The sequence below is a fragment of the Ranitomeya imitator genome, chromosome 2, assembly GCF_032444005.1.
Source record: "Ranitomeya imitator isolate aRanImi1 chromosome 2, aRanImi1.pri, whole genome shotgun sequence".
Taxonomy (NCBI): Eukaryota; Metazoa; Chordata; class Amphibia; order Anura; family Dendrobatidae; genus Ranitomeya; species Ranitomeya imitator.
Genome location: NC_091283.1, coordinates 332,696,841 through 332,822,654, shown reverse-complemented (window position 1 = coordinate 332,822,654; position 125,814 = coordinate 332,696,841). Strand labels below are relative to the sequence as shown.

Below are 125,814 nucleotides of genomic sequence, written 5' to 3'. Positions count from 1 at the left end.
CTGTTTGTGTGTGGACAGGAGCCATGTTTGTACGGAGCGGAGCCGTGTCTACGACATGTACTGAGCACAGCCGTGTGTGTACAATGTGTATGGAGGGGAGTTTTGTTCGTTTAAAAAGTATATTTTTTTTTTATAAAACAATGATTGGATCCATTTCAATATTACATGTATTATCGTCTTGTGTCTTTTTCCTTCTTCCTATTATTATTCTGTGTTCCGCAGCTGCAGGAGAAAATGGCGAAAGTAATGACTATCATGAAGGAGAATCTTCTCCAGGCACAGGCAAGGGTCTATGACCAATCAGCGAGACTGAGGCAGCTCCAGCCCAGGAACCCCATGCTAGTGCTTAACTAGGAACTTGCTCTCTGCCATACAGATAAGTGGCAAGGCCCATATGAGGTGGTGGAAAAACTGGGTGAAGTTAATTACAAGGTACACGACCGGGTCAAAGAAAGCCACACCAAGTCTTATCATGTGAACTTGCTAAAACCTTGACGAGACCGAGATTTGCTGGACACCCCTTGCCTGGGAGCCAGTCCCAAAGCCACAGTGGACAATGTCACTGTTGCGGAGACTCTAATGCTTGCCCAGAGGCAACAGTGTCGGGAGCTGTTGCAGGAGAACCATGACCTGTTCTTGGAGCTGTCAGGACATACTCAGGTGGTAGAGCATGACGTGTTGATAGAACCGCATGTCAGGGTGAATCTCAAGCCCTATAGAATTCCGGAAGCATGTCAGGAGGTGATTTCAAATGAGGTGAAGAGGATGCTAGATCTCGGGGTGACAGAGGAGTCGAAAAGTGGATGGTAGAGTCCAATCATCCTCGTGCCTAAGCCTGATGGTGAGTGGCGGTTCTGCAACTACCGCAATTGGAATGAAGTCTAAAGATTTGATGCATACCTAATGCCTTGTGTGGACGAGCTCACTAAGAGACTTAGTCCCGCAAGGTACATTACAACCCTAGATTTGACAAAGGGCTATTGGTAAATCCCCTTGTCCCATAGTGTCAAGGAGAATATGGCCTTCTCGATGCCTGATGGGTGTTTTCCATACAACAGGATGCCCTTTGGTCTGCAGGGGGCCCCGGTAACCTTCCAGAGGGCGATGGATCGGATCCTGACTCCGCATAAGAATTATGCCCCAGCGCATCTCGATTACATTGTTGTCTTTAGCCCTGACTGGGCTAGTCATCTGCCAAAGGTACAGATGTTCTGGATTCTTTAAGAAATGCGGGGTTCACCATAATTCCAAAAAATATGGCAAGTACCTAGGCTATGTCGTTGGGAGGAGCGAAATTAAGCTACAAATAAACAATATTGAGGCGATTCAAGAGTGGCTGCAACAACTTCCCAAGAAGCAACTGAGGGCGTTTCTTGAAATTGTGGGGTACTATCGGCTATTCATTCCAAGTTTCACTATAATAGCCATGCCATTGATAGATCTTCTTAAAGGGACCTGTTAAAAAAAAGTAAGAACATGTTATTTTTCTAAGTAAGAGCACAGTGAGGATATAATTGAAAACAATATTGAAATGTGTGGATAAAACAAATCTTGTTTAAAGTTCATTAAAAAAAATTGATTAGAAAAAGGAAGAAAAGTTCTTAGCACACAATAATAAGTATTAGATTATAGAAGAGGAAAGAAGCATTGTTTGATTCTCAAGGTATGAGAGATCTATCTCACCAGGAGTTAGGTCGGCTTATGTACTATTTTGATCCATAGACTTACATTGGTTTCTATTTTTCCTGTCTCATAACCACATAAGGTGATCTGCCGCTATGTTCGTAGTCTCTACCATATTAGAAAAACACTAGTAACTTATGGAATATGCTTATTAGTTATTTGTACATTACCTCATTTTGAAATACTTAAGCCTATGGCCTATGACCTTTGGGAACCATTCACTGTCTCCAAATAGCTACATAATGACATTTCTGACAAAAGTCCTATAGTTCTGACAGAGAATAGATGTATAGACCCAAATTCTCAGAATAACTCAGTCACCCACTAACTAGAGTCTCTGCTCATATGTTAAGTAATTTATAGTTTTTATTATTGAAATATTAATATTTTGCCGTCCACCCTGATTATGATTTGAGAAATATCATAATCAATCCTAAACTCATTCTCTTAACATTCGTATCACGTTCATTCTTTATTCTGAAGACCTTCTATCAATATCTGTTTTGAATGTCATCTGAATTTTCAAAACTATTGTAAAAATAAAAATTAAATCAGTTATATTTTTCCGTTTTAACATCTCTCTTAAAATATCATCTTCCTTTTTTATTTGTCTGCAATATGAATCCCATTTATTGAATTTGGATTCATATGGTAGCTCCATTCTCTGCATTCTTGATGCAGCATTTGGAAGAATGGTTGTCAAGGTTTTCTGCAACAATTGCAACCATTTGCACCTTGCAACAGCATCTTTTTGAGGTGTGTACAAAAATGGTTCATATGGAAAATTCAATGGCATTTTTCTTCCTGTCATTAGTTCAAAAGGAGTAAATTGAGTTGTGGAAGAAGTTGTTCCTCTCACACTCAACAGTACAAAAGGTACGGCATCGACCCAAGTGTAGCCTTTGTCCAATAACATTTTGGCAATTCTGGATTTTATTGTTCTACTCATCCGTTCCACAATACAAGCGGACTGTGGATGGTAAGGTACATGGAACTGTTGTTGTACCCCTAGAATAGTACAAATTGCTTGCATGATTTTTCCTGTAAAGTGACTTCCTCGATCAGAGGAGATCATTATTGGGATCCCCAAGTACAAAAGACATGGTAAACTAATGCTCTAGCTATAGACAAAGCATTATCTTTCCTGACAGGTAAAATTTCAACCCATTAAGAAAAAACATCTACTACAACCAATGCATACCTACCTGAGACCATTTTTACCTGATGGTAATGGACCAATGTAGCCAATTTGTAATGTAGACCATGAACCATCTGCAGGTGCGGTTCAGAGTAGTGGCGGTTTCGGTCCTTGTGGTCTTGGATAAATTTGGGTACAAATGAGACATGATTGAACAATACTTTGTACAGTCTCTTCCATCTTTTCCCAGTAAAATATCTCTCTGAGAATGCCTAACAATTTCTGTTGACCCAAACTTTCATGATTATATCTTGTGAACTCAACCTGTAGATGTTTTGGTACAACAGGATGCAACTCCTCATTTAAGTCATGACACAAAACCCCATTTTCACAAACAAAGGGAGGTTTTGGATCAGCCCGGGAAGCAACAAGAGATGTGTCTTTTTCTTGTTCAAAACCTATTTCATCAGGTGAGAGAAGCTTAGAAAAATAATCCCAAATTCCCCACTCTTCCCCTACAAATGTAGCAGCACAGCAGACACAGATGCCTCTGGTGTGTGTACTTGCAAAGCAAATGGAGCTGAAGGATCTACTGTGGACAAGGCAGGTGCATTTTGTAAATTCATTTTCAATTGTTCAAATGAGATTTGTAGTTGATCACCCCAAGGACCAAAGTAGTCACTATTTTCACCTTTTAAAAGATCATACAACGGCCTGGCCTTGTCTGCAAAATTTTCAATGAAGTCCCCTGAAAAGTTCATAAGACCCAAGAAATGTCACAATGCCTTGTGTGATGTTAGAATTGGTAGAGAAGCAATTGCCTCTATTCTTTCCTGCACTGGCAGTATTTTTCCTGGACTCAACAACACTCCTAAAAACCTGACCTCAGTCTTCATCAATTTGACCTTTTTGGTGTTCAATTTCAACCCTGCAACATGCAACAGCTCAAACAATTCTGTCAGAAGAGAAACATATGACTCTTTATCCTCAGTACACAACAGAATATCATCAACATATTGCAAAATACAATCAGGCCTAAAAAAATCTAGATAATACCTTTGCCAACGCCTGATGGAAAACATTAGGTGACAAATGTGCTCCTTGAGGTAACCTACAAAAGAGATATTGCTCATCCAAGAAAGTAAATGCAAACTTGTACTGACAACTCTTTTCAAGAAAAAAACATTAGTGATGTCCAGTACAGAGACGTATTTTGCCTTTTCATTCAACCTTGCCATCATGTCATGAGTATCTGCAACAATGGGTGCTACATTGGGAGTATGTTTGTTAAACATCCGCAAATCCAATATCATTTGATAAGAACCATCAGATTTTAAGACACACCACAAAGGGTTGTTACTTACAGAATTAGCCTTTCGGATGACACCTTGATCTAACAATTCCTGTATGATCTTTGACATAGTATAAATTGCCTCTGGAATTAATTGGTTCTGACGCTGTGGCGGAGGATCTCGCCCTTCCACATTTACAACAACATCCTTCATTGTACCAACCTCATTCCTGAACTGAGCCCAAAGAGATGGAAAAAGCTGTGCAATTTCTGTCAATACCTAATCACCACCAGTTTCAGGCCACAAATGGTCTGATGACACAACATCATTTAAGTAAATACTTCCAACATGGCCATAATCACTAGGATGAATAACTACAGGTTTACAATCATTAGAATTTTACCAGATCACTTGATTTCCTAGATCGACTACCCATCCGAATTTCTGCATAAAATCTGTGCCAAGTATATTTTCAGAATCACAACAATACCAAATGTCAATTCCTGTTTTGAAAGAACTAGGCATTTCCAATATCACATTGGTAGCTAAAGTTGCTTTAGTTCCACCTTTCCACTAGAACCAACAATTGTACAAACTGGTGAATCTGGCTGTAACTTCAAATCAAGATTTGTAACACTTAATTGTGCTCCAGGCTTAATCAATAAGAAATACAACATTCAATCCTGCTAATTTTTTTTGTGATAAATGGTCTTCCACAGTCGCCCAATGTAACGAGTCACAAATTCCAATGAATGGGGTATAGGTGTAGACTGTGATTGTCAGAAAGATAGAGGACATGGGAGAAGACCAATGTCCTTTTTCAAAGCACTTGGAATTCTGTCCCTGGACTCTGTTTCCTTCACGGTCATCTCTCTGATCTGTCTAGTTAATGGTGCATACGGTGACTGCGCTTGTCTGTTGTCAGTGTGAGTGGGTGCAGAAGAATGTAATGGAGGTGCGGAAGGTTTGGTGGATGAATTTGGCATGAGTTCATTTTCCCTTATAAGCTTACCTGTTCCTTGTGTACCTGTCTCTGATTCTGCTCTCAGAATTTACTACACTGCCATTTTAAGTGTCCAGGTATACCACAAAAATAACAATGGATATTGTTCCTTTGTGTAGCATTTTTACCTCTATGATCAATGTAATCTCTGTGTAATCTCTTGGATGTTACTGTGGGTCTAGGTTTCAGCTGACTGTCTTCTTTCTCATGAACTACAGCTATTTTAGCCTTGACCTGATTTTGTTTCATGGATCTCCTTACTCTGTCAATAAAAACTGTTGCTTCTTGAAACGAGGGCTGAGTATTAACCAATTACACTAAGGCAGGATCTAAATATTTGAACTTTCTTACAAAAAATCTGATCATGGAAGTTGGCTCCTGATGAGGCCTAAGATCCATCACCATCCTATAGGTCTGTTCATATTTTACCAAAAATGCAAATGTGTGATCATAAATATTAGTTCGTACATTTTCCAGAATATCAATTTTAGGCGTGGCCTCGCCTGTAAAAAACAGTATTAATTGTCTAAGTCTGTCTTCTTTTGTACTATGTGTCAATTCATGATCCTCAATTAATCTGGTTGTGGTCTGTAATATTTTTCCCATATGTGAGGGTAACCATACTGTGAATTTCTTGTTTTTTTGTTCATCATTAAGACTGAATTTATCTGTGTTTGATTAAAAAATATCCGCATTATATAAGGCATCCATCTTGTCATTGAAGTTTGGAATGTCTTTTACAATTTTTATTAACTGATCGTGTATTTTCAGATTAATGCGTGCCGCTCTGACATGGAATTTTTCCGTTGTAGTTCATCTGCCTGTAAATCTTCTACTGAAACATCTGGATCTTGTGTGTCTGGTACATAGGATGTGGCGGCATTGTCTTTGTTTGATCGTGTAAGAACAAAAGCCTTTTATATATCTTGGTGCAATTTGGACAATAATTCTGTTTGTGGATAAATTTGATCTTCCAATTGTTTATTATGTTCTGACAATATCAAACAATGTCGACAATCGAAGTAATCCCTGTCAGACTCTTGTGCCACCTTGTGTGTCAGTATGACCAATGTCTTGTGTGATAGTACATGCTTTATGTGTTTGTGTTTCAGTTTGCATGACATTTTGAAGCTTTCTCTGTAACTTTTTTTTACTGAGAAAAACCACTTATCAATTTTAAGATTCTCTGCTTCACATTGGCTATACAAACTAGACCATAATTGTGAATCTGTATGGCTATGAACAAACTTAAACTATATTCTACTTTTCTTAGAATAATCATGAATAAAATCCATTTTCTCACCTATGGAATGTCTTTTCCTCTCCTGGATTGATCCAACCGTCAATGGATGGTCCTCTGTGTCTTTACTAAAATCCTCGGACCTCCATCTGGATGGGACACATGCAGCTCTTTATGGTTGGAGACACGAATACTCACTGTCTGTAGGCTCTGTCTGATCCTTGCGATGTGAAATAGTGGAATTCCTGCGCCTTGACAACAGGTGTTTAGCAGAGCTCTCCTCCCCGTGTGCAAGGGAAACGAATCCACACAAAATAGCGCACAAATCAGATTTGGCTGGGCTCGCCAAAATGTTAGAAAAAATAACACTTTCTTACTTTTATTTAAGTAAGGGCACGGTGAAGATAGAAAGGAAAGCAATATTGAATTGTGTGGATAAATCTTGTTTAATGTTTATTCAAAAAGTGATTACAAAAATGAAGAAAAGTAAGTTCATAGCACCCAAAAATAAGTATTCGATTATAAAAGAGAAAACAAGCATTCAGTGGTTCTTACATATGGTCTTGAAGTTGATGTGGTCCGAGTTGGAGATTCTCAAACTATGAGAGATCTGTCTGAACAGGAGTTAGGTCGGCTTATATACTATTTTGACCCATAGCCTTACATTGGTTTCTATTTTTCTTGTCTCATAACCACATAAGGTGATCTACCACTATGTTCGTAGTCTCTACCATATTAGAACACTAGTAACTTGCCAAATATGCATATTAGTTTTTTGTACATTACCTCATTTTGAAATACTTAAGCATATAGCCTGTGTCCTTTAAGAACAAGTGCCTATCTCCAAATAGCCACATATTGACAGTTCTGACAAAAGCCTTATAGTTCTGACAGAGAACAGATCTATAGACTCAAATCCTCAGAATAACTCAGTCCCTCACTATCCAGAGTATCTATTTGCTAGTTAGAACCTGCATATATTAACTAATCTATAATTTTTTTTTATTATTGAAATACGAATATATTTCACAGTGGCTTACCCTTCTTTTGGAGTGTGTCAATGACTGCTTTCTAGACATCTGTCCAGTCAACAGTCTTCATCATGATTGTGGAGACTAAGTCTGAAACAGACTAAGGGGCCTTTTTTTAAATGTTTAGGAAGCCTTTGCAGGTGTTTTTATTCTAATTTACTGACAATGACTTTGGGGTTTTCATTGGTTGTAGGATATAGTCATCAACAGAAATAAACACTTGAGATAGATCACTCTGTAATGACTCTATATAATATAAGAGTTTGACTTATTGCATTGAAAAACTTAAATAAATTACATTTTTGATAATATTCTAATTTAGTGAGAAGCACTTGATGGGACTATGTAAAAACAATTAAGAACATAAAAAAAGCTTCTCCCCTGTGTGAATTCTTTGGTGGCTAGAAAGAGATGGCTTCTTCACAAAACATTTTCCACATTATAAACATGAAAATGGCTTCTCCCCTGTGTGAGTTCTTAGGTGGGTAACAAGATAACATTTCTGTTTAAAACATTTCCCACATTCTGAACAGGAAAAAGGCTTCACCCCTGTGTGATTTTTTTGGTGGGTAACAAGATTCGATTTCTGATTAAAACATTTCCCACATTCTGAACAGGAAAAAGGCTTCTCCCCTGTGTGGGTTTTCTGGTGGCTAACAAGATGTTGTTTATGGCTAAAACATTTCCCACATTCTGGACAGGAAAAAGGCTTCTCCCCTGTGTGGGTTTTCTGGTGGGTAACAAGATTCGCTTTCTGGTTAAAACATTTCCAACATTCTGAACAGGAAAAAGGCTTCTCGCCTGTGTGGATTTTCTGGTGGGTAACAAGATTCGCTTTCACGTTAAAACATTTCCCACATTCTGAACAGGAAAAAGGCTTCTCCCCTGTGTGGGTTATCTGGTGGCTAACAAGATGCCTTATGTGGTTAAAACATTTCCCACATTCTGAACAGGAAAAAGGCTTCTCCCGTGTGTGGGTTTTCTGGTGAGTAACAAGATGCGCTTTGTGGATAAAACATTTCCCACACTCTGAACAGGAAAAAGGCTTTTCCCCTGTGTGAGATCTATGATGTCTGTTAAGACCTGATTTATCTAGAAAACATTTCCCACATTCTGAACAGGAAAAAGGCTTCTCTCCTGTGTGAGTTCTTTGGTGAGTAACAAGCTGCCCTTTCCGAATAAAATATTTTCCACATTCTGAACATGAAAATGGCTTCTCCCCTGTGTGAATTCTCTGGTGACTGACAAAATCTGATTTCTGGTTAAAACATCTCCCACACTTGGAACAAGAAAATCTATTGTCTGCTTTGTGAAGGATTTGTTGTTTGATAAAGGACTTTTCAAGGGGAAAACTATTTTCATATTCTGAAAATGAAAAGGTCTTCATTGCTTTAGGAGAAGTTCGTTTTTTAATGCTTATTTTGTGACTTTGATTTTCCTTAGTAGTCAGTAATGAATCAGAAGACAGGACCTGTTCCAAAGGATCGGATGATTGATCTTTGCTGTGAAGGGATGATGGTATATCTGGAGTAATGGCATTCCCTTCAATTGTATCCTGTGGTATCTCAAGATCATCTGATTTAAACATTGAAGATGTCAGCTGTCCTGCTGATCTCCTGGTACACTCATCTGACAAGAATAAAACCAATTATTATTTTAGAATAAAATATCCTTTAATTCTATATTTGTGAACATTTCTACTTAAACGGTCTGTAAAAATGTCAAGTTATGCAAAATTATTGAATTATTCACCAAGACAATGACAGTTTACAGTTTACTAGACTGTGCTCAAACCACATTAAGCATCCATGCTTTTGGCATTACTATAGTGAGAAGAAACCACTTATTTTACGGCATGTGTATCTCCCAGAGCACAATCTGGGCACTATGTGTTGGGTAATAACTTGGGATATTTGCAATTTTCACTTTCCAACATTCACTGCGCGTGCTCATATCTGGAAACTGCCAGTGGAGTCAAAATAGTCACTATTCCTATAGATTAATTCATTGAGTGTTATAATTAACAAAATGGAGTCACTTTAAAGGGATTTCATCTGCTCTGATTTTCTGCAATTTTGTCATATTAGGGATGCTGCAAATGGTGCGCCCCATCTCCTCTGGGATCTGCTCCTGCAACGTCTGCTTCGGACACCAGACGCGGCCTTACTCATTCTGCAGGTGATGCTGGTAACAGAGGTGGGGTTGGAACCAGAATCTCTGGGCGGTACAGACTCTGCCCAGCCACTTAGATTAGGGAGCCTGTCATCTGTAGTACCATCCAGTCTGGCAGTATGGGTATGTGTGCTGTCAGCCGCAGTAATCTGCTCCCTGTTTTAGCCAATTGGAAACCACCATACCTTTTTTAATCAGATAAATTTGTATTAACCATAACAAGATTTACAACAAATCACATGTTCATACTCATTTTATGTTTTACATTAAATTAACCCCCCCCCCCCGATGGAGACCATATCAGGAGATCAGGAGCAAACAATAATTCGTCCATAGTTGACAATATCAAACAGAGTTCCAGCTTACCATAAGTTCCACTCTATAATACTATATATATATATATATATATATATATATATATATATATACACACATACATACACACACACACTGGTATAGCATTAATTAATCCCATCCTATGGAAGAAATCCAGCTTGTCTCTCCTGGTCTAAATACTTTTCACAGATTCAATTATGTGGTTCGTTTGAGCAATGAATTCACATCTGGCCGGAGGCTCCTCTCTGATCCAATATATTGCAATCAGTTTCCTTGCAATAAACAACTTTGCAATTACAATTTTAGTTGTATTGTCAGTTAAAGTTTCCTCCACATACCCTAACATACATATCAACGGATCCCTAGGGATAACGCACCCGTACACCACTCCAACGCAGTTCAACACTACAATCCAAAAGGATTACAATCTGGGACAATGCCAAAGCATATGCAATATGTCAGCCTGAGATTGTGAACACCTTGGGCAATCAGAGTTGGACTTCGAAAGCACCACACCTTACTAAAGCTTGAAGCATATTGCCAGAATCTGCCAGATACAGCCTTGATCTCCTGTAGTTCAGTCCTCTGTGCTCAGCTCCCGGCTTGTGTATTTGTTTCCTGTTGTGACCTCGGCCTGTTTACTGGCTGCTCTTATGTCTCCTGAGTTAGTATTTTCTCTGGCCTTGTAGTTCTGACATGGTTATCTGTCTATTCTTCTTCCCATCTTACTCCACAGAACAGCAGATAACACTGTGCCCAAGCCTAGGGGTCTCTGTGTAATGGTACCTTCACACTGAACAACTTAACAACGATATCGCTAGCGATCCGTGACGTTACAGCGTCCTGGATAGCGATATCGTTGTGTTTGACGCGCAGCAGCGATCTGGATCCTGCTGTGACATCGTTGGTCGGAGCAGAAAGGCCAGAACTTTATTTTGTCGCTGGATCTCCCGCAGACATCGCTGAATCGGCGTGTGTGACGCCGATTCAGCGATGTCTTCAATGGTAACCAGGGTAAACATCGGGTTACTAAGTGCAGGGCCGCGCTCAGTAACCCGATATTTACCCTGGTTACCAGTGTAAATGTAAAAAAAAACAAACACTACATACTTACATTCCGGTGTCTGTCGCGTCCCCCGGCGTTCTGCTTCCCTGCACTGTGTCAGCGCCGGCTGGCTGTAAAGCAGAGCACAGCGGTGACGTCACCACTCTGCTTTACGGCCGGCGCTTACAGTGCAGAGAAGCAGAACGCCGGGGGACGCGACAGACACCGGAATGTAAGTATGTAGTGTTTGTTTTTTTTACATTTACACTGGTAACCAGGGTAAACATCGGGTTACTAAGCGTGGCCCTGCGCTTAGTAACCCGATGTTTACCCTGGTTGCTCGGGGACTTCGGAATCGTGTGACAGCTCTCCAGCGACCACACAGCGACGCTGCAGCGATCGGCATCGTTGTCTAGATCGCTGCAGCGTCGCTAAATGTGACGGTACCTTAAGTCCAAATCCATGTAGAGGGGTTAAAGAAGGATGATGGACAAAACTGACTATAGACAATAACACATCTACTGAAATAATCAAGCTGAACAATCATCCTCAGGAAAGAAAAAAAAGAGTAGTGGTGAAACTTCTCTGGAGTAATTGGTGTATGGGACTCGATGGCTCTAAGCAATATAAACTATCGTAAGGACCAATATTTTCTGTCACATGAATGTCAAGAAGAAATAGACATTTCAATAGAACTTTTTATAATACTGCAGAGCTGAGTGATCTTAAAATTTGATCTCAGGCATTTGGAAGAGGAAATTGAAACCTTTTTTAAACACTACCAGGGAGTTTACAGACTCAGATAAGTGAGACAGGCCGATCCCACCACAATCAAACTATCATAAAAAATGAACTTGCAAGAAAAAATATATGATACATCCTCAACAACAACATACCGTATATACTCGAGTATAAGCCGACCCGAGTATAAGCCGACCCCCCTAATTTTGCCACAAAAAACTGGGAAAACTTATTGACTCGAGTATAAGCCTAGGGTGGAAATGTAGCATTTACCGGTGAATTTCAAAAATAAAAATAGATCATTATTTCCCCATAGCTGTGCCATATAGTGCTCTGCACCGTTCATATTTCCCCATAAATGCTGCACAGATGCCCCATATAGTGCTGTGTGCCGTTCATACTGCCCCATAGATGCTGCACAGATGCCCCATATAGTGCTGTGTGCCGTTCATACTGCCCCCATAGATGCTGCACAGATGCCCCATATAGTGCTGTGTGCCGTTCATACTGCCCCCATATAGTGCTGTGTGCCGTTCATACTGCCCCCATAGATGCTGCACAGATGCCTCATATAGTGCTGTGTGCCGTTCATACTGCCCCCATATAGTGCTGTGTGCCGTTCATACTGCCCCCATATAGTGCTGTGTGCCGTTCATACTGCCCCCATATAGTGCTGTGTGCCGTTCATACTGCCCCCATATAGTGCTGTGTGCCGTTCATACTGCCCCCATAGATGCTGCACATAAATCTGTGCTGCCGCTGCTGCTGCTGCTGCTGCAATAAAAAAAAAAAAACCACATACTCACCTCCCTTGATTGCAGCTCCCAGCGTCCGGTCCCGGCGCCTCCATCTTCCCGGCGTCTCTGCTCTGACTGATCAGGCAGAGGGCGCCGCGCACACTATATGCGTCATCGCGCCCTCTGCCTGAACAGTCAGAGCGCAGACGCCGGGAAGATGGAGGCGCCGGGAAGATGGAGCGACGCCCGGCGGCTGGAACGCGGACAGGTGAATATAACATACTTACCTAGTCCCAGCGATCCTCGCGCTGTCCCTGCCTTCCTCCCCGTCTTCTGTGCTGCAGCATCTTCCTGTCAGCGGTCACCGGCACCGCTGATTAGAGAAATGAATAGGCGGCTCCGCCCCTATGGGAGGTGGAGCCGCTTATTCATATCTCTAATGAGTGGTCCCACGTGACCGCTGAAGAGGGGAAGACGCTGCAGCACAGAAGACGGGGAGGAAGGCAGGGACAGCGCGAGGATCGCTGGGACTAGGTAAGTATACCTCAGCGCCCTCTCGCCCTCACCCGCCGACCCCACCACTACCGTGACTCGAGTATAAGCCGAGGGGGGCACTTTCAGCCCAAAAATTTGGGCTGAAAATCTCGGCTTATACTCGAGTATATACGGTATATATGAGGGGAGAACTCAGACACTAAACTGGAGTTGCACTCATTTATGGTGGACCATTGGGGCTACTATGAGTCCAGACCAGAAGAGTAGAGAAAGTATTAGTGTCCTCATTTCAGGAGAGATTACTGCACAATCTGAATTATTTAAGATTGAATACATAATGTCATTTATGACGTGGAGTGAATTCATGAAACTAGGGCTCGAGCCAAGACATCTCCTGCAGGTGTGAATAAATGTACAGTGGGTACGGAAAGTATTCAGACCCATTTAAATTTTTCACTCTTTGTTTCATTGCAGCCATTTGGTAAATTCAAAAAAGTTCATTTTTTTCTCATTAACACTCTGCACCCCATCTTGACTGGAAAAAAACAGAAATATAGAAATTTTAGCAAATTTAATAAAAAAGAAAAATTCATATCACATGGTCATAAGTCTTCAGACCCATTGCTCAGACACTCATATTTAAGTTACATGCTGTCCATTTCCTTGTGATCCTCCTTGAGATGGTTCTACTCCTTCATTGGAGGCCAGCTGTGTTTAAGTTACCCCCGAAGTCTTTTTCAGTTTTGCATTTTCGTTTTTCGCTCCCCTCCTTCCCAGAGCCATAACTTTTTTATTTTTCAATATGGCCATGTGAGGGCTTGATTTTTTGCGGGACAAGTTGTGAATATGAACGACACCATTGGTTTTACCATGTGGTATACTAGAAAACAAGAAAAAAATTCCAAGTGTGGTGAAATTGCAAAAAAAAGTGCAATCTCACACTTGTTATTTGTTTGACTTTTTTACTAGGTTCACTAAATGCTGAAACTGAAACTATCTAAGTGGTGAAACAATATTCCAAATTTTGTTGAATAAAAACAAAATTGCGCCATTTTCTGATACCTGTAGCATCTCCATTTTTCGTGTTCTTCGGTTAGGTGAGGGCTTACTTTTTGTGCGCTGATATTTTTAATTATACCATTTTGGTGCAGATACGTTCTTTTGATCTCCCATTATTGCATTTTAATGCAATGAAGTGGTGACCAAACAAACGTAATTCTGGCGTTTTTATGTTTTTTCTCGCTACGCCGTTTAGCAATCAGGTTAATCCTTTTTTTTATCGATAGATAGATTTATCGATAGATTGATTTTTATTGTTTTATTTTGAATGGGGAGAAAGGGAGGGCAATTTGCACTTAGATTTTTTAATTTTTATATTTTTAAAACTTTTTTGTTTTACTTTCGGCATGCTATAAGCTGCCACAACTCTATCGGCTCTGCTACATACAGGCGATGTTCAGATCGCCTCTATATAGCAGATTTACTCACTTGCTATGAGCGCTGACCACTGGGTGGCGCTCACAGGAAGCCGGAACTGACAACCATAGAGGTTTCCAGGAGGTTGTCATGCAAACACACCGGTGACCCGCAATCATGTGACAGGGGTCACCGGCGTGCATATTTCTGGCGCCATTTACAAAAGTGAAATTTAAATGCCACTGTCAGAGTTTGACAGTGGCATTCAATTTGTTAATAGGCGCGGGTATATCTCGATTCCACCTGGAAAGGCACACACCTGTCTTTATAAGACCTCACAGCTCACAGTGCATGTCAGACCAAATGAGAATCATGAGGTCAAAAGGAACTGGCCAAGGAGCTCAGAGAAAGAATTGTGGCAATGCATAGATCTGGCCAAGGTTACAACAGAATTTCTGCAGTACTCAAGGTTCCTAAGAGCACACTGGCCTCAATAATCCTTAAATGGAAGAAGATTGGGACCACCAGAAGTCTTCCTAGACCTGGCCGTCCAGCCAAACTGAGCAATAGTGGGAGAAGAGCCTTGGTGAGAGAGGTAAAGAAGAACCCCAGGATCAAGGTGGCTGAGCTCCAGCGATGCATTAGGGAGATGGGAGAAAGTTCTACAAAGTCAACTATCACTGCAGCCCTCCACCAGTCGGGCCTTTATGGCAGAGTGGCCCGACGGAAGCTTCTCCTCAGTGTAAGAATATGAAAGCCCGCATAGAGTTTGCTAGAAAAAAAAACACAAGAAGGGCTCCCAGTCTACAATCCCATCAGTGAAACATGGTGGTGGCAGCATCATGCTATGGGGTGTTTTTCAGCTGCAGGGACAGGATGACTGGTTGCAACTGAAGGAAGCATGAATGCGGCCAAGTACAGAGATATTCTGGACGAAAACCTCTTCCAGAGTGCTCTGAACCTCAGACTGGGCCAAAGGTTCACCTTCCAACAAGACAATGAACCTAAGCACACAGCTAAAATAACAAAGGAGTGGCTTCAGAACAACTCTGTGACCATTCTTGACTGGCTCAGCCAGAGCCCTGACCTAAACCCAATTGAGCATCTCTAGAGAGACCTGAAAATGGCTGTCCACTAACATTCACCATCCAACCTGACGGAACTGGAGAGGATCTGCAAGGAGGAATGGCAGATGATCCCCAAATCCAGGTGTGAAAAACTTGTTGCATCATTCTCAAGAAGACTCATGGCTGTACTAGCTCCAAAGGGTGCTTCTACTCAATACTGAGGAAAGGGTCTGAACACTTATGACCATGTGATATTTCAGTTTTTCTTATTTTAATAAATTTGCAAAAATTACTACATTTCTGTTTTTTTTCAGTCAACATGGGGTGCATGAGTGTGCATTAATGAGAAAAAAGAATGACTTTTTTGAATTTACCAAATGGCTGCAATGAAACAAGGAGTGAAAAATTTAAAGGGGCCTGAATACTTTCTGTACCCACTTTGATGCAGTGACCCATGCTGCAGCTAGGGGGCGCTGTATGTGATCCTCAGGATGCGCATGGAGGTTTATCTGTGATTATGATGGTGAAACGGTGACCGGTAGGATTGTAAATGGCCGGTATCTGTCGCAGACGGAGTCTGCGCTGTAAGCCTGAAGTAATGTTGTTGTTCTGGGACCTGTAGTCCCACGAGTATTTGCATAGTCGTAAAGGGAGGCTTGCAAGGTTATTTGGAGAGCTGGGCGGGTCTGGCTAACCACACATACCACCCAACTATGGGAGTGGTTACAACTACATAATGTGACCATAGTGTGGTCAAATGGTCTTTGTGGGGGAGAGTGTGTGTGGACCGGATCCCTGAAAAGCGCACAGAGGCCGTGGACCTGAAGACTTGTGTGTTGGGAGATCCTGGGATTAGGATCGGATCCCTGAATAGCGCACTGAAAGGCCTGTGTTGGAAGATCCTGGGAGTAGAACTTCCTGAAGAGCACCTGGAAAGGCATGTATGCAGAGTCTGTGATGGCACTGCATTGGGGGAGCTACGGCCCATCTGAGGATCTGGACTGTCAGGTGGCCTGGTGAGCAAGGCATGGTCTGGGATGGTGATCCCAGTTCGGCAGCTTCCCTGGGAGAGGACTGACAGGAGTCAGCGTGTGGAGCAGGAGCTCCTGGAAGGTAACCCAGAGTATGGGGAACTGTGTGCACTGACAAGGGGTCAGTTAATGAACTGTGCAATCACCCATGGTAACTGGATGGAGTAAGGTCCAGCATGTGTAGTGTCTGCAACCTAATGTCATGCTATGAAGTATCAGAGTTAAAATGTATATAATGAACTATGTGTTAGCTCTGTGATGTGCAACATGGCCTTCGGTGCGGTTTATGATGCCTAAATAAACCGCATGGACTGTTTTTGTGAGAAAAACGTGCATGTGTGACTGAATCCTGTTGCTAAGCGAATATCTCCCAACACATGCAGTAAGCGCTATCTTACACCACTGTATATTACAGCCATCAGCCACACACAACTTAAGAGATATATCACGGCAAAGGTGTACTGTATATTATGTAGTTTATCACAATCTTGTATGAACTTAGGCGATTTTATAAGAAATTGAAAAGTCAGGATAAAGGGAAACTCTGTTATTGTACAGAAATTCACACTTGGCCGCACTACACATTTAATGTTGTCAATTATAAAAGTGAAGATTGGCCAGAAAGACTGGACCTGGTCTAGTGGGAACCATATGAGCACATTCAGCAGCACAAAAGGGGGAGAAGGTGGATTCATCCAATATCAGGGATCTAAAAATGACCCAAGCGATCCATAATAAAATGAACAGCCATAGACATAATATTAGGAAAGGTGTAATCTGTCACAGTCTGTTTAGGCATTTCGTTTTAGAATATAAACGAGATCCCACCAGTTTAAGGCCGGGGTCACACTAGAGAGTTATACGGACGTATGAGATATGTAAAAACAACGCATTCGACACAGACCAATGTTTCTCTATGGGGCAGCTCCCATCAGCCGTATATATTTCGCGGGCGTATTTTACGGGCTGAGAAAATCGCAGCATGCTGCGATTGTAGCATATTCCTTCAAAAATCACCAATGAAAGTCTATGGGGGCGAGAAAAATACGGATTACACATGGACCATCAGTGTGACTTTCGAGAAATATGCAGAGGTGTTCTATAGAAAAGCCGGCAATTCAGTGCGGTGTACAGTAAAATCACACTGACAGGTTAGAAAAGAATAGATAGAATTTACTAGAGAGAGTACAAAGGAGGGCAACAAAATTAATAAAGGGGATGGGAGAACTACAATACCCAGATAGATTAGCGAAATTAGGATTATTTAGTCTAGAAAAAAGACGACTGAGGGGCGATCTAATAACCATGTATAAGTATATAAGGGGACAATACAAATATCTCGCTGAGGATCTGTTTATACCAAGGAAGGTGACGGGCACAAGGGGGCATTCTTTGCGTCTGGAGGAGAGAAGGTTTTTCCACCAACATAGAAGAGGATTCTTTACTGTTAGAGCAGTGAGAATCTGGAATTGCTTGCCTGAGGAGGTGGTGATGGCGAACTCAGTCGAGGGGTTCAAGAGAGGCCTGGATGTCTTCCTGGAGCAGAACAATATTGTATCATACAATTATTAGGTTCTGTAGAAGGACGTAGATCTGGGGATTTATTATGATGGAATATAGGCTGAACTGGATGGACAAATGTCTTTTTTCGGCCTTACTAACTATGTTACTATGTTACTGCACCTTCCTATGTGAAGGATACTAGTGATTTCATTAGGTCCTTGGAGGGTGTGCAGGTCGGGGATACCACATGGTTGGTGTCATTTGATGTCACATCTTTATACACCTCCATCGAGCATGCCAGGGGGTTGTCTGCTGTCGGTGTGGCGCTGGCCGGCTCCGACATGGCCCCGGACTGTGCACGGTTCGCCCTGGCGCTGCTGGAGTTCATTCTCGAGAGGAACTTTTTTCTCTTTGGGGATGATTTCTTCCTGCAGCACCGCAGGACAGCCATGGGGTCCAATGTGGCCCCTACATATGCAAACATCTATATGGCTGTCCTGGAGGGCGAACACGTGTACAAGTTGCAGTTTTGGGGCCGTGTTAGGGGCTGGCGGCGCTACATCGACGACATCTTCCTGGTTTGGGATGGTGACTATGATGAGCTCGTACAATTCTACCTTTTTTTGAATAATATCTACCCTGGGTTGGGTTTCACGATGGAGTGCTCTCAGACCAGGATGCAATTTCTGGATACATGCGTCTATAAGAGTGAAGGGTTTTTATATACTGACCTATTTGTCAAAAAGACAGACAGGAATAATGTTTTACATTTTTCCAGTGAACATCCACGGAGAATGGTGGAGTCCCTCCCATGGAGCCAACTCCTTAGAGTCAGGAGGATTGTCTCGAGTGACTCTCTTATAGATTTGAGGCTTAAAGGGAGGGTGCCGTGATTTTAGTTTTTGTATTAATAATTATTGATTATATAATCAATTATTTTTAATACAAAAGTAAATGTAGTACTTTAATACTTTTTTATTTATTCATTTTTACTTTTGCCACTGGAGGCCGCCATTTTCATTAGTGTGGGTGTAAGTGTCTGGGCACGACACTTGCACACCTCACTTACGGCAGCCATGGGCATAGGAGCCAACAGTCGGGCTCCAACCGCTCCTCCTGCCTCTCAGCTGTGACTTGGGCACGCCCACTGGGCTGCTAGGTCACAGCTGTGAGAGGAGATCGCGGCCATTTTGTTTTTTTCCTCTGTCATCGCACACACAGCTCAGTGTGTGCGATCATAGCAGGAGCTGCCAGAGAGAAGCTGCTGCTGGGAAGAGAGGTTCGGGGTGAGTATCTGCAGCCAGGAGCTGTGATTGCAGCCTGTACTTAGTATTACAGCACAGGCTGCAATCACTGCTCACTGCCGTTCAGAGCAGAGCAGGGAGATCGTCACACTGCTCTGCCCTGAACATGACTCAGCACTTCCTGGGAGAGGACTGAAGGTAAGTACAGAGTTTTTATTTTCTTATGCATCTACCACTGCTACCTGTCCCTATATACCACTGCTACCTGCCCCTATATACCACTGCTACTAGCCCCTATATACCACTGCTACCTGCTCCTATATACCACTGCTACCTGCTCCTATATACCACTGCTACCAGCCCTTATATACCACTGCTACTAGCCCCTATATACCACTGCTACCAGCCCTTATATACCACTGCTACTAGCCCCTATATACCACTGCTACTAGCCCCTATATACCACTGCTACTAGCCCCTATATACCACTGCTACCTGCTCCTATATACCACTGCTACCTGCCCCTATATACCACTGCTACTAGCCACTATATACCACTGCTACCAGCCACTATATACCACTGCTACTAGCCCCTATATACCACTGCTACTAGCCCCTATATACCACTGCTACTAGCCCCTATATACCACTGCTACTAGCCCCTATATACCACTGCTACTAGCCCTTATATACCACTGCTACTAGCTCCTATATACCACTGCTACCTGCCCCTATATACCACTGCTACCTGCCCCTATATACCACTGCTACTAGCCCCTATATACCACTGCTACCAGCCACTATATACCACTGCTACTAGCCCCTATATACCACTGCTACTAGCCCCTATATACCACTGCTACCTGCTCCTATATACCACTGCTACCTGCCCCTATATACCACTGCTACTAGCCCCTATATACCACTGCTACCAGCCACTATATACCACTGCTACCAGCCCCTATATACCACTGCTACTAGCCCCTATATACCACTGCTACTAGCCCCTATATACCACTGCTACTAGCCCCTATATACCACTGCTACTAGCCCCTGTATACCACCGCTACCTGCCTCTGTATACCACCGCTACCTGCCTCTGTATACCACCGCTACCTGCCTCTGTATACCACCTACCACTGCTGCCTGCCTCTATATACCATCTACCACTGCTGCCTGTCTCTATATACCATCTACCACTGCTGCCTGCCTCTATATACCATCTACCACTGCTGCCTGCCTCTATATACCATCTACGACTGCTGCCTGCCTCTATATACCACCTACCACTGCTGCCTGCCTCTATATACCATCTACGACTGCTGCCTGCCTCTATATACCACCTATCACTGCTGCCTGCCTCTATATACCATCTACCACTGCTGCCTGCCTCTATATACCATCTACGACTGCTGCCTGCCTCTATATACCATCTACCACTGCTGCCTGCCTCTATATACCATCTACCACTGCTACCTCTGTCCTGTGTAGCTAATCTAGTCCTGTGTAGCTAATCCTGTCCTGTGTACAGTATCACACAAGATAGGATTAGATACACGGCGCAGCACAGTATCACACAGGACAGGATTAGATACACGGCTCAGCAGCCAGTATCTAATCCTCTCCTATGCACTCCTCTCCCCCCTGCGTGTCTTTCCCCATTGTGGTTTATTATTTTTGTTGTGGGAGATGAGGGAGTTGAGGATTATGCGTTCGGTATGGTATAAAAAAGATTAATAAAGGACTTTATTCTGGCCGAGTCTTTATTTACAATACATGTGAGATCTATGTGGCGGCATTATGGGTGATCTATATGGCGGTATTATGTGAGAAGCATATGGTGGTATGTGAGAACACTGGCGGTATTATGTGTGATCTATATGGCGGTATGTGAGAACACTGGCGGTATTATGTGTGATCTATATGGTGGTATGTGAGAACACTGGCGGTATTATGTGTGATCTATATGGCGGTATGTGAGAACACTGGTGGTATTATGTGTGATCTATATGGCGGTATGTGAGAACACTGGCGGTATTATGTGTGATCTATATGGCGGTATGTGAGAACACTGGCAGTATTATGTGTGATCTATATGGTGGTATTATGTGAGAACTGTATGACAGTATTGTGTGATCTATTTGATAGTATTGTGTGTGATCTATATGGCGGTATTATGTGAGAACACTATGGCAGTATTATCTTCAGAAAGCGGACCCATTCTATGGTGGTTCTGGCTGAGCACCTGCACGCGGGTCTGGGGTAATAGAGGGTAAAGCATGACCTCCAGTTAGGTGCAGTCAGGGCTGGTGAGGCAGCTGAAGAGAGGGGTCTCATTTTTATCGTTACTATATGGCTACATTTCCTTCCCAGCGTCACCCCGGACTGCGCCTGTCGCCTCGCTTTCACACATTGCCAGGACAGGATGGAGAAGACAGGATCTGAGGAGGGGAATGGGGTCTGTATGCAAAGTCTGGATCAGACCAGGCCATCAATCCGCAGAAATGTTTCCTGGATTTCTGTGGAGCAGACGGTCCATTCATGTGTATAAAAGACAGCGCTCTATGTACAATCCCTGGCTGCTCCGCGCACCAAACAGGGGGCCCTATAGACCAGCACACTGCTCTCCTGAAATACTCTGTGCTGCTGTCACCCTGCTCCCTCCACCACATATCTCCCAGAATCCTTTTGCTGCCTGCCATCCTTGGTGACTGTCTACTTGTCAGTATAAGGCTGCCTTCACACTATCATTATTTGGTCAGTATTTTACCTCAGTATTTGTAGCCAAAACCAGGAGTGGGTGATAAATGCAGAAGTGGTGCATATGTTTCTATTATACTTTTCCTCTATTTGTTCCACTCCTGGTTTTGGCTACAAATACTGAGGTAAAATACTGACCAAATACTGATAGTGTGACGGCAGCCATACTCTGCAGTCACCAACAAAATGGCTGCTCATTTGGTTCCTGAATATCATCCTCTCTAATCCCTTAGCAAACACCCATAAGGAGAGGAGAGGAGACATCACACACGTCAGCAGACTCCGCCCATAATTACTGCAGTGCAGTAATGTGAGCTATTTGTACACTAGGTTTTTCTGAAATTTCAGCAGCTGCTCCCCCTAGTGTTGAAAAGTGGAAATTCCAAAACTTTTCAAATTATTTTTCATATTTTACTAAATTATAAACAAATGATAATATTTTTTAAGAAAATGTAATCATTAATTCTTTACATTTTTACAATTTCTGAAAAAAAAATTTTTTTGATGGCACCTTCCCTTTAATGAGATGTGCCAAAAATTTCTGGCGAGAGGATATCCTAAGGAGGACCTGGATACATTCAAAATTAAAGCATTGTCTAAAGGAAGAGGTGAGCTCCTTACTCCCAAGGTTGCTATAGAATCTGATAAGAGGATACCATTTGTGACAGCATTTAATGGTTTGAGTGGCCAGATCTCGGATGTGATTCGAAGGCTCTGGTCACTTTTGGGTAGGGGACATGACAATGTGAGTGAGTTTCAGTCGCCCCCACTATTCTCATATAGGAGAAATAGAAATCTGAAGGACGAGTTGGTGGTGTCTGATGTGGGCAGCTCAAGGAGGGATCCGCAGACTACTTTAAGCCGTCCGAGCCTGGGTAATTTTCCCTGTCTCGGATGTGCAAGCTGCAATAACTTAATCAAAGGGGCATGTTTTTATCATCCCCACACTGGAAAAAAAGTATATGATACGGAAACGATATACATGCAGAAGTAGTTTTGTGGTCTACATCCTTAGCTGCCCGTGTGGTCTCTACTATGTAGGGGAGACCACAATGGAGGTCAAAGCGAGAATTTCAAAGCATAAAAGTACTATTAGAACAAATTTGATTGACCTTCCAGTACCTAGGTACTTCCATGAGTTCGGGCACTCGGTTAATCAGCTCAGATACCGAGTCATTGATGATGTACCTATGCCAAGACGGGGTGGCGATCGGGTTTCCCTTCTGAAGAGAAAAGAATTGAAATGGATCTATGAGCTTGATACTCTTTCTGCAAAAGGTTTAAATATTGATTATCAACAAATTTGTCTCCTGTAAGGTCCTTTTGGGCCTTTGTGGTACCTTATCGGTGTATTATTGTTTTTAATTCTATTATATACTATTTATTTTTGTTAGGGGTGGTCTCATTAACAGTTGCCTTTTAGATCTGTCCTATATATACAAATGTAGCCTCTGGATCAATTTGATCTGAATAGAATGTGGCTGTTCGCCTGATATCTACCTTAATCCGTTTTTTATAAATTGTGATTTTTTCCCCCTTCTTTTCCCCTTTTTATGCTTGGATGTATTTTTTCCAGGATAAAAAAATATATATGTCTATGGAGTTAATGTGCCTGCTCTCGTCAGATCGCAAATGCTAAGCAGCTTGAGGCTGGGCAAGTACCAGCATGGGAGACGGGCTGGGAATCCCTGGTACCAAAGGTGTTTGTAATGTATGTATGTCCTTGCAAGGAGTTTGATACGGACTGAGTTTAGGTTATCATGATGGTTTGTTTTTTTCTGTATATGTTGTCTCTCATTACAGGCCCATATGAAAAGATGTAAATATTTAAAATAACGGATCACATAATATAGGAATAGTCGATATTGGGGATAAATATATAAGGTGTCCAGTGGAGAAATGTCATATTGTAAACCGTTGTATACTATGGAGCTGGAGTGGAAAAAATACTATACCTAGCTATGAGCCTGGATGTACTTTTGCGCGCTGATTGTAGCGCTATGTGACCGCTCACTGGAGCCACCTATCATGAAGAAGTCTATGGAGCATTACTGTGTCAGGTGCAGTTGCCGATTAAATAGATTCAGTGTGCTGACTATGCTGGATTCCGTCATTATAGCGCTATGTGACTGCTCACTGGAACCATCTGTCATGAAGAGATCTATGGAGAATTCCTCTGTCATGCGCAGTTGCCGACTAAATGGACTCAGTGTGCTGATTGTGCTGGAGTCCGGGACTTCGACATGCGCATATGAGCTACGGACAGGGATAATGTTACGGACATGTACAATACAATGTGCACCATTGGACAAGAGTGGGCGGTGTTTGTTTACTACTGACATGCGGACCAGCAGTCTATGAACTAGCGCGGTGAGGAGCGCTGCATGCTGGGCATATGTCGATCACATGATCTAAGATTTAGGAGCTGATTGGACTGCTCCTGTTCTGAACACGCCCACAATGCCATGACGATCGTGGATGCAGTACCCGGATTGGTGCGAGTGATATTTGTTTACATTGTGGACTTTGGGGACTTATTGGGGATTTATGAGTGTGATATAATAACGGCGAGCGATCAGAGGTAGTTGGACTATGTTAGTGGCTAGTATATATAGGGGGCTGGCAATGTGGGACTGTTTTTATATGTGTATATGTATGTTGCACTATGATGTATTTTTTCCAGGTGTATGGAGCCACACCATTGGTTGCTTGTTAATTAATGGGTTTGGCCTAAGGGTATATAATGGTGGTTGTATTGTCTTTTCACTATGCTTGAAAAAGGTCCACGGACCGAAACGTTCCAGATGGCAGTATAAATACGGGAGCTGTTTTTTCACAATTGCTGTGGTGCTGTCCTTCTCTTCATGCGCTTCTAGATAGAATAAATGTCTACACATAGAATAGGTATATATATATATATGTGTATAAGTCAGTGACAAACACACACTATATATACAGTCATGGCCAAAAGTATTGACACCCCTGCAATTCTGTCAGATAATACTCATTTTCTTCCTGAAAATGATTGCAAACACAAATTATTTGGTATTATTATCTTCATTTAATTTGTCTTAAATGAAAAAACACAAAAGAGAATGAAGCAAAATGCAAAATATTGATCATTTCACACAAAACTCCACAAATGGGCCAGACAAAAGTATTGGCACCCTCCACCTAATACTTGGTTGCACAACCTTTAGCCAAAATAACTGCAACCAACCTCTTCCGGTAACCATCAATGAGTTTCTTACAATGCTCTGCTGGAATTTTAGACCATTCTTCTTTGGCAAACTGCTCCAGGTCCCTGATATTTGAAGGGTGCTTTCTCCACACTGCCATTTTTAGATCTCTCCACAGGTGATCTATGGGATTAAGGTCTGGACTCATTGCTGGCCACCTTAGAAGTCTCCAGTGCTTTCTCTCAAACCATTTTCTAGTGCTTTTTGAAGTGTGTTTTGGGTCATTGTCCTGCTGGAAGACCCATGACCTCTGAGGGAGACCCAGATTTCTCACACTGGGCCCTACATTATGCTGCAATATTTGTTGGTAGTCTTTAGACTTCATAATGCCATGCACACGGTCAAGCAGTCCAGTGCCAGAGACAACAAAACAACCGCAAAACATCAGGGAACCTCCGCCATGTTTGACTGTAGGGACCGTGTTCTTTTCTTTGAATGCCTCTTTTTTTTCTCCTATAAACTCTATGTTGATGCCTTTGCCCAAAAAGCTCTACTTTTGTCTCATCTGACCAGAGAACATTCTTCCAAAACGTTTTAGGCTTTTTCAGGTAAGTTTTGGCAAACTCCAGCCTGGCTTTTTTATGTCTCGGGGTAAGAAGTGGGGTCTTCCTGGATCTCCTACCATACAGTCCCTTTTCATTCAGACGCCGACGGATAGTACGGGTTGATACTTTGTACCCTCGGACTGCAGGGCAGCTTGAACTTGTTTGGATGTTAGTCGAGGTTCTTTATCCAACATCTGCACAATCTTGCGTTGAAATCTCTTGTCAATTTTTCTTTTCCATCCACATCTAGGAAGGTTAGCCACAGTGCCATGGGCTTTAAACTTCTTGGCGACACTGTGCACGGTAGACACAGGAACATTCAGGTCTTTGGAGATGGACTTGTAGCCTTGAGATTGCTCATGCTTCTTCACAATTTGGTTTCTCCAGTCCTCAGACAGTTCTTTGGTCTTCTTTCTTTTCTCCATGCTCAATGTGGTACACACAAGGACACAGGACAGAGGTTGAGTCAACTTTAATCCATGTCAACTGGCTGCAAGTGGGATTTAGTTATTGCCAACACCTGTTAGGTGCCACAGGTAAGTTACAGGTGCTGTTAATTACACAAATTAGAGAAGCATCACATGATTTTTCAAACAGTGCCAATACTTTTGTCCACCCCTTTTTTATGTTTGGTGTGGAATTATATCCAATTTGGCTTTAGGACAATTCTTTTTGTGTTTTTTTCATTTAAGATAAATTAAATGAAGATAATACCTAATAATTTGTGTTTGCAATCATTTTTAGGAAGAAAATGAGTATTATCCGACAGAATTGCAGGGGTGTCAATACTTTTGGCCATGGCTGTGTGTATATATATATATATATATATATATATATATTACATACATATATATATATATATATATATATATATATATATATATATACTGTATATATATATATATATATATATATATATATATATATATATATATATATATATATATATATAGACATAATTGTCATGGCTGCCGCGACCAATCAGCGACGGCCACAGTCCAATTAGTCCCTCCCTTACTTCCCTGCACTCACTGCCCGGCGCCCGCTCCGTAATCCTCTCCACTCACCGCTCACACAGGATTAATGGCCCGCGGTGTAACGCACTCCGTTACCGCTGCTATTAACCCTGTGTGTCCCCAAGTATTTACTATTGATGCTGCCTATGCAGCATCAATAGTAAAAATATGTCATGTTAAAAATAATAAAAAACAAAAAACCTGCTATACTCACCCTCCGCCGCCTTTACCGCTCCTCGCCACGCTCCCGGGACCGCTCCATTGCAAGCGGCAGCTTCCGGTCCCGTCCCAGGGCTGGTGTGCGACAAGGACCTGCCATGTGACCGCGACGTCATCATAGGTCCTGCTCACACGAGCCTTGGGACCGCAAGCTGCCGCTTGCACTGGAGCGATCCCGGGAGCGTGGCGAGGAGCGAGAAAGGCAGCGGATGGTGAGTATAGCAGGACTTCAACGGGCTATAGGTGAGTATATGTTTATTTTTTTAAGTCTCTATACTACGTGGCTCTGTGCTGGGCAATATACTACGTGCCTGGGCAATAAACTACGTGGCTCTGCTATATACTATGTGGCTGGGCAATATACCGTACTACGTGGGCTGTGCTATATACTATGTGGCTGGGCAATACGTGGCTGGGCAATATACTACGTGACTGGGCAATATACTACGTGACCGGGCAATATACTACTTGACTGGGCAATATACTACATGGCTGGGCAATATACTACGTGGCTGGGCAATATACTATGTAACTGGGCAATATACTACGTGACTGGGCAATATACTACGTGACTGGGCAATATACTACGTGACCGGGCAATATACTACTTGACTGGGCAATATACTACATGGCTGGGCAATATACTACGTGGCTGGGCAATATACTATGTAACTGGGCAATATACTACGTGACTGGGCAATATACTACGTGACTGGGCAATATACTACGTGACTGGGCAATATATTACGTGGCTGGGCAATATACTACATGGCTGGGCAATATACTACGTGGCTGGGCAATATACTACGTGGCTGGGCAATATACTACGTGGCTGGGCAATATACTACGTGACTGGGCAATATACTATGTGACCGGGCAATATACTACGTGGCTTGGCAATATACTACGTGGACATGCATATTCTTGAATACCCGATGCGTTAGAATCGGGCCACCATCTAGTATATATATATTTCATATAGCGCTAGATAGCAGAAAAGCCGGTAATTCAATTGTCGGCTTTTGCTATCTACTTATCAAACAACAGGGTATGAGACATGGTCTACGTACAGTAAACCATTTCATATCCCTTATTTTTTGTACATATTCCTCACTACTAATGTTAGAAGTGTCTGTGTACAAAAGTTGGGAGCTCTAGGTGTTAAAATAAAGGGTTAAATCACTGAAAAAACTGGTGTGGGCTCCCGCGCAATTTTCTCCGCTAGAGTGGGAAAGCCAGTGACTGAGGGCAGATATTAATAGCCTAGAGAGGGACCATGGTTATTGTTCCCCTTCCCCCAGCTAAAAACATCTGCTCCCTACCCACCCCAGAAAATGCACATCGTAAGATGCGCCTATTCTGGCACTTAGCCACTCTCTTCCCAATCCCGAGTAGCGGTGGGATACGGGGTAATAAGGGGTTAATGTCACCTTGCTATTATAAGGTGACATTAAGCCTGGTTAATAATGGAGAGATGTCAATAAGACACCTATCCATTATTAATCCAATAGTAATAAAGGGTTAAAAAAACACCCACATTATGAATAAAGAATTTTAATGAAATAAATACGCATGCTGTTTTATTATCTTTATTGTACTCTCAAGATAACTAACGACCCTTGTCATCTGAAAAAAAGGGAAAATAAAAAAGCAGCAATATCCCATACCTGTCCGCAGTACAGTCATGTCCCATGATGTAAAGATGTAAATCCATATGAAGCGGTTAAATAATTTTCCAACCAGGAGATGACAAGGGTCGTCAGTTGGATTGAGAGTACAATAAAGATAATAAAACCCCATGTGTATTTATTTCATTAAAATACTTTATTCTTAATGTGTGTGTGGTTTTTTAACCCTTTATTACTATTGGATTAATAATGGATAGGTGTCTTATTGACATCTCTTTATTATTAACCTGGCTTAATGTCACCTTACAATAGCAAGGTGGCATTAACCCTTTATTACCCCATATCCCACCGCTACAGGGGAGTGGGAAGAGAGTGGCTAAGTGCCAGAATAGGCGCATCTTACAGATGTGCCTTTTTTAGGGGTGGCTGGAGGAACAGATGTTTTTAGCCAGAGGGGCCAATAACCGTGGACCCTCTCCAGGCTATTAATATCTGCCCTCAGTCACTGGCTTTCCCAATCTGGCGGAGAAAATTGCGCGGGAGCCCACGCCAGTTTTTTCAGTGATTTAAAATTTTATTTTAACACCTAGAGCTCCCAAATTTTGTACACAGACACTTCTAACATTAGTAGTGAGGAATATGTAAAAAAAATAAGGGATATGAAATGGTTTACTGTATGTAGACCATGTCTCATATCCTGTCGAATATAGTAAGGAGATGGCAAAAGCCGGCAATTGAATCGGCTTTTCTGCTATCTAGTGCTATTTGAAATTTAAATCTACTATAGAATTGTCTAAGGGTCACTTCCGTCTTTCTGTCTGTCCTTCTTTCTATTACGGATATTCATTGGTCGCGGCCTCTGTCTGTCAAGGAAATCCAAGTTGCTGATTGGTCGCGTCAAAACAGCCACGACCAATCAGCGACGGGCACAGTCTGGAAGAAAATAGCAGCTCCTTACTCCCCGCAGTCACTGCCCGGCATACTCCCGTCCAGCCACCGCTAACACAGGGTTAATGCCGGCGGTAACGGACCGCGTTATGCCGTGGGTAACGCACTCCGTTACCGCCGCTATTAACCCTGTGTGTCCCCAACTTTTTACTATTGATGCTGCCTATGTGGCATCAATAGTAAAAAAATGTAATGTTAACAATAATAAAAAAACAAAAAACCTGCTATACTCACCCTCCGTAGTCCGCCGAGCCGCTCGCGCCTGCCGCCATCTTCCGTTGCCAGCGATGCATTGCGAAATTACCCAGAAGACTTAGCGGTCTCGCCAGACTGCTAAGTCTTCTGGGTAATTTTGCAATGCATCCTGGGAACGGAAGATGGCGGCAGCCGCGCGCCCATCGCCACAGCGCCGTTGGATCCCAGGGGGTGAGTATGTAACTATTTTTTATTTTAATTCTTTTTTTTTAACAGGGATATGTGCCCACACTGCTAAATACTGCGTGGGCTACATGGCTGCTATATACTGCGTGGGCAGTACTATATACTACATGGCTGCTATATACTACGTGGGCAGTACTATATACTACATGGCTGCTATATACTACGTGGGCAGTACTATATACACTACATGGCTGCTATATCCTACGTGGGCAGTACTATATACAACATGGCTGCTATATACTACGTGGACAGTACTGTATACTACATGGCTGCTATATACTACGTGGGCAGTACTATATACTACATGGCTGCTACATACTACGTGGGCAGTACTATATACTACATGGCTGCTATATATTACGTGGGCAGTACTATATACTACATGGCAGCTATATACTACGTGGGCAGTACTATATACTACATTGCTGCTATATACTACGTGGGCAGTACTATATACTACATGGCTGCTATATACTACGTGGGCAGTACTATATACTACATGGCTGCTATATACTACGTGGGCAGTACTATGTACTACATGGCTGCTATATACTATGTGGACAGTACAATATACTACATGGCAGCTATATACTACGTGGGCAGTACTATATACTACATGGCTTCTATATACTACGTGGACAGTACTGTATACTACATGGCTGCTATATACTACGTGGACAGTACTGTATACTACATGGCTGCTATATACTACGTGCACTGTGTCAGCGCCGGCTGGCTGTAAAGCAGAGCACAGCGGTGACGTCACCGCTCTGCTTTACGGCCGGCGCTTACAGTGCAGAGAAGCAGAACGCCGGGGGACGCGACAGACACCGGAATGTAAGTATGTAGTGTTTGTTTTTTTTACATTTACACTGGTAACCAGGGTAAACATCGGGTTACTAAGCGTGGCCCTGCGCTTAGTAACCCGATGTTTACCCTGGTTGCTCGGGGACTTCGGAATCGTGTGACAGCTCTCCAGCGACCACACAGCGACGCTGCAGCGATCGGCATCGTTGTCTAGATCGCTGCAGCGTCGCTAAATGTGACGGTACCTTAAGTCCAAATCCATGTAGAGGGGTTAAAGAAGGATGATGGACAAAACTGACTATAGACAATAACACATCTACTGAAATAATCAAGCTGAACAATCATCCTCAGGAAAGAAAAAAAAGAGTAGTGGTGAAACTTCTCTGGAGTAATTGGTGTATGGGACTCGATGGCTCTAAGCAATATAAACTATCGTAAGGACCAATATTTTCTGTCACATGAATGTCAAGAAGAAATAGACATTTCAATAGAACTTTTTATAATACTGCAGAGCTGAGTGATCTTAAAATATGATCTCAGGCATTTGGAAGAGGAAATTGAAACCTTTTTTAAACACTACCAGGGAGTTTACAGACTCAGATAAGTGAGACAGGCCGATCCCACCACAATCAAACTATCATAAAAAATGAACTTGCAAGAAAAAATATATGATACATCCTCAACAACAACATACCGTATATACTCGAGTATAAGCCGACCCGAGTATAAGCCGACCCCCCTAATTTTGCCACAAAAAACTGGGAAAACTTATTGACTCGAGTATAAGCCTAGGGTGGAAATGTAGCATTTACCGGTGAATTTCAAAAATAAAAATAGATCATTATTTCCCCATAGCTGTGCCATATAGTGCTCTGCACCGTTCATATTTCCCCATAAATGCTGCACAGATGCCCCATATAGTGCTGTGTGCCGTTCATACTGCCCCATAGATGCTGCACAGATGCCCCATATAGTGCTGTGTGCCGTTCATACTGCCCCCATAGATGCTGCACAGATGCCCCATATAGTGCTGTGTGCCGTTCATACTGCCCCCATATAGTGCTGTGTGCCGTTCATACTGCCCCCATAGATGCTGCACAGATGCCTCATATAGTGCTGTGTGCCGTTCATACTGCCCCCATATAGTGCTGTGTGCCGTTCATACTGCCCCCATATAGTGCTGTGTGCCGTTCATACTGCCCCCATATAGTGCTGTGTGCCGTTCATACTGCCCCCATATAGTGCTGTGTGCCGTTCATACTGCCCCCATAGATGCTGCACATAAATCTGTGCTGCCGCTGCTGCTGCTGCTGCAATAAAAAAAAAAAAACCACATACTCACCTCCCTTGATTGCAGCTCCCAGCGTCCGGTCCCGGCGCCTCCATCTTCCCGGCGTCTCTGCTCTGACTGATCAGGCAGAGGGCGCCGCGCACACTATATGCGTCATCGCGCCCTCTGCCTGAACAGTCAGAGCGCAGACGCCGGGAAGATGGAGGCGCCGGGAAGATGGAGCGACGCCCGGCGGCTGGAACGCGGACAGGTGAATATAACATACTTACCTAGTCCCAGCGATCCTCGCGCTGTCCCTGCCTTCCTCCCCGTCTTCTGTGCTGCAGCATCTTCCTGTCAGCGGTCACCGGCACCGCTGATTAGAGAAATGAATAGGCGGCTCCGCCCCTATGGGAGGTGGAGCCGCTTATTCATATCTCTAATGAGTGGTCCCACGTGACCGCTGAAGAGGGGAAGACGCTGCAGCACAGAAGACGGGGAGGAAGGCAGGGACAGCGCGAGGATCGCTGGGACTAGGTAAGTATACCTCAGCGCCCTCTCGCCCTCACCCGCCGACCCCACCACTACCGTGACTCGAGTATAAGCCGAGGGGGGCACTTTCAGCCCAAAAATTTGGGCTGAAAATCTCGGCTTATACTCGAGTATATACGGTATATATGAGGGGAGAACTCAGACACTAAACTGGAGTTGCACTCATTTATGGTGGACCATTGGGGCTACTATGAGTCCAGACCAGAAGAGTAGAGAAAGTATTAGTGTCCTCATTTCAGGAGAGATTACTGCACAATCTGAATTATTTAAGATTGAATACATAATGTCATTTATGACGTGGAGTGAATTCATGAAACTAGGGCTCGAGCCAAGACATCTCCTGCAGGTGTGAATAAATGTACAGTGGGTACGGAAAGTATTCAGACCCATTTAAATTTTTCACTCTTTGTTTCATTGCAGCCATTTGGTAAATTCAAAAAAGTTCATTTTTTTCTCATTAACACTCTGCACCCCATCTTGACTGGAAAAAAACAGAAATATAGAAATTTTAGCAAATTTAATAAAAAAGAAAAATTCATATCACATGGTCATAAGTCTTCAGACCCATTGCTCAGACACTCATATTTAAGTTACATGCTGTCCATTTCCTTGTGATCCTCCTTGAGATGGTTCTACTCCTTCATTGGAGGCCAGCTGTGTTTAAGTTACCCCCGAAGTCTTTTTCAGTTTTGCATTTTCGTTTTTCGCTCCCCTCCTTCCCAGAGCCATAACTTTTTTATTTTTCAATATGGCCATGTGAGGGCTTGATTTTTTGCGGGACAAGTTGTGAATATGAACGACACCATTGGTTTTACCATGTGGTATACTAGAAAACAAGAAAAAAATTCCAAGTGTGGTGAAATTGCAAAAAAAAGTGCAATCTCACACTTGTTATTTGTTTGACTTTTTTACTAGGTTCACTAAATGCTGAAACTGAAACTATCTAAGTGGTGAAACAATATTCCAAATTTTGTTGAAAAAAAACAAAATTGCGCCATTTTCTGATACCTGTAGCATCTCCATTTTTCGTGTTCTTCGGTTAGGTGAGGGCTTACTTTTTGTGCGCTGATATTTTTAATTATACCATTTTGGTGCAGATACGTTCTTTTGATCTCCCATTATTGCATTTTAATGCAATGAAGTGGTGACCAAACAAACGTAATTCTGGCGTTTTTATGTTTTTTCTCGCTACGCCGTTTAGCAATCAGGTTAATCCTTTTTTTTATCGATAGATAGATTTATCGATAGATTGATTTTTATTGTTTTATTTTGAATGGGGAGAAAGGGAGGGCAATTTGCACTTAGATTTTTTAATTTTTATATTTTTAAAACTTTTTTGTTTTACTTTCGGCATGCTATAAGCTGCCACAACTCTATCGGCTCTGCTACATACAGGCGATGTTCAGATCGCCTCTATATAGCAGATTTACTCACTTGCTATGAGCGCTGACCACTGGGTGGCGCTCACAGGAAGCCGGAACTGACAACCATAGAGGTTTCCAGGAGGTTGTCATGCAAACACACCGGTGACCCGCAATCATGTGACAGGGGTCACCGGCGTGCATATTTCTGGCGCCATTTACAAAAGTGAAATTTAAATGCCACTGTCAGAGTTTGACAGTGGCATTCAATTTGTTAATAGGCGCGGGTATATCTCGATTCCACCTGGAAAGGCACACACCTGTCTATATAAGACCTCACAGCTCACAGTGCATGTCAGACCAAATGAGAATCATGAGGTCAAAAGGAACTGGCCAAGGAGCTCAGAGAAAGAATTGTGGCAATGCATAGATCTGGCCAAGGTTACAACAGAATTTCTGCAGTACTCAAGGTTCCTAAGAGCACACTGGCCTCAATAATCCTTAAATGGAAGAAGATTGGGACCACCAGAAGTCTTCCTAGACCTGGCCGTCCAGCCAAACTGAGCAATAGTGGGAGAAGAGCCTTGGTGAGAGAGGTAAAGAAGAACCCCAGGATCAAGGTGGCTGAGCTCCAGCGATGCATTAGGGAGATGGGAGAAAGTTCTACAAAGTCAACTATCACTGCAGCCCTCCACCAGTCGGGCCTTTATGGCAGAGTGGCCCGACGGAAGCTTCTCCTCAGTGTAAGAATATGAAAGCCCGCATAGAGTTTGCTAGAAAAAAAAACACAAGAAGGGCTCCCAGTCTACAATCCCATCAGTGAAACATGGTGGTGGCAGCATCATGCTATGGGGTGTTTTTCAGCTGCAGGGACAGGATGACTGGTTGCAACTGAAGGAAGCATGAATGCGGCCAAGTACAGAGATATTCTGGACGAAAACCTCTTCCAGAGTGCTCTGAACCTCAGACTGGGCCAAAGGTTCACCTTCCAACAAGACAATGAACCTAAGCACACAGCTAAAATAACAAAGGAGTGGCTTCAGAACAACTCTGTGACCATTCTTGACTGGCTCAGCCAGAGCCCTGACCTAAACCCAATTGAGCATCTCTAGAGAGACCTGAAAATGGCTGTCCACTAACATTCACCATCCAACCTGACGGAACTGGAGAGGATCTGCAAGGAGGAATGGCAGATGATCCCCAAATCCAGGTGTGAAAAACTTGTTGCATCATTCTCAAGAAGACTCATGGCTGTACTAGCTCCAAAGGGTGCTTCTACTCAATACTGAGGAAAGGGTCTGAACACTTATGACCATGTGATATTTCAGTTTTTCTTATTTTAATAAATTTGCAAAAATTACTACATTTCTGTTTTTTTTCAGTCAACATGGGGTGCATGAGTGTGCATTAATGAGAAAAAAGAATGACTTTTTTGAATTTACCAAATGGCTGCAATGAAACAAGGAGTGAAAAATTTAAAGGGGCCTGAATACTTTCTGTACCCACTTTGATGCAGTGACCCATGCTGCAGCTAGGGGGCGCTGTATGTGATCCTCAGGATGCGCATGGAGGTTTATCTGTGATTATGATGGTGAAACGGTGACCGGTAGGATTGTAAATGGCCGGTATCTGTCGCAGACGGAGTCTGCGCTGTAAGCCTGAAGTAATGTTGTTGTTCTGGGACCTGTAGTCCCACGAGTATTTGCATAGTCGTAAAGGGAGGCTTGCAAGGTTATTTGGAGAGCTGGGCGGGTCTGGCTAACCACACATACCACCCAACTATGGGAGTGGTTACAACTACATAATGTGACCATAGTGTGGTCAAATGGTCTTTGTGGGGGAGAGTGTGTGTGGACCGGATCCCTGAAAAGCGCACTGAGAGGCCGTGGACCTGAAGACTTGTGTGTTGGGAGATCCTGGGATTAGGATCGGATCCCTGAATAGCGCACTGAAAGGCCTGTGTTGGAAGATCCTGGGAGTAGAACTTCCTGAAGAGCACCTGGAAAGGCATGTATGCAGAGTCTGTGATGGCACTGCATTGGGGGAGCTACGGCCCATCTGAGGATCTGGACTGTCAGGTGGCCTGGTGAGCAAGGCATGGTCTGGGATGGTGATCCCAGTTCGGCAGCTTCCCTGGGAGACGACTGACAGGAGTCAGCGTGTGGAGCAGGAGCTCCTGGAAGGTAACCCAGAGTATGGGGAACTGTGTGCACTGACAGGGGGTCAGTTAATGAACTGTGCAATCACCCATGGTAACTGGATGGAGTAAGGTCCAGCATGTGTAGTGTCTGCAACCTAATGTCATGCTATGAAGTATCAGAGTTAAAATGTATATAATGAACTATGTGTTAGCTCTGTGATGTGCAACATGGCCTTCGGTGCGGTTTATGATGCCTAAATAAACCGCATGGACTGTTTTTGTGAGAAAAACGTGCATGTGTGACTGAATCCTGTTGCTAAGCGAATATCCCCCAACACATGCAGTAAGCGCTATCTTACACCACTGTATATTACAGCCATCAGCCACACACAACTTAAGAGATATATCACGGCAAAGGTGTACTGTATATTATGTAGTTTATCACAATCTTGTATGAACTTAGGCGATTTTATAAGAAATTGAAAAGTCAGGGTAAAGGGAAACTCTGTTATTGTACAGAAATTCACACTTGGCCGCACTACACATTTAATGTTGTCAATTATAAAAGTGAAGATTGGCCAGAAAGACTGGACCTGGTCTAGTGGGAACCATATGAGCACATTCAGCAGCACAAAAGGGGGAGAAGGTGGATTCATCCAATATCAGGGATCTAAAAATGACCCAAGCGATCCATAATAAAATGAACAGCCATAGACATAATATTAGGAAAGGTGTAATCTGTCACAGTCTGTTTAGGCATTTCGTTTTAGAATATAAACGAGATCCCACCAGTTTAAGGCCGGGGTCACACTAGAGAGTTATACGGACGTATGAGATATGTAAAAACAACGCATTCGACACAGACCAATGTTTCTCTATGGGGCAGCTCCCATCAGCCGTATATATTTCGCGGGCGTATTTTACGGGCTGAGAAAATCGCAGCATGCTGCGATTGTAGCATATTCCTTCAAAAATCACCAATGAAAGTCTATGGGGGCGAGAAAAATACGGATTACACATGGACCATCAGTGTGACTTTCGAGAAATATGCAGAGGTGTTCTATAGAAAAGCCGGCAATTCAGTGCGGTGTACAGTAAAATCACACTGACAGGTTAGAAAAGAATAGATAGAATTTACTAGAGAGAGTACAAAGGAGGGCAACAAAATTAATAAAGGGGATGGGAGAACTACAATACCCAGATAGATTAGCGAAATTAGGATTATTTAGTCTAGAAAAAAGACGACTGAGGGGCGATCTAATAACCATGTATAAGTATATAAGGGGACAATACAAATATCTCGCTGAGGATCTGTTTATACCAAGGAAGGTGACGGGCACAAGGGGGCATTCTTTGCGTCTGGAGGAGAGAAGGTTTTTCCACCAACATAGAAGAGGATTCTTTACTGTTAGAGCAGTGAGAATCTGGAATTGCTTGCCTGAGGAGGTGGTGATGGCGAACTCAGTCGAGGGGTTCAAGAGAGGCCTGGATGTCTTCCTGGAGCAGAACAATATTGTATCATACAATTATTAGGTTCTGTAGAAGGACGTAGATCTGGGGATTTATTATGATGGAATATAGGCTGAACTGGATGGACAAATGTCTTTTTTCGGCCTTACTAACTATGTTACTATGTTACTGCACCTTCCTATGTGAAGGATACTAGTGATTTCATTAGGTCCTTGGAGGGTGTGCAGGTCGGGGATACCACATGGTTGGTGTCATTTGATGTCACATCTTTATACACCTCCATCGAGCATGCCAGGGGGTTGTCTGCTGTCGGTGTGGCGCTGGCCGGCTCCGACATGGCCCCGGACTGTGCACGGTTCGCCCTGGCGCTGCTGGAGTTCATTCTCGAGAGGAACTTTTTTCTCTTTGGGGATGATTTCTTCCTGCAGCACCGCAGGACAGCCATGGGGTCCAATGTGGCCCCTACATATGCAAACATCTATATGGCTGTCCTGGAGGGCGAACACGTGTACAAGTTGCAGTTTTGGGGCCGTGTTAGGGGCTGGCGGCGCTACATCGACGACATCTTCCTGGTTTGGGATGGTGACTATGATGAGCTCGTACAATTCTACCTTTTTTTGAATAATATCTACCCTGGGTTGGGTTTCACGATGGAGTGCTCTCAGACCAGGATGCAATTTCTGGATACATGCGTCTATAAGAGTGAAGGGTTTTTATATACTGACCTATTTGTCAAAAAGACAGACAGGAATAATGTTTTACATTTTTCCAGTGAACATCCACGGAGAATGGCGGAGTCCCTCCCATGGAGCCAACTCCTTAGAGTCAGGAGGATTGTCTCGAGTGACTCTCTTATAGATTTGAGGCTTAAAGGGAGGGTGCCGTGATTTTAGTTTTTGTATTAATAATTATTGATTATATAATCAATTATTTTTAATACAAAAGTAAATGTAGTACTTTAATACTTTTTTATTTACGGTATTCATTTTTACTTTTGCCACTGGAGGCCGCCATTTTCATTAGTGTGGGTGTAAGTGTCTGGGCACGACACTTGCACACCTCACTTACGGCAGCCATGGGCATAGGAGCCAACAGTCGGGCTCCAACCGCTCCTCCTGCCTCTCAGCTGTGACTTGGGCACGCCCACTGGGCTGCTAGGTCACAGCTGTGAGAGGAGATCGCGGCCATTTTGTTTTTTTCCTCTGTCATCGCACACACAGCTCAGTGTGTGCGATCATAGCAGGAGCTGCCAGAGAGAAGCTGCTGCTGGGAAGAGAGGTTCGGGGTGAGTATCTGCAGCCAGGAGCTGTGATTGCAGCCTGTACTTAGTATTACAGCACAGGCTGCAATCACTGCTCACTGCCGTTCAGAGCAGAGCAGGGAGATCGTCACACTGCTCTGCCCTGAACATGACTCAGCACTTCCTGGGAGAGGACTGAAGGTAAGTACAGAGTTTTTATTTTCTTATGCATCTACCACTGCTACCTGTCCCTATATACCACTGCTACCTGCCCCTATATACCACTGCTACTAGCCCCTATATACCACTGCTACCTGCTCCTATATACCACTGCTACCTGCTCCTATATACCACTGCTACCAGCCCTTATATACCACTGCTACTAGCCCCTATATACCACTGCTACCAGCCCTTATATACCACTGCTACTAGCCCCTATATACCACTGCTACTAGCCCCTATATACCACTGCTACTAGCCCCTATATACCACTGCTACCTGCTCCTATATACCACTGCTACCTGCCCCTATATACCACTGCTACTAGCCACTATATACCACTGCTACCAGCCACTATATACCACTGCTACTAGCCCCTATATACCACTGCTACTAGCCCCTATATACCACTGCTACTAGCCCCTATATACCACTGCTACTAGCCCCTATATACCACTGCTACTAGCCCTTATATACCACTGCTACTAGCTCCTATATACCACTGCTACCTGCCCCTATATACCACTGCTACCTGCCCCTATATACCACTGCTACTAGCCCCTATATACCACTGCTACCAGCCACTATATACCACTGCTACTAGCCCCTATATACCACTGCTACTAGCCCCTATATACCACTGCTACCTGCTCCTATATACCACTGCTACCTGCCCCTATATACCACTGCTACTAGCCCCTATATACCACTGCTACCAGCCACTATATACCACTGCTACCAGCCCCTATATACCACTGCTACTAGCCCCTATATACCACTGCTACTAGCCCCTATATACCACTGCTACTAGCCCCTATATACCACTGCTACTAGCCCCTGTATACCACCGCTACCTGCCTCTGTATACCACCGCTACCTGCCTCTGTATACCACCTACCACTGCTGCCTGCCTCTATATACCATCTACCACTGCTGCCTGTCTCTATATACCATCTACCACTGCTGCCTGCCTCTATATACCATCTACCACTGCTGCCTGCCTCTATATACCATCTACGACTGCTGCCTGCCTCTATATACCACCTACCACTGCTGCCTGCCTCTATATACCATCTACGACTGCTGCCTGCCTCTATATACCACCTATCACTGCTGCCTGCCTCTATATACCATCTACCACTGCTGCCTGCCTCTATATACCATCTACGACTGCTGCCTGCCTCTATATACCATCTACCACTGCTGCCTGCCTCTATATACCATCTACCACTGCTACCTCTGTCCTGTGTAGCTAATCTAGTCCTGTGTAGCTAATCCTGTCCTGTGTACAGTATCACACAAGATAGGATTAGATACACGGCGCAGCACAGTATCACACAGGACAGGATTAGATACACGGCTCAGCAGCCAGTATCTAATCCTCTCCTATGCACTCCTCTCCCCCCTGCGTGTCTTTCCCCATTGTGGTTTATTATTTTTGTTGTGGGAGATGAGGGAGTTGAGGATTATGCGTTCGGTATGGTATAAAAAAGATTAATAAAGGACTTTATTCTGGCCGAGTCTTTATTTACAATACATGTGAGATCTATGTGGCGGCATTATGGGTGATCTATATGGCGGTATTATGTGAGAAGCATATGGTGGTATGTGAGAACACTGGCGGTATTATGTGTGATCTATATGGCGGTATGTGAGAACACTGGCGGTATTATGTGTGATCTATATGGTGGTATGTGAGAACACTGGCGGTATTATGTGTGATCTATATGGCGGTATGTGAGAACACTGGTGGTATTATGTGTGATCTATATGGCGGTATGTGAGAACACTGGCGGTATTATGTGTGATCTATATGGCGGTATGTGAGAACACTGGCAGTATTATGTGTGATCTATATGGTGGTATTATGTGAGAACTGTATGACAGTATTGTGTGATCTATTTGATAGTATTGTGTGTGATCTATATGGCGGTATTATGTGAGAACACTATGGCAGTATTATCTTCAGAAAGCGGACCCATTCTATGGTGGTTCTGGCTGAGCACCTGCACGCGGGTCTGGGGTAATAGAGGGTAAAGCATGACCTCCAGTTAGGTGCAGTCAGGGCTGGTGAGGCAGCTGAAGAGAGGGGTCTCATTTTTATCGTTACTATATGGCTACATTTCCTTCCCAGCGTCACCCCGGACTGCGCCTGTCGCCTCGCTTTCACACATTGCCAGGACAGGATGGAGAAGACAGGATCTGAGGAGGGGAATGGGGTCTGTATGCAAAGTCTGGATCAGACCAGGCCATCAATCCGCAGAAATGTTTCCTGGATTTCTGTGGAGCAGACGGTCCATTCATGTGTATAAAAGACAGCGCTCTATGTACAATCCCTGGCTGCTCCGCGCACCAAACAGGGGGCCCCTATAGACCAGCACACTGCTCTCCTGAAATACTCTGTGCTGCTGTCACCCTGCTCCCTCCACCACATATCTCCCAGAATCCTTTTGCTGCCTGCCATCCTTGGTGACTGTCTACTTGTCAGTATAAGGCTGCCTTCACACTATCATTATTTGGTCAGTATTTTACCTCAGTATTTGTAGCCAAAACCAGGAGTGGGTGATAAATGCAGAAGTGGTGCATATGTTTCTATTATACTTTTCCTCTATTTGTTCCACTCCTGGTTTTGGCTACAAATACTGAGGTAAAATACTGACCAAATACTGATAGTGTGACGGCAGCCATACTCTGCAGTCACCAACAAAATGGCTGCTCATTTGGTTCCTGAATATCATCCTCTCTAATCCCTTAGCAAACACCCATAAGGAGAGGAGAGGAGACATCACACACGTCAGCAGACTCCGCCCATAATTACTGCAGTGCAGTAATGTGAGCTATTTGTACACTAGGTTTTTCTGAAATTTCAGCAGCTGCTCCCCCTAGTGTTGAAAAGTGGAAATTCCAAAACTTTTCAAATTATTTTTCATATTTTACTAAATTATAAACAAATGATAATATTTTTTAAGAAAATGTAATCATTAATTCTTTACATTTTTACAATTTCTGAAAAAAAAATTTTTTTGATGGCACCTTCCCTTTAATGAGATGTGCCAAAAATTTCTGGCGAGAGGATATCCTAAGGAGGACCTGGATACATTCAAAATTAAAGCATTGTCTAAAGGAAGAGGTGAGCTCCTTACTCCCAAGGTTGCTATAGAATCTGATAAGAGGATACCATTTGTGACAGCATTTAATGGTTTGAGTGGCCAGATCTCGGATGTGATTCGAAGGCACTGGTCACTTCTGGGTAGGGGACATGACAATGTGAGTGAGTTTCAGTCGCCCCCATTATTCTCATATAGGAGAAACAGAAATCTGAAGGACGAGTTGGTGGTGTCTGATGTGGGCAGCTCAAGGAGGGATCCGCAGACTACTTTAAGCCGTCCGAGCCTGGGTAATTTTCCCTGTCTCGGATGTGCAAGCTGCAATAACTTAATCAAAGGGGCATGTTTTTATCATCCCCACACTGGAAAAAAAGTATATGATACGGAAACGATATACATGCAGAAGTAGTTTTGTGGTCTACATCCTTAGCTGCCCGTGTGGTCTCTACTATGTAGGGGAGACCACAATGGAGGTCAAAGCGAGAATTTCAAAGCATAAAAGTACTATTAGAACAAATTTGATTGACCTTCCAGTACCTAGGTACTTCCATGAGTTCGGGCACTCGGTTAATCAGCTCAGATACCGAGTCATTGATGATGTACCTATGCCAAGACGGGGTGGCGATCGGGTTTCCCTTCTGAAGAGAAAAGAATTGAAATGGATCTATGAGCTTGATACTCTTTCTGCAAAAGGTTTAAATATTGATTATCAACAAATTTGTCTCCTGTAAGGTCCTTTTGGGCCTTTGTGGTACCTTATCGGTGTATTATTGTTTTTAATTCTATTATATACTATTTATTTTTGTTAGGGGTGGTCTCATTAACAGTTGCCTTTTAGATCTGTCCTATATATACAAATGTAGCCTCTGGATCAATTTGATCTGAATAGAATGTGGCTGTTCGCCTGATATCTACCTTAATCCGTTTTTTATAAATTGTGATTTTTTCCCCCTTCTTTTCCCCTTTTTATGCTTGGATGTATTTTTTCCAGGATAAAAAAATATATATGTCTATGGAGTTAATGTGCCTGCTCTCGTCAGATCGCAAATGCTAAGCAGCTTGAGGCTGGGCAAGTACCAGCATGGGAGACGGGCTGGGAATCCCTGGTACCAAAGGTGTTTGTAATGTATGTATGTCCTTGCAAGGAGTTTGATACGGACTGAGTTTAGGTTATCATGATGGTTGTTTTTTTCTGTATATGTTGTCTCTCATTACAGGCCCATATGAAAAGATGTAAATATTTAAAATGACGGATCACATAATATATGAATAGTCGATATTGGGGATAAATATATAAGGTGTCCAGTGGAGAAATGTCATATTGTAAACCGTTGTATACTATGGAGCTGGAGTGGAAAAAATACTATACCTAGCTATGAGCCTGGATGTACTTTTGCGCGCTGATTGTAGCGCTATGTGACCGCTCACTGGAGCCACCTATCATGAAGAAGTCTATGGAGCATTACTGTGTCAGGTGCAGTTGCCGATTAAATAGATTCAGTGTGCTGACTATGCTGGATTCCGTCATTATAGCGCTATGTGACTGCTCACTGGAACCATCTGTCATGAAGAGATCTATGGAGAATTCCTCTGTCATGCGCAGTTGCCGACTAAATGGACTCAGTGTGCTGATTGTGCTGGAGTCCGGGACTTCGACATGCGCATATGAGCTACGGACAGGGATAATGTTACGGACATGTACAATACAATGTGCACCATTGGACAAGAGTGGGCGGTGTTTGTTTACTACTGACATGTGGACCAGCAGTCTATGAACTAGCGCGGTGAGGAGCGCTGCATGCTGGGCATATGTCGATCACATGATCTAAGATTTAGGAGCTGATTGGACTGCTCCTGTTCTGAACACGCCCACAATGCCATGACGATCGTGGATGCAGTACCCGGATTGGTGCGAGTGATATTTGTTTACATTGTGGACTTTGGGGACTTATTGGGGATTTACGAGTGTCACACAATAGTGGCGAGCGATCAGAGGTAGTTGGACTATGTTAGTGGCTAGTATATATAGGGGGCTGGCAATGTGGGACTGTTTTTATATGTGTATATGTACGTTGCACTATGATGTATTTTTTCCAGGTGTATGGAGCCACACCATTGGTTGCTTGTTAATTAATGGGTTTGGCCTAAGGGTATATAATGGTGGTTGTATTGTCTTTTCACTATGCTTGAAAAAGGTCCACGGACCGAAACGTTCCAGATGGCAGTATAAATACGGGAGCTGTTTTTTCACAATTGCTGTGGTGCTGTCCTTCTCTTCATGCGCTTCTAGATAGAATAAATGTCTACACATAGAATAGGTATATATATATATATGTGTATAAGTCAGTGACAAACACACACTATATATACAGTCATGGCCAAAAGTATTGACACCCCTGCAATTCTGTCAGATAATACTCATTTTCTTCCTGAAAATGATTGCAAACACAAATTATTTGGTATTATTATCTTCATTTAATTTGTCTTAAATGAAAAAACACAAAAGAGAATGAAGCAAAATGCAAAATATTGATCATTTCACACAAAACTCCACAAATGGGCCAGACAAAAGTATTGGCACCCTCCACCTAATACTTGGTTGCACAACCTTTAGCCAAAATAACTGCAACCAACCTCTTCCGGTAACCATCAATGAGTTTCTTACAATGCTCTGCTGGAATTTTAGACCATTCTTCTTTGGCAAACTGCTCCAGGTCCCTGATATTTGAAGGGTGCTTTCTCCACACTGCCATTTTTAGATCTCTCCACAGGTGATCTATGGGATTAAGGTCTGGACTCATTGCTGGCCACCTTAGAAGTCTCCAGTGCTTTCTCTCAAACCATTTTCTAGTGCTTTTTGAAGTGTGTTTTGGGTCATTGTCCTGCTGGAAGACCCATGACCTCTGAGGGAGACCCAGATTTCTCACACTGGGCCCTACATTATGCTGCAATATTTGTTGGTAGTCTTTAGACTTCATAATGCCATGCACACGGTCAAGCAGTCCAGTGCCAGAGACAACAAAGCAACCGCAAAACATCAGGGAACCTCCGCCATGTTTGACTGTAGGGACCGTGTTCTTTTCTTTGAATGCCTCTTTTTTTTCTCCTATAAACTCTATGTTGATGCCTTTGCCCAAAAAGCTCTACTTTTGTCTCATCTGACCAGAGAACATTCTTCCAAAACGTTTTAGGCTTTTTCAGGTAAGTTTTGGCAAACTCCAGCCTGGCTTTTTTATGTCTCGGGGTAAGAAGTGGGGTCTTCCTGGATCTCCTACCATACAGTCCCTTTTCATTCAGACGCCGACGGATAGTACGGGTTGATACTTTGTACCCTCGGACTGCAGGGCAGCTTGAACTTGTTTGGATGTTAGTCGAGGTTCTTTATCCAACATCTGCACAATCTTGCGTTGAAATCTCTTGTCAATTTTTCTTTTCCATCCACATCTAGGAAGGTTAGCCACAGTGCCATGGGCTTTAAACTTCTTGGCGACACTGTGCACGGTAGACACAGGAACATTCAGGTCTTTGGAGATGGACTTGTAGCCTTGAGATTGCTCATGCTTCTTCACAATTTGGTTTCTCCAGTCCTCAGACAGTTCTTTGGTCTTCTTTCTTTTCTCCATGCTCAATGTGGTACACACAAGGACACAGGACAGAGGTTGAGTCAACTTTAATCCATGTCAACTGGCTGCAAGTGGGATTTAGTTATTGCCAACACCTGTTAGGTGCCACAGGTAAGTTACAGGTGCTGTTAATTACACAAATTAGAGAAGCATCACATGATTTTTCAAACAGTGCCAATACTTTTGTCCACCCCTTATTTATGTTTGGTGTGGAATTATATCCAATTTGGCTTTAGGACAATTCTTTTTGTGTTTTTTTCATTTAAGATAAATTAAATGAAGATAATACCTAATAATTTGTGTTTGCAATCATTTTTAGGAAGAAAATGAGTATTATCCGACAGAATTGCAGGGGTGTCAATACTTTTGGCCATGGCTGTGTATATATATATATATATATATATATATATATATATATATATATATATATATATATATATATATATATATATATAGACATAATTGTCATGGCTGCCGCGACCAATCAGCGACGGCCACAGTCCAATTAGTCCCTCCCTTACTTCCCTGCACTCACTGCCCGGCGCCCGCTCCGTAATCCTCTCCACTCACCGCTCACACAGGATTAATGGCCCGCGGTGTAACGCACTCCGTTACCGCTGCTATTAACCCTGTGTGTCCCCAAGTATTTACTATTGATGCTGCCTATGCAGCATCAATAGTAAAAATATGTCATGTTAAAAATAATAAAAAACAAAAAACCTGCTATACTCACCCTCCGCCGCCTTTACCGCTCCTCGCCACGCTCCCGGGACCGCTCCATTGCAAGCGGCAGCTTCCGGTCCCGTCCCAGGGCTGGTGTGCGACAAGGACCTGCCATGTGACCGCGACGTCATCATAGGTCCTGCTCACACGAGCCTTGGGACCGCAAGCTGCCGCTTGCACTGGAGCGATCCCGGGAGCGTGGCGAGGAGCGAGAAAGGCAGCGGATGGTGAGTATAGCAGGACTTCAACGGGCTATAGGTGAGTATATGTTTATTTTTTTAAGTCTCTATACTACGTGGCTCTGTGCTGGGCAATATACTACGTGCCTGGGCAATAAACTACGTGGCTCTGCTATATACTATGTGGCTGGGCAATATACCGTACTACGTGGGCTGTGCTATATACTATGTGGCTGGGCAATACGTGGCTGGGCAATATACTACGTGACTGGGCAATATACTACGTGACCGGGCAATATACTACTTGACTGGGCAATATACTACATGGCTGGGCAATATACTACGTGGCTGGGCAATATACTATGTAACTGGGCAATATACTACGTGACTGGGCAATATACTACGTGACTGGGCAATATACTACGTGACTGGGCAATATATTACGTGGCTGGGCAATATACTACATGGCTGGGCAATATACTACGTGGCTGGGCAATATACTACGTGGCTGGGCAATATACTACGTGGCTGGGCAATATACTACGTGACTGGGCAATATACTATGTGACCGGGCAATATACTACGTGGCTTGGCAATATACTACGTGGACATGCATATTCTTGAATACCCGATGCGTTAGAATCGGGCCACCATCTAGTATATATATATTTCATATAGCGCTAGATAGCAGAAAAGCCGGTAATTCAATTGTCGGCTTTTGCTATCTACTTATCAAACAACAGGGTATGAGACATGGTCTACGTACAGTAAACCATTTCATATCCCTTATTTTTTGTACATATTCCTCACTACTAATGTTAGAAGTGTCTGTGTACAAAAGTTGGGAGCTCTAGGTGTTAAAATAAAGGGTTAAATCACTGAAAAAACTGGTGTGGGCTCCCGCGCAATTTTCTCCGCTAGAGTGGGAAAGCCAGTGACTGAGGGCAGATATTAATAGCCTAGAGAGGGACCATGGTTATTGTTCCCCTTCCCCCAGCTAAAAACATCTGCTCCCTAGCCACCCCAGAAAATGCACATCGTAAGATGCGCCTATTCTGGCACTTAGCCACTCTCTTCCCAATCCCGAGTAGCGGTGGGATACGGGGTAATAAGGGGTTAATGTCACCTTGCTATTATAAGGTGACATTAAGCCTGGTTAATAATGGAGAGATGTCAATAAGACACCTATCCATTATTAATCCAATAGTAATAAAGGGTTAAAAAAACACCCACATTATGAATAAAGAATTTTAATGAAATAAATACGCATGCTGTTTTATTATCTTTATTGTACTCTCAAGATAACTAACGACCCTTGTCATCTGAAAAAAAGGGAAAATAAAAAAGCAGCAATATCCCATACCTGTCCGCAGTACAGTCATGTCCCATGATGTAAAGATGTAAATCCATATGAAGCGGTTAAATAATTTTCCAACCAGGAGATGACAAGGGTCGTCAGTTGGATTGAGAGTACAATAAAGATAATAAAACCCCATGTGTATTTATTTCATTAAAATACTTTATTCTTAATGTGTGTGTGGTTTTTTAACCCTTTATTACTATTGGATTAATAATGGATAGGTGTCTTATTGACATCTCTTTATTATTAACCTGGCTTAATGTCACCTTACAATAGCAAGGTGGCATTAACCCTTTATTACCCCATATCCCACCGCTACAGGGGAGTGGGAAGAGAGTGGCTAAGTGCCAGAATAGGCGCATCTTACAGATGTGCCTTTTTTAGGGGTGGCTGGAGGAACAGATGTTTTTAGCCAGAGGGGCCAATAACCGTGGACCCTCTCCAGGCTATTAATATCTGCCCTCAGTCACTGGCTTTCCCAATCTGGCGGAGAAAATTGCGCGGGAGCCCACGCCAGTTTTTTCAGTGATTTAAAATTTTATTTTAACACCTAGAGCTCCCAAATTTTGTACACAGACACTTCTAACATTAGTAGTGAGGAATATGTAAAAAAAATAAGGGATATGAAATGGTTTACTGTATGTAGACCATGTCTCATATCCTGTCGAATATAGTAAGGAGATGGCAAAAGCCGGCAATTGAATCGGCTTTTCTGCTATCTAGTGCTATTTGAAATTTAAATCTACTATAGAATTGTCTAAGGGTCACTTCCGTCTTTCTGTCTGTCCTTCTTTCTATTACGGAAATTCATTGGTCGCGGCCTCTGTCTGTCAAGGAAATCCAAGTTGCTGATTGGTCGCGTCAAAACAGCCACGACCAATCAGCGACGGGCACAGTCTGGAAGAAAATAGCAGCTCCTTACTCCCCGCAGTCACTGCCCGGCATACTCCCGTCCAGCCACCGCTAACACAGGGTTAATGCCGGCGGTAACGGACCGCGTTATGCCGTGGGTAACGCACTCCGTTACCGCCGCTATTAACCCTGTGTGTCCCCAACTTTTTACTATTGATGCTGCCTATGTGGCATCAATAGTAAAAAAATGTAATGTTAACAATAATAAAAAAACAAAAAACCTGCTATACTCACCCTCCGTAGTCCGCCGAGCCGCTCGCGCCTGCCGCCATCTTCCGTTGCCAGCGATGCATTGCGAAATTACCCAGAAGACTTAGCGGTCTCGCCAGACTGCTAAGTCTTCTGGGTAATTTTGCAATGCATCCTGGGAACGGAAGATGGCGGCAGCCGCGCGCCCATCGCCACAGCGCCGTTGGATCCCAGGGGGTGAGTATGTAACTATTTTTTATTTTAATTCTTTTTTTTTAACAGGGATATGTGCCCACACTGCTAAATACTGCGTGGGCTACATGGCTGCTATATACTGCGTGGGCAGTACTATATACTACATGGCTGCTATATACTACGTGGGCAGTACTATATACTACATGGCTGCTATATACTACGTGGGCAGTACTATATACACTACATGGCTGCTATATCCTACGTGGGCAGTACTATATACAACATGGCTGCTATATACTACGTGGACAGTACTGTATACTACATGGCTGCTATATACTACGTGGGCAGTACTATATACTACATGGCTGCTACATACTACGTGGGCAGTACTATATACTACATGGCTGCTATATATTACGTGGGCAGTACTATATACTACATGGCAGCTATATACTACGTGGGCAGTACTATATACTACATTGCTGCTATATACTACGTGGGCAGTACTATATACTACATGGCTGCTATATACTACGTGGGCAGTACTATATACTACATGGCTGCTATATACTACGTGGGCAGTACTATGTACTACATGGCTGCTATATACTATGTGGACAGTACAATATACTACATGGCAGCTATATACTACGTGGGCAGTACTATATACTACATGGCTTCTATATACTACGTGGACAGTACTGTATACTACATGGCTGCTATATACTACGTGGACAGTACTGTATACTACATGGCTGCTATATACTACGTGGACAGTACTGTATACTACATGGCTGCTATATACTACGTGGACAGTACTGTATACTACATGGCTGCTATATACTACGTGGGCAGTATTATATACTACATGGCTGCTATATAAAATGTGGGCAGTACTATATACTACATGGCTGCTATATACTACGTGGGCAGTACTAGATACTACATGGCTGCTATATACTACGTGGGCAGTACTATATACTACATGGCTGCTATATACTACGTGGGACTGGCCAATATACTACATGTCTGTGCTGTATACTACCTTGCTCTGGGCTGTATACTATGTCGCTGTGCAATATACTATGTGGCTGGGCAATATACTACGTGGCTGGGCAATATACTACGTCACTGGACAATATACTACGTCATTGGGCAATATACTATGTGGCTGGGCAATATACTACGTGACTGGGCAATATACCATATATACTCGAGTATAAGCCGAGATTTTCAGCCCAAATTTTTGGGCTGAAAGTGCCCCTCTCGGCTTATACTCGAGTCACGGTCGGCGGTGGGGTCGGCGGGTGAGGGGGAGAGGGCACTGAGGTATAATTACCTAGTCCCAGCGATCCTGACGCTCCCCCTGCCCTCCCACGGTCTTCTGTGCTGCAGTTCTTCCTCTATCAGCGGTCACGTGGGACCGCTCATTAGAGAAATGAATAGGCGGCTCCACATCCCATAGGGGTGGAGCCGCCTATTCATTTCTCTAATCAGCGGTAACGGTGACCGCTGATAGAGGAAGAAGCTGCGGCACCGAAGACAGCTGTCCGGGAGAAGGAGCCGGACGCCAGGACCAGGTAAGTATGTAATATTCACCTGTCCGCGTTCCAGCCGCCGGGCGCCGCTCCATCTTCCCGGCGTCGCTCCATCTTCCCGGCGTCTCTGCGCTCTGACTGTTCAGGTCAGAGGGCGTGATGACGCATATAGTGTGCGCGGCGCCCTCTGCCTGATCAGTCAGAGCGGAGACGCCGGGACGAGACGCCGGAACGAGACGCCGGGAGCTGCAAGCAAGAGAGGTGAGTATGTGTTTTTTTTTTTTACTGCAGCAGCAGCAGCGACAATGACAGAGCTTTCTATGGGGCAATATGAACGGTGCAAGAGCACTATATGGGGCAGAGCTTTCTATGGGGCAATATGAACGGTGCAAGAGCACTATATGGGGCAGAGCTTTCTATGGGGCAATATGAACGGTGCAAGAGCACTATATGGGGCAGAGCTTTCTATGGGGCAATATGAACGGTGCAGAGCACTATATGGGGCAGAGCTTTCTATGGGGCAATATGAATGGTGCAAGAGCACTATATGGGGCAGAGCTTTTTATAGGGCAATATGAATGGTGCAAGAGCACTATATGGGGCAGAGCTTTCTATGGGGCAATATGAACGGTGCAAGAGCACTATATGGGGCAGAACTTTCTATGGGGCAATATGAATGGTGCAAGAGCACTATATGGGGCAGAGCTTTCTATGGGGCAATATGAACGGTGCAAGAGCACTATATGGGGCAGAGCTTTCTATGGGGCAATATGAATGGTGCAAGAGCACTATATGGGGCAGAGCTTTCTATGGGGCAATATGAACGGTGCAAGAGCACTATATGGGGCAGAGCTATAGGGCAATAATGAACGGTGCAGAGCACTATATGGGGCACAGCTATAGGGCAATAATGAACGGTGCAGAGCACTATATGGGGCACAGCTATGGGGCAATAATGAACGGTGCAGAGCACTATATGGGGCAGAGCTATAGGGCAATAATGAACGGTGCAGAGCACTATATGGGGCACAGCTATAGGGCAATAATAAACGGTGCAGAGCACTATATGGGGCACAGCTATAGGGCAATAATGAATGGTGCAGAGCGCTATATGGGGCACAGCTATAGGGCAATAATGAACGGTGCAGAGCACTATATGGGGCACAGCTATAGGGCAATAATGAACGGTGCAGAGCACTATATGGGGCACAGCTATAGGGCAATAATGAACGGTGCAGAGCACTATATGGGGCACAGCTATAGGGCAATAATGAACGGCGCAGAGCACTATATGGGGCAGAGCTATAGGGCAATAATGAACGGCGCAGAGCACTATATGGCACAGCTATGGGGAAATAATGATCTATTTTTATTATTAAAATTCACCGGTAGCTGCTGCATTTCCACCCTAGGCTTATACTCGAGTCAATAAGTTTTCCCAGTTTTTTGTGGCAAAATTAGGGGGGTCGGCTTATACTCGAGTATATACGGTACTACGTGGCTGGGCAATATACTACGTGGTTGGGCAATATACTACGTGGCTGGGCAATATACTACGTGGACATGCATATTCTAGAATACCCGATGCGTTAGAATCGGGCCACCATCTAGTATGTATATATATATATATATATATATATATATATATATATATATATATATATATATATATATATATATATGTGTGTGTGTCTCTACTGTATATGTTTTCGCGAATATTTGAGCCCATGGATCCATTATATGTCCATTTTGCGAGAAAAAAAACGCAGTACGGATGCCATACAGTTTACATACAGAGGATGACATGCGTAAAATATGCAGCCACACCCTGCCTACGGGTGACATACGGATCACTGCTTAGGGAACATTTCTGCGTATTACGCCCGTGAAAAACGGACCGTATTTTCCTACGCTAAGTTTGACGCCGGCCTAAATCCTTAGTGGCAGAGCTAATTTGGTACTTAATGTCCAGGCCAATTTTTACAATTCTGACCACTGTCACTTTATGAGGTTATAACCCTGGAACGCGTTAACGGATCCCGCTGATTCTGAGGCTGGTTTTTCGTGACATATTGTACTTCATGTTAGTAGTAAAATTTCTTCGATATTACTTGCGTTTATTTATTTAAAAAATGGAAATATGGCAAAAATGTTTAAAATGTTGCAATTTTCAAACTTTGAATATTTATGTCCTTAAATCAGAGAGCTATGTCACACAAAATAGTTAATAAATTACATTTCCCACATTGCAACTTTACATTAGCATAATTTTGGAAACAATTTTTTTTTGTTAGGAAGTTATAAGGGTTAAAAGTTGACCAGTGATTTCTCATTTTTAGAACAAAATTTACAAAACCATTTTTTTCAGGGACCACCTCACATTTGAAGTGAGTTTGGGGGGTCAATATGACAGAAAATACCCAAAAGTGACACCATTATAAAAACTGCACCCCTCAAGGTGCTCAAAACCACATTCAAGAATTTTATTAACCCTTTACATGATTCACAGGAAGGGAAGCAATGTGGAAGGAAAAAATTAACATTTAATTTTTTTTTACAAACATTTTACTTCAGAATCAATTTTTTATTTTCACAAGTGCTTCACAGAAGTTTATATTGTAGAGCCATGAAAATAAAAAAATCGTATTTTTTCCGCAAAAATGATTTTTTTCGCCCTCAAATTTTTATTTTCACAAGGGTATCAGGAGAAATTAGACCATAAAAGTTGTTGTGCAATTTGTCCTGAGTACGCCGATACCCCATATGTGGGGGTAAACCACTGTTTGGGTGCACGGCAGAGCTCGGAAGGGAAGGAGCGCCGTTTGACTTTTTTCAATGCAGAATTGGCTGGAATTGACATCTGACATCATGTTGCGTTTGGAGAGCCCCTGATGTGCCTAAAGTGTGGAAACCCCCCACAATTGACATTATTTTGGAAACTACACTCCTTAAGGAACTTACCTAGATGTATGGTGTGCACTTTGAACCCCCAACGGCTTTACAGAAGTTTATAATGTAGAGCCGTGAAAATAAAAAATCTTTTTTTTTCCTCAAATATGATTTTTTAGCTCGCAATTTTTTACTTTCGGACAAACTGGACAACAACTTTTGGGGCCCAATTTCTCCTGAGTACGCCGATACTCCATATGTGGGGGGGACCCCTGTTTGGGCACACAGCGGGGCTCAGAAGGGGAGTAGTGAGGTTTTAAAATGCAGACTTTGATGGAATGGTTTGCGGGCGTCATGTTGTGTTTGCAGAGCCCCTGATGTACCTAAACAGTAAAAAACAAAAAACAAAAGTGACCCCATTTTGGAAAATAGACCCCCCCACGGAGCTTATCTAGATGTGTGGTGAGCACTATGAACCCCAAAGTGCTTCACAAAAGTTTATAACTTAGAGCCGCGAAAATAAAAAAAATCATATTTTTTCCACAAAAATGATCTTTTCACCCCAAAATGCTTACTTTCACAAGGGTAATAGGAGAAATTGGACCATGAGTGTTGTTGTGCAACTTGTCCTGAGTATGCTGGTACCTCATATGTTGGGGGGGGACCACTGTTTGGGCGCATGGCAGAGCTCGGAAGGGAAGGAATGTCATTTTGGAATGCAGACTTTGATATAATGGTCTGTGGGCGTCAGGTTGCGTTTGCAGAGCCCCTGATGTGCCTAAACAGTAGAAACTCAACACAAGTGACCCCATTTTGGAAACTAGACCCTCAAAGAAACTTATCTAGATGTGTGGTGAGCACTATGAACTCCCAAGTGCTTCACAGAATTTTATAATGTAGAGTCGTGAAAATAAAAAAATCATATTTTTTCCACAAAAATGATCTTTTCACCCCCAAATGTTTACTTTCACAATGGTAACAGGATAAATTGGACCATGAGTGTTGTTGTGCAATTCGTCCTGAGTACGTTGGTACCTTATATGTGAGGGGACCACTGTTTGGGCGCATGGCAGAGCTCTGAAGGGAAGTAGTGATGTTTTGGAATGCAGACTTTGATGGAATGGTCTGCGGGCGTCATGTTGTGTTTGCAGAGCCCTTGATGTGCCTAAACAGTAGATACTCCCCCACAAGCGACCCTATTTTGGAAAATAGACCCCCACGGAGCTTATCTAGATGTGTGGTGAGCACTATGAACCCCAAAGTGCTTTACAGAAGTTTATAACGCAGAGCCGCGAAAATAAAAAATAATTTTTTTCCCACAAAAATGATTTTTTAGCCCCCAATTTTTTTTATTTTCCCAAGGGTAGCAGGAGAAACTGGACCCCAAAAGATGTTGTCCAATATGTCCTGAGTACGCTGAAGCCCCATATGTGGGGATAAACCACTGTTTGGGCGCATGGCAGAGCTCAGAAGGGAGGGAGCACCATTTGATTTTATCAATGCAAAATTGGCTGGAATCAATGGTGGAGCCATGTCACGTTTGGAGACCCCCTGATGTACCTAAACAGTGGAAACCCCCAATTCTAACTCTAACCCAGCCCCAACACACCCCTAACCCTAATCCCAACCCTCACCATAACTCTAATCACCACCCTAACCCAACATACCCCTAACCCTAATCCTAATCCCAACCCTAATCATAACCCTAACCCCAACACACCCATAACCCTAATCCTAACCCTAAACCCAAACCTAACCCTAATCCCAGCCCTAACCATAACCCTAATCCCAAACCCAAGGCTTCTTTTACATTTACCGGGATTTTTGCAGCCCATTATGCGGGCCTTTTTTGCGGGCTTAATTTCTGCAATTTTCACGGTCTGCCGTTATAACACACAGCAAAAACTTGCGGATCGACGTTTTTTGGGTTTACAATACTATGGCAAAAGTATTGTAAAAAAAAACAAAAAACGGCGGTCCACAGAACCAGAAGTCACGGTGCACCGCAAAAACAACCTTTCGTTGAATTACAATGGGGGCTGTGTCCGTTAGACGTGAAAAATATTGAGCAGGCTTGATATTTTGTCACAGCCGTAAATATGGCACTCATGGCTATACGGCACACGCCGCTCCATGGAATTATTGCGGCCCATTTTTGCAGCCCCATAGAAATCTATTGGGACCGCAAAAACGGGATGCAAAACCACGGTAAATGTAAAACAAGCCTTACCCTAATCCTAATTTTAGCCCCAACCCTAACCCTAATTTTAGCCCCAACCCTAACCCTAATTTTAGCCCCAACCCTACCCCTACTTTCAGCCCCAACCCTAACTCTAAATTTAGCCCCAACCCTAACCCTAATGGGAAAATGGAAATAAATACATTTTCTTTATTTTATTATTTTTCCCTAACTAAGGGGGTGAAAAAGGGGGGGGTTATTTACTATTTTTTTTTTTTTTTGATCACTGTGATTGGCAGCCGAGATCCCGGAGAAAATCCAACTCTGGGGGGCGCTATACACTTTTGTTAAGTACCCTTAACTACCGCCGTTAAAAGGCGTATCGGCGGTCATTAAGGGGATAAGACTGATTATATTAGAACAAATATCCGAACATGTCTCTAATAGGTCCCAAAGACTTGTGAATGGGGAATCCTATTGGATTTTTGAATTATCCACACTTAAACCGGAGGATTTTCCATGTACATATATTTTTCTTTATATGTACAGTATTTTATTGTGCATCCAATGTGCATTTTACATCTATTCATATTGTTTTGTATACGAAGAAAGGTTTCGATACAAAAAAACTGCACCATAGGCTCAGTTTAATTAATGAACGAATCAACTGAATTAGTGACGCCGTTCTGGAGGATATAAAACATCCACAATGTATCATTTGTATATGCCTGAGGAAGGAGCTGGTTCATATTGGGAATGAGTAAAATATTAAAATGAAAAGTTTGGGGTTTTTCTTACATTTATTTGTTTTGATAACCAACTTTATGGCTCAGCACTTGGCAGCGCTTTTCAAAGCCCTGATTTTTTCCTTCTTCCCACATCAGGGATTTTGGAAGCCAACAGCATCATTACCCTCCGCTTTCTCTAAAAGGCTCATCATAATATTTTTCTAACTTGTCAGCACATTCTATGTACACTGTCATTTGGCTTGGTAGTTTACAGATCTGGGCATATAACGGTCAGCGTCTCCTAATCCCAGGGTATAGGTGGATTCTCCAGGTGGTAAGTTCTATAGAAAAGAGCTTTCAATGCCCAAAGTCACTTGGACAGTTTTGGGTGGAGGAAAATGTTGTGGTCTAGAGGCAAAATGGTGATCACATGATTCTGATACGGCCGGACTACACCACCGATAAAGCAGCCACAGCCGGTGACTGAGAAGAACCTGTGACTTCTCTGCATTTAGTGGTTACTACTCACCTGGGTAGTCATATGTAAGAATCTCCTCTTCACACCGCTCATTACCCCTCACATATGTCTCTGTAGTATTAATATGGGTCACATCTTCACCCTGAAACAAATATTGTAAAAGTCACCGACAGATGGAGAAGTCACATCTATGATCAGCTCTAATCCTGCCATTTCCACCATTCTCATTACACAAGTATAAAACATATAATACTGGTGGATAAAACAAGACTGAGCACAAGACCTTCACAGCCATCTACACATTGTGACAGTCACTGGTAAGGTGATAGAGGGGAGATATGAGTCACTGCGCTTAACGACGTCAGTGATGTGAAACCAGAGCATGTTTTCTCTCTATACTACTGTATGTGTTGTGAGCGTTAAGTTGCATAAACAGGGCTGGTTTTATGTGGACCTTCACAGAGTGGGTGGGAGAAGGTCCACTTTACCTCCCTTGGCAGACCTGCCAGGACCTGCATGAGGTCATGATCAATGGGTTGGGTTGAAATAATCGAGCGCTCTACAGGCAGTCTGGGTTCAGCTAGCCTGGATCGAGGACTCCAGAGGCTTTGTGGCTCGTCGAGTAGAGACTGAACCCGTGCTGCTCCAGAGCGGGGTGCCACCCGCAACATACGGACTGTGCTGCAGCATTTTGTTTTCTTTTGTTGTTTTGTTCCTGTTGTAGCCAAAAAGGCTGAGTTTGTTTTCTCCACAAGTTGGTTTATGCTGCCTTACATTAAAGAGACATTGTTCCCATTTTTCCTACCTCTGTGTGTCGCCACGTGAGTGAACTACCACAACATCATAAAGCCTCTTTCACACATCCGTGTCTCCGGTATGTGAGGTGATAGTTTTCACATGTGGCGGAGACACGTACACACGTAGACTCATTCAAATGAATGGGTCTGTGCCCATGTCAGTGTGTTTCCAAGGACCGTGTGTCCATGTGACCCACACATAGACATGTCCAGTTTTTTTCAGCATGGACGGCAAAATGTACTGCACATGTGCACATGGAGAACACACATTGATGTCCTCTGTGTGACACGCATCAGCACCGGGGAAGAAGCGCTACAGTAACCGCTGTTCCCCGACGGCGGGTGCTGAAAACTGCTCTCATCATTCTTCCCTGCGTCGACGCAAGCAGAGGAGAATGATGAGAGTTATATTAAAGTCCAAACGACGGGGGGTGTGGCCTGGCAGGCGATGTGAACAGACGTGCAACAGAGCTCTCCCGCTTCATTATCTCTGTATTAACCCCTTAGAGGCGCCGCCGAACGCAAATCATACTCTCAGGAGTGCACATAGTCTCGGGGAGCGAGGTGTGACCCGAAGGAACGGAATCTTATCTGAGGATGACACGCAGGAGACAGAAGGAGCTGACAGCTGCGGGAAGCTCACAGGCCCAAGATGGCGCCGAGACTGCAGAGGAGGCGGCGAGGGCAAGCGCTGCTTATCAGAGGAAGATGGATGTGATTGCTAAGTTGGAGCGATTTGCCAGGTCAGAGGAGGCTGTAAATCTGCAGTCAGAGGCTGGAGGTGTGAAGTCTGGAGCAGCTGGTGCCCCCGGAGAACAGCAGGAAGGAGGGGCTCAGCTACAGTGCGGTGGGTCAGACCAGGGATCTCCTACAAGGGCCGCAGGAGCTGTTCTGCCTGCACAGTCTGACATGCCAGAAATGGAGGAGCCGACTCTGAAGGACATATTTTCAGTGGTGATGTACTGTAAGTCTGCCCTGGGGGCTCTAAACCTACGAGCGGATGAATTAAAGGGAGAGATGGTCGCTTTAAACTCTGCTATGCGTAAAGTTGAAAAGAGAGTGGAAGAGGTGGAAGAAAGGGTTGGGAGTGCAGAAGATCGGATTGGTGAATTGTTAAACAGGGAAAAAAAGTATATTCAACGTATTGCTGATCTGGAGTTTAAGACTGATGACCTTGAAAACCGATCCCGCAGGAACAACCTAAGGATTGTGGGGGTCCCAGAAAAGGCGGAAGGGAGCAACCCCACGGCTTATATTGAGGCATGGCTAAAAAACGCTGTGGGTGGAGATGGCCTTACTAAGATGTTTGCCGTTGAAAGAGCGCACCGTGTGCCCACCAGACCCCTCCCCCCCGGCTCGGCACCAAGAGTTATCTTGGCTAAAATTCTGAACTATCAGGACCGAGACATTTTGTTGAAGAAAGCCAGGAATTGTGATGAGCTGACCATTGATGGTAATCGGGTCTCCCTTTATCCGGATTACTCTGCGGCGGTCCAAAAGCTTCGGATGAAGTTTGGAGAGGTCAAGAGGAGGTTGCGAGACTTAGATGTCCATTATTCAATGATTTACCCAGCAAAATTAAGGGTGGTGGCTCTGGATCGGGTGCATTTTTTCCAAAATCCAGAGGAGGCGTTACAATGGCTGGATCTCAATACTAAGCATGTCAGAGCGGGGCAGACCCGCTGAAACTGATTTAAGTGCTACTGAGGCAATTGTTAACCCTTCACTGTTATGTTTGGTTTGATAGTTAACTGGTACTTATACTGTGACTTTATGGTATATTGATATCATCAGGTTGTGTTCGGCGGCGCAACGGAATTTGCATTTTGGCTATGGTGGGCGGGGGAGCTGAAGGAACGCAGAGTTTTTATCGTTAGGCTGTGAAACAGCGTTCCCAGATCTCAAATTGAGAGGGAGAGTTTATTTTGATATTCTAAGAGTAGAGAGGAGTTGGGTGGGCTTAAGAGAGGGGAGAGATGGAGAGTTATTTCAGTTGGGAATTGGGGATGGGGGGGGAGGAGGGAGGGGGTGGGAGTTGGGGTTGAGACCTTAGGGAGCTTGAACTCATTCATTGTTTCTATAAGCTACAATGGGTGGGGAGGTTAAAATCCTAAGTTGGAATGTTAGGGGCCTTGCAAATGCTACTAAAAGAACAGCTATTTTCCAATATGTACTGAAACAGAGGCCTTCAGTGATATGTCTGCAGGAAACTCACCTAGTGAAGGAAAAGGTTGCTATTCTACAGAAGAGATGGGTGAGAAAGGCGTATCACTCACTGTTCTCAAATTATGCCAGAGGTGTGTCAATTTTGATACACGTTAGTGTTCCGTTTGAAGAGATTGAGGTAACCACCGATAAAGATGGCCAATTTGTGTTTTTAGTATGCAAGATATTTAACAGGTTAATTTGTATTGTGTCAATTTATATTCCACCACCATATTCCAAGAAAAAGATACAGGAGATTCTGGAAATTACGGGTAGGTGGGATGGGGTGCCCCTCCTTATAGTGGGGGATGTGAACAATATATCTAATGATCACTGGGACAAGGGTAGACATGCGGAGTTGAGAAGTGAAGGGAACTCTACTCCTTTTGGAAATTATCTAAGAGAAATAGGATGGATAGATTTGTGGCGGGTGCGTAATCCTAGGACATATGCCTACTCATGTTATTCAGCTACCTACGGATCTTTATCTCACATTGATGTGGCTTTGGGAAATGGGGGGGTGAATAATCTAATACATGAGGTGGAGTATAGGCCTAGAGTAATATCGGACCATAGCCCAGTACTGGTCTCGGTACAAATGACTGGGAAGAGTGGTCTGACGGGGTTGGGATGGAAATTTCACCCCTCCTGGCTACAGTATTTGGATATGGAACAGGTGGGAACTGAACTCGGGGAGTTTTTCAGGATTAATGAAGGGAGTGCGGGGAATCTTGTAGTGTGGGACACCATGAAGGCATACCTGAGAGGAATTTTATTCCGGGACATCTCGAGACATAAAACTAAGTCTAAAATTCAAGACAATGCAGTGATGGAGGAACTGAGGGTGGCGGAAGAGACACTGGCCTCTCAGAATTCAAGAGAAGCGCAACTTCGTATGAGGGCGGCTCAGGTAGCGGTCGATGAACTCCATATGCGTAGGGCAGATAGGTTGAGAGCCTTTCAAAAGGAAACATTTTATTCTGAGGGAGAGAAGGTGGGACATTTGCTCTCGGTGGTGGTTTCTGCGCAGCGGGATTCTTCACATGTATACTCCATAAGAACAGAGGAAGGTAAAACGGTTACTCAAGGGGAGGAAATTTTAGAAGTTTTTCGGAGATTTTATAGTAAATTATATTCTTCTAGGGTGGATAAAAGTCCTGAGGAAATGAATAGATATCTGAAAGAGGTTGACTTACCCAGACTAGGTAGAGAGGAAAGGGAGTGGATGGATAGACCGCTTGGGGAGGAAGAATTGAAGGCGGCTTTGGCGGATATGGCGGGGGGCAAGGCTCCGGGGACGGACGGTATCCCAGTAGAGGTTTATAAAATTCTTAATGCAGAGTTAATGTCCAAATTGGAGCGAGTGTTCTCTGAGTCGTTGGAGAGGGGAGTGCTGCCTCCATCAATGAGAGAGGCCATTGTGGTGGTTATTCCTAAAGCTGATAAAGATCCTCAACAGCCAGAGTCGTATAGACCAATTTCACTTCTAACGGCTGACATAAAGATTTTGGCGAAGGCCCTGGCGAACAGGCTGTCCCAAGTGATCGATAAATTGATTCACCCAGACCAGTCTGGCTTTATGCCCAATAAATCCACGGCAATTAACTTGAGAAGGCTATTTTTAGATATGCAAATTCCTGCAGACAATGCCGGAAAAAGAGTTGTGGTGTCTTTAGATGCCCACAAGGCCTTTGATTGTGTGGAGTGGAGTTACTTGTGGTCGGTACTGGATCGCCTGGGGTTTGGTCCAAAATTCATCTCCTGGGTTAAGTTGCTGTACTCGTTCCCAACGGCAAAAATTAGAGTTAATAATAATTTGTCAGAGAGTTTCCCGCTGTTTAGGGGTACCAGACAGGGGTGTCCGCTGTCCCCGTTGCTCTTCGCTCTGGCCGTAGAGCCGTTAGCGGCTAAAATAAGAGGTGCTCAGGAGGTTAGAGGTTTCATCTATGGTAGGAGGGAAGACAAAATTGCATTATATGCTGACGATATTTTGTTGTTCCTGGAGGATTCTGAAAGGTCCCTGTGCAATGCGGTTGCTTTGATTGAGGAGTTTGGTCGGTTTTCGGGTCTCACAATAAACTGGGATAAGTCTTGTATGTTGTTGATTGAGGGGGACAGTATTGGCAGTGGAGAGAGGGCGATAACCACAAAATTAAAGATTGTTCAAAAATTCAAATATTTGGGTATTCAGATTGCTCTTCCTCTAACTACCTTTGAGGAACTGAATTTAAGTCCATTAATGCAGAAAATTCGTACCAAGATTGCGGCATGGAACAAACTACATTTATCGGTGGTTGGTAGGGTGAACCTCTTAAAGATGATTGTAATGCCACAGTTGTTGTACGTGCTACATAACTCTCCCATTTGGATTACACAATGCAGATTCCGTAAGATTAGGTCTTTGTTTGGGGAATTAATATGGGGAGGAAAGAGTCCTAGGTTTAACCCCTTCATGACCCAGCCTATTTTGACCTTAATGACCTGGCCGTTTTTTGCAATTCTGACCAGTGTCCCTTTATGAGGTAATAACTCAGGAACGCTTCAACGGATCCTAGCGGTTCTGAGATTGTTTTTTCGTGACATATTGGGCTTCATGTTAGTGGTAAATTTAGGTCAATAAATTCTGCGTTTATTTGTGATAAAAACGGAAATTTGGCGAAAATTTTGAAAATTTCGCAATTTTCACATTTTGAATTTTTATTCTGTTAAACCAGAGAGTTATGTGACACAAAATAGTTAATAAATAACATTTCCCACATGTCTACTTTACACCAGCACAATTTTGGAAACAAAATTTTTTTTTGCTAGGAAGTTATAAGAGTTAAAATTTGACCAGCGATTTCTCATTTTTACAACGAAATTTACAAAACCATTTTTTTTAGGGACCACCTCACATTTGAAGTCAGTTTGAGGGGTCTATATGGCTGAAAATACCCAAAAGTGACACCATTCTAAAAAATGCACCCCTCAAGGTGCTCAAAACCACATTCAAGAAGTTTTTTAACCCTTCAGGTGCTTCACAGCAGCAGAAGCAACATGGAAGGAAAAAATGAACATTTAACTTTTTAGTCACAAAAATTATCTTTTAGCAACATTTTTTTTATTTTCCCAATGGTACAAGGATAAACTGAACCACGAAAGTTGTTGTCCAATTTGTCCTGAGTACGCTGATACCTCATATGTGGGGGTAAACCACTGTTTGGGCGCACGGCAGGGCTTGGAAGGAAAGGAGCGCCATTTGACTTTTTGAATGAAAAATTGGCTCCACTCTTTAGCGGACACCATGTCACGTTTGGAGAGCCCCCGTGTGCCTAAAAATTAAAGCTCCCCCACACGTGACCCCATTTTGGAAACTAGACGCCCCAAGGAACTTATCTAGATGCATAGTGAGAACTTTGAACCCCCGGGGGCTTCACAAATTGATCCGTAAAAATGAAAAAGTACTTTTTTTTCACAAAAAAATTCTTTTAGCCTCAATTTTTTTCATTTTCACATGGGCAACAGGATAAAATGGATCCTAAAATTTGTTGGGCAATTTCTCATGAGTACACCGATACCTCACATGTGGGGGTAAACCACTGTTTGGGCACATGGTAAGGTTCGGAAGGGAAGGAGCGCCATTTGACTTTTTGAATGAAAAATTATCTCCATCGTTAGCGGACACCATGTCGTGTTTGGAGAGCCCCCGTGTGCCTAAACATTGGAGCTCCCCCACAAATGACCCCATTTTGGAAACTAGACCCCCCAAGGAACTTATCTAGATGCATATTGAGCACTTTAAACCCTCAGGTGCTTCACAAATTGATCTGTAAAAATGAAAAAGTACTTTTTTTTTCACAAAAAAATTCTTTTCGCCTCAGTTTTTCATTTTCACATGGGCAATAGGATAAAATGAATCCTAAAATTTGTTGGGCAATTTCTCCCGAGTACGCCGATACCTCATATGTGGGGGTAAACCACTGTTTGGGCACACGGCAGGGCTCGGAAGGGAAGGCGCGCCATTTGACTTTTTGAATGGAAAATTAGCTCCAATTGTTAGCGGACACCATGTCGCGTTTAGAGAGCCCCTGTGTGCCTATGCATTGGAGCTCCCCCACAAGTGACCCCATTTTGGAAACTAGACCCCCCAAGGAACTTATCTAGATGCATATTGAGCACTTTAAACCCCCAGGTGCTTCACAGAAGTTTATAATGCAGAGCCATGAAAATAAAAAATAATTTTTCTTTCCTCAAAAATGATTTTTAGCCTGGAATTTCCTATTTTGCCAAGGGTAATAGGAGAAATTGGACCGCAAATGTTGTTGTCCAGTTTGTCCTGAGTACGCTGATACCCCATATGTGGGGGTAAACCACTGTTTGGGCGCACGGCAGGGCTCGGAAGGGAAGGCACGCCAATTGGCTTTTTAAATGGAAAATTAGCTCCAATCATTAGCGGACACCATGTCACGTTTGGAGAGCCCCTGTGTGCCTAAACATTGGAGATCCCCCACATATGACCCCATTTTGGAAACTAGACCCCCAAAGGAACTAATCTAGATGTGTGGTGAGGACTTTGAACTTCCAAGTGCTTCACAGAAGTTTATAACGCAGAGCCATGAAAATAAAATAAAAATTTTATTTTCTCTAAAATGATTTTTTAGCCTGCAATTTATTATTTTCCCAAGGGTAACAGGAGAAATTTGACCCCAAAAGTTGTTGTACAGTTTCTCCTGAGTACGCTGATACCCCATATGTGGGGGTAAACCACAGTTTGGGCACATGTCGGGGCTCGGAAGTCAAGTAGTGACATTTTGAAATGCAGACTTTGATGGAATGCTCTGCGGGCGTTACGTTGCGTTTGCAGAGCCCCTGATGTGGCTAAACAGTAGAAACCCCCCACAAGTGACCCCATTTTAGAAACTAGACCCCGAAAGGAACTTATCTAGATGTGAGGTGAGCACTTTGAACCCCCAAGTGCTTCACAGAAGTTTATAACACAGAGCAGTGAAAATAATAAATACGTTTTCTTTCCTCAAAAATAATTTTTTAGCCCAGAATTTTTTATTTTCCCAAGGGTTACAGGAGAAATTGGACCCCAAAAGTTGTTGTCCAGTTTCTCCTGAGTACGCTGATACCCCATATGTGGGGGTAAACCACTGTTTGGGCACACGTCGGGGCTCAGAAGGGAAGTAGTGACTTTTGAAATGCAGACTTTGATGGAATGGTCTGCGGGCGTCACGTTGCGTTTGCAGAGCCCCTGGTGTGCCTAAACAGTAGAAACCCCCCACAAGTGACCCCATTTTGGAAACTAGACCCCCCAAGGAACTTATCTAGATATGTGGTGAGCACTTTGAACCCCCAAGTGCTTCACAGACGTTTACAACGCAGAGCCGTGAAAATAAAAAATCATTTTTCTTTCCTCAAAAATGATGTTTTAGCAAGCAATTTATTATTTTCTCAAGGGTAACAGGAGAAATTGGACCCCAGTAATTGTTGCCCAGTTTGTCCTGAGTACGCTGATACCCCATATGTGGGGGTAAACCACTGTTTGGGCACATGTCGGGGCTCGGAAGTCAAGTAGTGACGTTTTGAAATGCAGACTTTGATGGAATGGTCTGCGGGCGTCACGTTGCGTTTGCAGAGCCCCTGGTGTGCCTAAACAGTAGAAACCCCCCACAAGTGACCCCATTTTGGAAACTAGACCCCCCAAGGAACTTATCTAGATATGTGGTGAGCACTTTGAACCCCCAAGTGCTTCACAGACGTTTACAACGCAGAGCCGTGAAAATAAAAAATCATTTTTCTTTCCTCAAAAATGATGTTTTAGCAAGCAATTTTTTATTTTCTCAAGGGTAACAGGAGAAATTGGACCCCAGTAATTGTTGCCCAGTTTGTCTTGAGTACACTGATACCCCATATGTGGGGGTAAACCACTGTTTGGGCACACGTCGGGGCTCGGAAGGGAAGGAGCACCATTTGACTTTTTGAATAAAAGATTGGCTGGAATCAATGGTGGCGCCATGTTGCGTTTGGAGACCCCCTGATGTGCCTAAACAGTGGAAACCCCTCAATTCTAACGCCAACACACCCCTAACCCTTATCCCAACTGTAGCCGTAACCCTAACCACAACCCTAACCGCAACACACCCCTAACCACAACCCTAACCCCAACACACCCCTAACCCTAACCACAACCCTAATTCCAACCCAACCCTAACCCTAAGGCTATGTACCCACGTTGCGGATTCGTGTGAGATTTTTCCGCACCATTTTTGAAAAATCCGCGGGTAAAAGGCACTGCGTATTACCTGCGGATTTACTGCGGATTTCACCTGCGGATTCCTATTGAGGAATAGGTGTAAAACGCTGCGGAATCCGCACAAAGAATTGACATGCTGCGGAAAATACAACGCAGCGTTTCCGTGCGGTATTTTCCGCACCATGGGCACAGCGGATTTGGTTTTCCATAGGTTTACATGGTACTGTAAACCTGATGGAACACTGCTGCGGATCCGCAGCGGCCAATCCGCTGCGGATCCGCAGCCAAATCCGCACCGTGTGCACATAGCCTAATTCTAAAGGTATGTGCACACGCTTCGGAAAACGCTGCGGATCCGCAGCAGTTTCCCATGAGTTTACATTTCAATGTAAACCTATGGGAAACAAAAATCGCTGTACACATGCTGCGGAAAAACTGCACGGAAACGCAGCGGTTTACATTCCGCAGCATGTCACTTCTTTCTGCGGATTCCACAGCGGTTTTACAACTGCTCCAATAGAAAATCGCAGTTGTAAAACCGCAGTGAAATGCGCAGAAAAACCGCGGTAAATCTGCCAAAAATCCGCAGCGGTTTAGCACTGCGGATTTATCAAATCCGCTGCGGAAAAATCCGCAGAGGACCAGAATACGTGTGCACATACCGAAACCCTAACCCTAGCCCTAACCCTACCCCTAACCCTACCCCTAGCCCTACCCCTAACCCTACCCCTAACCCTACCCCTAACCCTACCCCTAACCCTAGCCCTAACCCTACCCCTAACCCTACCCCTAACCCTACCCCTAACCCTACCCCTAACCCTACCCCTAGTTCTAACTCCAACCTTAGTGAAAAAAAAAAAATTCTTTATTTTATTATTGTCCCTATCTATGGGGGACAAATGGGGGGGGTCATTTACTGTTTTTTTATTTTGACCACTGTGATAGATTATATCACAGTGATCAAAATTCACATTGGAACGAATCTGCCGGCCGGCAGATTCGGCGGGCGCACTGCGCATGCGCCCGCCATTTTGGAACATGGCGGCGCCCGGGGAAGAAGACGGACGGACCCCGCCAGGATCGGTAAGTATAAGGGGGGGGAGATCAGGGCACAGGGGGGGGAGATCAGGGCACGGGGGGGCGTCGGAGCACGGGGGGGGAGGGATCGGAGCATGGGGGAGAGTGATCGGTGTGCGGGCGGGTGGATCGGTGTGCAGGGGGGGTGGATCGGTGTGCAGGGGGGGTGGATCGGAGCACGGGGGGGGATCGGAGTGCGGGGGGGTTTGATTGGAGCACGGGGGGGTGTGATTGGAGCACGGGGGGAGCGGACAGGAGGACGGGGGAGCGGAGCACAGGACGGAGGGGAGCGGGCCACAGATCGGGGGGCTGGGGGGGCGATCGGTGGGGTGGGGTGGGGGCACATTAGTATTTCCAGCCATGGCCGATGATATTGCAGCATCGGCCATGGCTGGATTGTAATATTTCACCATTTTTTTAGGTGAAATATTACAAATCGCTCTGATTGGCTGTTGAAAGTGAAACTGCCAATCAGAGCGATCGTAGCCACGAGGGGGTGAAGCCACCCCCCCTGGGCTAAACTACCACTCCCCCTGTCCCTGCAGATCGGGTGAAATGGGAGTTAACCCTTTCACCCGATCTGCAGGGACGCGATCTTTCTGTGACACAGCATATGCGTCACAGGTCGGATTGGCACCGACTTTCATGACGCATACGCTGTGTCACAGGTCGGGAAGGGGTTAAACAGGAGATACTTCAGAGGGCCAAAACAGAGGGGGGTCTTGCACTTCCTAATCCATGGCTATACTTCTTAGCAGCACAGTGTCAACATCTCAAAGGATGGGGGGAGGAGGCAGGGAGTGTGCAAATACCTAATAGCTTGAGGTTCTTACTACAGGCAGACGTTTTGAGTGACAGTTTGGAGGGAGGACAATTCAAACAAATGGGTTCACAGGGGTGCACTATGAAATTAATTCACAGAGTATGGGAAAAAGTCAAACTCATTAGGGAAGTGAGTGGGTTCACCAGATTCTCGCCTATTTGGGACAACATTTATCTACCGGAATTTAGGCAGAGGGAGGGTTTTCACTTTTGGTCTGCAGCAGGTATTAAACGGCTGGGGCAGCTGATAAGTCAGGGCAGACTTAAAACATTTGAGGAGTTGCAGGAAGAATTTCAGTTGCCACGGTCTGAATTGTTCCAGTATAATCGTATCTCTCATGCTTATCAGGCACAGAATAAAAGGGGAGCCATAGTGGTACAGATTGATCTCATGCTCGACTATATCCTTAAGAATAGCTGCACGAAGGGGGCGATTTCAGAAATATATGGGTTTCTACTTTTTTCTTTCCTGGAAAAATATCCCATCCGAGCCAAAGGGAAATGGGAAGCTGAATTGGGAATAATTGACAATGATAGATGGGAGTCGGTCCTAGAATATGTGCCCAAGATATCAATGAGTGAACCAGGCAGGCTATCACAGTTATTCGTAATCCATAGGGCCTATAGAACCCTTGACAGGTTGTTCAAGGCTGGGCTTAGGCAGAACTCGGAATGCCCTCGGTGCTCACAATCCCAGGCGGGGATATTGCATATGATGTGGCAGTGCCCTAGACTGTCCTCCTTCTGGATAGTTGTTTTAAATCGTATTGAACTGGTGTATGGATGTTCTGTCCCTAGGGTTCCACTGACTTGCATATTGGGATATGTGGAGGAAATTGTTACGGACAACATGTTTAAAATAGCTATTGCACGATTGTTATTCATTGCTAGGAAATTGATCGCCAAATTTTGGATTAGAGAGGAACCTCCAACAAGAAAAGACTTTCTTAAGCAAGCGGAGCATATACTTACTTTGGAGAAAAGTATCTACACCAAAAGGAATAAGCTGGACATCTTCCACAAGCTGTGGCAACCGTGGATGGACTTGAATTAGGATGATAAATGAGAATTTAGGGAACCTAGTATTCAATGGAAATATAACGGATGTTTATTCAAATGTTTGTATGATGATGGGAAGTGGGGTGGCTCTGGCTGAGGTCTCTGGGGTTGGGCGGGGTGGGGGGGCTCTGAGTCGGGGGGAAAAAGTTATCTGTAAATGTTTAATGAAACATTGCCATGAGAATTATTCTGATAGATTTTTATTATCCGCAAAGAATAAACAATCTGATAAAAAAAAAAAGTCCAAACGACAGCAGGTGGGGGCTTTGGGGACTATTATTCCCATCATCTGACACCTGCTGTCGCTAAAAACAGTGACAGCAGGAGCGGATGATCAGGGTATTTCTCACCCGCCGCCTGCATTATATTGAAATATATTAATGAAAAAGCCAATGTGGGTTCCCCCCTATTTTCTTGAACCAACCAGGAAAAACTCACAGCTGGGGGCTGCAACCCTCAGCTGTCAGCTTCGGCAAGGTTGGTTATCAAGAATAGAGGGGTACCCACGCTATTTTTTAATTATTTAAATAAATAATTTTAAAAAATGGCGTGGGGTCTCCCACATTTTTCACAACCAGCCTTGCTAAAGCTCACAGCTGGGGGCTGGTATTCTCAGGCTCATAAGGGGCCATGGATATTGACCCCCCCAGCCTAAAAACAGCAGCCTGCAGCTGCCCAGATAAGGCACATCTATTAGATGCGTAAATTTTGGCGCTTTGCCCAACTCTTCCCACTTGCCCCGTAGCGGTGGCAAGAGGGGTTAATATTTGTGGGGTTGATTTCATCTTTGTATTGTCAGGTGACATCAAGCCCACAGCTTAGTAATGGAGAGGTGTCTACCAGTTAGGCCAGTCTCACACGTCCAGATAATTCCGGTACCGGAGAAAACGGTACCGGAGTTATCCGTGTCCGTGTGCTCACGTAGGCCATCCGTGTGGGATCCGTGTGATGTCCGTGAGTACGTTTTTAGGGTCCGTGTGATGTATGTGTGCTGTACGTGTGTCCGTGTATTGCAACAATTTTTACAATTTTAACCCTATGACAGGAAAAACGCACACGGACAGCACACGGATGGCACACGGACAGCATCCGTGTGCGGTACGTGTTTACACGGACCCATTGACTTTAATGGGTCCGTGTGATCCGTGCACTCCCATGAACACTGACATGTCTCCGTGTTTTGCAAACAGACACACGGTCTGTGAAAACATGCTGATATGTGCATAGACACATTTATTTTAATGTGTCTACGTGTGTCAGTGTCTCCGGTACGTGAGGAAACTGTCACCACACGTACCGGAGCCACTGACGTGTGAAACCAGCCTTATATGGTAAAAAAAAGACACAGCCAGAATAAAGTCCTTTAATTGAAAAAATGGCACAGACTCCTTTAATATTCTCAATGAAACCATACTTATGACCTCGACTAATTCCACCGAAGCCCTCGATCTCCTGTAATAAAAAGAAAATAACAAAACAACAATATACCATACCTGTCTGTCATTCTGTTCCACGCCCTAATCCATATCTAGGGGATAATTAGTTTTCAACCTGGATGGTGCCAAGATGCGACCGTCCAGGCTGAGAACCACTGGTGAATGAGCTGATGAGAGCAAAGCATCATTTACCAGCGGTAACCTCATCGAGGCCGGGCTGAACTGCGGTGACCTCAGGACGTGGGAAAATGCTAGTGTGATTTCACCGCTAGTCACTGAGACTGCGCTCGCAGCAGCTCATTCACAAGTGGTTTTCATCTTGGCACCGCCCAGGTTGAAAACTATTTATCCCCCAGACATGGATTACAGCGTGGGACAGAACGATGGACAGCTATGGTATATTGTTGTTTTTTTTATTTTACTTTTATTACAGATCAAGGGCTTCGGTGGAATTAGACAATGCAGTAACTATGGTTTAATTGAGATTAATAAAGGAATCTGTGTCATTTTTTCAATTAAAGGACTTTATTCTGACTGTGTCATTATTTACATACTGTAGGACTGTAGGATTAGTAATGGATAGGTGTCTTATAGACACTTCTTCATTACTAAGCCATGGGCTTGCTGTCACATGACAATACAAAGGTGACATCAACCCCACAAATATTAACCCCAATTGCCACCGCTACAGGGTAAGTGGGAAGACCTGGGCAACTCACCAGAATTGGCGCATTTAATAGATGCACCTTTTCTGGGCAGTTGTGGGCTGCTGTTTTAAGGCTTGAGGGGGGACAAAAGCAATGGCCCCTTACCAGCATGAGAATACCAGCCCCCAGCTGTGAGCTTTAGAAAGGCAGGTTGGCAATAATGCGGGGGACCCCATGCCATTTTTTTTTAAATTATTTATTAAAATATTTAAAAAAAACACAGCATGGGGACCCCAGTGTGAGGATATGGTCGCTAAGGCTACGTTCACATTGGAGTTCCGCCAATGTGCGTCGCTGTTGCGCCGGCGACGCAGCGGCGACGCAGCGGCGACGCGCCCCTATGTTTAACATAGGGAACGCGTGCGTCGTTTTGGTGGCGTTTTTCGCCACGTGCGTCGTTTCCGACGCTAGCGTCGGACGCAAGAAAACGCTACATGTAGCATTTTCTGTGCGTCCGATTTTCGTCGGAAAACGACGCACGCGTCGCAAAACGCGCGCGTTTTTGCGCGCGTTTGCGCGCGTTTTAGCGTGCGTCGCGCGTTGCGTCGCCGACGCACGGCGGCGCAACGCTAATGTGAACGTAGCCTTACTGAAGACTATAGGACAAATGGACGTAAAGCGGAGTCCACCGCTCTAAGACATAAAGACTTTTTCCAACACAGAGCACCGGTTACATCAATATTACTGTACTTTAATAGTTAATTTGCTTGCTGTGTTTTATTATTGATTTTCTTGCTTTATTTTATTAGTGATTTTCTTGCTCATCAGTTCATGCTCAGGAATCAATGTTTCTATTCAGTGGCAGTCAGCAGAAGAAGACGAGCAGGCTAGTTTATGGAAACCTAAGGACAGACTCTATCAATCTCATTTGTATCAAGGTCTCACTCCCATTGTACTCCCAAACCTAGGCCCATTGTGTGGTTGGGGATAGTAGACTCAGGGGAGCCATCACCACGGGAGGTCTCACATACAGTCCCAGCTGATGGAATATGCCTTGTTCTGTGAGATAAAGGAAAATGTTTAAGGGGGCAGGAGAAAAAGACATAGGGTTGAATCAGGCAGTTGTTGGAGGGATTTTGATGGAAGAGGATCCAAGCTGGAATGGATGGATGGATGATCTATGGAGCTTTGCAGATTTTTGGCTGGAGGTGAATCCATGAGCTATGGTCAGGATATCCATCGTCTGGAGCAACAAAGGCTGTGACTGCACACTATACCAGCTGGAGATACAAAATCTGTGGGCCAATCAAAAGTTGGGAGACAGTGGGCATCGCCTGATATGGAGCCAGTGGAACTACCGATCTCAGATTGGGAACTTGTGGACTGAGGACATCTACATGGATTTGTTGTACAACCCTGGATGTATGGAATAAAAAAAATAGTTGCATCGATAACCTGCCTAGGTGACTTTTTATAACCCACAACCTCAGGTCTTCACACCCTCTATTCTTGATAACCAACCTTGATGAAGCCGACTGTTAAATATTAATTATTCTTATTCTCAATTCTGTACTGAACACATTGTCTTTCGCTGACATTACAAAAGCTATTTATGTATATATAGCTCAGAGTACAAGTTAACACCATATAGAGAGGACACGTGGTCTGTGGGAAATATATATATTACGTCTCTTATGAGGAGGGGAGGTTGGTCACGTGGGGCCTGTCACCTCCGGCCTTCACCATCATTCTCCATGGAACTCACACAAGGAATGAACAGCTGGTAGCCATGATTCTACCTCAGGAAAGAAAGATGACTTCTACTCTATCTCAGAAACGATGAGTAACAAGCGCTGATATTTACAAATGGACAATCTGTTCGTAACTATTTCATCTATTTTTATGTTTTGCTGCAATGTGGTTTTTCTGTGGACAATTCAATAAACCACTACATTTTTTTTATGAAAATATCATGACATTTTTCTTGAAGAGTAACGCACCTGGTAAATAGTCCTGATTAAATAAATGTGCAAAATAAGCATATTTAACACTGACAGCTGAGGATTACAGCCCGCAGCTGTGAGATTTGTCTGGTTGGTTCAAGAAAATAGGAGGGACCCACACCGGGCTTTTATTTAATTTATTTCATTATATCGCAAGTGGCAGCTGAGGAATATCCCGATAATCCACTCCTGCTGTCACGGTTATTAGCGGCAGCAAGTGTCAGATGATGGGAGTAAGAGTCCCAAAAGCCCCCACCTGCTGTCATCGTTCTGACTTTAATATAACTCTCATCATTCTCTTCTGCTCAAACCGATCGCCGGCAGAGCCGGGGAGAATGATGAGAGCCGTCTTCAGCACCTTCCACCGGGGAACAGCGCTTACAGTAGCGCTTCTTCCCCGGCAGCCATCTGGGTGGTACTGAGGCGGCACACGGTTGCCACACATGTGCCGCAAGTATTATGCACACGGACACTGATATCGCTGGTACCGGTTTTTCTGGTACTGGAAATAAACGGACATGTGAAACCGGCCTAAGGGAGATCTCATGACACCTTCTCTCCATCTACCTGATGATCCTGAGGAACATTGAGATTTTCTTGTTTACAGACCTGTGGAAGAAGAGGACGGGGACATCTCTGTGGTGTTGTCCTCTTACTGGATAGATCTGAAGGAAACACATACAGGGACTGAATACATTCTTTACATACAGATAAATATAGGTTGTGTGTATTTAGTGGTATTACCTGGTGATGTGAGGGGCTGGGGAACCTCCATCATGACGTCCTTGTACGGATCTTTATGTCCTTCTAAATACTCCCACTCCTCCATGGAAAAATAGACAGCGACATCCTGACATCTTATAGGAACCTGACACATACAATGATACCGTCATCCCCTGATCCCTTCTTACTGAATAATTTCCCAGCATTCCCAGTAGTGTCACCTCTCCAGTCAGCAGCTCAATCATCTTGTAGATGAGTTCTAGGATCTTCTGGTCATTGATGTTCTCATGTATCAGGGGGTGAGATGGAGGCCACATGATTGGGCTCAGGGGTCTTACCCATTCCTCAGACACAGGGTCCTGAAAGCGCTCACTAGAGGTTGTCTTCACTAGTATGCAATCCTGGTTATGGAGAGACACATTAATAAATCTCACTACAGACATTTCCAGTGTCCTCACCTCTCCAGTTCTGTCCATCTCTTATTCCCATAGATAAGAATGATGTAATGTGACGTCATCAGAATCTCTCACCTCTCCAGTAAGCCGGAAGAGGATCTCTAGGGTGAGGTGTAATATCCTCTCCGCCATCTTGTCTCTGTCCATATCCTTCCTTAATGGGCAAATCAGGAAAATTCTCTTATATGGAAAATCTTCACTGAGAGAATCCGATATTGTAGAGACCTGAATGAGAAGAAGATGAGCCGATGTAACATCATAAAAATCCTGTGTAATAATACAGTTACTGGAGATAATAAGGGAAACATATGAGATTTATTATTTTGCAGTATTTAGTTTTCTTCTTACATCTACTAATAAAACCTACATATTTAGGCCACAGACAACAAGCAGTTTCTTCCTCGGAGTCGGCAGCTGAATACGTTCCTCATAGACTCATCTTCCATAACGCTAATTCTCATCTCATTTACTGAGACTGGAATCGGCATTAGCAATACTGCAGGAGATATTCATTACACGTGACAGGAGAAATAACTACTTCATGATGAGGACGACATCTTCATCTTCTATTACGGCTCTGGAAACATATTTGTTCAGAGTCCATCACTGACTCCATCACCACCGGCCGTCTATATGAAGGTTTCCCGTCTTCCTCGCACTGTAATCTTCTATCACGTTAGATCTCAGGTCTGATTCACACACAGAAGTTTGAGGCTTTTATAAGAGATTTTTTGTTTGCACAAACACCGCGGACAGAAATTATCTGATCCCAACGTCTCCATGTACAGTGTTTTATGGGGCTTCTTTCTGGCCTTAGGGTATGTGCACACGTCAGGATTTTCTAGCAGAAATTTCCTAACAAAAAACGGACATTTCTGCCAGAAATCCGCATGCGGTTTTTCGTGTTTTTTGTGCGTTTTTTCCCAAATGCATAGAATAGCGGGAAAAACGCAGAAAATCCGCAAAATTAATGAACATGCTGCTTTTTTTTACCGCAATGCGTTTTTTTTGCGGAAAAAAACGCATCATGTGCACAAAAATTGCAGAATGCATTCTAAATGATAGGATGCATATGTCTGCAGTTTGTAATGCGTTTTTATTGCGTTTTTATCATGAAAAAACGCGAAAAAAAACGCAAAAAACCTGAACGTGTGCACATACCCTTAGACTTTCCTATAATACAAGAAAACTCCAGAAAAAAGCAGATATTAAAATGATTCAAAAGAAAATTGGCTTCAAGAATTCTTGCTAAAAGAAAAAAAACTAAAAAAGCAGAAGACACATTTTATTATTTAACATGCTAAACATTTGTTTGTTTTTTTAAAAATGAACCCTTTTGGGCCCCAGAACATTGATGGATGGCACAGGAGCGGCTTTAACAAAAACCCTGGCAGTTTAACCACTTGCTGCTGTGAAAAGCAAACATGGCATCTAAGAAGGTGTGACAGAGTTCGGCTCAATGCCTCTCCGCCCCCAAGTACTGGATAGTATGGGGCGGCCTAGTTACTACGATACTTACATGCCTAATAATGGTGTCTGAGCTTTCAATGTCTGAAGGTCTACTAGACCGAGCCAGAGGCAGCGTCCAATAAGTTTCCTTTTAACGCCCCCATACACAATAGAGTAAAGTTACATAAAAGCACTGATTTCGGGGGGTTTGGGCGATTATATAATATATTTGGGGGCCTCCTACAGATGATGTCAGGGCAGAGAAGGATCTGGCATCCAGATTTTCCGAGGATAATCCGTCAGTTCTTCTTGTAGATCAGTGTTCCCCAACTCCGGTCCTCAAAAGCCACCAACAGGTCATGTTTTGAGGATTTCCTTAGTATTGCACAGGTCATTGAATGCTTGCCTGTCCAGGTGATGTAATTATCACCTGTGCAATACTAAGGAAATCCTGAAAACATGACCTATTGGTGGCTCTTGAGGACTGGACTTGGAGAACACTGCTGTAGATAATCCTCCACTAGAGGAGTCTGGGGGCGACTCTCTTATACAGACCACAGGAAAGCTGGAATATTTGTGTGTATGGGGGAGTCGGGAGAGACAGTCATCTGCCAAATGATTGTTCAGCCAACTCTTATCTCATGTGTATGGGGCCATTAGTATTACACTGACAGGCAGTGATGATACACGGCACTACAGTAGTACAGTGCGTCACCGCAGCCATCCGAGGCTTGTATGTTGTGTGATCACACTAATCAGAGGTGTTTTAAAAAAGGGTTAAATGCGAAAAAAATCACAGGTTTAGCAACAAGAAATATCTATCACTATATGGAAAACAGAGTCGGCAAAGGAAGACAAGCAGGCTAGAGTTTATGTAAACCTAAGGGTACCGTCACACAGTGGCATTTTGATCGCTACGACGGCACGATTCGTGACGTTCCAGCGATATAGTTACGATCTCGCAGTGTCTGACACGCTCCTGCGATCAGGGACCCCGCTGAGAATCGTACGTCGTAGCAGATCGTTTGAAACTTTCTTTCGTCGTCTAGTGTACCGCTGTGGCGGCATGATCGCATGGTGTAACAAAGGTGTGCACGATATTGTATACGATGTGCGCATAGTAACCAACGGCTTCTACATCGCACATACGTCATGAAATTATCGCTCCAGCGTCGTACATTGCAAAGTGTGACAGCAGTCTACGACGCTGGAGCGATATTGTTACGATGCTGGAGCGTCACGGATCGTGCCGTCGTAGCGATCAAAATGCCACTGTGTGACGGTACCCTAAGGCCAGATTCTATGAATTTCATTTGTATCAAGGTCTCACTCCCATTGTACTCCCAAACCTAGGCCCATTGTGTGGTTGGGGATAGTAGACTCAGGGGAGCCATCACCATGGGAGGTCCTCACATACAGTCCCAGCTGATGGAATATGCCTTGTTCTGTGAGATAAAGGAAAATGTTTAAGGGGGCGGGAGAAAAAGACATAGGGTTGAATCAAGCAGTTGTTGGAGGGATTTTGGTGGAAGAGGATCCAAGCTGGAATGGATGGATGATCTATGGCACTTTGGAGATTTTTGACTGGACTGGTATCCATGATCTACAGATAGCCATCGTCTGGAGGAACACAGGCTGTGACTGCACACTATACCAGCTGGAGATACAAAATTTGTGGACCAACCAAAAGTTGGGAGACAGTGGGCATCGCCTGGTATGGAGCCAGTGGAACTACCGATCTCAGATTGGGAACTTGTGGACTGAGAACATTGTATGTTGGCCATCTACATGGATTTGTTGTACAGTCATGGATGTATGGAATTAAAAAAATAGTTGCATCGTTAACCTGCCTAGGTGATTTTTATAACCCACAACCTCAGATCTTCACAATCAATTCTTGATAATCAACCTTGCTGAAGCTGACAGCTGAGGGTTACAGCCCGCAGCTGTGAGATTTGCCTGGTTGGTTCAAGAAAATAGGGAGGAACCCACACCGGGTTTTTCATTAAGGCTACTTTCACAATAGCGTTGTTTGGTGTACGTCGCAATGCGTCGTTTTGGAGAAAAAACGCATCCTGCAAATGTGCTTGCAGAATGTGTTTTTCTCCATAGACTTGCATTAGCGACGCATTGCGACGTATGGCCACACGTCGCATCCGTCGTGCAACAGATACCTCGTGTTTTTTGGCGGAAGCGACGCACAAAAAAAGTTCAATGTAACGTTATTTTGTCTGTCAGATCCGCTATTTCTAACCGCGCATGCGCGGCCGGAACTTCGCCCCCTCCTCCCCGCTCATCACACTGGGCAGCGGATGCGACGGTATGCGACGGCCCCGTACTGACGCAAATTTGAAAGTTGCCTAATTTATTTCATTATATCGCAAGTGGCGGCTGAGGAATACCCCGATCATCCGCTCCTGCTGTCACTATTATTAGCGGCAGCAAGTGTCGGATGATGGGAGTAAGAGTCCCAAAAGCCCCCAGCTGCTGTCATCGTTCTGACTTTAATATAATATCATATATAATCATTCTCTTCTGCTCACACCGATCGCCGGCAGAGCAGGGGAGAACGATGAGAGCAGTCTTCAGCACCCACCACCGATGAACAGCGCTTACAGTAGCGCTTCTTCCCCGGCGGCCGTCTTAGTGTCATGTCGGACGCTATTCACACTAGGGCGTCCGACAGACAGCGGTAATTCTGCATTCGTCCACTATGCGCTCAGTGGCGCCGGCTAGATTTTATCTAGGTTGTCCGGGGTTAATCTAGCTGGTACTCAGATTGGAGGCTGGGTCACGCCCACGGCCTTTAAATAGTTCTTCTGAACTTTGGGCATCGCCGATTATAGCTTGTGTCTTGTACCTGGTGATCTCGGTTCGGAGTGGTGGTCTTGGAGTAGAAATATCATATCTGGTGGTGTATGATCCTTTGTCATATTTCTCCTTCCTATTTGTGTTTTGTTTTGCCCTGTGCACATTATAGTGTTTTCTTGAGTGTGTTTGCGGCGTGGTGCGTTTTTGGTTTTCCCGGCCGGCAGATTCGTTTCAGGTATATTTTGATCACTGTGATATAACCTATCACTGTGATATAAAATAAAAAAAATAGTAAATGACCCCCTCCCCCCTTTATCACCCCCATAGGTAGGGCCAATAATAAAATAAAGAAAATATTTTTCCACTAGGGTTAGGGTTAGAACTAGGGTTAGGGCTAGGGTTAGGGTTAGAACTAGGGTTAGGGTTAGGGTTAGATTTAGGGTATTTGCACACGGTGCGGATTTGGCTGCGGATCCGCAGTGGATTGGCCGCTGCGAATTCGTAGCAGTTTTCCATCAGGTTTACAGTACCATGTAAACCTATGGAAAAACCAAATCCGCTGTGCCCATGGTGCGGAAAATACCATGCGGAAACGCTGCGCTGTATTTTCCGCAGCATGTCAATTTTGTGCGGATTCCGCGCGTTTTACACCTGTTCCTCAATAGGAATCCGCAGGTGAAATCCGCACAAAAAACACTGGAAATCCGCTGGAAATCCGCAGGTAAAACGCAGTGCCTTTTACCTGCGGATTTTTCAAAAATCGTGCGGAAAAATCTCACACGAATCCGCAACGTGGGCACATAGCCTTAGGGTTAGGGTTGGAATTAGATTTAGGGTTGGAATTAGGGCTAGGGTTGGAAATAGGGTTAAGATTAGGCTTGTGGTTAGGGTAATGGATAGGGTTAGGGGTCTGTTGGGGTTAAAGTTGTGGTTAGGGTTGGGATTAGGGTTAGGGTTGGGATTAGGGTTACGGGTGTGTTGGGGTTAGGGTTGTGGTTAGGGGTGTGTTGGGGTTAGGGTTGTGGTTAGAGTTATGGTGAGGGTTGGGATTAGGGTTAGGGGTGTGTTGGGGCTGGGTTGGAGTTAGAATTGGAGGTTTCCACTGTTTAGGTACATCAGGGGGTCTCCAAATGTGACATGGCTCCAACATTGATTCCAGCCAATTTTGTGTTGAAAAAGTCAAATGCTGTTCCCTTCCTTCTGAGCTCTGCCGTGCGCCCAAACAGTGGTTTACCCCCACATATGGGGTACCAGCGTACTCAGGACAAACTGGGCAACAACTATTGGGGTCCAATTTCTCCTGTTACCCTTGCGAAAATAAAAAAATGCTTGCTAAAACATAATTTTTAAGGAAAGAAAAATTATTTTTTATTTTTACGGCTCTGCGTTATAAACTTATGTGAAGCACTTGGGGGTTGAAAGTGCTCACCACATATCTAGATAAGTTCCTTGGGGGGTCTAGTTTCCAAAATGGGGTCACTTGTGGGGGGTTTCTACTGTTTAGGCACATCAGGGGCTCTGCAAATGCAACATGATGCCCGCAAACCATTCCATCAAAGTCTGCATTTCAAAACGTCACTACTTCCCTTCCGAGCCCTGACGTGCGCCCAAACAGTGGTTTACCCCCACATATGGGGTATCAGCGCACTCACGACAAACTGGGCAACAAATATTGGGGTCCAATTTCTCCTGTTACCTTTGTGAAAATAAAAAATTGCAGGCTAAATAATAATTTTTGAGGAAAGAAAAATGATTTTTTATTTTCACGGCTCTGCGTTATAAACTTCTATGAAGCACTTGGGGGTTTAAAGTGGTCACTGCACATCTAGATTAGTTTCATGGGAGGTCTAGTTTTCAAAATGGGGTCACATGTGGGGGAGCTCCAATGTTTAGGCACACAGGGCCTCTCCAAACGCGACATGGTGTCCGCTAACGATTGGAGCTAATTTTTCATTCAAAAAGTCAAATGGCACTCCTTCCCTTCCGAGCCCTGCCGCGTGCCCAAACAGTGGTTTACCCCCACATATGAGGTATCGGTGTACTCAGGAGCAATTGTCCAACACATTTTAGGATCCATTTTATCCTGTTGCCCACGTGAAAATGAAAAAATTGAGGCTAAAATAAATTTTTTGTGAAAAAAAGTACTTTTTCATTTTTATGGATCAATTTGTGAAGCACCTGGGGGTTCAAAGTGCTCACTATGCATCTAGATAAACTCCTTGGGGGGTCTAGTTTCCAAAATGGGGTTATTTGTGGGGAAGCTCCAATGTTTAGGCACACAGGGTGTCACGATATGGTATGAAATATCATATAAGTAGCTCTCTTGCTCAAGGCTGTGGGCTTACAAGCCCCCCTTCCCTTTCACTCAGCCAAGAGCTGCTTTGCCAATGTACTGGGGGGAGTTTTATGGCCGAAAGGTATTTACGACCGGCATTTCCTGCCGTGTAAGCTCTTGTCCAGCTATAAGTGAACTAGAAACTTCTAGGATCCATGAAAGATTCTTTGTTTGGTTTTTGTAAGATATTATGCACAATGTTTACGTTACGAACACGAAAATATATATCCTTGGTCGCACTCGGTGGACCTACCCATCCCGCGAAACACGGGCTTCTAACTCCATCTGGTAAAGAAGTAGGGATTTCTCTGTAAATATGCATCCCAGATAGGACATATTTGATCTCATTAGAATGCCCACGTTAATCCGAGATGAATGATGGGTTTGTTATGACTATGACATGTTTTGTAGCGAAGTTATAGAAATGAAAGAGAATATTTTAAAGTTTAGTCAGAATGTAGAGAGAGGAGGGTCTGGATAAGCCAGCCTTTCTGTGATGTCACTAGCTGCAGGTCTTAAGTTTGTGGCAGGCTCTCAGCTCAGTCTTCTTCTTCCTGCTTGCTTGCTTGCTTCTTCTCCTGGAAGAGCCCTGCGCACGTCCAATGAGCTGGGACGTATGGTTGCCTGCCATGCTTTGAACATGTGAGTGTTACCTTTTCTCATTTAATCCCTGTTTATTTCATAATTACCCTTGTACATATTTGCAATTGTCTCATTTGTAACATCTTTATAAAATATTTTTGATAAAGCACTGCCTAACTTTTTATGGGATATAATAGTATATATTAGTTCATTCTCCATGCTCTAAAAACCGTACCCTAAGTCTTCTGAAGGGAAATACGCTACTGTTGTGTTGGGTTAGCTTCGGACCCGTTTAATCGAAGCTGGTGGCAGCGATAGTGTGCTGACTTTTGGATTATGTTGTAGCGACTGCGGCGTTGATAATTATTGTTCCTGCCTGAGTGGGAGTAGTTTATCGCGACGCTACAGCGTGCCCAATAGCCAGTACATAGCAGGCAGCCTGTCGGGCGACCAATTACCCAGGGTGCAGTACCTAATCTGACCTGAGAGTAAGGGGGGAGCCAGAGAGCTGCAAGTGTTAAGTGGAACTGTAAGCGGGATATACATAAATCCCTGCAGATTGTGGTATATTGAAAAGCAGTGGGATACCTAAAATAAGCCCCTGCTGGAAACTAAGAGGGCAATAGCCTTGTGGGTGTTTTTCATCACATTGTTAGCAGTGGAGGGATAACTAAGATAAGCCCCCCTGCACATGTGATAGCCGTCTGTTGGCCTAAAGTCACCCCGACCCGTGACGTAGGGGTGACGGTCACGGTGTGAATCGTGACAAATTGGGGGCAGTGGTCAGGGGAATCCTGACAAATTGGTGGAAGCGGTGGGATATTAGAGCATTAGTGATTTGGTTTGAACAATCATTCCTCTCACTAAAAACTTGCAGAAAGTTCTTGCGCAAATAAGTTTGGAGAACAAACTCAGTGTTTTTTAGTTGTGAGACAATTGTGTACTGGTAATTATCCCCTCCCTTTCTCTTCGTTTTTCTATCCTATTTTTTATTTGGCAACCATGGTTGTGCTGGGAGAAACCTTTTATGAGCAGCAGACCAGAAACACCCTTATTGCCTTATGCAAGACACAGCACATTGACTTTGCAAGCAAAAACAAAGCCAAACTGGTCGCAGATCTGGTGCAATGGGAAGCCGCTCTAGACCGCTCTCAGAGCTCAGAGGCCGCAGAAGCCAGCACGAGCAGAGGTGCTGCAGCAAGAGGTCCAACCACTGAATGCTGGCCCTGTTAGCAATCCGGGCGAATTGGACCCCCACCTGCAGGCGGCCTTGAAAGAATTCCCCACTGACGACCATGAGGGACGTCGGCAGCTGATTCAGCAATACCGGCAGGGAGGCCGAGTCCCGAGCCGAGCGAGAGGCCCAGGCCCAACGAGCCGAGCGAATGGCCAAGGCCCAGCGAGCCGAGCGAGAGGCCCAAGCGGAGCGGGAGTACCAGCTGCAGATGGCCTGACTGCAAATGCAGGGGTCGTCCCAGTCCAGCCATGAGCCCAGCAGCGCTCAGACACCTAAGCCCCGGCCCGATCAGTTCCCTGTTATGGAGAAGGACGGAGACTTGGACACTTTTCTGCGGGCCTTTGAGAAAGCCTGCAGACAGTACCGGCTGCCTACAGATGAATGGGCCCGATACCTGACACCAGGGCTGAGGTAAAGCTCTGGAGGCGTTTGCTGCCCTCCCTCAAGAACAAGATGGAGACTATGAGGCCATCAAGCAGGTCCTGATAGCAAAGTACCAGCTTACTCCCGAGGTGTACCGTAGAAAGTTCCGGACCCTTCAACGTGGCCCACACGACAGTTACAGTGATGTGGTGCATGGACTGGGGACCCACTTTGACCAGTGGACCCAAGGACTGTCAGTGACCACCTTTGCACAGCTGCGAGACCTGATGATCAAAGACCAGTTCTTTCATCTTTGCCCAGCTGAGGTGCGGCAGTTTGTGATGGACAGAGAACCCAAAGACGTGACGAAAGCAGCGCAGATTGCCGATGCCTATGAGGCCAACCGTAGATCGGAAGCGCGGAAGCCAGTCACCACCAGCTGGAGAGGGGGTAAGCCTGCACCTAACGCTAGTACCCCTGCTAGCCAACACACCAGAGGTCCTGGCCCTGTGGCCAACAACACCAGACCTACCACCGAACCTCGCCAGTTTTACTACTGCAAGCGGCCTGGGCATATCAGTACCTTCTGTCCAGACAGGTCGAAGAACCCCCCAAGCCAAGGCCCCAGGGCCTAATGCAGCAGTTCTTTTGGTGGGTGGTGTGGTTGGGAGGGTGTGTGACAACGTACAGCACGTCACTGTGGGAGGCCATGTTGCTACAGGCCTCAAGGACACCGGGGCTGAACGAACCCTCATCCGACCCGAACTGGCGGCCCCTGAAGAAATCATTCCGGGGAAAACCCTAACTGTCACTGGGATTGGGGGCATCAGCTGTCCCTTACCAATGGCCCGGGATTATATTGATTGGGGTGCTGGGAGTGGGGTGAAGGAAGTGGGGCTGTCTGATAATTTGCCCACTGATGTTTTGTTGGGGACTGATTTGGGGAGGATGGTTGCATACTACGTCCCTGACACCCCTCCCCAATCTACTAATGAGGGTAAAGTTAACTCTGATGATGATGATGATGGGAAATCGCATGTGTTACCTGACCATGCTTTATCTTGTAATGATGCATCTATTAACCATTTTTTTCCTAGGATTGATGGTGAAAATGTTGTACCTGTGCCAGCTGAACCTGATAATGATTTTTCTGTGAAGGTTAATGTGTCCATAGGTACAGGCGTGCCCAGCCACGTCACTCTGCGGAGTGAGACGGCTGAGGAACCCCTAACAGGGGCAAGTGTCGGTGTTACAGGAAATGGGGAGATGCATGGGAACCGTGAGGAAGGTGATGCCATGAAAGTGACCAGTGCCACCGAGGAAGGTAACTGGCCCATAAGTAGCACTGCTCCTGGAGTGTTGGGGTGGATGGGGAGGTAGAGCCCATAGCAGCGCCGGCTGATGGGTCTTTAGAAATCCCCGGGGAGACAGCCTACGTAGCTGCTGTCACCCGCAGTCAGAGTGCCAGGAACGCAGATAACTGTCAGCCTTCCGGACCCTCCTCAGTCACCACTGTGACTGAACCAGAGGTGGACCCAGAGCAGGTCCAAGAGGGTTCCCGTGGGGAAGGGACCCTGACGTCGCTTCTGGCTTCCTCTAGCCAGGAGTTTCAGGCCGCTCTGCACGCAGATGCGAGCCTAGAGAGTTTGAGACAACTTGCCGGGACGCACTTCTCCGAGGCCGATAAGGAGAAGGTGTTCTGGGAACGAGGAAGGTTATGCCGGGAGACAGTACCCGGAGAATCACAAAAGGTGTGGTTGAGGGAAAGACAGCTGGTCGTCCCGCAGCAATTCCGGGGTGAGTTGTTGTGGATTACCCATGAGATCCCGCTAGCTGGACACTTGGGGATCAGCAAAACTAAGGCCCGGCTGTCTCAACACTTCTATTGGCCTAAGATGGGGACAGATGTGTCAAACTACTGCCGCTCCTGTGTCACCTGTCAAAGAGTGGGGAAGGCGGGGCCTGCTCTTAAGGCTCCCCTGATCCCGTTGCCAGTGATAGAGGAGCCTTTCCAGAGGATCGCAGTGGACATTGTGGGCCCACTGGCCGTCCCCAGCAGCTCTGGAAAGCAATACATCCTTACTGTGGTAGACTATGCTACCCGGTACCCAGAGGCAGTAGCTCTGTCGTCAACTAGGGCAGATAAGGTGGCGGATGCCCTGTTGGCTATCTTTTCACGTGTAGGATTTCCCAGGGAAATGCTTACTGATCAAGGGACCCAATTTATGTCTCGCCTAATGGAGGCTCTCTGTAAGAGAATACAGGTGAAGCACCTGGTATCGAGTGCGTATCACCCACAGACCAATGGCTTGTGTGAACGCTTCAATGGTACCCTCAAACAGATGCTACGCATGCTGTTTGAGACTCAAGGGCGCGACTGGGAGCGGTACCTCCCACACCTGCTGTTCGCTTACCGAGAGGTTCCGCAGGCCTCGACGGGGTTCTCCCCCTTCGAGCTCCTGTACGGCAGGCGAGTCCGGGGACCCCTTGGGTTGGTAAGAGAATCCTGGGAAGAGGAGCTGAACCCTTCTGAAGTGTCCATAGTGGAGTATGTCATGCGCTTCCGTGACAAGATGCAGACCTTGACGCAGTTGGTGCATGACAACATGACGCAGGCTCAGGCTGACCAGAAGCACTGGTACGACCAGAACGCCCGGGAGCGGACCTACCACGTGGGTCAAAAGGTGTGGGTGCTGGTCCCCGTACCAACGGATAAGCTTCAGGCAGCCTGGGAGGGCCCGTACGTCGTCCACCAACAGCTCAACCCGGTCACTTACGTGGTCACGCTTGACCACGCTCGGGGTAGGCGAAAGGCCTTTCACGTTAACATGATGGAGGCTCATCACGAACGTGAACCTTTCGTCCTAACGGTCTGCAGCTTGCCCGAAGACGGTGAGGAAGACACCCTCCTGGACATGCTGGCCCAAGCCAAGGCCAATGGGTCCATCGAGGACGTGGAGGTAAGCGCCTCGTTAACTGAACCCCAGTTTGCAGTTGCAAACCACACTGGAACCCTTCCGGGTCGTGTTCTCCAACCGACCTGGGAGGACTCAGTTAGCAGTCCACGAGGTGGACAACGGGAATCACGCACCACTACGGCGAACACCTTATCGAATCTCTGACCAGGTGCAGCAGATTATGCGCCAAGAGATCGACGAGATGTTACAGCTGGGGGTGATTCGCCGGTCAAAGAGCGCGTGGGCATCACCTGTAGTTCTCGTGCCAAAGAAGGACCAGACCACCCGGTTCTGCGTGGACTACAGGGGGCTCAACGCCATCACAGCCTCCGACGCGCACCCAATGCCGCGCATCGAGGAGCTGCTGGATAAGTTAGCTGGCGCAGATTACCTAACAACAATGGATCTGAGTCGAGGATACTGGCAGATTCCCCTGAGCCCCGAGGCGCAGGAGAAGTCCGCCTTTATCACACCTTTTGGACTGTACGAGTCCACGGTCATGCCCTTCGGCATGAAGAATGCCCCTGCCACTTTCCAGCGGATGGTCAACCTCCTGCTTCAAGGACTGGAAAAGTACGCCGTGGCGTACTTGGATGACGTTGCCATCTTCAGTTCCTCCTGGGAGGAACACCTGCAGCATCTCGAGGAGGTGCTCAGGCGAATTCACCAAGCAGGACCGACTATCAAGCCAGGAAAGTGCCAGATGGGCATGAGGGAGGTTCACTACCTGGGGCACCGGGTAGGCGGGAACACCCTGAAGCCAGAGCCTGAGAAAGTGGGCGCGATCGTGAACTGGCCCACTCCCGTGACCAAGAAACAGGTGATGTCCTTCCTGGGCACTGCAGGGTACTATAGGCGCTTCGTACAGCACTATAGTAACCTGGCAAAACCTTTGACGGACCTCACCAGGAAGAAGCTACCTACATTGTCAACTGGACAGATGGCTGTGAGGGGTCCTTCCAGGCGTTGAAAACCGCACTGTGCAACGCCCCTGTGTTGAAAGCAGTCGACAGCAGTCGACCGTTCTTGGTGCAGACCGACGCCAGCGAGTTTGACCTTGGTGCTGTGCTCAGCCAGGTTGACTCGGAGGACCAAGAGCACCCCGTGTTATACCTGAGCCGGAAGCTTTTGCCGAGGGAAGTGGCCTACTCCACCATCGAGAAGGAGTGCCTGGCCATAGTCTGGGCCCTGCAGCGCCTGCAGCCCTAATTGTACGGTCGCCACTTCACTGTGGTGACCGACCACAACCCTCTGCGCTGGCTAAACGCCATGTGTGGTACCAACGGCAGGTTGCTACGTTGGAGCCTTGCCCTTCAGCAGTTTGACTTCACCATTGAACACAAAACGGGCAAAGAGCATGGGAATGCAGATGGACTGTCCCGCCAGGGTGAACCTACTGAGGTGCCCATGGAGGCATACCATGGGGTTCTGCCTCCCTAGCGCACACCAAAAGGGGGAGGTTTCACGATATGGTATGAAATATCATATAAGTAGCTCTCTTGCTCAAGGCTGTGGGCTAACAAGCCCCCCTTCCCTTTCACTCAGCCAAGAGCTGCTTTGCCAATGTACTGGGGGGAGTTTTATGGCCGAAAGGTATTTACGACCGGCATTTCCTGCCGTGTAAGCTCTTGTCCAGCTATAAGTGAACTAGAAACTTCTAGGATCCATGAAAGATTCTTTGTTTGTTTTTTGTAAGATATTATGCACAAGGTTTACGTTACGAACACGAAAATATATATCCTTGGTCGCACTCGGTGGACCTACCCATCCCGCGAAACACGGGATTCTAACTCCATCTGGTAAAGAAGTAGGGATTTCTCTGTAAATATGTATCCCAGATAGGACATATTTGATCTCATTAGAATGCCCACGTTAATCCGAGATGAATGATGGGTTTGTTATGACTATGACATTTTTTGTAGCGAAGTTAGAGAGAATAGTTTAAAGTTTAGTCAGAATGTAGAGAGAGGAGGGTCTGGATAAGCCAGCCTTTCTGTGATGTCACTAGCTGCAGGTCTTAAGTTTGTGGCAGGCTCTCAGCTCAGTCTTCTTCTTCCTGCTTGCTTGCTTCTTCTCCTGGAAGAACCCTGCGCACGTCCAATGAGCTGGGACGTATAGTTGCCTGCCATGCTTTGAACATGTGAGTGTTACCTTTTCTCATTTAATCCCTGTTTATTTCATAATTACCCTTGTACATATTTGCAATTGTCTCATTTGTAACATCTTTATAAAATATTTTTGATAAAGCACTGCCTAACTTTTTATGGGATATGTTATGTTTGCTAATGACAGGTGTTATGAAGGCAATCCAGAAACACAGTGTGCTTAGCGATCAGAGCGCACACAGTGATCTGACAAATACCCAAAAATACAAGAACGAGCTCTGAGACATGGAAACTCTGTAGACTGCACACCTGATCCTATCCTAAACACAACTAAAAGCGGCTGTGGATTGCGCCTAACAACTACCTAGGCAACTCGGCACAGCCTAAGAAACTAGCTAGCCTGAAGATAGAAAAATAGGCCTGACTTGCCCCAGAGAAATTCCCCAAAGGAAAAGGCAGCCCCCCACATATAATGACTGTGAGTAAGATGAAAAGACAAAACGTAGGGATGAAATAGATTCAGCAAAGTGGGGCCCGATATTCTAGGACAGAGCGAGGACAGTAAAGCGAACTTTGCAGTCTACAAAAAACCCTAAAGCAAAACCACGCAAAGGGGGCAAAAAAACCCCACCGTGCCGAACTAACGGCACGGCGGTACACCCTTTGCGTCTCAGAGCTTCCAGCAAAACAAAAGACAAGCTGGACAGAAAAAAAGCAACAAAAAAACAAAAAGCACTTAGCTATACAGAGCAGCAGGTCACAGGAACAATCAGGAGAAGCTCAGATCCAACACTGAAACATTGACAAGGAGCAAGGATAGCAGCATCAGGCGGAGTTAAGTAATGAAGCAGTTAACGAGCTCACCAGAACACCTGAGGGAGGAAGCTCAGAAGCTGCAGTACCACTTGTGACCACAGGAGTGAATTCAGCCACAGAATTCACAACAGTACCCCCCCCTTGAGGAGGGGTCACCGAACCCTCACCAGAGCCCCCAGGCCGACCAGGATGAGCCGCATGAAAGGCACGAACAAGATCGGAAGCATGAACATCAGAGGCAAAAACCCAGGAATTATCTTCCTGAGCATAACCCTTCCATTTAACCAGAAACTGGAGTTTCCGTCTAGAAACACGAGAATCCAAAATCTTCTCCACAATATACTCCAATTCCCCCTCCACCAAAAGCGGGGCAGGAGGCTCAACAGATGGAACCATAGGTGCCACGTATCTCCGCAACAACGACCTATGGAATACATTATGTATGGAAAAGGAGTCTGGGAGGGTCAAACGAAAAGACACAGGATTGAGAACCTCAGAAATCCTATACGGACCAATAAAACGAGGTTTAAATTTAGGAGAGGAAACCTTCATAGGAATATGACGAGAAGATAACCAAACCAGATCCCCAACACGAAGTCGGGGACCCACACGGCGTCTGCGATTAGCGAAAAGTTGAGCTTTCTCCTGGGACAAGATCAAATTGTCCACTACCTGAGTCCAGATCTGCTGCAACCTATCCACCACAGAATCCACACCAGGACAATCCGAAGACTCAACCTGTCCTGAAGAGAAATGAGGATGGAACCCAGAATTGCAAAAAAATGGAGAAACCAAGGTAGCCGAGCTGGCCCGATTATTAAGGGCGAACTCAGCCAACGGCAAAAAGGACACCCAATCATCCTGGTCTGCAGAAACAAAACATCTCAGATATGTTTCCAAGGTCTGATTGGTTCGTTCGGTCTGGCCATTAGTCTGAGGATGGAAAGCCGAGGAAAAGGATAGGTCAATGCCCATCCTACCACAAAAGGCTCGCCAAAACCTTGAAACAAACTGGGAACCTCTGTCAGAAACAATATTCTCAGGAATGCCATGCAACCGAACCACATGCTGAAAGAACAAAGGTACCAAATCAGAGGAGGAAGGCAATTTAGCCAAGGGCACCAGATGGACCATTTTAGAAAAGCGATCACAGACCACCCAAATGACTGACATCTTTTGAGAAACGGGAAGGTCAGAAATGAAATCCATCGAAATATGTGTCCAAGGCCTCTTTGGGACCGGCAAGGGCAAAAGCAACCCACTGGCACGAGAACAGCAGGGCTTAGCCCTAGCACAAATCCCACAGGACTGCACAAAAGTACGTACATCCCGTGACAGAGATGGCCACCAGAAGGATCTAGCCACTAACTCTCTGGTACCAAAGATTCCAGGATGACCAGCCAACACCGAACAATGAAGTTCAGAGATAAGTTTATTAGTCCACCTATCAGGGACGAACAGTTTCTCTGCTGGACAACGATCAGGTTTATTCGCCTGAAATTTTTGCAGCACCCGCCGCAAATCAGGGGAGATGGCAGACACAATGACTCCTTCCTTGAGGATACCCGCTGGCTCAGATAAACCCGGAGAGTCGGGCACAAAACTCCTAGACAGAGCATCCGCCTTCACATTTTTAGAGCCCGGAAGGTACGAAATCACAAAGTCGAAGCGGGCAAAAAATAACGACCAACGGGCCTGTCTAGGATTCAAGCGCTTGGCAGACTCGAGATAAGTCAAGTTCTTATGATCAGTCAATACCACCACGCGATGCTTAGCTCCTTCAAGCCAATGACGCCACTCCTCGAATGCCCACTTCATGGCCAGCAACTCTCGATTGCCCACATCATAATTACGCTCAGCGGGTGAAAACTTCCTGGAAAAGAAAGCACATGGTTTCATCACTGAGCAATCAGAACCTCTCTGTGACAAAACCGCCCCTGCTCCAATCTCAGAAGCATCAACCTCGACCTGGAATGGAAGAGAAACATCTGGCTGACACAACACAGGGGCAGAACAAAAACGACGCTTCAACTCCTGAAAAGCTTCCACAGCAGCAGAAGACCAATTAACCAAATCAGCACCCTTCTTGGTCAAATCGGTCAATGGTTTGGCAATGCTAGAAAAATTACAGATGAAGCGACGATAAAAATTAGCAAAGCCCAGGAACTTTTGCAGACTTTTCAGAGATGTCGGCTGAATCCAATCCTGGATGGCTTGGACCTTAACTGGATCCATCTCGATAGTAGAAGGGGTAAAGATGAACCCCAAAAATGAAACTTTCTGCACACCGAAGAGACACTTTGATCCCTTCACAAACAAAGAGTTAGCACGCAGGACCTGAAAAACCATTCTGACCTGCTTCACATGAGACTCCCAATCATCTGAGAAGATCAAAATGTCATCCAAGTAAACAATCAGGAATTTATCCAGATACTCACGGAAGATGTCATGCATAAAAGACTGAAACACAGATGGAGCATTGGCAAGTCCGAACGGCATCACTAGATACTCAAAATGACCCTCGGGCGTATTGAATGCAGTTTTCCATTCATCTCCTTGCCTGATTCTCACCAGATTATACGCACCACGAAGATCTATCTTAGTGAACCAACTAGCCCCCTTAATCCGAGCAAACAAGTCAGATAACAATGGCAAGGGATACTGAAATTTAACAGTGATCTTATTAAGAAGGCGGTAATCAATACACGGTCTCAGCGAACCATCCTTCTTGGCTACAAAGAAGAACCCTGCTCCCAGTGGTGATGACGATGGGCGAATATGTCCCTTCTCCAGGGATTCCTTCACATAACTGCGCATAGCGGCGTGTTCGGGCACGGATAAATTAAATAATCGACCTTTAGGGAATTTACTACCAGGAATCAAATTGATAGCACAATCACAATCCCTATGCGGAGGTAGAGCATCGGACTTGGGCTCTTCAAATACATCCTGATAATCAGACAAGAACTCTGGGACCTCAGAAGGGGTGGATGACGAAATCGACAAAAATGGAACATCACCATGTACCCCCTGACAACCCCAGCTGGATACCGACATGGAATTCCAATCCAATACTGGATTATGGGTTTGTAGCCATGGCAACCCCAACACGACCACATCATGCAGATTATGCAACACCAGAAAGCGAATAACTTCCTGATGTGCAGGAGCCATGCACATGGTCAGTTGGGCCCAGTATTGAGGTTTATTCTTGGCCAAAGGTGTAGCATCAATTCCTCTCAATGGAATAGGACACCGCAAAGGCTCCAAGAAAAACCCACAACGTTTAGCATAATCCAAATCCATCAGATTCAGGGCAGCGCCCGAATCCACAAACGCCATGACAGAAAACGACGACAAAGAGCATATCAAGGTAATGGACAAAAGGAATTTGGACTGTACAGTACCAATGACGGCAGACCTAGCGGACCGCTTAGTGCGCTTAGGACAATCAGAAATAGCATGAGTGGAATCACCACAGTAGAAACACAGACCATTCAGACGTCTGTATTCCTGCCGTTCAACTCTAGTCATAGTCCTATCGCACTGCATAGGCTCAGGTTTAACCTCAGGCAGTACCGCCAAATGGTGCACAGATTTACGCTCGCGCAAGCGTCGACCGATCTGAATGGCCAAAGACAAAGACTCATTCAAACCAGCAGGCATAGGAAATCCCACCATGACATCCTTAAGAGCCTCAGAGAGACCCTTTCTGAACAAAGCTGCCAGCGCAGATTCATTCCACTGAGTGAGTACTGACCATTTCCTAAATTTCTGACAATATACTTCTATATCATCCTGACCCTGGCACAAAGCCAGCAAATTTTTCTCAGCCTGATCCACTGAATTAGGCTCATCGTACAGCAATCCGAGCGCCAGGAAAAACGCATCGACACTACTCAATGCAGGGTCTCCTGGCGCAAGAGAAAATGCCCAGTCTTGAGGGTCGCCGCGCAAAAAAGAAATAATAATCAAAACCTGTTGAATAGGATTACCAGAAGAATGAGGTTTCAAGGCCAGAAATAGCTTACAATTATTTTTGAAACTTAGAAACTTAGTTCTATCTCCAAAAAACAAATCAGGAATAGGAATTCTTGGTTCTAACATAGATTTCTGATCAATAGTATCTTGAATTTTTTGTACATTTATAACGAGATTATCCATTGAAGAGCACAGACCCTGAATATCCATGTCCACACCTGTGTCCAGAATCACCCAAATGTCTAGGGGAAAAAAAAAAAAGTGAACACAGAGCTGAGAAAAAAAAAAAAAAAATGATGTCAGAACTTTTTCTTTCCCTCTATTGAGAATCATTAGTTGTCTCCTTGTACTGTTATGTTTGCTAATGACAGGTGTTATGAAGGCAATCCAGAAACACAGTGTGCTTAGCGATCAGAGCGCACACAGTGATCTGACAAATACCCAAAAATACAAGAACGAGCTCTGAGACGTGGAAACTCTGTAGACTGCACACCTGATCCTATCCTAAACACAACTAAAAGCGGCTGTGGATTGCGCCTAACAACTACCTAGGCAACTCGGCACAGCCTAAGAAACTAGCTAGCCTGAAGATAGAAAAATAGGCCTGACTTGCCCCAGAGAAATTCCCCAAAGGAAAAGGCAGCCCCCCACATATAATGACTGTGAGTAAGATGAAAAGACAAAACGTAGGGATGAAATAGATTCAGCAAAGTGGGGCCCGATATTCTAGGACAGAGCGAGGACAGTAAAGCGAACTTTGCAGTCTACAAAAAACCCTAAAGCAAAACCACGCAAAGGGGGCAAAAAAAACCCACCGTGCCGAACTAACGGCACGGCGGTACACCCTTTGCGTCTCAGAGCTTCCAGCAAAACAAAAGACAAGCTGGACAGAAAAAAAGCAACAAAAAAACAAAAAGCACTTAGCTATACAGAGCAGCAGGTCACAGGAACAATCAGGAGAAGCTCAGATCCAACACTGAAACATTGACAAGGAGCAAGGATAGCAGCATCAGGCGGAGTTAAGTAATGAAGCAGTTAACGAGCTCACCAGAACACCTGAGGGAGGAAGCTCAGAAGCTGCAGTACCACTTGTGACCACAGGAGTGAATTCAGCCACAGAATTCACAACAGGGATATAATAGTATATATTAGTTCATTCTCCATGCTCTAAAAACCGTACCCTAAGTCTTCTGAAGGGAAATACGCTACTGTTGTGTTGGGTTAGCTTCGGACCCGTTTAATTGAAGCTGGTGGCAGCGATAGTGTGCTGACTTTTGGATTATGTTGTAGCGACTGCGGCGTTGATAATTATTGTTCCTGCCTGAGTGGGAGTAGTTTATCGCGTCGCTGCAGCGTGCCCAATAGCCAGTACATAGCAGGCAGCCTGTCGGGCGACCAATTACCCAGGGTGCAGTACCTAATCTGACCTGAGAGTAAGGGGGGAGCCAGAGAGCTGCAAATGTTAAGTGGAACTGTAAGCGGGATATACATAAATCCCTGCAGTTTGTGGTATATTGAAAAGCAGTGGGATACCTAAAATAAGCCCCTGCTGGAAACTAAGAGGGCAATAGCCTTGTGGGTGTTTTTCATCACATTGTTAGCAGTGGAGGGATAACTAAGATAAGCCCCCCTGCACATGTGATAGCCGTCTGTTGGCCTAAAGTCACCCTGACCCGTGACGTAGGGGTGACGGTCACGGTGTGAATCGTGACAAATTGGGGGCAGTGGTCAGGGGAATCCTGACACAGGGGCTCTCCAAACGCGACATGGTGTCCGCTAAAGATTGGAGCCAATTTTTCATTGAAAAAGTCAAATGGCGCTCCTTTCCTTTAGAGCCCTGTCGTGTGCCCAGACAGTGGTTCCCCCCCACATATGAGGTATCGGCGTACTCAGGACAAATTGTACAATAACTTTTGGAGTCCAGTTTCTCCTTTTACCCTTGGGAAAATAAAAAAAGTTTGCTAAAACATCATTTTTGTGACTAAAAAGTTAAATGTTCATTTTTTCCTTCCATGTTGCTTCTGCTGCTGTGAAGTACCTGAAGGGTTAATAAACTTCTTGAATGTGGTTTTGAGTACCTTGAGGGGTGCAGTTTTTAGAATGGTGTCACTTTTGGGTATTTTCAGCCATACAGACCCCTCAAACTGACTTCAAATGTGAGGTGGTCCCTAAAAAAAAATGGTTTTGTAAATTTCGTTGTAAAAATGAGCAATTGCTGGTCAAATTTTAACCCTTATAACTTCCTAGCAAAAAAAAATTTTGTTTCCAAAATTGTGCTGATGTAAAGTAGACATGTGGGAAATGTTATTTATTAACTATTTTGTGTCACATAACTCTCTGGTTTAACAGAATAAAAATTCAAAATTTGAAAATTGCGAAATTTTCAAAATTTTAGCCAAATTTCCATTTTTTTCACAAATAAACGTAAAAATTATTGACCTAAATTTACCACTAACATGAAGCCCAATATGTCACGAAAAAACAATCTCAGAACCGTTAGGATCCGTTGAAGCGTTCCCGAGTTATAACCTCATAAAAGGACACTGGTCAGAACTGTAAAAAACGGCCAGGTCATTAAGGTCAAAATAGGCTGGGTCATGAAGGGGTTAATAGATATCCGGAAAGAGCCCCAAATTTTGTAATGCTGTTCATAATGGCCCCCAGAGACTCCTGCACATCTTCCAAGAACAGTAACACGTCATCCGCGTACAGGGCAATCTTTTCTTCATAGTTTCCATATCTAAATCCCTCTATGTCCCTATACCTCCATATCGTCAGAAAGGAGACAAGGGGCACCCCCGCCACGTTCCCCTATATAAATGGAAATCTCCTGACAAGAGCCCATTTACCCGTATCCTGGCTCTTGAAGACGCATATAACAATTGCATCCATCTTATAAATCTCTCGCCAAAACCCATAGCCTTCATAACCGTCCACAAATACCGCCATTCCACACTATCAAAAGCCTTAGCGGTGTCTAAAGACGCCACAACCCTCTGACCCATATTGTCTGACTTTACCTGCATATTGAGAAACAATCGTCTAAAATTACATGCTGTAGAACTATTGGGCATAAATCCGGATTGGTCTCGGTGTATTAGTGTTGTTATCACCTTGTTAAGACGATTAGCCAACATTTTGGCCAAGATTTTGATATCTATATTTAATAACGAAATTGGGCGATAAGAAGCTGGATGAGTCGGCTCTTTACCCTGTTTTGGCAACACTACAATTATTGCCTCATGCATGGACCGCGACATCTCCCCCTCCACCAGACCAGCAGCAAACACCTCCAACAAAACGGGAAGCAATACCTCTTTATATTTTTTATACACCTCCCCTGGGATACCATCCACCCCTGGGGCTTTATCATTAGGCATAGAGGCCAGTGCGGCGTCAAGCTCCACCAAATTAAACGGCTCTTCAAGAAGTCCCTGATCAACCGTAGAAAGTCTAGGAAGTTGAACCTCTGCCAAAAAACCATCCACCTCCTCCATCGCTGGTTGTACCCACGATTTATAAAAATCAGAATAATACTCTGTCATCATCTCCAAAATTGCCCCGCAACCAGTATGCTCTGACCCATACTTTCCCTTCAAAGCAACTATATGTGTGGAGTCTCTCTGTGCCGCCACTATTCTACAAAGGAGATGACCCGCCTTGTCACTCTCCTCAAAAATATTTAGCAGTTTGAAACATTCTCTTACATTCTGTCTTTTTCATTGCCATCTGACATACTCTATTCTGCGCTGCCTTCAACCTTTCCTGTGCTTCTGGGGAATGATCACTGATTAATGCCTACTCTGCCTCCTCCAACTTTCTTATCAACATCTGATCCTTCCTGCCCGTTTCTGACATGTACCGCAAGTATTATGCAAATGGACACTAATGTCTCCGGTACTGTTTTTTCCGGTAACGGAAATAAACGGAAGTATGAAACTGGCCTAACGGAGATCTTATGACACCTTCTCTCCATCTACCTGATGATCCTGAGGAACATTGGGATCTTCTTGTTTACAGTCCTGTGGAAGAAGAGGACAGGGACATCTCTCTGGTGTTGTCCTCTTACTGGATAGATCTGGAGGAAACACATACAGGGACTGAATTCATTCTTTACATACAGATAATTATAGGAAGTGTGTATTTAGTCCTGTCTATTACCTGGTGATGTGAGGGGCTGGGGAACCTCCATCATGACAGCCTTGTATGGATCTTTATGTCCTTCTAAATACTCCCACTCCTCCATGGAAAAATAGACGGAGACATCCTGACACCTTATAGGAACCTGACACATACAATGATACCATCATTCCCCGATCCTTTCTTACTGAATAATTTTCCAGCATTCCCAGTAGTGTCACCTCTCCAGTTAGCAGCTCAATCATCTTGTAGGTGAGTTCTAGGATCTTCTGGTCATTGATGTCCTCATGCATCAGGGGGTGAGGTGGAGGCCCCATGATTGGGCTCAGGGGTCTTTCCCAACCCTCAGACACAGGGTCCTCACAGCGCTCACTAGAGGTCATTTTCACTACTATGTAATCCTGGTTATGGAAAAACACATTAATAAATCTCACTACAGACATTTCCGGAGTCCTCACCTCTCCAGTTCTGTCCATGTGTTATTCTCATAGATAAGAATGATGTAATGTGACGTCACCAGAATCTCTCACCTCTCCAGTAAGCCGGAAGAGGATCTCTAGGGTGAGGTGTAATATCCTCTCCGCAATCTTGTCTCTGTCCATATTCATCCTTAATGGGTAAATCGGAAAAATCCTCTTATATAGAAGATCTTCACTGAGAGGATCCGATATTGTAGAGACCTGAATGAGAAGAAGATGAGCCGATGTAACATCATAAAAATCCTGTGTAATAATACAATTACTGGAGATAATAAGGGAAACATATGAGGAGAGTTAATATTTTACAGTATTTAGTTTTCTTCTTTACATCTACTAATAAAATTTACCGACACTGGAATCGCCATTAGCAATACTGCAGGAGATATTCATTACACGTGACATGAGAAACAACTACATGATGAGGACGACATCTTCGTCTTCTACCTCGGTTCTAGAAACATTTTTGCCCAGAGTCCATCAATGACTCTATCCCCACCGGCCATCTATATAAATGTTTCCGTCTGCCCTGCACTGTAATCTTCTATAACGTTAGATCTCATGTCTGATTCACACACAGAAGTTTGAGGCTTTTATGAGAGATTTTCTGTTTGCACAAACACCGTGGACAGAAATTATCTGATCCCAACGTCTCCATGTTCAGTGTTTTATGGAGTTCCTCATGTGCATCTATGCCTCTTTTAATGCATCCCATTAATTTATTTGCCTTTGTAGCAGCTGCCTGACACTGGCCACTGAACATGAGTTTGTCATCCATCCATACTCCCAGGTCTTTTTCATTGACGGTTTTGCCCAGAGATTTAGAATTAGCGCATAGTTATACATCTTATTACTTCTACCCAAGTGCATGACCTTACATTTATCCCCATTAAAGCTCATTTGCCATTTATCAGCCCAAGCTTCTAGTTTGCATAAATCATCCTGTAATATAAAATTGTCCTCCTCTGTATTGATTACCCTGCAGAGTTTAGTGACATCTGCAAATACTGAAATTCTGCTCTGAATGCCCCCTACAAGGTCATTAATAAATATGTTAAAAAGAAGAGGGCCCAATACTGACCCCTGTGGTACCCCACTGCTAACCACGACCCAGTCCGAGTGTGCTCCATTCATAACCACCCTTTGTTTCCTATCCCTGAGCCAGCTCTTAACCCACTTACACATATTTTCCCCTATCCCCATTATTCTCATTTTATGTATCAACCTTTTGTGTGGCACCGTATCAAAAGATTTTGAAAAGTCCATATACACTACATCCACTGGGTTCCCTTGGTCCAGTCCGGAACTTACCTCTTCATAGAGGCTGATCAGATTAGTCTGACATGAACGGTCCCTAGTAAACCTGTGCTGATACTGGGTCATGAGGTTATTCCTCTTCAGATACTCCAGTATAGCGTCCCTTAGAATGCCCTCCAGGATTTTACCCACAGTAGAGGTTAAGCTTACTGGCCTATAATTACAGAGTTCAGTTTTTGTCCCCTTTTTGAACATTGGCACCACATTTGCTATACACCAGTCCTGTGGTACAGACCCTGTTATTATGGAGTCTTTAAAGATTAAAAATAATGGTCTATTAATGATCGTACTTAATTCCTGCAGTACTCGAGGGTGTATCCCATCCGGGCCCGGAGATTTGTCAATTTTAGTGATTTTTAGACACCGCCATACTTCCTGCTGGGTTAAACAGGTGACATTTAATGGGGAATTTTTATCACTAGTTATTTTGTCCGCCATGGGATTTTCTTGTGTAAATACTGATAAAAAAAAAAGTCATTTAGCATATTGGCTTTTTCCTCATCCTCATCCACCATTTCACCAGACTATTTTTAAGGGGGCCAACACTATAATTTCTTAGTTTCTTACCATTTATGTAGTTAAAGAATATTTTGGGATTATTTTTACTCTCTCTGGCAATGAGTCTCTCTGTCTCAATCTTTGCTGCCTTGATTTGCTTTTTACAGAATTTAATTTTCTGTGTTTATTTAATGCCTCATCACTACCTACTTCCTTTAATTCTCTAAATGCTTTCTTTTTGTCACTTATTGCGCCCCTTACAGCTCTATTTAGCCATATTGGTTTCCTCCTATTTCTAGTATGTTTATGTGTTTTATTGATACTTTGCATTTATTTATTTTTTATTTAACATTTGTGTGGTGCAATCCCCATTAGCATATGTGCCCCACTATTGTTAATGCCATCCAGTGCACATCTTGCCACATGTAAGCAGTCCTTGATCAGCCGGTCGAGGGTGCATACTGCTGTGCGAGATGTGAGCACGTTGTGCATTTGGAAGCCCAGATTCTGGATCTAAATGTGCAGCTGGCAACACTGAGATCCATTGACAATATGGAAAGCAGTCTTCTTCTCACTGAGCAGACGCTCAATGGGATAGATGAGGTGGGGGATGGTAGGATGGAGCTGCAGGACGGTGAAGTAGCAAGCTGGGTGACAGTTAGGAAGCGGGGTTTAGGGAAGAGTGCCAGGGAGGCTAGTCCTGATCTGGCACACCCCAATAAGTTTGCTAAGTTGGCAGATGAGACGGGTGCCAGTACAGGGGTAGCACTGCTGCAGCCAGGCATGTCCTCTGAAAGCCGGAGGAGTGACTGCTCCAGTAAGGAGGGAAATAGGAGAGCAGGGCAGGCCAGACAGGTGCTGGTAGTGGGGGACTCAATTATTAGGGGAACAGATAGGGCAATCTGTCACAAAGACAGGGATCGTCGAACGGTGTGCTGCCTACCTGGCGCTCGAGTCCGACACATCGCTGATCGGGTGGACAGATTACTGGGAGGGGCTGGTGAGGACCCAGAGGTCATGGTGCACATTGGCACAAATGACAAAGTTAAGAGGTAGGTGGAAGGTCCTTAAAGATGATTTCAAGGAATTAGGCTGCAAGCTGAAAGCAAGGACCTCCAACGTGGTATTTTCCTAAATACTGCCTGTACCACGCCAGAGAGGCAACGGGAGATTAGGGAGGTTAATAAGTGGCTCAAGAATTGGTGTAGGAAGGAGGGGTTTGAGTTCCTGCAGAACTGGACCGACTTCTCAGTTGGCTACAGGCTCTACGCTAGGGACGGGCTGCACCTCAATGGGGAAAGTGCAGCTGTGCTGGGGGAGAAAATGGCTAAAAGGTTGGAGGAGTGTTTAAACTAGTGATTGGGGGGGTATTCATTTTATAGGAGGGGAAGATAGTGCAGACAGAGACCTGGGCACAAATAAGGAAGATGGGGGTGGCGGGGGCATGGGGGGTGGGGTTAGAACAGTTAATAATTTAAGAAAGAAAAGAGGTACAGAGAGGAACATCAAGTGCATGTATACTAATGCCAAAAGCACCATTCACCTCTCTCTATATACACACACACGGCCCAATTCACCTCTCTGCACACACATGGCACCATTCACCTCTCTGTATACACACACACGGAACCATTCACCTCTCTGCACACACATATACACAGCACCATGTATACATATACATATACACACACAGCACCATTCACCTCTCTGCACACACACGGCACCATTTACCTCTCTGCACACACACGGCACCATTCACCTTTCTGCACACACACGGCACCATACACCTCTCTGCATACACACACTCGGCACCATTCACCTCTCTGTATACACACACACAACCATTCACCTCTCTGCACACACACAGCACCATTCACCTCTCTGCATACACACACACAACCATTCACCTCTCTGCACACACACAGCACCATTCACCTCTCTGCATACACACACAACACCATTCACCTCTCTGCACACACACAGCACCATTCACCTCTCTGCATACACACAGCACCATTCACCTCTGCATACACTCACAGCACCATTCACCTCTCTATATACACACACACGGCACCATTCACCTCTCTGCATACACACACAGCACCAGTCACCTCTCTGCATACACACACAGCACCATTCACCTCTCTGCACACACGCACACACACACTGCACCATTCACCGCTCTGCATACACACAGCACCATTCACCTATCTGCACACACACACATACACACACACACACACACACACACAACACCATTCACCTCTCTGCATACACACACAGATCATCATTCACTTCTCTGCATCCACATACACACAGGGCTGTATTTGCCCCTAGGCACTTAAGGGCACGTAACTAGGGCTCCAGGATGCGGGGGGAGGCACCTGAGCAAGTTTTGTGTTTTTTTTTTAATTAAAGTCTGGGCCCGCCCTCTCCCCCACCTGCCCACCTCCCTCCTTGCATACATAATACTCACCTTTCTCCTCCACGCCGAAAGTCCCTGCATCTCTGTCCCGGCGCTGCAGCTTCTTCCTATGTGAGCAGTCACATGGTACCGCTCATTAAGATCATGAATATGGATGCAGGCAGTGAGGCAGGGACTGAGGGTGTTCACACAGAGAGAGTGGAGCCCCAGAGACTGCCCGTCCCAGTCTACGCCATAGGAACAAATGGTCTACGCCATAGCCTGGAGCCCTCATTATTGTAGGAATACAGTACAGACCAAAAGTTTGGACACACTTCCTCATTTAAAGATTTTGCCATATTTTCATGACTATGAAAATTGTACATTCACACTGAAGGCATCAAAACTATGAATTAACACGTGGAATTATATACTTTACAAAAACGTGTGAAACAACTGAAATTGTGTCTTATATTCTAGGTTCTCCAAAGTAGCCACCTTTTGCTTTGATGACTGCTTTGCACGCTCTTGGCATTCTCTTGATGAGCATCAAGAGGTAGTCACCGGGAATGGTTTTGACTTCACAGGTGTGCCCTGTCAGGTTTAAAAAGTGGGATTTCTTGCTTTATAAATGGGGCTGGGACCATCAGTTGTGTTGTGCAGAAGTCTGGTGGATGCACAGCTGATAGTCCTACTGAATAGACTGTATAAATGGGGCTGGGACCATCAGTTGTGTTGTGCAGAAGTCTGGTGGATGCACAGCTGATAGTCCTACTGAATAGACTGTTAGAATTTGTATTATGGCAAGAAAAAAGCAGCTAAGTATAGAAAAACGAGTGCCCATCATTACTTTAAAAAATGAAGGGCAGTCAGTCCGAAAAATTGGGAAAACTTTGAAAGTGTCCCCAAGTACAGTGGCAAAAACCATCAAGCTCTACAAAGAAACTGGCTCACGTGAGGACCGCCCCAGGAAAGGAAGACCGAGTCACCTCTGCTTCTGAGGATAAGTTTATCTGAGTCACCAGCTTCAGAAATCACAGATTAACAGCAGCTCAGATTAGAGACCAGGTCAATGCCACACAGAGTTCTAGCAGCAGCAGACATATCTCTACAACAACTGTTAAGAGGAGACTTTGTGCAGCAGGCTTTCATGGTAAAATAGCTGCTAGAAAACCACTGCTAAGGACAGGTAACAAGCAGAAGAGACTTGCTTGGGCTAAAGAACACAAGGAATGGACATTAGACCAGTGGAAATCTGTGCTTTGGTCTGATGAGTCCAAATTTGAGATCTTTGGTTCCAACGACCGTGTCTTTATGTGATGCAGAAAAGGTGAACGGATGGACTCTACATGCCTGGTTCCCACCGTGAAGCATGGAGGAGGTGGTGTGATGGTGTGTGGATGCTTTGCTGGTGACACTGTTGGGGATTTATTCAAAATTGAAGGCATACTGAACCAGCATGGCTACCACAGCATCTTGCAGCGGCATGCTAGTCCATCCGCTTTGCGTTTAGTTAGACCATCATTTATTTTTCAACAAGACAACGCCTCCAGGCTGTGTAAGGGCTATTTGACCAAGAAGGAGAGTGATGGGGTGCTACGCCAGATGACCTGGCCTCCACAGTCACCAGACCTGAACCCAATCGAGATGGTTTGGGGTGAGCTGGACCGCAGAGTGAAGGCAGAAGGGCCAACAAGTGCTAAGCATCTCTGGGAACTCCTTCAAGATTGTTGGAAGACCATTCCCAGTGACTACCTCTTGAAGCTCATCGAGAGAATGCCAAAAGTGTGCAAAGCAGTCATCAAAGCAAAAGGTGGCTACTTTGAAGAACCTAGAAAATAAGACATAATTTCAGCTGTTTAACACTTTTTTGTTAAGTATATAATTCCACATGATAATTCATAATTTTGATGCCTTCAGAGTGAATGTACAATTTTCGTAGTCATGAAAATACAGAAAAATCTTTAAAGGAGAAGGTGTGTCCAAACTTTTGGTCTGTACTGTATGTCAGTTAATAAATTGTTTTTCTAAAGCTTTATAGTGTAGTTTTAGGTCAGGGAGGGATGGTTAGGGATGAGCTAGCAAGGTGCAGGGACAGGTAGTGATGGCTACTTGCGGACATGTGCGTCATGCGGAGAGACAAACAAACACTGCTAGCAGCGTTTCTTTTCCATTTCTGCAAATACTGCATTTGCCGGATCGCAGCAAAACCGCAAGTGCCGCACATTTCCGCAAGTCCCATAAGGAATGAATGAGGCCGAATGCAGTGTTGCCGTAAGTGATCCATTACGCGGCAGATGCGGTAAAACTGCCGGATTTGCTGCAAAAGGCTACTTTCACATCAGCAGTTTTTGCCAAAGTCACTGCCGATAGTGTCATACAGTACTCAACAATGAGGGAGGCAGCACTAAGTGTCTAGGGCAGCAGAAACTATATAAATACGGCCCTGTACACACACACAGAGCACCATTCACCTCTCTGCATACACACACAGCACCATTCACCTCTCTGCAAACACACACACACAGCACCATTGACCTCTCTGCACACACACACAGCACCATTCACCTCTCTACATACACACACAGCAACATTCACCTCTCTGCATACACACACAACACCATTCACCTCTCTGCACACACACAGCACCATTCACCTCTCGGCATACACACACAGCACCATTCACCTCTGCATATACACACACAGCATCATTCACCTCTCTGCATACACCCACAGCACCATTCACCTCTCTGTATACACACACAGCACCATTCACCTCTGCATATACACACACAGCACCATTCACCTCTCTGCACACACACACAGCACCATTCACCTCTGCATACACACACACACACACACACACACACAGAGCACCATTCACCTCTCTGCACACACACACAAACAGAACCATTCACCTCTCTGCATACACACACACAGCACCATTCACCTCTCTGCACACACACACACACACACACACAGCACCATTCACCTCTGCATATACACACACAGCACCATTCACCTCTCTGCACACACACAGCACCATTCACCTCTCGGCATACACACACAGCACCATTCACCTCTGCATATACACACACAGCACCATTCACCTCTCTGTATACACACACAGCACCATTCACCTCTGCATATACACACACAGCACCATTCACCTCTCTGCACACACACACAGCACCATTCACCTCTGCATACACACACACACACACACACACAGAGCACCATTCACCTCTCTGCACACACACACAAACAGAACCATTCACCTCTCTGCATACACACACACAGCACCATTCACCTCTCTTCACACACACACACACACACACAGCACCATTCACCTCTCTGCACACACACAGCACCATTCACCTCTCTGCATACACACACACAGCACCATTCACCTCTATGCACACACACAGCATCATTCACCTCTATGCATACACACACACACACACACACACACAGAGCACCATTCACCTCTATGCACACACACAGCACCATTCACCTCTCTGCATACACACACACACACAGAGCACCATTCACCTCTCTATACACACACACACAGCACCATTCACCTCTCTGCATACACACACAGCACCATTCACCTCTATGCACACACACAGCACCATTCACCTCTGCATACACACACACACACAGAGCACCATTCACCTCTCTGTATACACACACAGCACCATTCACCTCTATGCACACACACACAGCACCATTCACCTCTGCATACACACACAGAGCACCATTCACCTCTCTGCACACACACAGCACCATTCACCTCTCTGCATACACATAGCACCATTCACCTCTCTGCATACACACAGCACCATTCACCTCTCTGCATACACACAGCACCATTCACCTCTATGCACACACACACAGCACCATTCACCTCTGCATACACACACACACACACACAGAGCACCATTCACCTCTCTGCACACACACAGCACCATTCACCTCTCTGTATACACACACAGCACCATTCACCTCTCTGCACACACACAGCACCATTCACCTCTCTGTATACACACACAGCACCATTCACCTCTGCATATACACACACAGCACCATTCACCTCTCTGCACACACACACAGCACCATTCACCATTCACCTCTCTGCACACACACAGCACCATTCACCTCTGCATAGACACACACACACACACACACAGAGCAACATTCACCTCTCTGCACACACACACAAACAGAACCATTCACCTCTCTGCATACACACACACAGCACCATTCACCTCTCTGCACACACACACACACACACACACACACACACACACACACACACAGCACCATTCACCTCTGCATATACACACACAGCACCATTCACCTCTCTGCACACACACAGCACCATTCACCTCTCGGCATACACACACAGCACCATTCACCTCTGCATATACACACACAGCACCATTCACCTCTCTGCATACACACACAGCACCATTCACCTCTCTGTATACACACACAGCACCATTCACCTCTGCATATACACACACAGCACCATTCACCTCTCTGCACACACACACAGCACCATTCACCTCTGCATACACACACACACACACACACACGCAGAGCACCATTCACCTCTCTGCACACACACACAAACAGAACCATTCACCTCTCTGCATACACACACACAGCACCATTCACCTCTCTGCACACACACACACACACACACACACACACACACAGCACCATTTACCTCTCTGCACACACACAGCACCATTCACCTCTCTGCATACACACACACAGCACCATTCACCTCTATGCACACACACAGCACCATTCACCTCTATGCATACACACACACAGCACCATTCACCTCTCTGCACACACACACACACACACACACACAGCACCATTCACCTCTGCATATACACACACAGCACCATTCACCTCTCTGCACACACACAGCACCATTCACCTCTCGGTATACACACACAGCACCATTCACCTCTGCATATACACACACAGCACCATTCACCTCTCTGTATACACACACAGCACCATTCACCTCTGCATATACACACACAGCACCATTCACCTCTCTGCACACACACACACAGCACCATTCACCTCTGCATACACACACACACACACACAGAGCACCATTCACCTCTCTGCACACACACACACAAACAGAACCATTCACCTCTCTGCATACACACACACAGCATCATTCACCTCTCTGCACACACACACACACACACACAGCACCATTCACCTCTCTGCACACACACAGCACCATTCACCTCTCTGCATACACACACACACACACAGAGCACCATTCACCTCTCTATACACACACACAGCACCATTCACCTCTCTGCATACACACACAGCACCATTCACCTCTCTGTATACACATACAGCACCATTCACCTCTGCATATATACACACAGCACCATTCACCTCTCTGCACACACACACAGCACCATTCACCTCTGCATACACACACACACACACAGAGCACCATTCATCTCTCTGCACACACACACAAACAGAACCATTCACCTCTCTGCATACACACACACAGCACCATTCACCTCTCTGCACACAAACACACACACACACAGCACCATTCACCTCTGCACACACACAGCACCATTCACCTCTCTGCATACACACACGCAGCACCATTCACCTCTATGCACACACACAGCACCATTCACCTCTACGCACACACACACAGCACCATTCACCTCTCTGCATACACACACACACACAGCACCATTCACCTCTCTGCACACACACAGCACCATTCACCTCTCTGCATACACACACAGCACCATTCACCTCTATGCACACACACAGCACCATTCACCTCTGCATACACACACACAGAGCACCATTCACCTCTCTGTATACACACACAGCACCATTCACCTCTATGCACACACACACAGCACCATTCACCTCTGCATACACACACACAGAGCACCATTCACCTCTCTGCACACACACAGCACCATTCACCTCTCTGCATACACATAGCACCATTCACCTCTCTGCATACACACAGCACCATTCACCTCTATGCACACACACACAGCACCATTCACCTCTGCATACACACACACACAGAGCACCATTCACCTCTCTGCACACACACAGCACCATTCACCTCTCTGTATACACACACACAGCACCATTCACCTCTATGCACACACACAGCACCATTCACCTCTGCATACACACACACAGAGCACCATTCACCTCTCTGCATACACACAGCACCATTCACCTCTCTGCATACACACAGCACCATTCACCTCTCTGCATACACACAGCACCATTCACCTCTATGCACACACACAGCACCATTCACCTCTCTGCACATACACAGCACCATTCACCTCTCTGCATACACACAGCACCATTCACCTCTCTGCACACACACAGCACCATTGACCTCTCTGCACACACACACAGCACCATTCACCTCTCTACATACACACACAGCAACATTCACCTCTCTGCATACACACACAACACCATTCACCTCTCTGCACACACACAGCACCATTCACCTCTCGGCATACACACACAGCACCATTCACCTCTGCATATACACACACAGCATCATTCACCTCTCTGCATACACCCACAGCACCATTCACCTCTCTGTATACACACACAGCACCATTCACCTCTGCATATACACACACAGCACCATTCACCTCTCTGCACACACACACAGCACCATTCACCTCTGCATACACACACACACACACACACACACACAGAGCACCATTCACCTCTCTGCACACACACACAAACAGAACCATTCACCTCTCTGCATACACACACACAGCACCATTCACCTCTCTGCACACACACACACACACACACACACAGCACCATTCACCTCTGCATATACACACACAGCACCATTCACCTCTCTGCACACACACAGCACCATTCACCTCTCGGCATACACACACAGCACCATTCACCTCTGCATATACACACACAGCACCATTCACCTCTCTGTATACACACACAGCACCATTCACCTCTGCATATACACACACAGCACCATTCACCTCTCTGCACACACACACAGCACCATTCACCTCTGCATACACACACACACACACACACAGAGCACCATTCACATCTCTGCACACACACACAAACAGAACCATTCACCTCTCTGCATACACACACACAGCACCATTCACCTCTCTGCACACACACACACAGCACCATTCACCTCTCTGCACACACACAGCACCATTCACCTCTCTGCATACACACACAGCACCATTCACCTCTCTGCATACACACACACAGCACCATTCACCTCTCTGCACACACACACACACACACACACACAGCACCATTCACCTCTGCATATACACACACAGCACCATTCACCTCTCTGCACACACACAGCACCATTCACCTCTCGGTATACACACACAGCACCATTCACCTCTGCATATACACACACAGCACCATTCACCTCTCTGTATACACACACAGCACCATTCACCTCTGCATATACACACACAGCACCATTCACCTCTCTGCACACACACACACAGCACCATTCACCTCTGCATACACACACACACACACAGAGCACCATTCACCTCTCTGCACACACACAGCACCATTCACCTCTCGGCATACACACACAGCACCATTCACCTCTGCATATACACACACAGCATCATTCACCTCTCTGCATACACCCACAGCACCATTCACCTCTCTGTATACACACACAGCACCATTCACCTCTGCATATACACACACAGCACCATTCACCTCTCTGCACACACACACAGCACCATTCACCTCTGCATACACACACACACACACACACACAGAGCACCATTCACCTCTCTGCACACACACACAAACAGAACCATTCACCTCTCTGCATACACACACACAGCACCATTCACCTCTCTGCACACACACACACACACACACACAGAGCACCATTCACCTCTGCATATACACACACAGCACCATTCACCTCTCTGCACACACACAGCACCATTCACCTCTCGGCATACACACACAGCACCATTCACCTCTGCATATACACACACAGCACCATTCACCTCTCTGTATACACACACAGCACCATTCACCTCTGCATATACACACACAGCACCATTCACCTCTCTGCACACACACACAGCACCATTCACCTCTGCATACACACACACACACACACACAGAGCACCATTCACATCTCTGCACACACACACAAACAGAACCATTCACCTCTCTGCATACACACACACAGCACCATTCACCTCTCTGCACACACACACACAGCACCATTCACCTCTCTGCACACACACAGCACCATTCACCTCTCTGCATACACACACAGCACCATTCACCTCTCTGCATACACACACACAGCACCATTCACCTCTCTGCACACACACACACACACACACACAGCACCATTCACCTCTGCATATACACACACAGCACCATTCACCTCTCTGCACACACACAGCACCATTCACCTCTCGGTATACACACACAGCACCATTCACCTCTGCATATACACACACAGCACCATTCACCTCTCTGCACACACACAGCACCATTCACCTCTCGGCATACACACACAGCACCATTCACCTCTGCATATACACACACAGCACCATTCACCTCTCTGTATACACACACAGCACCATTCACCTCTGCATATACACACACAGCACCATTCACCTCTCTGCACACACACACAGCACCATTCACCTCTGCATACACACACACACACACACACAGAGCACCATTCACATCTCTGCACACACACACAAACAGAACCATTCACCTCTCTGCATACACACACACAGCACCATTCACCTCTCTGCACACACACACACAGCACCATTCACCTCTCTGCACACACACAGCACCATTCACCTCTCTGCATACACACACAGCACCATTCACCTCTCTGCATACACACACACAGCACCATTCACCTCTATGCACACACACAGCACCATTCACCTCTATGCACACACACACAGCACCATTCACCTCTCTGCATACACACACACACACACACACAGAGCACCATTCACCTCTCTATACACACACACACAGCACCATTCACCTCTCTGCATACACACACAGCACCATTCACCTCTATGCACACACACAGCACCATTCACCTCTGCATACACACACACACACAGAGCACCATTCACCTCTCTGTATACACACACAGCACCATTCACCTCTCTACATACACACACAGCAACATTCACCTCTCTGCATACACACACAACACCATTCACCTCTGCATATACACACACAGCACCATTCACCTCTCTGCATACACACACAGCACCATTCACCTCTCTGTATACACACACAGCACCATTCACCTCTGCATATACACACACAGCACCATTCACCTCTCTGCACACACACAGCACCATTCACCTCTCGGTATACACACACAGCACCATTCACCTCTGCATATACACACACAGCACCATTCACCTCTCTGTATACACACACAGCACCATTCACCTCTGCATATACACACACAGCACCATTCACCTCTCTGCACACACACACACAGCACCATTCACCTCTGCATACACACACACACACACAGAGCACCATTCACCTCTCTGCACACACACACACAAACAGAACCATTCACCTCTCTGCATACACACACACAGCACCATTCACCTCTCTGCACACACACACACACACACACACACAGCACCATTCACCTCTCTGCACACACACAGCACCATTCACCTCTCTGCATACACACACACACACACACAGAGCACCATTCACCTCTCTATACACACACACAGCACCATTCACCTCTCTGCATACACACACAGCACCATTCACCTCTCTGTATACACATACAGCACCATTCACCTCTGCATATATACACACAGCACCATTCACCTCTCTGCACACACACACAGCACCATTCACCTCTGCATACACACACACACACACAGAGCACCATTCATCTCTCTGCACACACACACAAACAGAACCATTCACCTCTCTGCATACACACACACAGCACCATTCACCTCTCTGCACACAAACACACACACACACAGCACCATTCACCTCTGCACACACACAGCACCATTCACCTCTCTGCATACACACACGCAGCACCATTCACCTCTATGCACACACACAGCACCATTCACCTCTACGCACACACACACAGCACCATTCACCTCTCTGCATACACACACACACACAGCACCATTCACCTCTCTGCACACACACAGCACCATTCACCTCTCTGCATACACACACAGCACCATTCACCTCTATGCACACACACAGCACCATTCACCTCTGCATACACACACACAGAGCACCATTCACCTCTCTGTATACACACACAGCACCATTCACCTCTATGCACACACACACAGCACCATTCACCTCTGCATACACACACACAGAGCACCATTCACCTCTCTGCACACACACAGCACCATTCACCTCTCTGCATACACATAGCACCATTCACCTCTCTGCATACACACAGCACCATTCACCTCTATGCACACACACACAGCACCATTCACCTCTGCATACACACACACACAGAGCACCATTCACCTCTCTGCACACACACAGCACCATTCACCTCTCTGTATACACACACACAGCACCATTCACCTCTATGCACACACACACAGCACCATTCACCTCTGCATACACACACACAGAGCACCATTCACCTCTCTGCACACAGACAGCACCATTCACCTCTCTGCATACACACAGCACCATTCACCTCTCTGCATACACACAGCACCATTCACCTCTCTGCATACACACAGCACCATTCACCTCTATGCACACACACAGCACCATTCACCTCTCTGCACATACACAGCACCATTCACCTCTCTGCATACACACAGCACCATTCACCTCTCTGCACACACACAGCACCATTGACCTCTCTGCACACACACACAGCACCATTCACCTCTCTACATACACACACAGCAACATTCACCTCTCTGCATACACACACAACACCATTCACCTCTCTGCACACACACAGCACCATTCACCTCTCGGCATACACACACAGCACCATTCACCTCTGCATATACACACACAGCATCATTCACCTCTCTGCATACACCCACAGCACCATTCACCTCTCTGTATACACACACAGCACCATTCACCTCTGCATATACACACACAGCACCATTCAGCTCTCTGCACACACACACAGCACCATTCACCTCTGCATACACACACACACACACACACACACACACAGAGCACCATTCACCTCTCTGCACACACACACAAACAGAACCATTCACCTCTCTGCATACACACACACAGCACCATTCACCTCTCTGCACACACACACACACACACACACAGCACCATTCACCTCTGCATATACACACACAGCACCATTCACCTCTCTGCACACACACAGCACCATTCACCTCTCGGCATACACACACAGCACCATTCACCTCTGCATATACACACACAGCACCATTCACCTCTCTGTATACACACACAGCACCATTCACCTCTGCATATACACACACAGCACCATTCACCTCTCTGCACACACACACAGCACCATTCACCTCTGCATACACACACACACACACACAGAGCACCATTCACATCTCTGCACACACACACAAACAGAACCATTCACCTCTCTGCATACACACACACAGCACCATTCACCTCTCTGCACACACACACACAGCACCATTCACCTCTCTGCACACACACAGCACCATTCACCTCTCTGCATACACACACAGCACCATTCACCTCTCTGCATACACACACACAGCACCATTCACCTCTATGCACACACACAGCACCATTCACCTCTATGCACACACACACACAGCACCATTCACCTCTCTGCATACACACACACACACACACACACAGAGCACCATTCACCTCTCTATACACACACACACAGCACCATTCACCTCTCTGCATACACACACAGCACCATTCACCTCTATGCACACACACAGCACCATTCACCTCTGCATACACACACACACAGAGCACCATTCACCTCTCTGTATACACACACAGCACCATTCACCTCTCTACATACACACACAGCAACATTCACCTCTCTGCATACACACACAACACCATTCACCTCTGCATATACACACACAGCACCATTCACCTCTCTGCATACACACACAGCACCATTCACCTCTCTGTATACACACACAGCACCATTCACCTCTGCATATACACACACAGCACCATTCACCTCTCTGCACACACACACAGCACCATTCACCTCTGCATACACACACACACACACAGAGCACCATTCACCTCTCTGCACACACACACAAACAGAACCATTCACCTCTCTGCATACACACACACAGCACCATTCACCTCTCTGCACACAAACACACACACACACACACAGCACCATTCACCTCTGCACACACACAGCACCATTCACCTCTCTGCATACACACACGCAGCACCATTCACCTCTATGCACACACACAGCACCATTCACCTCTATGCATACACACACAGCACCATTCACCTCTCTGCATACACACACACACAGCACCATTCACCTCTCTGCACACACACAGCACCATTCACCTCTGCATACACACACACACACACACACACACAGAGCACCATTCACCTCTCTGCACACACACACACAAACAGAACCATTCACCTCTCTGCATACACACACACAGCACCATTCACCTCTCTGCACACAAACACACACACACACACACACAGCACCATTCACCTCTGCACACACACAGCACCATTCACCTCTCTGCATACACACACGCAGCACCATTCACCTCTATGCACACACACAGCACCATTCACCTCTCTGCACACACACACAGCACCATTCACCTCTCTGCACACACACTCACAGCACCATAAACCTCTCTGCATAAACACACACAGCACCATTCACCTCTCTGCACACACACACACACACACAGCACCATTCACCTCTCTGCATACACACAAAGCACCATTCACCTCTCTGCACACACACAAAGCACCATTCACCTCTCTGCACACACACACAGCATCATTCACCTCTCTGAATACACACACACCTTACCTCTGCACACGGTATCCTGAGGCCGCACTATCATCGCCGGCAGCTGCCTGCCTTGTACAGCCGCGGTGCTAAATGATGATGTCATTCAGCCGCTGCTGTGTGAGATAGGAAGCACGGGCAGGAAGCAGTAATTATGCATTCCCTGTAGCTCCACTCTGCTGATATTTTCTCTTGCAGGCAGCGGAGTTGCAGGGATTCCTCCTTGCCCGCCGCACATGAGGGCAATCTGGCCAGGGGCCCCCCGGGCCCGATAAACTGGCCAGATTGCCCTCATTATTAGCTACCCTGAAGGGCCCCCCGAGCCTCCGGGCCTCGGTGCAGCCTCACTGGTTGAACCAGCGGTATGTCCGCCCATGGCTCCACAGCACCTCACACAGTATTATGGCCACCACAGACACCACACAGTAAGACGGACCCCACAGCACCTCACAGTATTATGGCCACCACAACCTTCTGCACAAAATAAGGACCCCCCACAGGGACCCCCACTCAGTATGGAAGCATTTACAGTCCACCACAGCCCCTTACTCAGTATAATGACCCCTACCAGCCATACACTCAATATGAGAGCCCAAACATCTCGTTTCTTAACATTATGCCTCACAATTCCTGATATTTAAAAAAAAAAAACACACACACACACACACACACACACACACACACACACACACACACACACACACACACACACACACACACTACTCACCCAACCCTGTTCCTGAGGTGAATTGCTCCAGTCTGTGCATTGTGAGTACTGAGGCTACATACAGTTGTGCTCAAAAGTTTACATACCCCGGCAGAATTTTTGCTTTCTTGGCCTTTTTTTCAGAGAATATGAATGATAACACCAAAACTTTTTCTCCACTCAAGGTTAGTGGTTGGGTGAAAATGCAGTAGGGAGATGGGAGAAAGTTCCACAAAGTTAACACTGCAGCCCTCCACCAGTTGGGCCTTTATGGCAGAGTGGCCCAACAGAAACCTCTCCTCCGTGCAAGACATATGAAAGCCCGTGTAGAGTTTGCTGAAAAACACATGAAGGACTCTCAGACTATGAGAAATACGCTTCTCTGTTCTGATGTGATGAAGATAGACCTTTTTGGTGATAATTTTAAGCAGCATGTGTAGAGAAAACCAGACACTGCTCATCACCTGTCCAATACAATCCCAACAGTGAAACATGATGGTGGCAGTATCATGCTGTGGGGGTGTTTTTCAGCTGCAGGCGCAGGATGACTGGTTGTCATTGAAGGAAATATGAACGTGGCCAACCACAGAGATATCCTGGATGAAAACCTCTTTCAGAATGCTCTGGACCTCAGACTTGGCCGAAGGTTCACCTTCTAATAAGACAATGACCCTAAGCACACAGGTAAAATAACAAAGGAGTGGCTTCAGAACAATTCTGTGTCCATACTTGACTGGCCCAGCCAGAGCTCTGACCTTAACCCAATTGAGCATCTCTAGAGAAACCTGAAAATGGCTGTCCACTAACATTCACCTTACAACTTGACGGAACTGGAGAGGATCTGCAAGGAAGAATGGCAGAGGATCCCCAAATCCAAGTGTGAAAAATTTATTGCATCATTCCCAAGAAGACTCATGGCTGTACTAACTCAAAAGGGTTCTTCTTCTCAATACAGAGCAAAGGGTCTGAATACTTATGACCAAGTGATATTTCAGGTTTTCTTTTTTAATACATTTGCAAAAATTTCTACTGTACTTTCGGATTATAAAATGCTCCGGATTATAAGACGTACCAAAAAAATTTGAGGAGAAAAATAGGGAAAAAACTTTTTTTAATAAAATGGTGGTGCTTCTTATAATCAATGCGTCTTATTGCTTAGCAGGGGTGGTGGCTGCATTGGAGCAGAGTCCCTGGGTCACTGCTGGAGGAGGCAGGAGTGAGGTGATGCTGCAGGACGCAGGCTGATGAGAAGGTGTTCCGATGTCTGGTGCTGCTGCTGAGTCCGGGACTGGTGCTGCACTGTGTCCGGTGTTGCTGCTGTGCTGTGTCCTGTGCTGCTGCGCTGTATCCGCTACTGGTGCTGCGCTGTGTCCGATGCTGATGCTGCGGTGTCCTGTACGGCTGCTGAGCTGTGCCTGATGCTGCTTCTGCGCTGTGTCCTATGCTGTTGCTTTGCTGTGTACTATGCTGCTGCTGCACTGTGTCCGGTGTTGCTGTAGCGCTGTGTCCTGTGCTGCTGCGCTGTATCCGGTACTGGTGCTGCGCTGTGTCCGATGCTGATGCTGCGCTGTGTCCTGTACTGCTGCTGAGCTGTGCCCGATACTGCTGTGATGTGTCCGGTGCTTCTGCGCTGTGTCCGGTGCTGCTGCTGCGCTGTGTTCTATGCTGTTGCTTCGCTGTGTACTATGCTGCTGCTGCACTGTGTACTATGCTGCTGCAGCGCTGTGTCCAGCGGTGCTGTGGGGGGCTCTGTCGACATTTTGTGTAAGGCCAGAGCCCTCACAGTTCCGTAGTTTCCTGTGCGGTGGACTCCGGGAAAATGGACTCCAGGGGGCGGCGCATGCACAGATGGATATTTCGGTACAAAGATCTTGGGAGATGAGATATCAGCGCTGATCTCATGTTTAAATTTTATATGCAACCGTCCTTTTAAATAATTATAAAATATTTTGATTTTATCTTATGCCTATTCCTCTGTATCCCTCCAATATCATTGTTTGGGAATTTTGCATGAACAAATAGATGGTACACCAGGACAGGTGACCTTGATGACGCAGTTTACTGTTATTATAAAGACCATAGCCCCAAAGCTAGAACAGATTTGGCGCCAAGCAAAAAATGGGGTGCCAGAGAAGAATCTGAGGTACCAGGCCATGGTAAAGTTCCCAAGGCAGCTGGTTGTGGCAACAGAACCCAGGCGGTACCAGACGAGTCCCAGAGTCCAGGCTATGCCTGTCAAGGGTACAAAAGGAAAATGAAGCCAGCTCACCACAATCCAGGTGCATGAGAACTCCGTCCTGATGACACGAAAAGTAACAGGAAAAAAAAAAGGTTCTTTGTTCCAGCTCTTTAGGTAAAAATCTTCAAAATGTTATTCTAATAATTAAAACATGACAATAGACATGCTCCAAGACCGCACCGTATGTGCACACAAGGACAGCAAGTGACACATTTCGATCGCAACAGCGATCTTTATCATAGCTTGTGTGCACATATGGTGTGGTCTTGGAGCATATCTATTGTCATGTTTTAATTATTGGAATAAATTTTTTTTTTTCTTTTTATGCCTGCCAAGGCCTGAGAACCACGTAAGTGAAAACACTGTGTGCATAGCTATAATTTGGTGCCTAGACTAGGTTCCCAAACCATCAATCCAAGTAAAAACCTCATATACCGGCGTTAGCAGGTAACCTTCATCTTCAGTGGTTTACATACGTCAGCGAGAGGGCTTCTTGACCTAATAGCAATATATAACAAAAACTTGGCACTCAAATAAGTTATGAAGTGGTAATTTGTTGATTTTTTATTGTACGTCCAGACACAGATTCCCGCATATAAACACTAAAGTGTTTATTGAGACACTTTATGTTTTCCTTTTGATGTTATATGTGATATTGCAATTGTACTGTGACACTGTGACACCAGGCAGAGACTAAAATATATGTTCTGTATTCTCTCTTGATATTTCTGTATCAGATAAAATGGAATTGTTCTGAGGAAGGTCCATTGGGACCGAAAACGTTTAACAGCATCTGTTGAATCTGTGTCTGGACGTACAATAAAAAAAATCAACAAATTACCACTTCATAACTTATTTGAGTGCCAAGTTTTTGTTATATATTGATTCGTGGGTTGGATACCCTACTTGAGCACCAACTTCTCACCTATTGACTGAGTGCCGTGTTTATGTACTATATCTTGTCCTAATAGCGTCATTCCCTTCTCTCTTTTTATAGCCTGTGGGTGCTCTATCTTTGAATGTGGTCATCGCCCCACCACGTCAGCACTCTATCCAAGGTATCTACCCCTTCCTTAATGTATAATACTACATATATACAGTCACCAGCTCTCAGTTGTTCGTTACAGGCTCACCGTATACCCTCTATTATTGCCTTACAGTTTTATTTACCTTTACAATGCCCCAAGATGTGGCGGCGCTTTTGTGAGTACTATATAGATATATATACACTTCTACCCTCCCTTTTCCCCTCCGGTCCTATTTAGCCTTATTTTCCTCTTTCTACACCATATTAGACATATTCCGTGCAACTCTCTCTCCCCCATGAACTCTACCTTACTGGCTAAAATAGCACGGTACGTCTTCTGCCTTCTGCTGTATCGGCGTTCACTGTCACTCACTATCACTACATTTGACATATAGTGGAGCTATTTGCTTTATTACCCGCTGCCTGGATATTGTATTCAGATATGATCATTTACGATGACCTTTTTTCTGTTGGCTCTGTATGTATTTTTGTTTTTTTGTTGTTATTTGTCATTTTGTATATACTTTTGTTATTTTTGTACTGGCTGTACTTCTTATTTTATTTATTTTGTTATGACATTGTAGTGACTGATGAAAGTCCTTATGGACTGAAACATTTCAGGTGCTACAAATAAATCAAACCTATCGTTGCTTAAGTTAAGGCCTGAGAACCAGACCTGCGCCAGTCAAGACACAGAGTCCAGACTATGCTTGCCAAGGCCTGAGAACTTGATCTGCGACGGTCAAGGCCCAGAGTTCAAACTTCGCCAGGTAAGAGCAGAGTCACAGCTCTTATTTCTTCTGGTACAAGAGACATCTGTCATTGGTCAAGTACCGAAGATCTGTGAGGAGAGTCTGCTCAGTAGTATACGCCTGCAGGGAAGAGTAGGAGGCACGAGTGAGCCGGTCCATTGCTTCCAGCACTGACGTCAGTACAGGTGTTGGTCCAGGGTAGTACAACAGACAAGGCGAAAGTCAGTTGAAGTGAAGGTGGCCTAGTGAGCCCTGATAGACTTTGCCAGGAGGACTTATGGTCTAAAGCAGAGGTCCCCAACGTTTCTGATCTTAAGAGCCACATTCAGCTCTGAGAGAGGGTCGCAAGCCACATTCAGTTCCCGTCCCGCACACAATACTGGTAACCAAAGCTTTTCCACAAAACTCAATCACCCCAAAGCAGTATACAAAGATCCATGGATTCCTACAATACCCCCATTCAGTATCCTCCTATAAAGCATTCCCAAGACACTGTCACATCCAGCTTCAAACACCTCCTCTTAAATCATCTCAAAACCCTTATGTGCATCCAGATCTGCTTTTTTGTGCAGGGTTGCTCACAAAATTCACCATTTTCAGATGTGCTCTTCCTAACTGTTTGCTACAACTGGAGCTAATGCACCAAGCTGATAGAGAGCCGCGAGCCACGATTCATGGGACCGCGAGCCACATGTGGCTCCCGAGCTACAGGTTGGGGATCCCTGGTCTAACGGGAAGAGACGGAGACCCCACTATGGCCTGTGTTCGCAGAAGAGACAGTGTTGTCGACCATATGTATCAGGAAAATCACCCTTGTCAGTACCTAAAGTAACATGTGGTTAGAGGCTGCTATTACAGTTAGAGTGAGCCGGAGAATTCATTGTATATCTGATATTGTATATTTCACCTCGTAATCACCCTGTTTTGCATTATTCACTGTTGCCATAGTGATGACAATTCCTATTATCAGGGAAATTAATAATTATATTGGTTACTTGTGGTTTGTCTGTGTGTTGTATCCGGTCACCTGCTCACAGGGGCATAATGGGGGCATTATACTGTGTGGGGGGCATCATATATACTGCATAAGGGGCATATTGGGGGCATTACACTGTGTGGGGCCAAGAAAGGGGCCTGTACTAGGAGAACAATCCGTTCCCTCACTTCCTGTCCTCCATAGTTGGGTTGCATGTATCACAGGAAAAAAAACAAAAATGCAATGATTCTTATAAAGTGGCAACAAAAACCCCAAGAGTCTCAGTGCTGAAGGGGTTAATGTCCCCCGCGCTCAGTAATGGGGAATCTCCACATACCTCCACCTGTAGAGCCGCACTCCACATATATGGCTGCTCTGTGCACACGGGACCTGTGATGAGGTCACAGGAGGGGAGGAGTCAGGGATCACATGATCAGGGGCCTCAGCTGAGTGAATGATATCTGGAGTGCAGACACTACATGGAAACTTCTCCTCAGTCCAGAGGCAGAGCTAGGGTTTTGGTTCGGGGGGGGGGGGGGGGGGGGGGGGCGAAGCTTCTGAGTGGGCCCCTAACCAGGTAACCTTGATTACAACTGGGTGACACACCCTTAGGCTGCCGTCACACTAGCAGTATTTGTTTAGTATTTTATATCAGTATTTGTAAGGAGTGGAACAAATAGAGGAAAAGTATAATAGAAACATATGCACCACTCCTGCATTTATCACCCACTCCTGGTTTTGGCTTACAAATACTGATGTAAAATACTGACCAAATACTGCTAGTGTGACGGCAGCCTGATAGTGGAGGAGAACCTCAGCAGATGACAGCGCTCTTACTGAAGATAATCTCTATATAAAGACCAACATGGATATTACCGCCATATGGTCAGTGGTAGATACCAGCCCTACAGAACATATTAGAGATCACAGCACAGTTACAGATAATGTCTTACCGCTGACGTTCTTTCTGATGGAATTCTTCACTTTTACCGGCTTTTCCATCTGGCCCAGACCGACATGACGACTTCTTCCAGACAGGACTCGTCTGCAGAGATTACAACAAAGACACATTTCACTTCTCATATTCCAACCCCATCACCATCTATACCAACCTGCACAACCTCCTCATCCTGCTGATACCCCAATACTGAGCCGCTGCTGCCGTATGTGTTCCTATTACTGCACCTGATACCCCAATACTGAGCCACTGCTGCCGTATGTGTCCCTATTACTGCACCTGATACCCCAATACTGAGCCACTGCTGCCGTATGTGTCCCTATTACTGCACCTGATACCCCAATACTGAGCCGCTGCTGCTGTATGTGTCCCTATTACTGCACCTGATACCCTAATACTGAGCCGCTGCTGCCGTATGTGTCCATATTACTGCCCCTGATACCCCAATACTGAGCTGCTGCTGCCGTATGTGTCCATATTACTGCCCCTGATACCCCAATACTGAGCCGCTGCTGCTGTATGTGTCCCTATTACTGCACCTGATACCCCAATACTGAGCCGCTGCTGCTGTATGTGTCCCTATTACTGCACCTGATACCCCAATACTGAGCCGCTGCTGCTGTATGTGTCCCTATTACTGCCCCTGATACCCCAATACTGAGCCGCTGCTGCTGTATGTGTCCCTATTACTGCACCTGATACCCCAATACTGAGCCGCTGCTGCCGTATGTGTCCCTATTACTGCCCCTGATACCCCAATACTGAGCCGCTGCTGCTGTATGTGTCCCTATTACTGCACCTGATACCCCAATACTGAGCCGCTGCTGCCGTATGTGTCCCTATTACTGCACCTGATACCCCAATACTGAGTCGCTGCTGCCGTATGTGTCCCTATTACTGCCCCTGATACCCCAATACTGAGCCGCTGCTGCCGTATGTGTCCCTATTACTGTACCTGATACCCCAATACTGAGCCGCTGCTGCCGTATGTGTCCCTATTACTGCACCTGATACCCCAATACTGAGCCGCTGCTGCCGTATGTGTCCCTATTACTGCACCTGATACCCCAATACTGAGTCGCTGCTGCCGTATGTGTCCCTATTACTGCACCTGATACCCCAATACTGAGCCGCTGCTGCCGTATGTGTCCCTATTACTGCCCCTGATACCCCAATACTGAGCCGCTGCTGCTGTATGTGTCCCTATTACTGCACCTGATACCCCAATACTGAGCCGCTGCTGCCGTATGTGTCCCTATTACTGCACCTGATGCCCAAATACTGAGCCACTGCTGCCGAATGTGTCCCTATTACTGCACCTGATACCCAATACTGAGCCGCTGCTGCCGTATGTGTCCCTATGACTGCACCTGATATCCCAATACTGAGCCGCTGCTGCCGTATGTGTCCCTATTACTTCACCTGATACCCCAATACTGAGCCTCTGCTGCCGTATGTGTCCCTATTACTGCTCCTGAAATCCAATACTGAGCCGCTGCAGCTGTATGTGACCTTATTACTGCCCCTGATATCCCAATACTGAGCCGCTGCTGCCGTATGTGTCCCTATTACTGCACCTGAAATCCAATACTGAGCCGCTGCTGCCATATGTGTCACTATTACTGCCCCTGATACCCCAATACTGAGCCGCTGCTGCCGTATGTGTCCCTATTACTGCACCTGATATCCCAATACTGAGCCGCTGCTGCCGTATGTGTCCCTATTACTGCACCTGATACCCCAATACTGAGCCGCTGCTGCCATATGTGTCCCTATTACTGCACCTCATGCCCAAATGCTGAGCCACTGCTGCCATATGTGTCCCTATTACTGCACCTGATACCCCAATACTGATCCGTTGCTGCCGTATGTGTCCCTATTACTGCACCTGATACCCCAATACTGAGCCGCTGCTGCCGTATGTGTCTCTATTACTGCACCTGATATCCAATATTGAGCCGCTGCTGCCGTATGTGTCCCTATTACTGCACCTGATATCCCAATACTGAGCCGCTGCTGCGTTTGTGTTCCTATTACTGCCCCTGATGCCCCAATACTGAGCCGCTGCTGCCATATGTGTCCCAATTACTGCACCTGATACCCCAATACTGAGCCACTGCTGCCATATGTGGTCCTACTACTGCACCTGATACCCCAATACTGAGCCGCTGCTGCCGTATTTGTCGCTATTACTGCCCCTGATACCCCAATACTGAGCCGCTGCTGCCGTATGTGTCCCTATTTCTGCACCTGATACCCCAATACTGAGCCGCTGCTGCCGTATGTGTCCCTATTACTGCATCTAATACCCCAATACTGATCCGTTGCTGCCCTATGTGTCCCTATTACTGCCCCTGATACCCCAATACTGAGCCGCTGTTGCCATATGTGTCCCTGTAACTACCCCTGATACGCCAATACTGAGCTACTTCTGCTGTATGTGTCCCTATTACTGCACCTGATGCCCCAATACTGAGCCGCTGCTGACGTGTGTCCCTATTACTGCACCTGAAATCCAATACTGAGCTGCTGCAGCTGTATGTGACCCTATTACTGCACCTGATACCCCAATACTGAGCCACTACTGCTGTATGTGTCTCTATTACTGCCCCTGATACCCCAATACTGAGCTGCTGCAGCTGTATGTGACCCTATTACTGCACCTGATACCCCAATACTAAGCCGCTGCTGCCGTATGTGTCTCTATTACTGCACCTGATATCCAATATTGAGCCGCTGCTGCCGTATGTGTCTCTATTACTGCACCTGATATCCCAATACTGAGCCGCTGCTGCTGTATGTGTCCCTATTACTGCCCCTGATACCCCAATACTGAGCTGCTGCAGCTGTATGTGACCCTATTACTGCACCTGATACCCCAATACTAAGCCGCTGCTGCCGTATGTGTCTCTATTACTGCACCTGATATCCAATATTGAGCCGCTGCTGCCGTATGTGTCTCTATTACTGCACCTGATATCCCAATACTGAGCCGCTGCTGCTGTATGTGTCCCTATTACTGCCCCTGATACCCCAATACAGAGCCGCTGCTGCCGTATGTGTCCCTATTAATGCCACTGATACCCCAATACTGAGCTGCTGCTGCCGTATGTGACCTTATTACTGTACCTGAAACCCCAATACTGAGCCCCTGCAGCCGTATGTGACCCTTTTACTGCACCTGATACCCCAATACTGAGCCGCTGCTGCCGTATATGTCCTTATTTCTGCACCTGATACCCCAATACTGATCCGTTGCTGCCGTATGTGTCCCTATTACTGCCCCTGATACCCCAATACTGAGCCGCTGCTGCCATATGTGTCCCTATAACTACCCCTGATACCCCAATACTGAGCTACTGCTGCCATGTGTCCCTATTACTGCACCTGATAACTGTTGTGAATTCTGTTTTCGGGCTCCCTCCTGTGGTCATGAATGGTACTTCGGCTGGTTCTGTCCATGGACTTTCTCTGGTGGCTGTGGGTGTTTCTGAGTTTCCTTCCACAGGTGACGAGGTTAATTCGTTAGCTGCTGCTCTATTTAACTCCACTTAGATCTTTGCTCCATGCCACCTGTCAATGTTCCAGTATTGGTCTAGTTCACTCCTGGATCGTTCTTGTGACCTGTCTTCCCAGCAGAAGCTAAGTGACTGCTTGTTTTTCTCTGGTTTGCTATTTTTCTGTCCAGCTTGCTATTTTGATTGTTGTCTTGCTTGCTGGAAGCTCTGGGACGCAGAGGGAGCGCCTCCGCACCGTGAGTCGGTGTGGAGGGTCTTTTTGCGCCCTCTGCGTGGTCTTTTTGTAGGTTTTTGTGCTGACCGCAAAGCTACCTTTCCTATCCTCAGTCTGTTCAGTAAGTCGGGCCTCACTTTGCTTAATCTATTTCATCTCTGTGTTTGTATTTTCATCTTTACTCACAGTCATTATATGTGGGGGCTGCCTTTTCC

The 125,814-nt window shown here is 45.3% G+C and overlaps 1 protein-coding gene across 1 annotated transcript; it reads right to left on the bottom strand.

The window, feature by feature from the left end:
* Positions 1–6,778: 6,778 nt before the first annotated feature.
* Positions 6,779–121,297, bottom strand: LOC138663593 (zinc finger protein 419-like). Its single transcript, XM_069749853.1, has 11 exons — positions 121,247–121,297; positions 97,898–98,047; positions 97,589–97,768; positions 97,389–97,512; positions 97,208–97,305; positions 74,667–74,816; positions 74,358–74,537; positions 74,158–74,281; positions 74,023–74,078; positions 57,181–57,271; positions 6,779–9,016 (listed from the first exon to the last, which is right to left on the bottom strand). The coding sequence occupies exons 1-11, from the start codon at positions 121,271–121,273 to the stop codon at positions 7,827–7,829; spliced, it is 2,370 nt and encodes a 789-aa protein (XP_069605954.1). The 5' UTR covers positions 121,274–121,297; the 3' UTR covers positions 6,779–7,826.
* Between the last annotated feature and the right edge of the window lie 4,517 nt (positions 121,298–125,814).

Coding starts and splice junctions, on each gene's coding strand:
- LOC138663593 (XM_069749853.1), bottom strand. CDS start 121,273: ATGTGGAGTGCGGCTCTACAGGTGGAG. Junction 74,282..74,357: donor TTGAGCTGCTGACTGGAGAG/GTGACACTACTG, acceptor TGTATGTGTCAG/GTTCCTATAAGATGTCAGGA. Junction 74,079..74,157: donor CCAGCCCCTCACATCACCAG/GTAATACCACTA, acceptor TGTTTCCTTCAG/ATCTATCCAGTAAGAGGACA.